The sequence below is a fragment of the Arctopsyche grandis genome, chromosome 12, assembly GCF_051622035.1.
Source record: "Arctopsyche grandis isolate Sample6627 chromosome 12, ASM5162203v2, whole genome shotgun sequence".
NCBI lineage: Eukaryota > Metazoa > Arthropoda > Insecta > Trichoptera > Hydropsychidae > Arctopsyche > Arctopsyche grandis.
Genome location: NC_135366.1, coordinates 24274790 through 24392113, shown reverse-complemented (window position 1 = coordinate 24392113; position 117324 = coordinate 24274790). Strand labels below are relative to the sequence as shown.

Below are 117324 nucleotides of genomic sequence, written 5' to 3'. Positions count from 1 at the left end.
TTATTTTATCTTTTGTATTATTTATCTACATGTATATATTATTTATATGGACAATTGTACTATTCTCCCTATTGTTTGGAATTAAAATTATTATTATTATTATTATTAACAAATAAATTATAAAATTTCTACCATACAATATTACCATAAATAAAATATAATTTTTTATGGTATAAAGTTATGCATTTACATACGTTAAAATATAAATTAATTTCAATAAATTAAATTAAAAAAAAAAAAAAATATATATATATATATATATATATATATATATATATGGAGTTCGGTCTTTCGTGTCATGTGAGGAGGACGTGCTTCTGCGTTCCTCCCGCTATTACTCGCTTAAACCCGGCTATTGCACGAAATTTAACTTAACCATCTAATCACTTATTTTACTAATTGCATCCTAGTATAATTTAAGTGTAAAAATAAACAGCAAATCGGTCGTAAAAAGCGGTTTTATATCAGTTATTTCGAAAAATTTTGTGCTAATTTTTGTGTCAAATCGGTGTCAAACGAGATACATCTCCCTACCTGAATACAAAAAAAGGGTCCTTCGCCAGCCAAGTCGGTCCCACAGAAGCAATAAATCTTCCACATAATTGCTTCCAGCCAAAAATCTTTAACGAACTTTACTTAATAGAATAATAGCAAACAGAAACGGTGTTTCCCAACTGTCTATCAGTTCTTTTTCATATTTAAATTATATTAAAGTAATTCGTGTAATTTTATATACTTTACTAAAGTTATTATTAAAATATTAAATTGCAAACCGCACTCACATATATAAATCCGTTGTCTCCAAAGAGGCGTCTCACGATAAAGATCTGTAAAAAAGTAGTATAACAATTGCTAATCTATTATTATCATAACTAACTACTTTCACTTACAAAGTAACCCTGTTAAATGGCATGTAATAACTCATAAGTGATCCAAGTGATACCTAGGATGACTATATGTCAAAGCTGACCACAGAGAAGAGTTTATGGCGGTAAGAACTCACTCCTTGAATGGAAATCTCTCTCAAGTACCGCCTTTTTCTCAACACATCTTGGATAAATGCGAGAAAAATAATATCCAAACCTCCAACAAGGTAAGAGTGACGATGGATGATAGCTTAGCTAATAGAAACCTGTATTTAGCCACGTACAATGTAAGAACGTTATCGAGTGAAGGAAGTGTGCTTGCATTAGAGAATGAACTAGAAAGTATCAAATGGGATTTAGTAGGACTTAGCGAAGTAAGACGAAAACAGGAAAACCAAATAATCCTAAAAAGTGGTAACTGTCTCTACTGGAGAGGGCTACCAAATGGTAGAATAGGAGGAGTAGGGTTTCTTATCAATAAGAGAATAGAAAGAAATATTATAGAAATAAACGACATATCGGAACGTATATGCTATGTAGTATTAAGAATCTCGAGCAGGTACACTTGTCAAATCTTCCAAGTGTACGCCCCCACATCTAGCCACCCAGACGAGGAAATAGAAGACTTCTACGAAAAACTACAGGGCGCATACGATAATAGCCGCCACCACTTTAAAATAATCATGGGCGACTTTAACGCAAAAATAGGACAAAAGGCAAACACAGAAAGAGCAGTAGGCAATTTTGGTACCGGCCAAAGAAACGACAGAGGCGATCGCCTCATAGAATTCGCAGAACACAACAGGCTCTTCATCACTAATTCATTTTTCAGGAAAAACACCAACAATAAGTGGACTTGGGAGAGTCCTAAAGGAGACAGAAACGAGATCGATTTCATCCTAACAAATGCCCTGCACTCCGTTAAAGACGTTAGTGTTTTAAGTAAAGTAGATATAGGCAGCGATCACAGATTAGTCCGTGCCAAGATGGCCATTAATATAAATTGCGAACGTAGGAAATTAATAAAAGGATGCAGTAACTCTCCAGATTTCGCTCAACTAAGGTCTAGGAAAAAGGAATTCGAACTCGAACTTGGAAATCGATACGGGAAATTAAACCCAGAAGCAGACATCGAGGAATTGAACACTGTAATTAGTTCGGTTCTAACCTCAACAGGTAAGAAATTAGGTGGTTTCAGGAAACAGATTAAATTAAGCAAAATTTCAGCGGAAACAAAAAACCTAATTAAGCATAAAAGGAATTTAGATAGGGATAATAATAAGCAAGAATACAATCTAGTAAATAAGGAAATTAAGAAGAGAATAGTCAGGGATGTCAGGGATTTTAACAGCAAGCTAATAGAAAATACCATTAAGAATAACCGTAGCCTGAAAAAGTGCAAACAGGATCTTTTCTTAGGCAAAAACCAAATGATCGCAATCAGATCAGAGAGCGGAGTAATAATTAGGAATAGAGAAGAAATCATAGACAGAGTTTACACGTTCTATGCAAAACTATACGAGAACGACAACGGCCAATTCCCCACTCTGGAATCGACACACGGCCAAAGGGTTCCTGCAGTATTGCCTAGCGAAGTAGAGGCCGCGCTAAAAACTGCAAAGAATGGTAAAACCCCAGGGGAAGATAATATTCCCATCGACTTACTAAAATGTGGCGGCCCCCCCCTAATTAATATCTTAGCTAGGCTTTTCAGCAAATGCATCCAGAACCAAGCTATACCAGAAGGATGGAATAACGCAACTATCATTTTAATACACAAAAAAGGCGACAAAAGCGATATCAAGAACTACCGACCCATTAGTCTACTTTCAGCGGTCTACAAGCTCTTCACGAAGGTTATTACAGAAAGGCTGAAGAATATCCTCGACGAGAACCAACCTATAGAGCAGGCAGGGTTTAGGGCAAATTTCAGCACAATGGACCACCTCCAAGTAGTTGGCGAACTAATCGAGCGCGCCAACGAATATCAACGGCCACTGTGCCTAGGTTTCGTCGATTATGAGAAAGCCTTCGATACAGTTAGTCATAATGCAGTACTTAACGCTCTAAAAACACAGGGAGTGCCGGAACCCTATGTGGGACTGTTAGCTACAATATATAAGAATGCCACAGCTTCAGTTAAAATTTTTTCAGGTACAGATAGATTTAGCATAGGAAAAGGAGTAAGACAAGGAGATACAATCTCGCCCAAGTTATTCAATGCGGTGCTTGAGGGAGTTTTCAGGAAATTGGATTGGGATACAGCCGGAGTAAGCATCAATGGTCGCTTTTTGAGTCACCTTCGGTTCGCAGACGATATAGTTTTAGTAGCTCGTGATTCAGCTGACCTACTTATCAGACTAACACAGCTGGACAGGGAAAGTAGAAAAGTAGGATTAAAAATTAACGTAGATAAGACTAAACTAATGTTCAATAGTTATTGCATGCCTGATAGCATCCCCTTAGATGATAAACCAGTAGAAGTAGTAAATAATTATTTATATTTAGGTCAAATAATTGACATGTCTGGTAGTAAAAATGAAGAGATAAAGAGACGTATGAAATTGGGGTGGAGTGCATTTGGACGGATGAATGCTGTTTTTAAATCAAAAATGCCACTCTGCCTGAAGAAAAGGATCTTTGATCAATGCGTTTTGCCAGTGATGACGTATGGATGTGAAACTTGGACACTGAACGCCAAGATGCAAAATAAAATCCAATGCACTCAAAGAAGTATGGAACGCTGTATGCTTGGCATAACGAGGAAAGACAGGAAGCGGAACACGTGGGTGAGAAATATGACAAGGGTAGTGGACATAGTGGATAGAGTGAAGAGATTGAAATGGCAATGGGCGGGTCACGTAGCTAGGAGGATGGACGAAAGGTGGACAAAAGAAGTGCTTGAATGGTACCCGAGAGAAGGCAAAAGAGTAAAAGGAAGACCGCAAGGAAGATGGGTGAACGAAATTAGGAAAATGTGCGGAATGAGATGGATGAGTGTTGCGCAAAACAGAGACGAGTGGAAGCGTGTTGGAGAGGCCTTCATCCAGCAGTGGATGGCGAATGGCTGTAAATGATGATGATGATATATATATATATATATATATATATATATATATATATAATATGGTTCAAAACGTCGCTTAAATAAAATTACTATAATTATGTATTTTTATAAGGCGAGAATGAAAATTTTTAATTAATGTTTAAATAAAAAAGGACAATTTCAATTCGGACCATGGCGTAATCGGTTAACTCCTAACTCCAATATACCTACATATATAGAGGATATTTGTGTTGAGTGGTGACCGGTTCGGCACCGCGAATGAATTTATACAAAGTTTAGGCTTTTTATCGATTCATTATATTCTGCTAGCGTTATGACACACACACACACATACACACACATATTACCATCTTTATATATATAATTTAAATTAAATAAAATTATTTTCTAGTGGCCTACTCCACTTCAAATTGAACTCAATAATAAATTTAAGATTATTATTATATATTTTTTCATAAAATACGAACAGCACTAATCATACCAAAAGTAATATTCACTTTATTAAATCGGCTTCATAGAAGGTTTTTTTTTACATTATTACAGTGCACATTATCGATCTGAAAGTACGATAAAGCGGTATCGATTTTTTGAATAAATTTCCGCCAATTTCTAATATACCGATAGGCACGATTCGAGAAACAATGTGGAGCGTAACCGGTTAACCGGTCGGGCTGGTTATTAAATTACAAGCTATAAATCATTACCACCCGGTAGACGCGCTTAAAAGCTCATTAGTGGCGGATACCTTCGTATGCTCGACCGGCAATCATTATTATTCGATTTTTTCCACGACGAATGCACACACACATACGTTCCAAATTTTTAATAAATGTAATCACTGATCGATCGGTGCCCGATTTTTCGCAGACGGAAAAAAAGTATTACATAATTCAATGGTAAATTGTAACGTTTCGTTTTTGGTGAGTTGTGATGATGAATGGGTTGTTTTGATGGTGGTCTTCTTTTAACGGTTCTCGCGTTTCAAGTAGGAGCTTTCGATGTGGCTGAAAATTAAATTATATAAAATTACCCGTCGAAAGTCAGTGTGTATGTGTTTTTCAATTATGCAAAGTTCGAATTTTTCAATCGTAAATTACCGACGTATATTTTGCGAAATCGCAAAGTATGGTTTCTTTGAGGCATCTTCTCGTATCGAAAAGTTTTGATTTTGTTAAGAATTTCTGAAAAAAGTTGATAAGTGGGGTTTCATATTGACGCAACGAGATGAAAATATGGTGTCTTCACAGTAAAAACATGTCGAAATATATTTCATATTTATGAGATGCCTCTTTGGGTGTTCTGAAAAGCTCACGTCTGTAATTGAGTTTGTTTGCTTGCAAGTTTATAAGCAGGGTTTGAAAATATGGTGAGGCGATATTCAATAATTAAATTATTATACCTATTGGTTATATCTATTATTTCCAATTTCAAATTTACAAATATCTGATAGTCAACTGTTATTGTTTTTAAGGATTTGATTTATATTAAAAGTCGTTTTTATGCATATTTTAAAATAAAATGAGTAAACATCTCCGACAGCAACCCAATCTCCGTCACTTATGTATGTATTTATTTATTTATTTGTATACAGGTATACAACCATTTTTATAAACACGACAAATAGTCTCAACATTGTACATAAGTTCTATACAAACATTACAATCACAGATTTCCTAAACACAATAGATTATCGACTTTAGAGGGTCTGTATTTAATATTATGTATTAGATGTATTATGAGCATTTATAAGAATTGTAAATACGTTTTTGAGCTCTTTTTTCTATTATGCTGTACATTAATATTAGAATAATATAATACTATGATTACTAACAAAATTAAATTAAAATTGTAAAATAGAAAATTATCAGTAGATCAGTAGCTATTAAAATAGATATAAGATGTATTGTGCACATAATTTAGTAATAATAAAAAGCATTTAAAAATCAAACATTACAATCATCATAAAGATAATTACAATAGATAATTTTTCGCAGAATTTTAAATATCAACAAATGATGAAAAGTTGTAAACTCAAATTTACGAAAAAATGGTCAGGATTGCCAATTTGTTGGAACTGAAATCAGATAAATTGGCAAACTTTGGAACGAAACGATTGACCTTGGAGTCCCATATTCAAGGTCTAGCCAACAACACAGCCAGGGATAAAACTCCTGACCACACAATCGAAAATATTAAACACTAGGCACTAATCTGTGTATGCACATATGTACATACATATATATGTAGATGACGATGTACATACAGCTTCACCATCTCATTTTAGTGACGGGGATAAGGAGAATCCTACTCGTTTTATACAAAAAATTCTAAGCGAAATTCCAATAAAATTAGATTATTAAATATGAACATTAAATATAACCAGTGACGTCGACTAGTGGTTAGGATATTATGCTTTCGAGTGGAGTGGTCACGGGTTCAAGTTCCACTAGAGTCCCGCTGCTGGCCAGACCTTGTTTGTAACTCCAGGTTGATAGTTTCTTATCAGATTTTGCCAATTTTTCTGATTTTCAATTTTTTGTAAAATTGGCATCTCCTTTCCTATCTCTCTTGCTAATCTCTAGTTATTCAGCGTCTTGAGGTTCGCCAATTTGATTATCGCCAAAAATTTATCTGTGGATGTTTGTATGAATTGGCATTGTATAAAATGCTAATGTATATTGATTGTATTGCATCTGTTTAAATGCATTCGTCGCTTTGGAGTGATCTGTAAAGGCGAGTGTTCATGTTCTATGAAATAAAAAAAAGTGATATAATATAATAGACAAATATTATTTTTATATTTTTTCCTAAAGAGAATAGACTTCAGAACTAGAAATAGTTGAAATTCTTCCGTGAAGCTTCACTTAACCTAACGCAGGCTAATAATTTTAATGATATACATATAAAATATGCACATTAAATAATGACGTCTCAATCTATGGCCATTCTTCCGTTTACGTAGTTTATTAATTCCGTGTAAATGGAATTACTTTACGAGTATATGAGCTCAAAATATCATATAAGGCAACTCCAATTACACTTATATTGAACTAATTAAGGTTCATTTATACCGTTTATTCGTTTAAGGCAGCAACTGCACGTAAACAGCAGTACAAAAAAATTTCTTTAGAACGTTCTATGTACATATATGGACACATTCTTGTGTTTCGTAATGTGTTTGTGACATATCAAAACCAACCGACACGATCTATTAATTTTATACAACAGTACATGTCACCGAAACGTATCAATTGGAATCGGCTTTAGTTGGCTATTGTGGAAAAATGCATGACGTGGCGAGTGCACCCGTGCTAACGAAAGTGCTATCACGTGCTTATGAATATTTTCGGACACGTCTTATTTTGACAATATTGACCCGATGATACGATGCAAGCAATATTGCACCTCTGTAATGTATATGTAAGCCGATTTTAACTCGCATTCGTCCAAAACAAGCATGAATGAGCTGTAAACGAGCGGTGCTGTATAGTATGAATAGAACTAGTCTTTTACGTTCAGTGTTGTGCCGAGCTGTTGACGCTCAGTACTGGATAATGTAAACAGAATTTTAACCATATTAATAGATGAATAATACATTATAAAATGTAATATAATATCGACAAAGTTGAAACATTTTTTTGAAAAATATAATAATTAGCCAGCAGTATGGCTTAATGGTAGCGTGTATGTTTAGCACCAAGTAATCAGTGGATTCGATCCGCCATACTGCTGGTTAGATTTAGGGGTATTTGTGACTCCAAATCGATCGTTTCTTATCAGAGTTTGCCAATTTTATCTAATCATTGTTGAAACGGTTCCTCAAAATTGATAAAAAATTATCTTTCCGGCTGTCACAAATCTTCTGTATTTATTGTGTGTATAATTTGTAAAAATTATGTACAAAATCTAAATCTGTAGATGTCTCAATGTATTAATTAGGTAAGTAATTGTTATTTCGTGTTCTTCAGCTTCTGGAAATACAGTGATTTACATATGTAATAATAAAATGCTGCATTGTTTGTAATTAATTGTCCAGGAAGGCGCATTGGGGTCTTACTGTCAAGCCTTTCTGATATATATCTACATATGCAAAATAAAAATTTGCCCTAAACCCTGCCTGTTCCATAGGTTGGTTCTCGTCGAGGATATTCTTCAGCCTTTCGTATGGATGTGAAACTTGGACACAAGATGCTACTTAAAATCCAATGCACTCAAAGAAGTATGGAACGCTGTATGCTTGGCATAACGAGGAAAGATAGAAAGTGGAACACGTGGGTGAGAAGTATGACAAGAGTAGTGGACATAGTGGATAGAGTGAAGAGATTGAAATGGCAATGGGCGGGTCACGTAGCTAGGAGGATGGACGAAAAGTGGACAAAAGAAGTGCTTGAATGGTACCCGAGAGAATGCAAAAGGGTAAAAAGAAGACCGCAAGGAAGATGGGTGAACGAAATTAGGAAAATGTGCGGGGTGAGATGGATGAGTGTTGCGCAAAACAGAGACGAGTGGAAGCGTGTTGGAGAGGCCTTCATCCAGCAGTGGATGGCGAATGGCTGTAAATGATGATGATGCAAAATAAAAATGAAATTCACAAAACTCATTTTTTAAGAAATTTTTAGCAGACTAATTACCTCACAGAGGTGACGCCAAAAATTATGCCTTCAAAGGTATAATTTTTATACATAATCAAGATCGAAATCTTTTAAATGGTGCATTTAAATACAAATATGTATATTTAAAGAATTTCTTAGTAAAATTATACGCACTCCAACGAAAAACTCAACTCTCAATCAAACTAATCTCGACATTACAAGTGCATGTACCAACACATAACACGATTCGTTGCGATAGTGTCAAGAGCGATCCGATAGTGTCCATCATCAGCTCGTATATTATCACTAATAATAAAGATTTAACCAAATCAGCAGCCGAACTCAAGTCGGCATCTCACTGTCATCGGTCAAAACGACACTCGTTCGATATTTATCATAGTTTTTTTCTATCGCGCGGATGAGTCTCGAGCAATTAGTCGAGTGTTGTGACAGCGAGATGACAGAATGAAAAAATAAAAAATAAAATACAAAACGGACACACGCAAGAAAAACAGCGAATCAATCGAATGATCGTGACGAGTGGCCGTCCGAAATTAATGATGGCCATAAGAGGCCACCGGTTAAATGGTTTAAACGTGTTTTATAGCCGTCGACACGTTTACAATGCGCGACCGTACACTAATTTAATTAGTCTCGGGAATTATTTATAGCCATCGGTGGAAATAAATCGTAAAAATAATTAAAAGGCCTCTATGGATCGATGGTGAAAAAATCACGACTCTATCAGTGTTTTGGCCGTTACAAAGCTACCGATCTGAAGTCGCTGTTAATTCGGATCCGATGAACATCAATAAAATATTTATATGTATTCATTAAGAGGGCTGTACACCCGAAACCTTCATTTTGTTACCGTTCCTTTCTTCGATATATATATTGAGTAAATGCGACAATATATATCAATATATATATTGAGTGAATGCGACAGTTGCGCTTCGACCAGATAAAACGTATTTTAAATTGACAAAATTAAGGTTTCGTATTCTCCTATTTTCTCCTCCAAAACTGGACCAATTTTTAAAAAAATTTCATCATCGGTATGAGAAAGATACTTTCTGTGCATCTATTGGCGTATTTTTTTTTTAAATCGACGGTTAAATAAGCACGCTGAACTCGTTTCGTGGGTGTAAAAAAGAGGCGATTTTATAGATGTTTGGCGGCTCCTAGCTCCTTTAAAAAATAATTAATCAAAAAAATAAAACGATAGATGCACCCCAATGGTGGATATCCATAGCATATTAAAAAATAATTTCTCTAGTGCCATAATTGAGGAAGGGAGAAGTATAGTACGTTTGTATGGACAAGGCGCTGGTGTCCAGCCCTCTTAAGTCTGAATATTATTTCGATTAAGACTTTGGCTACAATTATCACGTTCCTTTCTTCGATATATATATTGAGTGTATGTATGTATATATTGAGTGAATGCGACAATATATATCAATATATATATATATATATATATATATATATATATATATATATATATATATATATACATATATATATGTATATATATATATATATATATATATATATATATATATATATATATATATATATATATATATATATATATATATATATATATATATATATATATATATATATATATTGAGTGAATGCGACAGTTGCGCTTCGACCAGATAAAACGTATTTTAAATTGACAAAATCGAAATTTCGTATTCTCCTATTTTCTCCTCCAAAACTGGACCAATTTTTAAAAAAATTTCATCATCGGTATGAGAAAGATACTTTCTGTGCACATATCGGCGTATTTTTCGACCATTAAATAAGCACGCTGGACTCGTTTCGTGGGTGTAAAAAGAGGCGATTTTATAGATGTTTGGCGGCTCCTAGCTCCTATAAAAAATAATTAATCAAAAAAATAAAACGATAGATGCACCCTAATGGTGGATATCCATAGCATATTAAAAAATAATTTCTCTAGTGCCATAATTGAGGAAGGGAGAAGTATAGTACGTTTGTATGGACAAGGCGCTGCTGTCCAGCCCTCTTAAGATTGGGTTATTTTTTTGAGGGTAAGCAAAGTCTGTGTACAACATGTTCATTCTCAAATGAAACGATAAGAATTTAATAAACATGTATATATGTACATGTATTCAAACCGAGAATAGTATTGCTTAAATTTTGCATACAACTATGAATATACAATATTATATAAAATTGAATGTCTGTCTGTCTCGTATAGGTCACTGAATCGATTAGGATGGAACTTTCAGGATTTGTTGTATACATGTCCGGGAAGCTTACTGTTAAATAAAACCTTTTAATAATAATATTCGTAATTACGATTTTACCGACGCGATAGATTGAAGCGTCATTGTGTAGTTAAGAAAATGTGTTAGTTGGTATCCACGTTACTAGTTGGTTTATGACGACACAGCGTTGAAGAGATGTTGTTGAGTTCCAACTATCACTTGAAAAGGGAACGTGAACGGGAACGTGAACGGGAACGGGAACAAGAACGGGAACGGGAATTGCATGCCTTATTCTGGTATTGCAACGCATGCCAAGTTCAGCTAGTATCTTATAAATTTACATTATAAGCTCTTATTATCTCTCATATATATTTTTACTTCACTAATTCAACAAAGATTTAAAAAAAAATAATAATATGCACGTAACGTATACGAAGTGAAGAGAGTAGGAACGTTTCCCGACATATATATAATATAGCTATTCTGTCTATCTATCTGTCTGAGATAACGCTCGCCGTACTATAAATAGTCTTTTTGATTGGACATACATACATGCATATGTACGTCACAGTCAAAACGTATATAATAACAAAAGAAAAAAACTTATAATATGTACACATATACTGTTCGATACCAATGTTTCCTCTAAGCTAATAAACAGAAATAATTTACCGCTATTTATTGAAAATGTATTTATCAATAAATAGCGGTGTTTAATATTGTTTATATGCAGGTAGTTTTTACCATTTTTTTTCATATTAAACAATTAAATATAAATATAAATTAAATAAATTAAAAAGGTATTTGAAAAAAAAATCGATCGCGTGGAGATCGAACACATTACCGACGACACATTTCTTTTAATTTTTTTTTATTTAAGGTCTTTCCAACGCGCATCTATTCGTCTCTGTTTTGTGCAATTCTCATCCATTTAGCTCCACACATTTTTCCATTTTTATCCACCCATTTTCCTTGCAGCCTTTCCTTCATCCTTTTACATCCTCTCGGGTGCCATTCAAGCACTTCTTCCATCCATTCTTCCCATTGACTCGCTCATTACCATTTCAATCTCTTCACTCTCTCCACTATATCAACTACCCTTGTCATATTTTTCACCCACCTATTCATTTTCAAATCTCTCCCCGTTATGCCGAGCGTACAGCGTTCCATACTTCTTTGATAAAATATTTTATACGCCAATCAATGGAGGAAAGTACATATGTACATACTGACTGTGAATTTTTATTGTTAAGATATATTTTTTCAAAGATCTTCTGAATCATTGAAAAACATTTTAGTTTTGACTAATTTAAATTTTATATTTAAATAATAAACGGATTTTTAGCTTGAGAAATAAATGTAAGAAGAAGAAGATTCATAAAATAGTACCGGTTTGTATTTTTAATTTTTACTTGGATATATTTCAAGGTGCTACATTTACTGGAACAGTTATGTTTAAATACAGCTATAATACTAAAATAGGTATTTTTTCTTAGAACGCCTTACTTTGAAGTAAACACGTTCGCGAATACCCGTTTTTGATTAATATTCAATATGCGAAACTTAACGAGAAGGGTGTGTGCCGTGTAAAATAAATCACCCTAATTAATTTAAAAAATCTACTTTAAATTATGAGCGTGCATTTTTTATTATTTTTAATTTCGAGCACGCATGAAGGAGTCGCATTTAAAGGGTTCATTCGTATTCAGTTCGTATTTGCAATTAGTAATACCTCGTTGAAGAAAACAGAGGGGAGTTTGTTGTATGTATGTATGAATGTATGTAGTTTCAGAGGCTGTCAAATTGTGAGATATTAAAACGAATATATTTTTTATTTTATTTATTTATTCATAATTAAATGTAGAAAAATATTGCATGTCGTATATTGCACAGTTAAAACTATTCGATAATATTGCAACGTGTTATAAGTATAAGTGTGTTTAAATTAATATAAAATTTATTTAGAGGAATAAACGTGTCAAATAAACAACATATTTTCAATAAATAATTAACAAAATAATAAATTAACAAAATTATTGCTTTAATTATATTAGATTCTGATTCGTTTTTTTTTTAAATTTATTATTGATATATTATATATACAAACGATTATTTTTATAAAATTTATAATAGGTACCTAATTACCATTTAACCTTAATCTTCCCGTAAGAAACCCTTAAACCGCACTATAGGAGGGTCAGTTCAAGTTTCTCAACTACTCAAGCATAGTAAAATCGATATTATTTTTGCAAAAAAATTTAATCTAAAATTTATTTCACATGCTGAGCAGTTAATAAAAATATTTTTAAAACTAAAATTGCTTATATATCTATAATAGGAAACTGTAAAGTTGCAAAAATATACTAATTTACAATAGGATTCGTATAAAAATACATATATTATATTTAATTTGTAAAACTATACACTCATATATTGTATTTGTAATAATCAAATGAACTTGTAACCCTCCTGTAGTATTTTACTTATTTTATTAATAATTTTTATTTATTTTTTTATATTTTACACTTGGCAGGTACGAGGAAGCTACATGTGATCATTTATATGTACATTTATTGGATCACAAAAACAATAAAAAAATAATAAGAACCAAAAAAAAAAAACTAAACAGTATAAGTATAATTCTATATAAATATAATAATATATAACCAAATAAATTTAATATAATATACAAAATTATTTAAAAAAAAAACTGCTACGTACTGCAGCTTTCTGTTTCAAAAGCAATTAATCTAGTTTTGGCTTCTAGCCGCAAAGTACAATTATCTAACACATCATCGTCACATCTCTAACAATATCAAAAATAAATCTTAAAAACTATACAATAGGAATAATATTTGATAATTAAAATTATTATTGCACTGCCGGCCTGATATCACAATTAACGAACGTCAATATCATTACAACACGACGTTCGTTTCAAATTGCACGACATTTCCTAACATTAAATTAGCCTAATACACAAATTGAGCATCGCTGGATTCATAAATTCACACATACACACATCCATTCACACACACACACACACACGATGTCTAGCATATGCTCATCTACTAAGTAAAAGATATAACATTACAAAATAAAGCTTACCAAAGAGCAACGTCGGATAAAAATATACAAAAATTAAAAATATTGCACATACACATTGATATAAATATTGCACACGGTTAAAAATATTGCACTAACATTTTAAATGCTTCACTTTGTCCTCGAAAGGTACCACGGTCACGAAACTGATCTCCTCGCAGTCATTATCCTGGAAGCAGTTCGAATCGGGACGTTCTATACAGCCTACTTCACTGATTCTAATGTCGGAACCGGTTCCACTGTCCACTGATCCTGCTATTAAAGAAGCTTTCCTCAAACTGCCGAAGAATACAGAATGAGTTTCTATACTTTCAGCTCCTGATTCACTACGAGCGTCTTCAGATTCATCTGTGTCGCTTCCACTTATCCTGCTTTCTTTCATTTTTCGTTTGTTTACTTTTCTGGATTCGTTGGAATCAGTGCTCAAGTATCCAGAATCTTCTTTGTACTGGTTGGCACGTCTCCATAGCTTCTTAGTTAGTTCACTCTCCTTCCTTTCCCTCAAGCTTTTGCGAGGGAATCCAATGTTCCTAGTTTTTCTGTTTGTTTTTGGAGTTTGGCACGCTCTGAAGTTGATCTTGCTCTTTTTGTCTTCGCTTTTCGGCGTGTCCTTTTTAGTTTGGATTTCGTCTGGTATGTCTATATTTTCGTAGTCCGAGGATTTCTCGCTTCGGACAGAAGCACCCGATGGACTTCGGTCCCGCAGTCCACAATTGTTGTTGTCGTTAAGCTTTGTTCTCCTCGAACTGGGGCTTCTGCCACTCTCGTTTTTTGGAGGCAAAGGTGGAACTCCTTTCACCACCTTCCTCGGAGGTTTTGGATGCTCGTAGATAGGCAAGATTTCATGATCTGGAGGACTCGGAGGCACTACATCAGGAGGCACCGGCTTGCTCTGAGCTCCTTTCAAACTGGGCGGAGTAGACTGCCTTTGTCTTTTACAATGCCTCGTTTCAAGTGTGAGGAGACGCCCTTCATCGCTTTCAGTAGCTGGTTTTGTATTATCAATGATCTCATAATCCCTTGAATCAGTACTAGGAGGAACATAATGCAAGCTACTAGTTTCAGACTTATTCGACTTGCACTCGTAAATGTCCCTCAAACTACTAAACTCCTTATCAATTTCGAAATCATCACATTTAAAAGTCGAGCTTTTAAATAAACCCGTTGACTTTATATCTGCTACGTTACTTTCAGGCAAAGGACTTAACATGAAAGTTCGCTCTGATTGTGAAGGTCCCACGTTTATTTTTATCTTGTTTGGCTTTCGATCTAAGGTATCAGGTTCGAAGCCATCAGATTCGTGTATCTTTATATAATTCTCAGGTGGGTCTCTTACTTCGATCGTCAAATGCCCTGGAAGTTCTTCAACACCTCTGATCATAGCCTTGCGACGACCAAAAGTAGAGCAATCAGATCCACTAGGCGTAGTAGGAGTGCTTCCAAAATTATATCCATTATTTACATAAACTTCAGTAACCAGGCTATAGTCTCTAGCATTCGCATGTAAGTCTGTCAAGCTGTAGATTTGATTATCAAAAGCCATTTGTTCTTTTTCAGGTGTTTTCTCTTTACTATCTTGGCTTGAGCTTGGTCTGCTATTCATTTTATATATAGCATTCCTCATAGTCATTTCTTCGTCCATAGGCAGTGCTGTGCTTAAACTAGGACTTGCTTGAGATGAGGAGACTTCAGCGTATTCAGTAGGTGTTGAAAATCCTTTGGCATGCGGATTCCTTTCTAAACTGTCAGTTTCGTAGTCAAATCCTATCTTTTGCTTATCTAACATGTTACTCAAGCAATTCTTCTGCTTGATCCTCTTACTGCCTTTACAGCTATCTTCGTCAGTTGAAGTCTTTTCTGATGGTGAATTGTTTGAATTTTTATCGATGGCCAAAGCTTCGTTGATCATATCGGGCATGCACTGCTTCAATCCTATGGGAGATATGTCTGTTATTTTAGCGATAGTTCTGTCATTGTTAAAACGACGAGTGCTAGACTTGTCGACGATGGGTAACGGTATGCTGAAAGTATTATAAGACGGTTCGGATCTCACTGAAGAGGTTTTCTTTTTGAAAATGAAGTTATTTGCAGTGTCCTCGGCGTATAATGAGCGAGATGTGAAATCATAATATTTACGCGGGCAATTCAACTTGTCTTTCGGCAGAGATAAAAGCGAATTTAACAATCCGTTTCCAGAGACGTCGGCAGGCAAGCGTGCAGCTTCTTGATGATTATTATTATTGTTGGTTTTGGCGATCGGCACGCCTTCGAGCCACTTTCTTATACTGGTTTGTTTGTTGACACCGTTCTGACCACCTGACGAGCAAGAGTTGCACGCTCCGAAGCTTCTAATGTGAGGCATGTAAGCTGACAAGTCATGAATGTCAACACTCTCGCAACCGGGACATCCTGAACAATGAGAGCGTCTTCTGTTGTTCTCCCTCTTCAGGCTGATGATGCTGCTCCTCTGGCTCCCTATGTGGTACAGCTCCAGACTTCTTTCAAAGGAGACGCACGTGTCCTCCTCAGGAATGCCTATGAGACTTGGAGTGAAGCGCTTCGAAGACATCTTGTGTTTGGCTATTGATATAACTTCTCTGATCTTGGTTAAGAACTCTATGGCGGCTGGCGGAGGAGCCTGCATAAAAAGTATATAGCATTAGTTTCACCACACGAGATCAACCGGTAGTAAAATGTGGTAGAAACCGGAAAATGACAGGTATATTACAAACATAATAATAGTCGTGTTCGTATGGGCTTACATATCAATCCTTAAGTGTAATTACCGTCTATAATGTATCTTGATAGTTTAAGAAAGCAATTGAGCATATAATTAAACACGATTCAATCAACTATCAAAAGTCAAATTAGAACTAACAAAATTATTACACGATTGATTCTAAAGATTATTTTTAAATGGACATTATAAGTTGGAGTAGAAATATAAAGTAAGCAATGGCTGAGAACAAAATATATCATCTTACCATTAGCAGGTGTGGTTCAAAGTATGCTGGATTGAAGTACAGCTTCCGTCTTGTGCTGCCTATAGCTCGTACTGTATCTGGTTTATCATCTCTCAAGTCTAAAGTTTCAATGATAGAAACATTTTCTTCAGGTAGTCGCTCTATTCCTGAATCATCCCTAATTTGCATGATGTCGTTGTGACGATTCCTATGGGAACTTCTCCTATGTTGCTGCTCGCTGTGTATCATGGGTCGCACTGTTAAACATATTGGCGTGCCCTAAAAATATCAATTTTGCAATATTATACAAATATACTTATTTTAATTTATAATATTTCTTTCATATCTATTATGAATTAAAACATACTTTTAAATTTTCTTTGGGTTCATCTTCTTGCGTTTCATCAGATGGATCATCAGTGGGGCAACTACCAGAATCACTCTCAAAATCATCTTTATTCCTTTGGAAATGCCTACCCAAAAGTGGATTGCTCTTAACAATTCCATCTTCATTAGTTTCCATGCTGGAATGAATGAGACTTCTATCTGCTGATGTTTCTTCTTTAATCTTTTGGATATGTTCTTTCTTTGTAATTTTTGTCGGGGCTTCAGGGTTAACCTCATTTTTACCCCTGCGACGTTTGATGTGCAGGTACAAAAATACAGAAGCGACGTAAATAAGACCTAGAAGAACTGAGCTAATTCCGATCGCCACATATTCCGACAGAGTAAGCCCAGCTGTAGAGGTGTCATCAGAAGAACGAGCATCGGGTGAAAATAGGACTTCACTTACATCTGTTGAAACAGTGAAAGTTAGTACTAGAAAGTGGTGCAGAATTATTGATGGAAATTTGGTGCAACTTACTTGTTATGTGTTTAGTTGGAGAACCAGCTACCCTGAAGGCAGCACAGGGTGTGAAGACTCCATGGAGTCCTCTAGGACCGTTTGAAATTCCAACACCAACGTCTCTGCATAAAAGATGGACGACCAAAAGTCGTCCTTCCATGCGAGTTCGAATGTCTGTCTCTCCTGTCCACTGTTAATTTAAATTACATATAAAGTTTGGTGATTTGAAACTTCTGTATATATTTTTTTCCGTACGAATTTCATTCTTCTATCACAGCTACCCGTCTTTTTACTCATTCATCTAAATATGCATATTTATTTGGTTATGTTCTTAATTTCATCCTTTATCATTGTTCCAAACATAAATTTAAACTGTTATGCACATATTATAATTAGTATTATTCCCTTTAATAATTAAATAATTTAATAGGATATATGTACTTACTTGTAAAAAAGTTCTTCCTTCATCTCTGAAGAGTGAAAATGGTACATCAGAATCTACAGTATTGCGAAGATCAACGAAGCCATTCCTAGTGAGGAATTGAGCTCCAGAAACAGCGCAGATGGGAGTTCGTACACCTGTTTTAAACAACCACAATTGATTTTTGGAATTTCTACTTGTTATAAAATATGACATATAAGATAAATATATAAAGTATATATGTACCTGGAAAGGTTATCGCTTTTGATGGATGTATAATTTGACCTTTCAATGGTAAAAAGACGTAGGGGATGCGTTGAGACGATGAGCCGATTCCGAATGGCGCCACAGAACATTCTGCAAAATGAAATAAAATTTAAAATTCGGAAAAAAGTGGATCTTGTGAAAGTAGTCTTGCTGAATTTAATGGTATTTACAGTAAACTGATAACAGAGTCAAACAGAAGTTATGTACCTATAATACATTAACTTGCTGATCTTGAATGAACATTGGGCTTATTTTGAGCGTGAATGTTTGACGATGAAAATATATTTGGTATATGGTTTTAAATTACTACCTTTTTCACAATATTAAGCCGCATTCTCAGTACAGAAAAAGAAAATTAACCAGTTTCAAATTTCAATTGAAACTTCAAACATAATTACGATGGCATCATTAAAAAAATGTATGAATTGGATTCATTCCACCGACTGACTATCGATAAAATGGTAATGAACGACGTTTCGAGTCAATTTAACTACCCCAGAACTACTATAAACTAAAGGTTTTATCGGTAATTTTATTTGCTAAGTCAACCAGCAAGTATGTAGAATGACTTTTGATTGTAATACGATTTACAAATACGGACGTAATGAATAAGACTTTGAATCATCATTAGCAATATTGACCAGCTGAATTACACCAAGCAACAAAAAAACACTCTTTTTATTTATTGGGGTGGAGATTAATCATTTTTTACTAAATTTGACGTATTGAATTCGAATATGTTAATGATTTTTGTTGGCTTGCTCTCATTTCAGAGATATAACCGTTTAAAAAAATGATCAGTTCTTACATATTTTTAACTTTTGCAGTCTCTAATTCAAAATATAGTATTGCTATGCCAAAAGTGAGTATTGGAATCAATAGTCACATGTTTTTTCTATTGATTTTGATATTTTATTGTTTTAAAATACTTATAATTAATTATGTAGCGAATTTTAAAAGCAAAAATATCTTTTTTTTTACACATTTTTTTTTCAGTAATATTATTAGCTAATTTTGATAATTTTTAACGTTACCACGTTTATAAGGACTTTTTTTATGTCAATATTTTTTGTTTCATCAAAATGTACTAATTTAAGCGGTGAATGATTTTAATTACAGCTCCGGTATTTTTTTTGTTGCCTTATGTTATCAATGGTGTTGTTTTTTTTTACAAATCCGCACTTTAGTGTTAAATGATAACAAAGATGTCTTTTTTTTTCAATAAAACCATCTCAAAAGTGACTAATTTAAATTAAGCAACAGTGAAATCATACAAGTAACAATATGTTTTAGTTGCCACTAGGACGTTAAACTTTACAAGCAAGCACTCAAGAGTGTGACAATCTTGTCCAGCATGACCATCGCATCGTTGCAGAGCGAAACGCATCAAATGCACTTATGCAAATGCGAATAACTTGAACTGCAGTAGTTCACGACGACGACCGTTGCATTTAACACCTAAAGCGCGGTCGTAAAACCTCTGATCAATGGCGATCGACTTTATCTGATGGAGCAAAGCTGGAACGCAGGCTAATTAGACCAGTTAACCGGCACCACCTATCTGGAATTCTTCTCGATACTCCGGAATTCCTATAAACATTTTATAATACATTCGATGAAGACTTGCGAGCTGGCTGCGTTCGCACGTTTAATTAAAAAAAAACTTTTTTATATTTATTATACATTATATTATAATGTTTATTTCGCTACCGTTGCGAACTCGTTCTGTCGCTATTTACGACTTACGTAAATTCTCGACCATTTAGCTGTAATTTAACCATATGGGTAAATGGTTTTACTAGTTGTTCGTTTACCGGGAGCGATCTTATCGATTGCTTACTACGTGAACGAGCCAACAAATATAAATTAAATGTCAGGTAAGGGAACAAGTGTACTGGGTTTGAATGTAAGAAAAGTGTAACCCACGCATTGCATTCCGATATATTTGTAATTGAAAATAAATATTACATAATAAATTCTCAAACAATAGAGAGATGACTTGATAATGCTACCACTAGGTTGTTAGCTTTGTATTTTGTATTGAAAACATTTATAATAACTGCTTGAAATGAGAGAAGCCGTTCATCGGTGAGTGCTTATTATATGTATGTATGTATATGTAATTCTATCCCATCATCATTTCATATTATTTTTATTTTATCTATTATGTATTAGTATTAAATGCTTCGTATCTTGTATATGTACCTTTGCCTTAGATATTCTGTATAATTTCGTGTAATACATATGTATATGTATTGAAAGTTTATCTACATACTATATGAATGTTTATTTATGTAATGAAACTATGTAAATCTACAGTTTTTGATTTAGATCCATCAAATTTTGTATACTATCTTATAGTAGATTACAACATATACAACATTTTTTAGTTAAATTTTATCCACCCGAGTGTTGATACGAAATAAAACTATATATATAATATCGAAAGAGATTTTGTAAGTATGTAAGAGAATATGTAATGTTGGTTTGTAAATCCGTGACGTTATCGAACAAATGAATATTCAAATAAATTTAAATAAAATAAAACTATTCAAATAAATGTAATAAAATGTTTACTATTAGATTGGCCATATTTAAGCAAGCGGTTTATATTACAAATATTACAAATACCGAGCGAAGCCGGGTAAAAACACTAGTAAAACTATATACTCTTAAAAAAAAATCAATGATTAATTCCCACAACGAATCAATTACATATATACATTCATTGGTTTAATTTAAACGCGCTCAAGCAAAATGGTTTTTAATACGGTAATTTAAAAATGTATGTTATTTGCATCCTATTTACGCCCCGAACGTGTTGTTTTTAAGGTAACGGTGGTGACTTCCCCCTTCCTTCCTCTTTGTAGTTTAAAACAAAATATAAAAACACTTAAATATTCATCATGACTGTCATTTACAGCTATTTGCCATCCACTGGTGGAAGAAGGCCTCTCCAATACGCTTCCGTTCGTCTCTGTTTGGGCAACTCTTATCCATCTCGCCCCACAAATTTTTCTGATTTCATCCAACCATTTTCCTTTCCGTCTTACTTTCACACTTTAAGCGTCTCTCGGGTACCTTTCCAGCACTTCTTTTGTCCGTTCTTACAGCCACGTTACCTACCCATTGATATTTCAATATCTCAACTCTTTCCGCTATATCAACCAAATATGTATGTTAATATTGTCTACTTAAAACATTTATTTACACTTTTGTTATTTACGTGTTTGTTTTTTTACTCAGAACATGATTTTTTTACACGATTTGTATTTACGAAATTTATCGAGGAACGTATCTACCGCGTAAATCGGGGTATGGGTATAGTTGTAAATTTTATAAAGATTTAAAAGAAGTCACTGAAACTTTTTAAATGAATATATAAACTTTCAGCAATTTAAAAAATATAAAAATTAAGTCACCATTTTAATAAAGTCAGTCTGTAATTGCAAATTACATTAATATATGGATTAACTAGATTTTTCATTCATGAATGATGATGATCTGAGAAATATGTTTGTGTTTATCTGGTTATAACAGTTTTTCCCTAACACGTCTTCGTATCTATGTATATATAGTGTTTTGCATATAAAAATGTCAATATTGATTTTAAATAAATCAGACATTAAATAGTCTACATATATATTTAAAAGAATGATATGAAAATTCACACTATCCAATACGTTATAAAATATTTTAAAAAGTATTAAAAACATAGACATTAACTTCAACTTGTAAATCTACGTTTTACTAGCTTGTTTTTAGTATTATAGGATACTAGAGATTATTATCATGATCATCACCTTCTGGAGTGAGGATTCCTTGATCTGGTCATTCCAATAGTGTATTTTTTATTTACCCACAATGCCTTTTAAATCTGAATCGATGCTGATGTTTCATTTCATTTACATACATGATACACTTTTTATGAATATTTTAAATAAACTACTATTGAATTGTAATACAGTCTGTAATACATTGAATAACTACAAGTTATGTTTCAAAATTAATACTATTTTTCTTATCCAATCTGATACATAAGGAAAATGTCGAACAAAACCAACATCACTGTTAATATACATACATACATATTTTTTTCAACGTGCTATATTGGCACTGAGCGAGATGTTCGACATTGGCCACTATGCAAATTTACTGTTTTTGCAACCGGTATGAAAACATCACACCTATATACTATATATATTATATTCTATAATATATGGCTTTCAACCGCTGATTAGGATGCTTGAATGAGATGTTTACAACCCGTATAAAATACATTTATAACTGGCGCAAAAAAACACCGCAAATTCATTTTATCTGTATTTTTTTTTATGCGCAACTATAAATTTAATTTCGACACATTATTACCGATGAGTATTGATTTTTTTCTCGATAAAATCAAAGCATCTCATGTACTATTTTTAAAATTCGTATGGTATTGAGAGCGAATATTTGCCGATGCCGAATTAATATTCATTATTTATTAAATTAATAATCTTGTATTGATGTATGTATATTTGATTTGAAATTTAACAGTTAGCGTATTCTATTATTATAAAAATATAATCAAACGTCATTATTCTCATTGTGGTAGCAAAATTTTAATCCACACAATAAAATTCGATATCGAAACGATCAGAATTTTCAAGCGGGTGATAAACATCTGAATATACAACACACTTAACGCGAAAATGTTTCAATTTAATCCTTAAACATTTTATAATCGTGCTGATTTTTTAACGAATCGCATTTGACAAGCTATTAAGCACAGATCGGCCGTAAATTTTTCCGACTTAATTAATTCGACGAAACACTTCCATTACTTGAAAACATAAATCAAGCTTTATTTTGCAAATAACATATGTACGTGTCTATATGTAGTATTCGATTAAGCGTGAAACTGTAGAAATACGTAAGTCCATAATTTATTCATCGTCTTTGTATCCATATAAGTATTGCCGAGAAACGCCTACTAATAGGCTTCCTTTCAGGAAAATATGTAGTTTCTTTGGCATATTCACTTCTAAAGTGAACTTAAACATTATACACGGCTCGTACGCGCTCATTCCAGCCCGATTGATTTACGCGAAAGCCACATGAAGATATGTTAATGAAAAATTTCACATCACGGAATTGAAATATCGAAGATTTTCATATGTGAACAACGAGACAATGGTATTGAGTAATTTTTATGTACGAATATTTCATGTCGGATCTTCTCACGGTTGCTAATCCGTGGCGACTGGGTCGCGATCTACTTTTACCCGTCTCTTTCTTTGTCAATTATAAAATAATAATGTACACCAAAGACAATTAATAATTAAACGTGCGAGACATATAAACAAATTGCACACTCTCCAATGCGACGGAGAAATGCTCCATGTTCGCATAATATGTAATTGTTTTTTTTTTCTTCAAATGTTTTTAGTTGCAATGAGTAGGTCAAATTTATAAGCTCATTGGATCGATGCTTTCATATAATGGCTTGCTATTTATTTTGTATTAATTTACCCGTCATAGTACTACATAGTGATGGTCGAAAAGAAAAGTTGCTTAAAATTAATACAATATAATGCCCAAAAGCTATTGAAAACTTTTAAAAATCAGTGGTGGTTGTCTCTCATAATGAAGTGAATTTTGTTCCATTTCATGATTTCATCAACTTAAACTGTTTAGAAGATTTTTTTCAAACGCAAATTTTAAATCATATAATGCAATTAACTAAGTATTTATTAATTAAATTGAGCATTATGAAATTAAAAGGTCTGGTTTATGTTTAAGATTTACTACGTCGTGCTACGATAAATCGTCGCGATTTTGGCAGTGACAAATTACCCAACATGCAGCTGCGTCTATGAAAAATATCATGCTGTAAAAACAATGCATTTTCTTTTGCTTTGAATTTATCCTCCTATTCAAAGCTCGCTTATAATAAGTTTTCGAGTGCTTGATATTACGGAATTTTTAGAGGAACGTCGACTAGAAGGAATATTTGAATACAACTGGTAATAAGATTTCTCAAGACAGTTTGAAATTGATGACACGTAATTAAGTAAAAATATCTTAAAATTTCCTACATAGTGGTAACTTTACGAAAATCAATTTAAAACCAAGATAGAATTATAATTTTGAAGGAATATTAAATGGATTACGGTTGATGTAATTATGAGAGTGAGATGGATGGGTCACGTACATAGTTAGAAGAAGGTGCGAAAGAAGTGCTCGAATGATTCCCGAGAGATTGTAAAATGGTGAAAAGGAAGGCCATAGGGGAGACGGGTGGATGAAATTTGAAAAATTTGTAGGATGAGACGGATGAGAGTTGCCCAAAATAGATGAATGGTTGCTTGTTGGAGAGGCATTAATTAAGAAGTGGATGTAAATTATGGTGATGATGATAACCTAAAAATATTACTAGAATAGATCAAATTCAAAAATATCTTCTGAATGTTTTTTTAAAGAAATACAGAATGAAAATTTGACAAAAAAATACTTTAAATTATATATGTTCATAGATAGAATCGACAATCATTCAAAAAATTCTGAAAATATACATATTTTAAAGTCGGAAAATTCTGAAATGAACCGAAGTATCTCAGTTTCTTGAAGATCGTTCAATCTTACTAAGTGAAATCTTAGCTTGATTATTTTTTTTAAATAAATTCCAAGTCGGGATAAGAAATAAACCTATACATTTTCTAAAGAGACATTACAAATTGATTTTATTATATACTAGTCGTTTTAACCGGCTACACTCGGTATTTTTAATATAAACCGCTTAAACATAGCTAATCTAATAGTAAAAATTTGATTAAATTTATTTGAATACTTTTATTGTATTTAAATTTATTTGAATATTCATTTATTTTTTATTAAATTTAACGACACGGATTCTACGAACCAAACAAACATACATACATACATACAAAGTCCTTTTCGAAATTATATATTAGATAACTGTCTCACGTTCAATACACCTTAAAGATCACATTCCAAACTCGAGTAGATCCATCTCTAAATAAAGCAGTTCTACTTAAACCTAAGCAAACAAAAACACGCAGAATATGTACATACATACATATCTAGATCTGGCAAAAGACCACGCCCAAACTTGCCGAGGGCACAGTTGCGAAATTATACGTTCTCAATGACAACGACTTTACATTGACTTATTATCACCCGTTACAATGTATCGCCGATCGATTATTATATTACTGTTAAATAAAAACGTATATAAAACGTAGCGGATTTTATACTGCAAATTGCTTTCGCCATTTTTTTTCCTCCTTTTAATCTCTTTATCTTAGAGTGTGTGCGGTCTTACAGAGATAGTCCACCTGTCCCACGGCAGGAGTAGAACCCGTAACTAATGCGACAAATAAGTCGTAAATCACGGCTACGACGATTTGTCGGTGGGTCGTAAACACAGGGCGGCTGGGAAAGCAAGCCTTCTATTGTTGAGACAGTTTATGTTGCAAATATAGAACTACCAGTTTTTGCCTTAGCTGCATCTTGAACATGTATGACTAGACTACAGGTAGATTAGCAAGCTGCATTGCTCGGTGGTTGCGTTGATACTAAGCACCGAGTGGCGCCGGGTTCGATCCCGTGAGTTGACCTCGATTGAAAAGAATTTATTCCGAGTATAATCTTTAATGAGTCAGACTTGGATATTTGTGACTTCAAGTCCCTCGTTTCCTATCAGAGTTTGTCAATTTATCTGATTTCATTGTTGAAGCGGTTCCTCCATCAAATTGGCAAAAACCATCCTACCAACTATGTCACCACTATTTGAATACGATTTCAAAAACTTACTATCTATAACATACATATTACCCGGTTTCACTCGGTATTTGTAATATAAACCGCTTAAACATGGCTTATCTAATAGTAAACATTTTATTACATTTATTTGAATAGTTTTATTGTATTTTAATTTATTTGAATATTAATTTATTTTTTTATTAAATTTAACGTCACGGATTCTACGAACCAACGATAGTTAGATACATACAAAGTATCTTTCGTTAGTAATTAGTACGCATTTAATCGCTACATGTACTGTATCAAATGAATATATTTTTTCGGTTGTTGCTATTACGTCTATGCTACGTAAACATTATGGAGCATATGAATGTGTCCATATAAAATGTTTTATATGGAAAATAAATATTTTCGGAAACATCATATTGTGACAATATTGACTCGACGATACGACGCAAGCAATATTGCGCCGTATCGTCGCGCTCTGTAATATATGTACATATATGTAAGCCGATTGCACTGAGCCAAAACTTGTCTACATGTGCGTTGCTGTATGGTATGAATAGAAGTAGTCTATTCCGTGTACTGCTGTGCCGGGCTGTTGCCTTGCAGTTCTGGGTAGTATGAATTGACTTTATATGTAGCTTTGCATAGGTTTTTGAGCTCTTTTTACTATTATGCTGTACATTACCATTAGAATAATATAATACTATGATTACTAACAAAATTAAATTAAAATTGTAAAATAGAAAATGATCAGTTGATCAGTAGCTATTAAAATAGATATAAGATGTATTGTGAACATAATTTAGTAATAATTTAAAGTATTTAAAAATCAAAAATATGTAGCTTTGGAAATTATATATTATATAAAATATATTTAAATTTGGATTATTGTTAGAGACTGTTAGAGAATTTTCTGTGATGAAAATATTCATCAGTTCCGCATTCATAGATTGCCGAGTCTCTCAAAGCATCCGAACATTGTCCGGTAATTGCTCGACGATTATCTTAGGCATTTCTCGATAAACAATTCGAGTGTTTCTCGAGATATTCAAGATAACTACATCTTTTTATCTTGTCTTGCCATTTTTTCTTTAATTGTGTGTCTCACAATAATACACACGATCTTATCGAAGACATCTCGATGACGAAGCTTTGAGTGGTCGTTAATGGATTGAGACGCGCGTGAGAACTCACCAAAATTCATCGTTTGAGACTTTCGATCAATAAGTACGAGTTGATTATTTGATAATTATTTCGACGGTCTCCTTTCACGCGGTTCGATCAATTATCGAATGCAATTAATCATGTTTAAAATAAAAACGATTCAGTACGTTATTATAATACTTGAAATCATTAATGTAATAATTTAACTATTGTCAGTTCGAACTGCTTGCTTATTGCATGGTCCATAGTCACGCAAGTACCTGTGTTGCTATTTGTGCATTTAAGTGTAATAAATTATAATTTGACGTATTATATGTATATATAGTTTTGTAGAATGGATACAACCCACACGAATATAACGAGCAAATGAGCTTTCAATGTGGCTGTTTATAATCATTAAGTAATTAAAAGTTCTAGAGTTTTATTTTTAACATAGAACTACATCTGAGATTATCTCTCATACAACAATAGTACTTATATTAGTTAACACTTGCCTCGAGTTATTCTGAATTAAGATTCAGAATAACTCGAGATTCACGAGAGATATAGGAAAGGAGATGCAAATTTTTGCAGGAACCGTTTTAATGAAAATCATAAAAATTGGCAAACTCTGATATGAAACGATCGACCTGGAGTCACAAATCAAGGTCTGGCCAGCAGCAGTGGGACTCGAGCTTGTGACCACTATGTATGTTCGAAAGTATTATATGCTAACCGCGAGTCCATGCTGCTAGTTTATATATGTATGTATAGAATCAATTTAAAGTTGTGCAAAAGACGCATGAAATTTTGTATGACTGTAATAAATTAAATGAGAATGTTATGCTATGAAGAATATACTCCTTCACAATTGAGGTCAAACCATGACTCAAACCGGGGACTTCTCAGTCGTTAACATTTTAAGCTAAACACATAGCTATGCTACTGTCTTTTAATCTACCCATTTCTCTTGTGGCCTTTCGTGCTCCATTTATGTACGTCTCATTTCTTCACTCTTTCCTCAATATCAATTACCTTTTTCATAATTCTCATCCACATATTCCGTTTCCTATCTTTCCTCATTAAGTTGAACATATAGCATTCCATACTTCTATGAGTGCACTGGACTTGACGCAGAGCTCCGGAATTCAATGTCCAAATTTTACATCTACATATACATCATTGCTGGCAAAACAGATAGATTGAAGTAATTTTTATACAAGATTTTTATTAGTTTCATTTCATCAATTGGTCTGAAAAACTTCTCAGGCTCTTCTGATCGCTTTGAAACTTTGCCATTTTGCAAGGTTTGGCCACCAATAGAGATTTCAATTGGGTCCGCTAAGTCGATAGTGAAATATAATCGTAATGAACACTTTAACCACTTAATCGCCATAAGCGCACGATTCGAAATTAATTTTGGTTACTTCACAGTGATATCTAAAAATATCCTGTGATATTAATGAAATTGAAAAAAGTCTATATTTTTCCTTAGTTTGTTATATATATGTATATTCAAAAGGTAGTGTCAAGGGTACTTTCAAACATGCGACAAAAACGCAGCACCCCTAGCCCATATTAATGGTACACAGTCCCAAAAATCACCCTCTGGAGTGTTTTCGGTGATATTTTATCCTTGCTTGACAGTGATCGATAACGGTGAATCCCATATTTGAAGAAATGTAAGATAAACTTGTCGGTTGCATATGGATATGCATACACGTGCGACCTCCCAAACATATTTATTCTGCACGTACACAGCGGGAAGCCAAGGACACATGACGTCCCATACCATGCAGTGTGTTTTCGCCAAGAATCCAAAAAATTTGAAGACGGTGACAGCTAACTCTTTGCCACTAGCCTGTAGCCTTATTTGTTCGACTTTCCGCCTCCCACTCGTTTTGTCAGATTTTAATTGTTTAAACGCCTATAACTTTATCCTTTTCACATTATATCTTATAAAATTTGCATTATAGGCTCTCATTATCTCTCATATATATTTTTTCTTCGCTAATAGGTTATATAATGAATGATAAATGACGTCTATCTTTTAAATCTGTTCTATCTTTGTTTTTCAACTCTCTGTCTTTTTACATAGAGACACATATTCCCACCAATTATACTTTCATCTCTACGCACATTCCAAACAGGCAAAAAAAAAAACACATTTAATAATATAGTCGAATAAAATAGTCCATCATGGGATGTAAAACTGTAGCGCGTCGAATCTGAATACGCACGTTGGAAACAATCAATGAGTGATTTTAATGGGTTCGGAGCGCGTAAGTACAGGGCGAGTCTTCGTACGCATCTGATGAATGATACTTTAACACCTCAACATCTAATTAACCGGTGGTCCAGCTTGGAAGCATTACCGGGTAATACGTCTCATTACTCTGGACCGATTGAAATTTGAGCATGACCGCCAATTTGCCCGGCGAAAAAGCTCTCACCGCAACGAAAGAAAAGCTCTTCCTCTCTCATTATATGTATACTTGGTTTAAGTGAAGTCGCATTATAATTTTGTCCACGTTTTCAATTTACCCACTTATTTATGTACGTGTGGGCAGAAAGTGGTCATGTAATTTCGCTTCGTCGATAACGCCTATCGGTTTTCGGATCGCAATAACTGACCCAGTCTTTGTCACATTTCAAATGCGAATAAAAGTGCACTTGATAAAAAGCGAACACTTTTGCACTGTGACGTCAGTCGAACATCACGAACAATCACCGTGATGTCAGTTGACAGACTGCGCATGCGCATTGTCGGTGTGACGTCTGAACGAACAGTCATCAGACAATCAGTGTGAAGTATCCGAAGTGAGCGTTTTTAATACACCGAGCCAACAGCGTGGTTTTATGTTAAGCACCGAGAGGTTGCCGGGTTCAATCGTCTTTAATGCTGCTGGTCAGACTTGGATATTTGTGACTCCAGGTCGATCGTTTCCTATCAGAGTTTGCCAATGTCTCTGATGTCATTGTTGAAACGGTTCCCGATTAAAATTGGCTAAAAATCCTTCCTATCTACTATGTCACCACTATTGGAGTATGATTAATGTACAATAAAATGTATGTATAATTCATTGATGTCTCGTTAATTTGCGAGTTTTCAGTGTCTCGTAATTCATCGAGTGTAATAAAAATGCTGCATTGTTTGTAATTGGCCAGGAAGGCGCATTGGGGTTTACCTGTAAGCCCTTCTTGGTATATAGTATGTAAAAAAAAAATATGTCATAAAAATTTGTGAATTCAGTCAAACAGAAATAGTGGTTTTGGAACTGAAAATTGGACTTCTGCCAATTTAAAATATATTGGCTCATTTGAAGGTCCTTCCCCCACAGTGCTTTATTGGATGGCTCCTATTATAAGAACTATTCCCTCCTCTAAGTGAAATCGTTTCTGTCCTGTTTGGATGTGATATTTTCCACCTCAGTTAACGTAGTTAATGTATATGTAAAAAATAAATAAACAAATACCAGAAAGACCTAACAGGTGAACCTCAATGCGCCTTCCTGGCCAATTATAAACATTGCAGATTTATTTTATTACATAAATCACTGAATTTCGTGATTTTGAAAAGCTCTAAATTAACCATTAATTAATCCATAGATATGTACATCTATGGATGTAGACTTTTACATAAATTTTATTGTACGAAAGAGTTTAAAAAAGGGAATACTTAAAGTTGCACAAGTTAAACTAATAAAACCTTATAATAAAAATGATATACATTTGTCAAAATTTTGATACAAATAACACATTCTGTGTCCCAAATTTCTCATCATAAAATTAAGAACAAATTTACAATTAGGTCTGGCAATTTTTCTTATCTTTAGAATATATCATGTTGATCCCATGATTTGATACGATGGAATAAAATTGAATCACCGATCTTGAATCGTTCAAAGCAACACAATATATACTACAATACGAATCATATAAAGATTTCACAATTGAAAATGAGTCAAAAAAATAAACAACGATCTCCAGCAACGACTTGATTGAAATTTTATTCGATCAAACGTTTAATATCATTTTATTCGGTGCCGAACATAAACGATCGGCGATTGCATTTTAATTTCGACTTTATAATTTTTTTAACACTCTGACGACCACCGAGGGAGCGAGTACCTTTGCATATTATTATGGCTATTTTTGCAAATCATTACAATAATTAAAATGAAGCTACCGATCGCTCGAATTGCACATTGTATAATATTATACATATAATGGTTCTTCGTTATCGACTCGATGTGGTTTTCATATAACCGTGCTAAGTATTAAAATTTATTGATGTAACTCTAAGATGTTGAACGTCTTAATTACTTTATTTATTATTATATTATATTATATATAAGTTTACTATATGAGTAAGGCGATAATTGACCATGGCTTGTGTACAGTGGCGTTCATTTAACTGTGAAATTTTTGTTGAAATCTATGTAAACAAAAAAAGTGTTGATTAAAAACATGTTGTATCCACTTTAGTAATAATCTGTTCAATATTTTCAAATTGGTCATATTTTCTTATGGCAATTGGATTAATAAATATATATTTTTTTAAATTTGAATGTCTTCACAACTAGCCAGCTGTCATCACGTCGATCTGACAGATGATTCTTATGTAATATTAATGTTTAAATTCTTTTAGCGTCATGTTATTTTACATTTACTTAAACTTTATTTAATGACCTCCGTTTGCCAAATTACTTCAAAATTATCTTACAAAATTCGGAAAATTGACAAACATCTAGGTCGTAAAAAATATTAAATAGTACCAGAAAATGTTTAAATTTAAATTTATCTATAAACAGAATATGTAAAATTGAGACAACTTTCATTAAATAGTTTCTTTACGATGAATGAAGTCCCTATAGATTTATTTCCAAGAAATTGGTTTATGATTAGGTAATTGATGTTATTACTAAAAAGAATTGTAATTTTGTTATTTACATAATTTTTGATTTTTATCTCTCTATTTTTTAATTTACATATTTGATCATAGCGCAAGTGGTCATTCTTTGAAGTATGCTCGTTTTTTAAATATTAATATTAATATTTTTTTAATAGATATTACGCGTTTATTTGATTAAAAAAATGTTTGCGCTATTTTATAAACCTGAAATCAAGAAGTGACCGCGTTAAAATATATAATTTCGTAAAATTCATTGATTAAAATTCATTCATTGATGTATTTAACGGAAATAATTAATAAATTATCAATTATAACACATCTAAAGTATTCACGGAAAATCCACGTATCCATTCTTAAATATGTACATATGTATATTTACGTAAATCTATGATAACTTTTGAATACATATTTCAGAGTGTACTTCATTTATATCGAAGTACATAAGTGTAAAAAAAATGTTCGTGTAAATTTGTATATAGTATGTATGTATATAATAACCACCATGAATAACTGTCATAAGATTTATAAAAAATTAATAAAACGAACAAAAAAATAAAAAAAAAAACCCCAACAAGATATCAATGACCGATACTTTACATGAAATCAAACGATAAAACACCATCACCATATAAAATAAAATGATTATAAATCGATCGTTAACGAAGCCGTCAATGTTGATATTTCGTTAACACTTTACCGACGGCCATCACGCGATCGATCCTTATTGCAAAATTGACGCAAAACGTCCCTCGTTAAATTTAACGTCGGAAATAACGCGAAATATGCTTTTAACGTATCGTTACACATTATAACGAAATAACGATATTCACCACCAAATTTGGCATCGAACCCGTTCCCGTACAAGTTGAACCCACAGTAACTTCGTGAACACATTTAATCAACATTACGTAATGGATATCACGCTTCGACGTTTAAAATTGCACGCTTGCAATTTGAAATTTGCAAAATAAAAACGATTTAATTTTAAATCAACACTTAAACTTGGTCTACGACTATAATTGCAGAACACAACAGGTGCCCAATACATAGTTCATAGCAACCGGAACATATGCTACACGTAAGAGTAACCAACTGCATAACTGTACCGCACAATTTAAAATATAATACAGTAGAGGGGAAAAAAATCAAACGCAGCAATGTTTAAAATATATATAGGTTTCATAGAACGGAAGTTTTTACCATTTCAAAATTAATTACGTATTTAAATATATAATTTTACGCCTCGTAATACGCATCTTGTATGTAAAATTGATGCTTAAACACCATGGCGATTTCGCTTTCTATCTCTTTCCGATCGTTATGGTGAATTATGTGAGTTTTATTAGTGCTCGTTAAATTAATTGTTTTTAATAAAATAAATAATTCATTACGTGTGCATTTACGATCAAAGCCCCCGAACGGAGATTGAATCGGAAATCACTTAGAAGATAAGCGCGTAGGTTCGAATCAATTTAACAGCCGAAAACAGTGGCGTGTAAAATTAATTACTATTAAAATCGAACGTTAATAAATCGTTGATCGAAGATTAGAGCCGACACTGCGTCGGCTACTGCAGTTCGAGCAAAACGTTTTTGTCGGATTGAGCTATTAGTTGGGGAGATAAATCGGAATATCTATTAAATTCCGATAGTTTATCAATTTAGCGTGTTCAGCTTCAGCGTGAGAAATGTGCAAAGACTGTCTATTGAGTGAAATTAATTATTTAAAGTGCTGCTAATTTGTGACGTCACAGTAGATCGTTTTCTATTAAAGATTGCTAATTTATCTGATTTAATTGTCGAAATGGTTCCTTATAAATTGGATACATACTTTCCCTTTTATTGTCATCACTATTTGATTGATTGCAACTTCAAATTTATATATGTACATATTTATGCACAAGTTTGGCCATAAGTGTCAATTTGGGGCAACTTGTCATGGCACTTTGGTAGAATGAAAAATAAAATAAAACAGGTTGCAAGTTTTTGAATCATTCTAACTAAGAAGCTAGACGAGTATTTAAAACACTTTAAGGAAAAAAATTAAAGGATAAGCAAGCCTATTTATGTACATATTGGTTTATTTTGGATATTATTAGAGTGGTTTTGCAACATTATCATGTATAGAAACAACAACTATTATCATGTATAGAAAATTATTTAATTTTAATGTAGTCCATAGCTCATTTAAGCTGTTATACGTAACTATATATGTATATTTCAGTGGTCTTAGGTAAGAGAGTATAATAAAGACAATCAATTTTATTTATACTTGACTCTTAACTTTGTCAGAAGATAAAATGTTATCTTTTTTGCAAGAAGCATTTTTAGTATTTAAAGCAGTGACGTGATGTCCCTAGACCAGGGAACACTATGTTCCGCGGAACACCAGTGTTCCGCTGAATCTGAATAGGTGTTCCGCGACAATTTGGAAAGGTTTTATACACTACAACACATTTAAAGATCTTCTACTTCATATTGAAAGACGAGTGATTATCAACATCAACTGATTTTTATGACGTCAAGTATAACCATATTTTCTCACACCGTGCGCATGAAAGAGATGGGGTAAACATATATAAGTGTAATGAAGTTAACTTATCATTACAAGAGAAAAAAGTATTATAATTTTAATACGAGAGAAAAAAATTTGCATATTTTGATAAAAAAATACAATTCTGTAACGAAGTCAAAGTGTAGGAATAGGCTCGACGCTACACCAGATATTAGAATGCAACTTTGTGCCTCATTAATGCCTAATATCAAAAATATATGCAATTCAAGGACTCAAAGGATCATCAAAGTCATTAAGTTTTTTATTTATTCATATTTTTATGTTTATATTGTATTACAGTTTTATATTTAAAAATAATTACTAAATAAATGATGTGTTTTAATAACATTTTTTTTTAATTTTTACTAGTAGGAATTTCCCAACCTAAGTGTTCCGTTAAAATTTCTAGGTTTGCGAAGTGTTCCATTGCAGAAAAAGTTTGGGAAACCCTGTTCTAACTACATAGGTATAGTTTTCTTAGGCAAAGGTAAAAACAGCCACCCTTTTTAAAATATGATACAGAGAATTTTTGTTTCATAATTATTATGTATAGTATTATACATATGTAGGATTTGCAGTCTGTTTTCAAATGAAAAATTATTTATAATAAAATATAAACGGAATTTTTTAATTTCGATTGTTTTTAATATATTTTTAATTAGCGTTTGCCGCCCTGAGGCACCGCCTTACTTGCCTATGACCACGAAACGTCCTTGATTAAACATAAAGGTATAAAAATGAAGTAAGTCACAGTCTGATCTGTTTCATACAAAAATATATGTTTTCAAATTATGTTGTATACATTAAGACAATGCTAATAACAACAATAATAAGAAGAAAAAAAATATGAAATAAATAGACAACAATCACTGAACCAGTAGCTATTAGAATAGACCTAAGATATGTTGTGAACATAATTAATGAAAAATAAAAAAACATCTATTATAAAAATCAATTCAAATACAATCTGACTCAACAGCTGTCACCAGACACCTTTTAGAATACGGACAACCACTTGAATAACGTGAATCATATTATATTATTGTTATAGCAAAATTACTCGGCATTGCTCGGGTGAGTGAAAATAAAAAAAAAGTAGAAAATCCAAAATTGGATTCAGAACTTTCTAAAAAACCACCAAAAATCTAAATTACAAAACGATAAAAATTGAATAGTGGTCAAATAAACAAATAATCATCTTTATATATACATATACTAGTAGAAGATGAAGTATTATGTATATTGTCCATACATTCCTCTAGACGTTTAGTTATGGACTTTTTCCTTATACATATTTGATATGAGCTTCTAAGAACGGACGGAAACGGAAAAAGGGTAACTTTAGCCTCCGTATAAGGCGAGTGTGAATTCTTAACGACTGGAAAGCTACCGATATGGTATAAGGATGATAAAAAAAATTGACGGATGCTCAAGTGCCCTTCGTTATGAAAGCGAGAGATAAGTGGTAATGACAAGTATGCAACCTGTAGTATGCAAGTACGCGTTGCTTGTTACAAGATCATAACGGATCGGAGCTTTAATTTTTTTTATAATATTATATACGTATATGTATGCATCTGACGTCAAATGCTTCTTCGGACTAATGCAATTAAGCGTTTCTCCATAAGTTTTTTTTGTGACGTCATCGAAAGCCTCTTCAACTCTTCGGCTAATTTCAAAGTGGATAAATTTCTCGCTCCGAGTCCAATCTCGGTGGAGTTGTGTATTGAATAATATTGTATTTTGAATTTAATGAAGAAAAACCTACTTCAGTGTTCTGTACCAGCATGTGTGTTGGTTAATGGAGATTAAAAAGCTTTTCGAACTGTGTGATGTATAATTTACGATGAATTTCGGACGAGTGTTTGTTGAGGTGAGTTTTCTCTTATTCGGCGAAATGAAAAGGAATTTTAATTGGGACATTTGTATAAATAATTTGTTCATCAAATATTTTATGACTAAGAACTTTCAGGAAAAATACATATTTGTCTTTTTTTCATACATAATATTGGCATATAAAAATTCAATAATCTATGTATGCAAGTTTCTATGCTTTTGAATAAACTTTATTAAATATTTAACTGTGTATTATTATACTAGTTAAAAGGTCATATTTAATCTTTACACTCTACATCAGAATGATGTTGTTATTGTAGATGTTTGATGATAATTCTGCAATTAATAAAAAGCAGAATTTCAAGTTTTCTATCTTACGTATAATAATTTCTAAGTATGTATAACGGAACTGATATTATAAGGAGATCAGAACAAAATCAACACTGAAAGCGTTCATTCAGATACAAAAGCAAGAAAACAGTCGATTTACAAAGCAAAGATCAAAGCAATTATTCCGAACCCTCCACTTTTCCTACCTGTTCTAAGATTAATTATAGACAGAACTTCCATCAGTAGTTTTGATATCAATCTTGGAACCGATTATATAGGCATAATATAATAAACTTCATATAAGGTCATACAAGGGTCATTCAAAATCTACAAAAATAAAGAAAAGAAAAAATTTTGATTATCTATGATATATTAAGAAAGCAAAATCTACAAAAAATAAGAAGAAGAAAAGAAAAATTTTAGGTTATCTATGATATATTAAGAACCCAAGATGCAGACACACAGAGTGGTAGGTACGCGGCACGTGATTTTTAGACAGTTTTGCACATGCAAAAAAAAGCACTGGCATGCCTATTCTGTGTCGTCACGATCTTCGCAAAATTCACTCTCTGGAGTATTTTCGGTGATATTTTATCCTTGTATTGACACAGATTTGAAAGTGATCGATAACTTTGATTCACATATTTGAAGAAATGTATTACGAACGTGTCGAAATAATAATATCGTACAAATTAACAATGACATTAAGACACGCCCATTACAGCTGGAGTCTACCCAACTGTGTCGTGCCGGACTTTTGAATGTGTTATTAATATTAAGAGGGCCGGACAGCAGCGCCTTGTCCATACAAACGTATTACACTTCTCCCTTCCTCAATTATGGCAATAGAGAAATTATATTTTAATATGCTATGAATATCCACCATAAGCATGTTTCTAACTTTTTATTTTTTTGATTAGTTATTTTTTATAGAAGCTAGGATCCACCAAACGTCTATAAAATCGCCTCGTTTTTACGCCCACGAAAAGAGTCCAGCGTGCTAGTTCAACGGTTGATTTTTAAAAAAATACAAAGACAGACAGAAAATATTTTTCTCATACCGATGGTGAAATTTTTTTAAATTGGTCCAGTTTCAGAGGTGAAAACTGGAGAATACGAAACCTCGATTTTGTCGATTTAAAATAGGTATTATCTGGTCGAGGCGCAACTGTCACATTCACTCAATATATATGTATGTATATTGATATATATTGTCGCATTCACACAATATATACATTCACTCATTATATATCTCGAAGAAAGGAACGGCAACAAAATTAAGGTTCCGGGTATCCAGCCCTCTTAAGGGCAGTTCAAAGTATTGCATCAAAGCTATGCAAAAAATAGCATACATAGTTCTTCGTTCCAAGTCCATTCATACAATTATATTATATACGACAATTTAGATAATTAGAAACATGTATACATACATATATATATTTGAGAGTACAGAGAGTGGCATCCCGATCTAAATTAGACCAGCATGCACCAGATGCAATCGATTAGACGCGGAATGCGCAGCCTCGAGACAGTATCTATGGGTTGCGCCACTTAGACAGATTGCGCAATTTGTGCATACAAAACTATATCATCAGGCGAGATGGCGTGCACGGAGCAGCACTGCCTGTCGGCAATACCATAATTTGCACATGCAAAAATATAATGTATATGTACATACATGTACGTATTCGGTGCCCTGCAAATCGAGACGATAAAGATCCTCCGAGAGTGTTCGTGGGAGGTAGATAAGAGCTTTCCTGGCTTCGTGTGTGGATATTGGGCTTATCTAAAACGCTTTCGAATTGGTTGAGGGCCTGAAAATTGGCCATGTGCATACGTGGGTGGGTGTATTTTTGGCAAAATGTTCTTTTGCATAAAAAAAAATAAAAATCAACGAAAATGAGTATGTATGTCGAAAGTTGAGGTTCGATTTCGAATGAATGTATGTAAAAAGTTTGACCCGAGTGAACTGTAAAAAGCTGATTGCTTTCAATGCTAATATTATTCGAGGTTGCTTTTTTCCCAAAAACTCCTTTTAAAATGTGCAATTATGTTAAAATTAATTCTTAATGTAATACAATAAAGTGTGAATGCTATTCTTATTATACAGAAAGAACTTTATTATAGGCATTAGTTATTTCCAGAACTTACAATATATAATGAATATAAGAAAAAACGGATTTCGACTATTCTTGTGGATTAATAACGAAAATTCTATTGATAACTGGCTTACCTCGATAAAATAAACGAATTTTTGTTATTAATCCACAAGAATAGTCGAAATATGATTTGAAATGTGAGTGGAATTTTATTAAATTCTCATATAAAGACAATTTAATATATTATCCCTACTAATTCAATTCAGATTCGTGTAAATACGAGTAAATACTAGTACGAGCTTTTAGCTCGCAATTTTACCAATTTAAAACTCAGCACACTTCCAATTAACCTTTTTAATTGAAGAAAAAAATAGTGTGGCCAGAACGCTATCCCAATAACCATCTTTCAATAGAAAATACTCAATTTAAAATAGTATTAACAGTCGGAAAAAATCCCAAGTGAAAATACGTACTTTTGACTTTTGATTTAAACTGGACGATTTGAAAGCTGAAAAGTACTGCAAATAAAAGATAAAATAACCGACTATAGATTCTAATATTCATTTTGAACAGGAAATTGACAGATTTTGAGACGTCGACCGAACAACATGAAGATATAGAAAAATCGCGCTATTCAAAAAACACATACATATATCTCTGAATCTCGAGCCAATCAACATATTTATTACCAGATTCGTGTTTACTGGGCATAGATCTATAAGAAAAGTCATATCTCGTCTCTGAACCATTTTTCGTGTCGAACAGTGTAATTAACCTGGCAGATTTTTGATTATTTTAACTTAAAATACATTTTAACTGGACTCTTGGCGTCTAGCACCGTGGATAGCGGATTTTTTTTTAGCACAGTAAGGCAAAAGTAAACTCTCGATTGATTCTATGGACGGTCCGGACCTTCTGGACCACTTCCTTGTTAAATTTATAAATTTCGGCTGGAAGAAGCATGGATTTTGAGGTTCTAGGCTTTAGCTTAGTTTGCTTATAAGTTTTGCAAATCCGACCCTGACTTGAACACTTTGATGCAATAAAGCTAAAAATTTATAAAACTTTATGCAAACAGATCAAATGGATAAAAAAGCTCGTTCTTTTGAGCATTTACAACATTTATTCGCAATAGGTTTACATTATTGTAAAACCATTGTATTAAATTAGCGATACATACATATTACACTAGTGTACATTTCTCGGTTAATAGACAACAATTACAGCAATAAAACGATCCAACACCAGTTGCATACCGCGTCGATTTTTTTCTCCAGGTATCGAATGGTGTGTTTACTTTGTGTTTAGCTGCAATACCAGTTTTACCGTTGATGTTATCTTGATAAATAGGATCAATTAAATAGGTGCAGAAAGGATTCCTATTTCGCGAGCAACGTTGGAAGACACGGGTAAAGCCGGTTTTAATCCCTGGCCGGCTTAATCATAACCCAAACGTCCGATGCCATAAATTTTCCGAATACACTCCCATAGATGTAATAAATTGCTAGTAAACGTGCATAACCAATAACTATTCACCAGCTGAAAAGTGTGTTCCGACATTGTACAGTCGTATGACAACGAATTACTAACACCCGCGTATTTACCCTATTTTGTGTACCTGCGCCGTCTTAAGTAACATTTTGGGTTGGTTTTTTTTGTAGACCATTCATTGTATCCTATTCTATGTATTTAGAGAAGGATAGGATGAGTAGTGTTTATACAAATAGTTTAAAAACCGAACAAGTGCAAATACACAGTTTGGCTTTGAAATTCGTTTGGTGTAGACGTGTGCTTTCACTGGGAGAAAAGTTAGTTTTGACGAGATTTTTGCTTTCCTGTATATTATCGATATCATTGAAGTAAGTTAAAGTGTTTAAATTTTTTAAATGTGACTTAATTATTTGTTTAAATTGCTTGTGAAAAAAACCCCTTTCCTTTTTAGATGGGAAGAAATAAAGATTTATCTATGGAGAAAATCGCCAATATTTCCACATTATTAAATACTGGGAAGTATTCTATACGATATATTGCTAAAGATTAGGGGGTTAGAGTTTTCAGTGTGCATAAAATTAGCACCCAACTAAAAAGAGGTGAAAATCCTACGGTCACCAAGCGTAAGAATTGTTGTGGCACTCGAAAATACGGTCCTCGAGTCGATCGATATATTATAAATACTGTTGAGAAGGATCGGTTTGCCACAAATAAAAAAATCCAGACAAATTTACGGGAGCGGAACCGAAATATCGACTCGGACAATACAACGCCGTTTCGCAGACGCGGGGATGAATGGCAGACAACTACTTAAAAAAACGCTTTTGACGCCAAAAATGAAGAAAGCCAGGCTCAATTTGGCTAATGAGCATCGCCACTTCACCCTCGACGATTGGAAAGGGGTAATTTAATTGAAATTAAATTATTTGTCTAATTTTTTTTGAATGAATTGAATTAATCGATGTTTTTAACATTTTTAAGGTTCACTTCTCTGACGAGTCGTCAATTCAATTGATGACACCGACTCACCAATACGTACGTAGGCGAGTCGGCAAGCGGTATAATGAGTCCTGTGTCATAAAAAATGTGAAACACCCGCTGTCACTCATGATTTGGGGCTCAATTAGAGCGGAAGGTCGGGGGCCATTGTATTTTGTAGAAGGGATGATGAATGCTTCGCAATATATAACGGTATTGCGATACACCCTATTGCACTCTATACAAAACAAAATTGACAAAAGGGATCGCCTGCACTTAATGCAATATTTTTGCACCCTGCCATAAAGCCAAAATTGTGAAAAAAATCATGTCCAACCACAATTTACCGCTCCTTCACTGGCCCGGTAATTCTCCCGATCTAAATCCTAAAGAAAATGTCCGGCATACCCTTAAAATGAAATTAAATAAGCTCCAATGTACCAATAAAAATATCCTAAAACAAAACATAATTTCTGTGTGGCAGGGAGATCCTGAGATAAAGTCAACCATTGCGTCTTGTATCGAGAGTATGCCCAAAAGAATAGCATCGTGTCTCCGAAATAAGGGTGGACATACAAAATATTAATAATATATATATATGTTGTATTAATATTGTAAATAAACTATGTATAATCATTATAAACACATCTTTGTTTTAATTTTACGAACCTACTCTTCAATATATAGCTCTAAACATAGAATTTGCAAAATCCGCATGGTGTTAGTAATTCGCTGTCATGGGACTGTATGTATATATGTACATAGTACCGGTCATCGAGACTGCATCATACGACAAGTGTATGTATGTATATTCGTTTTATCTATGCATGTAACATAGAATTGCATAGTTCGGGATGGATTTTAAAAAAATTGTGAGAAATTTGAAAAGTTTGCTACTTGAATGCATTTTTTTCGTACATATGTATATATGTATATGACATGATTTAGTTGAGAGATCATTTGGCTTGAGTCCGGATTAAATATGGAAACTTTTTATATTTCTATGTTTAAATTTAGAAACTAAATGGTTTGGTTTCTAATAGGTAAAATCTAGTTTCGGCCCTGCAATTTATTTAATTTTTGCCATTAAACATTATTGTAAAAAAAATTATGAGCTTTTTTTATACACAAAGATAATGCTAAAAATGGTGACCGGAAAAATGTAATCGAGATAGTTGCACTCTCGAAACATCCAAACTTTCAAAGATGCTCAAGAAGAACTAACGCAATAGAATTTCACAAAAAATCGTCAAGGGGTAGTTGTATGTTATCCATGGGGGCTAACCTTTTTTTGTGAAATTCTATTGCGTAAGTTATTTTTGAGCGCCTTTGAAAAGTAGGACTTCTCGAAACTGCGCTACTATTCAGTGCAATTTAGTGCATCTTTCCGGGAACCGTTAAAAATAATGTCTAAAATAGATCATGATCACTGGATCAGTAGTTATTAGAATAGATCTAAGATTAATTTTTAACGAAATATATGAGCCGTTATAGTTATAACTAGCGGCATCGACTAGTGGTTAGCATATTATGCCTTCGATCAAAGTGGTCACGGGTTCGAATCCCGCTAGAGTCCCGCTGCTGGCCAGACCTTCGTTTGTGACTCTAGCTCGATCGTTTCTTATCAGAGCTTGCCAATTTTTCTGATTTTCATTGAAACGGTTCCGTATAAGTGTACTCGTTGCTCTAGAGCGATCTGTAGTGGCGAGTGTTCATGTTCAATGAAATAAAATAAAAAAAATATGATATTGGCGTGAGTACACTTTTCTTCAAATCGAGAAATATCGTTCATCTTCTAGCCTTATGACCCACCTATTGCCATTTAAATTTCTTTACCCTCACCATTACATCAACCACCTCTGCCATACTTCTTCATAATGCACGAATTCCATTTTATATATCTACTTGTTGAAGATCTTTTTCTTCAGAAACAGTGGCATTTTAGATTATTTTCTTTATTTATTTTATTTCAATTGAACGTGTACACTCGCCTTTACAGATCGATCCAAAGCGACAACTGAACTAATACAGATACAATACAATAATACAATCAATACAATGCGAATTCATACAAACATCATCCACAGTGACATCTATGGAGAAATTTTTTGCAGCATTTTTTATTATACAAATTGGCGACCTCAAGACGCTGAATAGCTTGAGATTTGCAAAGGAGATGCCAATTTACAGAAACCGTTTACCAATTTACAGAAACCGCCAATTTACGATCAATAGAATCAATACAAGCATTTTTACAATGCGAATTCATACGAACATCATCCACAGTGACGTCTTTGTAGACTTGAGATTTGCAAGAGATATTGGAAAAGGAGATGCCAATTTACAGAAACCGTTTCAATGAAAATCAGAAAAATTGGCAAACTATGATAGGAAACGATCGACCTGGAGTCACAACCCAAGGTCTGGCCAGTAGCTACTAGTGGGAATCGAACCGTGACCACTCGAAAGCATAATATGACAACCACAAGTCCACGCTGCTGGTTATTACCGGACATCTCAATGATTTGACCTAGATATAAAATATGTATAAAAGTATAGTTCTTTTACATGGTTTGGTGATTACTAGTCACAAATTACTCGTCACAAAGTCACTAAAATCTCTATAACGGAACACCTGGCAGCCGAAAAGTCCATCATACTAACGAGAACTTGAGTGCCAAATATTGTGTATTCGCGATTTTCATGGCAAAAATTGTCTTTGTGACCATCCCAATGTGACGAATAGTCCAATTACCCTTTTATATATATGCAATGTTGAACCTATGAGATAAAATTTACTATCAAATAGTCCAATGGAATAGTGTGTACCAACAAAAAAAGCACTAATCATAGCACGCGAGTCCAAAAAAAATCTAAATAAATCGATACCACTCTAATGACCGACACATTACGAATATTGAGAGTCAACGGTTTTTTGACAAGCTGGGCGTAACCTGGCACTCGTCCGCTTACTACCTTTCGGCGCCGAAGGGTGGGCAACGTGTCAATCATCTATCGTTTCGCAAGCATTGCACAAATACCTCAACGCGCGTATATAATTACATCGTCAATATAATATATATAACAATCAGTGCTAAATTCTTAATTGTAAACGTATTAAAATACTACAGTACATATTTCCCAACATCATACCCAAAAAAAAACCCAAAAGTAAAAATTAAACGTGTTTAAATTCCGTTACACAGATATCGTAAGTAGAATATGATTCAATCGGAATGTTTTGTGTTTTGTTTTTTGCTTATTAATAATTGAACGGAAAATAAGCGCATCTTAAAAGATCGATTAGACGTCTGTTGAATTTATTTTTATAATCGATCATAACGAATTAATTCGAGTGCGAAAAAAGCTCTTGTCTAATTATTGCATCAATTTTTTTTCCTAGACTTGTTTGATCTTTAAAAATCGCTCACACTGTTATACAAAATTGTTGAAGAGAGCCGCTTTTCCATCTACGGAAAGTGGGTTTTCACGGTCGGTGCAAAGTCAATCAATTTGGCCTTTGAATGTCGAGTGATTTGTAAACAAATTTGCGATACTTGTTTTAAACCTTATTTACATTCGTCACATCTGGCCGGTCGGCTGCTTGAGATACGCACGGAAAAACTGAGGAAATGTGGACTTTGATGATTCGAATTTTCCGACAAAGAAGAGTCAACATATTTTTTATATGAAGAATAGCCGACACTTATTGTAGATTATTTATTAGAAAGTTTATTATTAGACATATTAGAATACTTATTATTAGAAAATTTTACCGACATTACTAAATGTTTGCATATTATATTAAGTTATACACAGGGACCTACTGTGTGCATAGGCAAGTAAGGCAACGCCTAGAGGCGGCACACTTTGAAGGGCGGAACATTATGTCTATCATACAATCTTTATTTCCAAGTTGAATCAAGTCCATATATAGGAATCATTAATTACCAGCAACATAGATCAGTGGTAAGCGTCTAATGCTTTCGATTCTGTGGTCACGGATTCTACCCCTGGCTTTTACTGGCCAGACCTTGGATATTGGATTCCAATGTGGATCGTTTCCTTCCAAAGTTTGCCAGTTTATCTGATTTCATTGAAACAGTTTCAACAAATTAGCAATCCTGTCCTATTCCTCACAAAATTTGAGTTTACATCACCTCATAATTTGTTGATATTAAAAAAAGGCTGCAAAATTGTGCCCATAGATGTCTCGATAATGATTGTAATGTTTCATGATCAATTTTTGTAATTGGCTTTTTATAATGCTTCTGTTGATAATAGATGTCATCATCTATGTTGATTATAGACATTTAGACAGTCAAGATTCATGTAGAGATACAGGGATTTCAAATCAATTTCATCTTTTTGATAATTTGTATTTGTCTAGTATTAAATAAAATATATTTAATACTAGACAAATACACAGTAGAAGTATACATAAGTATGTAACTTAACAGATTGTTTTATAATATATAAGTGTTAATAGTTAAACAACATAACATTGATTACAAAGTGAGTCAAACTTTAGCAGCTTTAAGCTTTGAACTTTTACAGCTTGAAGGCCAAGATTTGTAACACCGTTTACATACATATACATATGTATATGTAATATAAAGAGTAATTAAAACTATGAAAGGATCCAAAAATGCATACTAAAAACTCACAAAAGCCTTAACATACTGAAAACCACCCACAACAACTTCCCAGCGAAATATTCCTATTTAAGCTCTAACGATGACAAATCTCGCACATTCATTACGGACACATGACATAAGTAGGTACCCAAGTCTGCTCAATTCGCACCAGGTTATGGCTACGTGTATCTAATATATAATATTTAAATACCCACACATAAACAGTTACCGCAAAGCATCACTTGCATACAAATCGCATCGATTCTGCAAAGTCGATCGTTGCACAAATGCACAAACGTATAGTATCTGCTCGGAGGAAAATGTTTCACGCGAGAATCGTTAATGCGACACATTTATCATGTCTTCGTGTTTAATGTTCGAGTTCTTCGAGTTTGAAACCGTATTAAAACGACCGCCATAACTTTATGATGTATATTTATGTAATATGGAATTTTTTTTGCTGATTAGAACTACATATACTTTAAAAAAATACTGAGGCTCTAAAATCAATATTAAATGAGATGATATTTCAAGCTTTTTATTTATTTATTACTAGCTGAACCCGGCATGCGTTACTATGCCACAATAACGAATGTAATTCCCGTTCCCGTTACCGTTCCCATTCCTGTTCCCGTTCCCGTCATTACAGTAATTATAGGTCGTCGGAAAAACGCAATTATTCAATTGTTTGTTTATTTTACCCTTTAATTTCACAAAATGTATAAATTTTCATTGAATTTCGACTATGTATATGTTAACTAATCGGGCGTCATATAAGACAAAAATGCTGGAATGAAATCAATCTATTCATATTCATTAGCACGACATCAAAATAATAGGCTTCAGACTACCAAACAAACATTTCGACCGCCAAAGAACATCATGACTTTTATACTTCGACTTCGAAAAAAACTACCTGGGAAAAACCTCACAGTTAAAGCCAATTATTATTACATAAATGGATTAGATGCCGACGAACCGATCGTCAGGTGTCAGATATAGGTGTTTTCATTGAAGAATTTCGCTCAAGCAGGGCTTCGAACCGACAACAGGTGTTGTGTGGCATGTGGCCACTGGTACCACTAAGCCGTTGAACTCATACGAAGAAGCAGCTTTTATAAATCTCGGCTTTTTTTCCTCTATTCTTTTATATATAATTGCTCTATACGAGAGCGGCTTAAGGGTTATTAGGTGACGCCCAGTGGGCGCCTAACCAAACCGACCAGCAATTATTATCGAAGATGATATTCACATACGCACTAAAAATTCTAGCGGCTAATTCGTATTCATGTGTAGTGTGTGGTAAATTTTGCGTGCGTGAGCCAATTTTGATTGGTCCAGTTTTGTAATAATATGGTATTTTAGGAAGATTAATTGCCACTTGTGACCGTGACTTTAAAAACATTAATCGTGTTTTTATGTTTCTATTACACGCTCGTGTTTTCTAATGGCCATAAAAAGCACGATTTTATGTGCAAATTTTTAGTGCTATAAAAATGACGCTTTAAGCTTTATATACGCCGAGCTTTATAAAAAAAATTTTGCTCAACAAGTGATTTCAATAATATGTACTTATATTTAACACGAATTTTTAGTACTAAAGTGCACGAAATAAACACAATGCGTTCTTAAAAATGGTGAACTATGATAGACATCGGTCCGGTACTCAATCGGGAGCTCAAGCATATCAAGAGCGCTTTACGACCGCATAAGGTTAACATTGCATCAAACAGGATCACATTCTCATTAATGCGATCATAATAAACGGTTACTTTATTAATGAACATATCAAAATGTGGTTCTCATTTTGAACGCATCGATTATCATCAAATGAACACGCTTTTTAATAGCGAATAAATTATCCGATCGTTTCGTGGCTGCGAGTTATCGTTACATTACTTTTTTTTTTCATACGAATGCAAATACAATACGCGCATAATTATACAATATATCAAAATAGTGAAGGCCGTTTTGCAATGACTAGTCGTCTAAAATTATCCATGAATAAATTTCCACGAGGAAAATTTACATGCAATACTCGCTCGAGAGCGCATCCCAACATTGCACAATTTTCGTTTAACTTGAACCGATCTAAACTATCAAAACCGTTACACTATTTTAATCCAGAACAAAAATTAACAATATTAAGCTCAAATAAGCGAAGTCGGATATTAAATTATGTTAAGGCTTGTTAATTTATTTATGCTCGTATAATATTACTGCTTCGATGATTCTCGTTGCGAGAAAATATAAAACTCTAATTAAATAATTGGTGTGCTTTTGAATGATTCAAAAGTTTCAAAATAGGGTTCTAAATTGACGTTATTAAAATGTCGTAAATAATCACACATCATATTATACATACATGTACACTCGGATGATTGTGATAGATTTGGCACTTGAGCAATCCACGCTTCTCTGTAATGACTTAATGCCACTTGGGAGCTGATAATTATACAGATGGTTCGGGAAAAAAAAATGTGAACAAGACGTTTACGTTTGTACATACGATGTATTAGCTGGTTTGTACTCGGAAACCTAAAATTATGGTTTTCGATGCTTACTACATATGTATGTATTGGAAAGTATTTGTAATCTTGAAGACCGATTATTATCAACTAACTACGTACTCAGTGTTACATTGGAAGCGTTCGTAAGACAAATTGCTCACACGTTCACCTTTGGATGTTTTGATTTATTTACCTGTGATGTCGTCGACGCAATCTCCCTTGTCTTCTCTGAAGAGAGGTGCATGTGCAGGACATGCACAAATACATGAAAGGCTTTCTCCTCTTCCGCCGCATTCTCTTTTTATACATTCTGCACCTGAAAGTGTCCGAGAAATTAATATGCATTGTATGTAATTTATTAATGAAAATATTGCTTCATTTCAGTACTATAATGCGTGAGAAATATTTATACAAATTTATGTGATGCAATTAATGTATTCATCTACAAATACATATAAGAACATAAAATACACGAAAATTTACTAACTCCTCTACATTTACAAGTATTTACAAGTCAAATATTACAACTGAAAAGATAATTTTATTTAAAATGTATCTTTTTTGATTTTGATCTAAGCATTTGCTTTAGGTTTAATAAATTGCAAATAGAGTTTCGTCATACATATAAATTAAGATGACTTTCTTAGTAACCACGATTAGAAATGATTTACATCACCGATAGTTAAATATACATATATTAAAAACATGATTTTTTAGGATTAATATGTGTATGTGTATATGTATATATCATACTTATCTAATGAAAATATGAGATAAAAAAGTATATTTGCTTGTTGAAGTATATGAAAATAAATAAATTGTTAGAATAAATACGATATTTCATTCTTTGCATACTAGAGGTCTAACCCAAAGAGTAAAGGTATATGCAGAGTGAGAGATGAAGAGATGAGAATAAGTTATGAATGACACAATGAATGGACGAGGAAAGAACTGCAAGGAAAAAAAGGCGAAGAAAAAAGGATTGCTTGGGCAAAAAGAATAAGAATATAAATATAAGAAAAGAAGACGGAAAGAGTTAAGAGTAAGCTCCGACCCAAAAGGCCAAAAAATAGTGATGTGGAATAAGCGATGAAGAGATGATAATGAGTAATGAATGACAAAATGAAGAGGAAAAGGAGGAAAGAAGGAAAAGGAAAAATATTAAAAGAGAGAAGGTGAAAAAATAAGGATTGAGTGGGCAAAGAGAAAAAGAGAATAAGGAGAGGAAAATAAGAAAGAACGAGATGAGAGTAAACTACGACTCAAAGAGCAAAGAGTAGCAGTATGGAATAAGATACGATGAAGAGGAAGAAGAGGAAACAAGGAAAAGAAAAAAGTAAACGAGAGAAGATGAAGAAATGAGAATTGAGTGGGCAAAGAGAATAAGAGAATAAGGAGAGGAAAATGCGCCACAAGAATATTTTACGCTATTGTTGCATTTAAAAAGTGCCTTCAATATAAATAATTGATTAGTCTTATTAACATACATAACCTCAATAAATGCATCACAGACAAAAACCATAGAAAAAATAAGAAATCCTTACAGAAAAACTGCACCAAAAGATATCAACAAGAAAGAAAAATTCGCCACCATACATTTAACATAACCCACAATTCATTACTTCGGATAAGCGGCTCATCTTCACCGACATTCCACGAAGTAAACGTTACATGAGACTCAAATTCGCCACACAACACGCGTCGGAAATCTGTAAATTACACAACTTTACATACCCAACGTACCACAGAGGTACCTTTTAACCTAGCCAATCACCGCTATAGATACTAAAACGAGAACCACAAGCACCTGCCGCCGCTAATTTGAATGAAAATTAGCATTTTACGGAAAAGACACGTCCGCTGGCGAGAATTCAAAGAAACGGCGCAAATGGACTGAAAACCCACCCGCATATCGTATTATACACATTATATTATGCCAATGGTTCCAGAAAATTCACCAGCGTGGTCGTAAAATGCATCCATCACTATGGATGACTGATGACTGCGAACAAAAATGATTGATTCCGAGCTGGCGTTGTAAATTAAATATTGACGCGTAGCGGTAGTGAACTTGCGGTTAATAAAATCAAATTGCAAAATCCATATGTTTATATTTATGTGCGTTCACGTACGACAGGCGTTTAAGCTTTTGTGTTCGTTATGGCGCGCTAAAGTAATAATTGTTGATTACTGGCTTAACGTATGGATATTTTTCCAACTCGATCGGACAACAATGTAATATATAAATATGACGGTCCGAAATTAATCGGACAGTTACTTCAAATGCACTTTTTCAGATATTATAATATTGTAAGTACACACAATCGTGCACATGCCAAAAAGTTTATCCAAATGTGTAAGTGTGTTAAAAATGTACATTTGACATATGTAAATATATCATTATCATTATCAGCAGCATCTACAGCCGTTCACCATCCACTGCTGGATGAAGGCCTCTCCAACACGCTTCCACACGTTTCTGTTTTGGGCAACTCTCATCCATCTCACCCCACACATTTTCCTAATTTCGTCTACCCTTCATCCCTACAGTTTTCCTTCTACCCTTTTGCATTCTCTCGGGTACCATTGTAGCACTTCTTTTGTCCACCTTTCATCCATTCTACTAGTCCCGTGGCCCATCCATTGCCATTTCAATATCTTTACTCTATCCACTATGTCCACTACCCTTGTCATACTTCTCACCTACCTGTACCGCTTCCTGTATTTTCTCGTTATGCCAAGCATATAGGGTTCCATACTTCTTTGGGTGCATTGGACTTTATGTAGCATCTTGGCGTTCAATGTCCAAGTTTCACACTAATACACCATCACTGGCAAAACCCATTGATCGAAGATCTTTTTCTTCAGGCAGAGTGGCATTTCTGATTTAAAAACAACATTCATTCGCCCAAATGCACCTCATGCTAATTTCATACGTCTCTTTATCTCTTCATCTTTACTACCGGACATGTCTATTATTTGACCTAAATATAAATAATTATTTACTACTTCTTCCTTCAACTATTTTATCATGTAGGTACATACGAGTATGTACATATAATTTATACCATGAAAATATATTATGGTGGAAAATTGGTGTGGACATCATTACAAGACAGGTCAAGGTGAATCCAATGAGATACATATGTATATATAATAAAATGAATACATTTATGAAATTATCGCATACCTTTGAACGAGAATGAGTCTCCGTGCTCGAGCCTGGTGATGTTGGAGACATCTGAATGAGGCTGAGCTCCGACAGGGCTCGTCAACCAGGTCGTCAGGGTCACCAGACAGGCGACGAAGACCAACGATTTAAACCTCTCGCGTAGTCTCATTGGGGGCATACGGACATATTGACGTTGGCCAATGATCACGCCGGACCTTGATCATCGAGCTTGGACTTGACATCGGGACGCTGATGACCTGCAAAATAAATAAAATAATAATCAACCAAAGTACATACATATATGCAAATCGATACGTGAGATATTTGACAAATCAGCTGAAAAAGGTTTGCGATTGCTTTTATATAATAACATTCAGTAATGATGATAATAAGTTGGTTTAAATTCATACTGGTACAAAACAACAGTAAGAAAAGTATTCTTTGTTAAATTCTATATGGGCACATTCATATGTTCCGTAATGTGTACGCGACGTCGATGCAATAGCGATAGCCGACAAAATCTAGCATATTGCATGTGCTGGATAGCATAATATGCTAACCAGCAGCGTAGACTAGTGGTTAGAACATTATGCTTTGGAGCAGAATGGTCACAGATCGATTACCACTGGCACCTGCTGGCCAGACCTTGGATTGTGACTCCAGGTCGATCGTTTCCTATCAGAGTTTGCCAATTTTTGTAATTTTCATTAAAACGGTTTCTGTAAATTGGCATCTCCTTTGCAAATCTCAAGCTATTCAGCGTCTTGAGATCGCCAATTTGTATAATAAAAAAATCTACAAAAGTTTCTCCATAGATGTCATTATAGATGATGTTTGTATGAGTTCGCATTGCAAAAATGCTTGTATTGTATCTGTATTAGTACACTCGTCGCTTTGGAGCGATCTTTAAAGGCGAGTGTACATATGTACATGTTTGATTGAAATAAATAATGAAAGCATTATACAACAGTCCATGTCACCGTATTGTATGAAGCAAACCCGGTTTTCTTTGGCTACTGTGGATGATGTGACGTAATAGTAGTGAGTGCTCGCGTACTGACGAAAGTGCGCATGCGCATATGAATATTTTCAGAAACGTCATTGTGACAACATTGACATTATACAAGCAATATTGCGCGGTAAAAAAGTATTCCTTGGAACATTATATATGGACACATTCATAAGTTCAGTAGACTTAGGATTAGACGTAGGCGTAGACGTAGCAGCAGTAGCCGACACAATCTACATATATTCATATTATACAGCAGTACATGTCACCGTAACGTCAAGCCAAGCCAGCATGACAAGCAAAACACTGTGGAAATACTCACATATGAATATTTTCAGAAACATCACATTGTGAAAAAATTTACTCGACGATATGACGCAAGCAATATTGCACCGTATCTTCGCGTTGCAATCAGTCAAAGCTTGTATGAACGTGAGCTGCTGTATGGTATGAATAGAGATAGTCCGTGTTCCGTGTTCTACCTTGCAGTTCTGGGTAGTATGAATAGACTTTAAAGCGTATGAAAGTACATATATTGAAAAGCGTCGTAGAGATAATCGGAATTGCGATGAGTGCTTACATTTTACGGTTTATTTTATATTGTATTAGACGATATTTGCAATAATATGTAATAATATAATGATACGATCCCGTCTTAATTCCGAGATGTGCGTAACTGGATTTTAGAAGTATGTACGTGTAATAACAAGGATATGCGCAATCTGAGACGCTTCCTTGGGGCCTGAAAACGCTAGTTAAACCAGTTCCATTGAGAAATTATACACTGCATGATATATAAAATCTACTGCTGTATCGCTTTGTTGTAATGTACGGATCCAGTTATTATTCTTTGTATGGTTTATTTTACATTAAAAAGTGGTATTTAGGTATATTCTTGTGTATTAGCGATCTACTGGCAGTCGAATCGAATATGTCTCATATATGTAATCTGTAAGGAAATTACTGAATTATCAATTAAAGCTGCTTGTTCGATCATCTTTCAATCGTGCAACTTTCGTGATATTTGAATATAAAAGTTGTATGAAAAAAAAAGAAAGAAAGATTTGCGTGGATACAAATCTAGAACAGTGACTCAACTAGTCAACTAGTAAAGTTTCATTTTTACTCGAATCTTATACAAGCTTTCAACTTCTCTTTCTCTTTTGAATTAAATACATTAAATACATATCTGAACACAATTTTCTTAAACTCGTCGACTTTAAAGAGTCTTTAGTTAAAAATAATGTGTACCTATGTTCATAAATTGTATTATGAATATTTAAAAAAAAATTGTAAATAAATTGTTGGGTTTTTTTTCCTATTATGCTGTATACACTATCATTAAAATAAGATAATACTATCAATACTAACAAGACAAATAATGTGTAAAATAGATATAAATTGCTATTATAATATTGTATTATGGACATAGTTTATGAAGAATAAAAAGCATTTGAAAATCAATCCTTTTTGAACGATTAAAAAATAATGGAGGGATATTTTGCAGGTACAATTCTCCAATTAACTTTTCTTCTACGGATCATATTTTAGATATACCTTATCTTTAGAGTGGTGTAATCAAATAATAGCTGTCTCGATACAAATGCATGTCTAAATACAAGTCTAATTGGTAGTAATAGCTAGTAATTAGTTTGCTTTTTTGTCTCTTCTATGATATATAAAGATCATTTGTAAAGTAAAGATACACAGGTAGATTTGTTCATGCAAAAAAAATCATATAGGCCAAATTTGTACCATCGCGTTCCTTCGCAAATCTCACCCCCTAAAATGTTTTCGGTGATATTTTATCCTGGTATTGACATAGGGTTGAAAATGATCGATAACGGTGATTCCCATATTTGAAGAAATGTAGGAGAAACTATACTAAGAAATAATAAGATCGTACAAATTACACTGTATGACACGAAAAATGTTATATTGGAAAATGGTACAGGGAAAAATGGTAATGGAAAATTGATAGCTGGCTTACTTCGATAAAATAAACGAATTTTTGTTATTAATCCACAAAAATAGTCGAAATACGATTTTTCTAAGTGGAATTTTATTTAATTCTCATATAAAGACAATTTAATATATTATCTCTATTAATTCTATTCAGATTCGTGTAAATACGAGAAAATAATAAGTGCGAGATTTTAGCTCGCAATTTTACCGATTCAAAATTTAGCACACTTCCAATTAATCCTTTTTAACGAAAAAAGTGAAAATACGTACTTTTGACTTTTGATTTGAACTGGACGGCTACTTAGAGAGATTTGAAAGCTGAAAAGTACTACAAATGAAAGATACATAAAATACCCGACTATAGATTCCAATATTCATTTTGAACAGGAAATTGACATATTTTGAACAACAAGATATAGAAAAATCGCGCGATTTAAAAAAAAACACATATACATATCTCCGAATCTCGAGCCAATCAACATTTTTTATTAACAGATTCGTGTTCAATGGGTATATATCTATAAGAAAAGTCATATATCGTCTCTGAACCAAAAAAAAAGTCGTCATTTGTCGAACAGTGTTATCAATGACATGAAAACACGCCTATCACAGCTGGAGTCTACCTAGGCGTGCCGTGCTGCATATTTTGGTGTGTTTTTACCTTTATAAACATTTTGAATGCAGTGTCTTAACCTCAAAATGTCTGCATAATTTGAGTCTTCAATTAACATTTCTTCAACATCCTCTTAGACACCATTCCCTTGTGTATCTGCTATCAAATATCACTTGTCTTTTCTTTCGTTCTTTTATGTCCTACATCTGTCCTTATTCCAAGCATTCAACTTCAAAACCTTTCTTTACACGATAAGCCAAGATCAGATCACCAGAATTGAATATTTCCTCACCGAAACAATCAACCGCGAGGCTCACGTAAATTAACATCGAACATAGATACGGTGCAAACTGCATGTGCAAGTGCAATGTATTGTTTCCTGTTCGGCACCCCACAGGCAAAGGGATCTCGCGTAGCTCGACAATGAAGCACACACACACCGCATAAACCACTATCTGAGATGCTCGTTCATCATCACGAGGAAGTGTCCTCGAGGGACACGTGCACTGGATGCAGCATCTGCAAACATACTTACCGGGATAATTCAGATGGATGGATAGTGCTAGACGTGGCCGCCAACACGGCTAATCGGTAATAACTCATACTTCGCATTTCGGCATGCTGCACATCAAAGAAGCACAGTAGCCGACGCAATCATCCATCTTCACCATGTCGTAATGCTATTTTGTGATATGAAATATCGTCACAGCTCATGAATGTAGATTAAAAATTGTGTAGCAGATAGAAATATTTGCCTATTATGTACATACATATGCATTCAATACTACAAATCGCTGCAAGCGACGCGACTGCATGCTCATTTTGATTTCGGTATTTGACGTCTCGACGAAATTCGTGACTGTTTGAATTTAAGCATGTAGAAAAGACGAGATCTTCATTGGATCGCGCAGATGACATTTCGATGTGCATTCATGATTGGTAATTAGAATTGGTAAAATTGAGCTGGATCTTTCTGGCAAGTTTAAAAAGGCAAAAGTCAAGACAAAAGTATCAGGATCACAAGACGAGTGGAGAGGTATATTGGGAATGACATAGAGTTTGCATAAGAGCGAGCAGTACTCGCGGCAAAATATACGCGTGCGAAAGAGACATCCATACGTTCGACATCGATACAAGTTCGAGTGAACATGCGGTCAAACAGCCGCAAATTTCGGCGAGACGAAAAATACCGAAATTGAAATGCGCCCGCAGCAGTTTATAGCGGAGCGATTTGATACAACTATAATGTATAAGGTAAATACAATAAACAGTCGTAAGGAAACTAACTGGAGATCGTTTTGTATACATAATATAAGAATTTTCATCTGTTGTATGATCATTCTTAAATATATATAATTGAGAGGGTAAAAATTGGTGATCTACCAAAGTTAATTATTACCTGATTTTTCCGAGAGATTTGAGTGCCTATATTAAAAGTATAGGGAAGTGAATTGAGTCATATTATCAATCAATGTTTTACACCATTAGTAGTAAACAGCAAAAAAATGGATATCTATTCCTCATTTTCTTGTTGACTATTTTCATTTTTAGTTATATATGTATGCAAATTAGGTCGGAGCGAAAAATTATGGATTTGGATTTTGGATTTTCATCGATGGACCTAGTGGTAAACTTTCATCGCATCTATGTAGGAACGTTAAATAAAAAAATCATTGATTTAAAACAATATTCTATGCCTTCAACTAATCGATTTATCTCGACATATATTTCGAAAAAGTAGGTTTTTTACATATGAGTCGTTATATTTTAAAGCGGCGGAAGTCCAATTTTCAGTTCCAAAAACACTTTTTCTGTTTGACTTGATTCACAAATTCATTTAATTCAGTATCTGAAAAAGTTAAAAAACGCAAAACATTTAATTTAATGTTTTGCGAGATATTTATCGAAATGGAGCAAAAAATGGACTTACGCCAATTTCAAATATAACAATTCGTATATCTCTTTTTCGACAATAGTTTCCATTTTTTTTACTAAATATTCACATATTAAAGTATATTTAGATCGATTATGATTAGTTTTGACTGATTAATGAGAATTCAAAGTCGTGTTTAGCTCGAAAGTCCCCATAAAAAGCGAGCCACGTTCGCAATATATGTTTTGTATATTACGTAATATACATTTATCAATTTACAGAAAATCATAATTTTTTCATGTTCCCGTGATTATTTTAAAAATAAAAGTCGAGCTTTTTGGGGTAAATACCTTTAAATTGAATAAAATAATACCCAAAAAATAACGAATTTTATGAGCCATAAGGAGGCCAAAGTAACCTGTTTTGACGCAAAATGACATTTTTGAAAAAATTCTTATTCAGGAAGACAAGTGATAATATGACAATTATCACTAACCACTTTTTTTATTTATTTATCTAATACCTCCTCGATCTTTAGGTTCTGTCCAAGCTGTCCATGACCATATTTTACCTGTCCTATCCTAGTTACGACCCTGCCCTTGCATTACCCGAGGGTTAAGTGCGAGTTAAGTCATCGCCTGTCAAATGGACGTTCGATCGGAAAATTTATACTGTTGTCGAGTTTATGAAGTGCCGTTCTATAGCCGGTATAACGTGTACGCCAATAAAAGATATCTGCCGGTATGTCGGAAAGCATCCCGGTTTTTTTTTCGTTTGTCATGTCTACATGTTATACTATATTAATCCTGTTATGAAAGTACCCACGCGAGATCTCGCGAGGGTGTACCATTTTCCGTTTGCGGTTTTTACATGCACAAGTCGATAGATGCTGTCCAATTTGCGGTTCGCGTGCTACAATTTGCAAATGACATTTGCCAATCGACTATAGCAAACACGTAAAGACGTGGATGGCGTGTCAAATGAGGCAAGTCGTTGCTGTGTGATGGACGAGTGCATCGTATGTATTATTATATCAATCTTTTGGTCCACAATTGGAGATACAGTGCGGTGTTTTGCTTACATGTGTATGATAAGTAGTTAATATAATATGCGCATATTATGTAAATTAAGTGAGAAAATAAAAATGTAGATTGTAGTACGGTAAATTCGAGCTTATTACAAATTAGTTTCGTCTATGCAAGTTTCAAGATGCAAGGAGAAGGTAATGGCCAAAAAAAGTGGTTCAAACCTGTGCAAAAAATCATTAATGTGTCTAATTATAATATTATAGTTTGCAGATATAAATTAAGTGAAATAAAATAGCGTGTCTCGAAAGTGTGCAGATTTTATGTTGATTTTTTATCTACTTTCAGAACGATATATAATTTCAAATTTTCAGGGTTGTGTATAATTAAACAAAAAAAAGTTTATTCTATATATTTAAAAGAAAAATTTATGCTATGAGAATAACATTACATACTTATTGAAAAACAAAAATGGGAAAAATATTACGCAGAATTGTCATGTCAATTAAATAAGCTCATCACTTAAATATTATATATAAAATAACACCAAAGTTGGATGGAAATGCGATTGGGTAATTTATAGCAACGACGATTTAAAGTAGCAATAAACTAATAATTAGTAAATATAATTTTATTAATATTATATAACCAGCGACATAACTCAGCACTTAGCGTATAATGCTTTCAACTGATGGATCATTAATTAATTCCCTGGCCAGATCATGGACATCTGTGACACTCCAGGTCGATCTGTTCCTATCAGAATTTTCCAGTTTATTTAATTTCATTATTGAAACGGTTCCACCAAATTGGCAACCTATCCTCATTTTTCGCAAATTCAAGTTTATAGCCTCTCAAAATTGTTGATTATTGTAAATATGCTACCCATCTACATATTCTGTATCTGTACTAATGTATATATTTCTCGCAAAAAATTGCTATATATCGAATTTGTCAGTAGATGCTTCTTATAAATATAATTGCATTTGTAATGTTTGTAATGTTAAAATGGGTATACATGTAATAACAATTTAAATAACTAGTAGGTAGCAAGGTTTTCAAGGAAATAAATTAGCAATACCTCTGGTAGAGCTATTTCGTACCAGTAGAAAGGTCGTGGGTTTATGTCCCGGTCAAATACGCTGCTGGCGAGATCTTTTATTAAAACACCGATCTACCGTCGCCTGCTAGATTTTTTCGATTTTTCTAGATTAATTGCTGTGACAGATCCAATAATTCGGTACTGTCTCCCTCAGTTTCTCGCAAAACTGAAATTATTAGAATCTTGAATTTGTTGAATCTCATAGAAATCTGTAGATGTCTCTATGGTATTTTATATCCATTAATGTTTGAAAATTGTTAGTACTTACATAGTTGGCCTTGGAGTAATTTCTGTCGTGGCACATATGATGTACATATGTACATACATATGTTGTTATAATAAAAAAAATAAAAATCGTATTTGAACAATCTTTACGACAGACTAATCTCATCGCTTATTACTCAGTAGTTTGAACACCGTATATTCTGCATAATGAGGTGAGATAGGAAACGGAATACATGGATGAGAAGTATGACATGTGTATTTGATATAACGGAGAGAGTGGAGAGATCGAAATGACAATGGACGGGTCACGTGGCTAGAAGAATGGACGAAGGAAGTGCTGGAATGGTACCCGAGAGAATGTAAAAGGGTGAAAGGAAGGCAACACGGAAGATTTGTGGATGAAAATAGAAAAAAAACGCGTGGAGTAAGATAGTTGAGAGTCACGGTGGATGGTGAATGGCTGCAAATGATGATGATGATTACTCTGTAGTATGTAGTTTAAATTCACCTTCCAATTTCATAATTTGTACCGCAAAAAAAAACATCACAACCCTGACTTGAACCACACAACACACACACAAAAATAAAAATAGCACACGAAAGCCATAAAATTATACAACGTCTGCGTTCGAGCGCAACAAGATGCAACAAATGTCTATTATTAAACATTTAAATTATGCACAAAACTACCTATACAGTGTACTAACAGTCACGCTTTAGTTGAACACCGACAACCTTTAACGGCCCCAATTAACCACATCGATCCCATCGCGAAACATCAATAAATTTAAAACACATACATATTTTACAACAAAACTTCATCCATTGATAAATAAAGCTAAAACGGTAAAACCATACATGCCATATTTGCAATGGACGAACATATCACAATGTCAATGAATCGATCTGATACCGCAAATAGACCAACAGGTTGTATGCGTCACCTCCAATAAAAGAAAAATGAATTATAGGTATATATATTTTTTGCTGCAAAGTGCTAGACAGCAGATAAATGCATCTCTCATATCACACATGTTGCTGCTTTTTTGTCGATTTATTTTTTATATTTTTCTTTCATATATTAAACTTTTCATTACGTAATCTGTGGTCGGATGAATGCATCTTTATAACAAGTTAACGACCTGAACAGGACGCGTTGTGATAAATTGGATTGTTACTCGAAAAGCGCTACCGATATAATAATGCTGTGTGACTGTATAATAATGACCGGTATTGTATACATAGTTCGTGACATAAAGATGGCCATTCACTTAGCGATTTATCAGACAAATTAAGCGTCGAGTCTTTGACTACGATGTTAAGAAAAAAATTATTAAAAGGATCTCAAAAATACAGATATTTATTCAAGGAAAAATCAAATGACTCATATTATTATACAACATAGTATGAGCAGTATGAAAGAACTTTAATCAGTGTGAACAAAGATTAAATAAACACGAAGCACTGTACGAGCAGCACAATATTTCCACACGTATTAAACATGTCATTAGAATACACATACGAGGCATTATGTACACAACATAAATACAATGTTCGGCAGATTTATCATACATAAAGCTATCGAACAAATCATCGCCATGGCGTAATAACGATGAAATGATAGACGCTTCGTAACTATCACAATATCCAAACCCATTACTATATAAAACATACTGGAATTTTATAAGCAAGTGCGAATCGACATTTCAATGCTTTTTTCTGCATTGCTGCACATTACGCAACCGAACGAAAATATTTGATTATAATAACGCCAACTAAACGACTTTCGATGGAAAAAATGCGTGGAATCAAACCAGAGTCTATAATTTTAAAAACAGTGTGTATAGCGGTTCTGCTAACGCTAAATATAGCTCAATGGTGTGTGGTGTATAAAAATGCAATTGATGGAGGGGTGAACGCGTTAATTGTAATGAGTGGGAGGAGACGGGTTAATTTTTATGCACGCCCGTAAAAAAAATTGCCGATTGATTTATTTCGGCGTGTGCCGCTTATTGTAATCAACACCGATGACTATCGCGATCTAATAATAAATTTAATCGAAGTTTTTTCACGTACATAAATATACATACATGCGTTGCAAATTACAATGTTAAAAAAGTTGCATGCATTGATTGCGAATCTTTGTATGAAAAAGTTGAAGAAAAAATAATCATTAAACTGTCGCGCCTTTTAATGGAATTAGCATATAATGTAATCAACACTTTAATATACGGTCAATACATGTTGCAAATTATAATGCAAAGAAATGTATGCATTGAATGAGAATCGTTCAATGAAAAAATTTAAACAAAAAGTTAATAATAATACTGTCCCCCTTCAATCTAATCAATTTATAATGGAATCAACACTTTAAATGCTCATAATTATTGTAGGTATTCATTGTATTATTTCCACAAAGCTTGCTTTCATATGATTTTTATTGCTTAATGTAAAAAATATCAATTTATAGTCATATCGTATTATATCTATACTAAAACATAAAGTACATTTTCAACGCTGATTGTATCAAATTATTAAGTGTCCAATTTTAGCAATACTAATGTAATAAATGTTGTGTGTTTGTGAGCCAGAATGTGATCGATTTTTATTAAAATCGAATCATAATACTAATTAAAATGTACACTGCTTAATGTTATCAAAGTGTGATGCATTCTAGTAGCTAAAGCTTAATGTTATCAAAGTGTGATGCATTCTAGTAGCTAAAGCTTAATGTTATCAAATTGTTATATAATTAATGTATAATGCCATCAAAACTTAATGTAATCAAAAGTATATGTTATCAAGAATAATCTGATTATTTTTTTTAATGTACTCGTGTTATAATATAGTTATCAATGAACAAAGTTTTCGCATTAAATATGACTAACGAATGATGTTGAAAATATCTAATGTATTCAATGACAATGTTTTCCAACGCAGATTGTGTAAAATGATTATTTTCCAATTTTAGCAATACTTAATGTAATCAATGCTATATATTTTTAAGGTAAAATGTGATCAATTTTTAATATAATCGAATGATGATATAATCAAATATCAATTGAAATATAAGCTCAATATTATCAATGTGTGATGCATTCTATTATAGTAGCCAAAGGTTAATGTTATCAAAGTGTTATATCATCAGTGTTTAATGCCGTAAAAACTTAATGCAATCAACAGTGTATGCTATCAAATATAATCTGATCAAAATTTTTAATGTAATAGTATCATAATATAGTGATCAATAAGCAACGTTCTCTCACTGAATATGGTCAACGAAATCTATTGTATTCAATGCTTAGTATTGACAACGCCTAATGTGATAGATGCTTATTATAATCGATTAATAATATGATCAAAAATTATGCTATTAAATTTAATTTAATCAATGTGTAATGGAATCAAAATTTAATGTGTGAATATTTTAAAATATTACAGTTTAAAAGATTTAATGTTATCAAAAGCCAGTGTGATCAACTTACCTATACAAAGCATTTAATCAATTATATTACAATCCACACTTAATTTTGCAATATTATGCAAACAAATTTTAACACCATTTTTAGAACACATTCTTCAACTTACGTTTTCAATTACCTTTCAATAAATCAACCACGTACATACATACATACATTAGAGTTTTCAATCTGAATATTCGATATTAGACTATATTCGGCCTATTTTGAACTATTCGTTATTTGTATATTTATGCAATTATTCTAATAATAGTCGTGAACTTTTTTAATGAAATTTTAATTAAATATTTTACAAATTTAGAATTTTTTAACATAATACAATTTTATTTTTAACTCAAAATGTGTAACGCAACAGTGTATTGTATGAAAGACGTATTAGTCGTCGACTCGGAGTCATTTTATCGCCTCAGTGCAATGGATTCGTTGAAATTGACATTGGAATTTCTCGCTTTAGAAATTGAACTTAAGTATTTTATGAAAGAGAACTTATTGCAGCGTTTATTTGAAATGGAAACGAAAATACAGTCCGAAGCGGGAATCCAATTTTTATGGATAAGCAGAAATATTTTTTTTCACTTATGTTGTTTTTGAACTTCAGTTGAGTTTCGGAGTTCGTAGTGACACGTTATCGATCCGGGTATTTTTTCTCAAATTAAATAAATTGATTGAACGCGCGTGAACATTATAAAAGTACGTTTTTCAAATTCTAAAAGATTAAAAAAAGATTTCAGATACTTGGATAACTTTAAAAAACCGAAGCTTTAGACATCCTTCTAAACACTTTATTAAAAATTAAGCCAATATCAACTGCTACTGAAAGAGTGTTCTCCACAGCAGGAATAATAAAAACAAAATTAAGGGCAAGATTAAACTTTGAAATATTTAATGCATTATTATTTTTAAAATATGTATTTTTAAAATTAAAATAAAGTTTATGTATTACGATAGATTTACTTTTTTTTTAATGTTTGTGGACCCCACTCATTTTAATTATTTTGAATTAATATTTCACACTTTTCTATTGTTTAAAACTATTCGAATATTTCAAATTTTACTATTCGATATTCGAATAGTTGATGAAGTCGAATAATTAGAAACTCTAACATACATACATACATATATTGCAATACGGGCAATAGTCATTAAATTTCAATTATTCATAGTTTTTAAATGCGGGTAAGTTTTATAGCCATGTTCCTCGTTCAAGTTAATATAATAAAATAATACCAACACATGTTAGGATTACAGAAAACGTTAGTATCCCTTTGAGGAGTACGGCCGTACGGGTACGTGGCAAAAAAAATGGCCCCGCCAGAGTACGGCCGTACTTGTACGATTTGACACGTTCAATCACTCAAAATACTCTACCTCTCTCATTGTTCGACATATTTGCATCTCGTTTATTTTCAAGTGTTGCTGAGGTTTCTCTTTCACTCTTGTGAATATATATTTTTGTATTCGAATAAAGAAACCAAATTTAACGAGGCGTGAAAGCCAGTTAAATTTTGATGACTGAACATGACGACAACTTTTTGTTCTAAAGTAATATTTTCCACATGTAAACACTATAAAATATGTTCCGAACGAATAACATCGACATCTCTGACTAACATTATTTCATTTGACCCTAATAAAAATAATTTAGCGTGAAATTAGAATTTTATTTATTTTCGAGAGAATTGTCCGGAATGCAAGGGAAACTTTGTCCAAAGGGTCGCCATCGGGCCACAAATCAATCATATAATCGAGCGAAATATGTCAATTTTACAACTTCCCACAAAATAAGAGTGTTCGACAAGATTTTTCGAGTCAGTTGATTCCGAACATACACTAGAATCGGATCTCGGTTTTATATTGGATGCGTTATCCAATTAGCGTTATCGAACGCATTCGCGTCTTGTCGACTCGGTACATAAAAACTTTTTTTGTGAAGTGCATTATAATATTTTTTGTGATCAAGTGTAAATAAAAATTGTGATCTGCTCGTTTTAAATTCAAAATGTCTCAAAGATCAAATGATCAAGAAATAGACAATTTTTTTTTTGACAGTGAAGATGAGGATATGGTGGATAACTTGGATGACTTAATTCTCCAATTGAATAATTCTTCAGACGAAGAAGATACTGATGATGACGAACAACCACAACCACCCAAACGCAGTCGGAATGACGAGAGAAAATGGGAAGATGGCGACTTTACTCCTCAAATACACCCATTCGATAATGCATTATCCGGAATTCAGCCAGGATATCGCATGCAGACAGAACTTGATTTTTTCCAACTGTATTTCAATGCCAATGCAATGAACACAATAGTCAAAGAAACAAATAGATACGCCGCTCAAATCAGTAGAAATCTAAGTGAAAAGTCGAAGCTAAAAAAATGGGTTGATACAAATGTTTCGGAGATGTATGTATTTTTGGGTACAATTATGTTGACTAGTCTAGTTGGAAAAAATTCCATGAAGGACTATTGGTCCACAAATCCAATCATTGCGACTCCGTTCTTCCGTGTTCTGTTTTCACAGGATCGATTTTTTCTTTTATTACGAGCGCTTCATTTCACAGACAACACCGTTCGTAATAACGACAGACTATGGAAAATCCGGCCATTATTGGATCCAATCAAAAGATCGTATAAAGAGATATTTTATCCTTTCCAAAACATATGCATAGACGAAAGTCTGTTGCTTTGGAAAGGACGGTTATCATTTAGAATCTACATTCCCAACAAGCGACATCGCTTTGGAATAAAGCTGTTTGTCTGTTGTGATGTGGAAACAGGGTATGTTTTGGACATCATTGTGTACACCGGCAAACAAACAGAAATAGAAACAGACCCAGATCTTGGAGTATCTGGGTCTGTTGTGAAAACAATGGTAAAAGATTACTTGGGAAATGGACATAGATTGTATATTGACAACTGGTATTCCAGTCCGGCACTTTTTGAATATTTATACGAAAATAAAACCCATGCATGCGGTACCATACGATGCAATAGGAAAGGATTTCCAAAATTTCCCGCAGGAAAACATAAACGTGGGTATGTGGAATTTCTACATTGTAACAATTTATTGGCAATAAAATGGATTGACAAACGGGAGGTTCACATGCTCACAAATATTCATGAAAAGAAAATGGTTGAAACAGATGCAATCAATTACACGACAGGTGAAAATATCAACAAACCTGAAGCCGTAGTGGAGTATAATTTGAATATGGGCACTGTCGATAAATCAGATATGATGATTAGTTTCATGGATACCTCCAGAAAAACATTGAAATGGTACAAAAAGATTTTTTTCCGGTTGATTGATGTGTCCACCCTGAATGCCTACAATTTATATTTAGTAAAGACAGGCGAGAAACCTCAATTCAGCGACTTTCGGCTAAATATAATAAAACAAATAGTAGAAAACTATCATAAGGTGAGACCATCTCCTTCCGGAGGTAGAAAACCTCAAGACAATCCTGTGAGACTTACGGCTAGACATTTTCCACATCCAGTGCCTGAAACAGCTGCCCAAGGATCAAGAACGCAGAGAGCATGTCACGTGTGTAGTCATTCCGTAAGACGCCCAAAAACAAGAAAGGACACACGATGGATGTGTCTTCCATGTGATGTTGCATTATGTGTACATCCTTGTTTTGAAGATTACCACACGAGAAAAAATTATTAATTTTGACGTAAGTTTTATATCAACTTATCTTACATATTTTCAAACTTTTCAATACTAAAGTTATAAAAAATTTGCAGATTCGTTCCCGTTCAAGACTCCGTGATTGAATAGTCACCAAACCCCACCTATGTACATATCTATATTATAACACGGATAATCAGTGGCAGTAGATTCTACTGAGTAGACCAAGAATTATTGGAAAATTTTTTTGTTCCTAAGATATTATAAATAAGCTACATATGTACCTATATTATTTTATTTTTTGTACCTATATAATTTTTTGCTATGATCAACCGTAAGAATTGAGTTATAGTTTGTAAAATATCTTTTTATAAAAATCTGTTTTTCAGATAAAAAAAAAAGTTGAGAATCACTAAATGTTTACCTTTGATTGTAATCTAACTATTACAATAAAATTATGTTTTAGTTTATAAAATATATCATAAATAAATTCTATGTAGATAAGTTTTTCAAGATAAAAATAAAAAAAAAGTTGAAAACCACTGATTTCTTTTTCTGTAATCCAATCAGAAGAAATGTTGTATTTTATGAAATATATATTAAATAAATTCATTATAAGATAAAAATAAAAAGTTGAGAACCACAAAACCGTCTAAAAAAGTTGAAAACCACTGAACTTTTATTTTTTATTATAATCTCATTATAATAAGAATTAAAATTAATTGTAATCTAGTTGGTATAATATATTATAAATAAATCCAGAATAAGTTTTTCGATATGTCAATAAAAAAAGTTGAGGACCACAGAACTTCTTAAAAAAGGTTGAGAACAACTGAATTTTTAAAATTTAATTTAAAGTTGATTATATGTCATACATTAAATATAATTAAAATCTTCTAATTGAAAAAAAAAACTCACTCCTGAGACGTTTCTCATGTAAAAATTAACTCACTACTCAAAAGGGTATAAACACGAAACGTTATTACAAGCACGTGTCGAAAAATGAATTTATTACAGATAGATAAACGAGTTGTTTTATCACCTATCCCAATATAAATATAAGGTAACGCATCCAATCAGAACGCCATTATTGGGTTCTTATTTAAAACAACATATATTATTACAGAACAGCCATCACAGCGTATTCGGAAGTCATTGGGATGATATCGTAAATCATTCCTTGGGTTTTTAAAATAACGCGTTCGCTTCGACCGGTTCGATGCAGTGCATATCATCGTAATTTCTGTTCAATTTCAATATTCTCGATGCACTTTTGAGGTCATCTTCCGGGATGCGGCCGGAACGTGCCTCAAGTTGGAATCATTATCATTATTTTAACCGAAACAACAATTTTGCGCACTTTCCTCGCGCACTACCGGCAAGAGTGTTATTTGTCACGGTTAAAATGTTCTCGAACTGGGCTATCTTTAAGTTTAGTTTAACCTCATTTAAGTTGTTTGTGTAAAGCTATTTTATCATAAAATTCAGGCTTTACGCAAATCGAAATCCATGAATTTTAATTGAGATTAAAAAAATCGATCTTTTGTTGATGATTGAAAATAGAGAAGAGAGTTTGAGGATCTATGTACATATATGCATACATACATACATAAAGTTGGATTGTAGAATTTGAATCAGAATTTTTTAAATTTTAGTGTTGGTAATTGTTTTGAGTGATTAATTTAATCGGGAAAGTAATATGTTTCATAATTTGATAAATTTGGAAAATGATAATGTATATAATGGCTACATTTAGATGATTACTCAAGAGGGAGATAATATTATATGTTAGAGATGAATCCTATTTTGGGTTCAATTAATAAATTTCCCACTAAATTTTGGAAAGAAACTGAAAATGAGTGAAAAGAAGCATCCGAGCTTTTCAATGAACTTACTGAATTGCGGAAAATACTATCAAGATCATAATGAAGACTCATAAAAATGAGAATTTAGCTAAGAAACTTAAATAAAAAGAAAGTTCTTAAGGGATTTTGTTAACCCACACATTCCTTGCATAGAAAATCAAAACCAGGAAATATTGCTTTAAAAATGTAGTTGCATGAACATAGGTAGGTATGCAAGTAGTAAATTCATCTAACACATCAACTTTCATAGAAGATTGGTCCTATTTCATGAATATATGTACATATATTAAATATTACAGAAGAAGTATGTATGTGTTAGAGATACTATCTTTAATTAAGACTTTCTTAGATACATTTTCCGCTCAATGATATTGATTAGGATTGGAAATGTAGAAGTACAGAACAGTCGATTAAAGTGACCAGATAACAGAAGTTACTGACCTTTCCGGAACGGCCCTATTCCACTACTACTACATATGTACATATATAGAACAGGTGCAATCCTCTCATGAGTTTTCTCAAGACCGTTCATAGAAACGAAACCTGCTTCGACAATTACATGTAAACGTTGACACTTTGACCGTTGACTTCCAAACCAGAAACTACACACTATACATATGTATATGTAGACAACACACCTACACACAATGTCGAATTGGATAAGGAATCACGCGTCGCTTGTTTAATTAATTTAACCATAGACGTTCGAGAACAAGTCTCGCATCTGAAGATAGAAGATAGTAAGCAAAAATAAAAGATCGAATACGTTTTCCTTGCAGATAACCGGCTTGGAACGTGTCATGCAGCTGGGGGCATAATCAGAGCGGCTTCGTCATACGTCCGTTTGGATTCGAGCCCCTCAGGACCAAAAGGCACACGTCAACCGGAACAAACTTGCTTGGGTTCTGAAAGATGAGAGATATACATACCTCACGCAGTGGTTAGTCCGAAGCTGGTTCTCCTATGTCGATTTGTCCAATTGAACGGTACTAATTGTAAGAAGATTGAACGGCGCTGCTAATCTCGGCATGTATGTAAGTGGAATAAGTCATTCTGTAATAAAATTTTTTGGCCTTCGGCTTCCGTGAGCGGAGACTTAAACTAGCTCACTCGATTCAAGTGTTTTGTGTAGGTGGGATGGGTGTCTAAAGGTGGGCATTCACTGAGACTGTATCATTACCCACTAAATCATTGCAACTTTCTTCATCTCAATCTTAATGTATAGATTTGTCAGTAGACAAATCTCCAGTTACAATATTTGTCATAGCTGTAATTGCTACAATATCTCTCGACTTCATTTTTGAAATCTAACAAAAATCATTTTGAAAGATACAATTTTGAGATAATATTTACAAAAAACTTAGCTTTGCCGTTATATATCATACCCATTAAAAAATCTAAACTTTAGTTTATGGTTAAATAAAAATATATATGTATTATGACAATATCTGGTCCATTATTCAATGATATTTTGAGTCCTCGAAAGAGAGATTAAGATCAACTGATCAATTGAACTATGTTGCGAATAAAATCTGTTGGTAGACAAATTTTTGACTTCGAAGAAACTGCTACGAGAGACAAATTTTCCATTTGCCGATTTGTCGACATAAAATAAATGATCACTTTTAGAACACTGAACGGTTATGTAATAAGTAAAAATTTATACCGAATAGCTGTCATAAAATATTAACAATCTTTCTATTATGATGTAATCTCTGAGAAACTGCTACCGATTTTTCGGGAGGCAAATCTTTACATTTATTGATGATCTCCTAACTGTTTCGTTTTGGTACTGTCTTTAGTGTTCATCGCAAATCACTTCGTTTGACATTCTAGTACACTTAAATGAAAAGCAGGTGGATGTAAGTGGTACGATGTTATTTTTGTCCCCCTTTTCTATTGAAAAAATGTAGAGAAATAAATCAAGCACGAGTGTATGTACATATGTGTTACATTTTATGCTCTTACCTTTCCGAATTTGGAATGGGGCGGGTTCTATTTGAAATCAAAAGTGTTAGTTCTTTACTTTTAATATGCCCATAAAAGAGAATGGATCATTATTATGATGTACGGACATATGTATGTATGTTGTTTAAAAATAAATCCAACAATCAATTCAATTTATTTCCAAATTGTGTTCCGGAATGTGTATTTAAGTGTCTTTATGTACGTACATTTAGAATAACGTTTTTCAAAAATTTAAATGTAATTATTATTTTACTGATTTGTATAGTGTGCCCATATTGGCATTACGGGTTTTACTCCTGAGCGACACTTATGGTATTAAACTTTTGCATATAAATCAATAGATAAATTTAAAATCATATTCAAATAGTAGGTAAGATGGTTTTGCCAATTTAATGAGGAACCGTTTCAACAATGAAATTAGATAAATTGGCAAACTCTAATAGGGAACTATCGCCTTGGATTCACAAATATCCAAGTCTCACCAGTAGCACTGCAGACGTACTTCCAAATAAATTCTTTTCAATCGAGGTCAACTCAAAGCTTTAACCCGGGAACCTATCGGTAGTTGACATTAGCACAAGCACCGAGCTATTCTGCTGGCTAATACTAAAGGTCAAAGTTTGCCAAACTATCCGTCACAAATTATACATGTACATACATACATATACATATATATAATAAATTTAGTTTTGCAAAAAGAACATGTTATGATAACATGTTAAAAAATGCATAAATTTAAATTAATTATCACTTTCATTTGCAAAAGGTTAAAAAATTAAAAAAATCTCACACAAAATAATTAATATTAATATAATAGCTTTATAAAATAATTAAAAAATATTTTACGACCTATAATATTCATCATTTTACGATCTATGATTATACCTTGCATATCGTCTCAAGTCATGTTTTAACAATATTTTATTGAAATGCATTTCCATCTTAATTAATTGTAGCGATTTAATTTTTTTCTTTATATATAAGAATCAATTTCTGAATACTTCGGAAATTACAACTACAATAAACAGCAATATTATTAAATTATATCAATTTTCTTTTTAATAACACAAAAAAAAGGAACAAGTAAGGAATGTTAAAAAAATTCCATTAAATGCAATTAAATTTATTATACAACGATGCAATTGATTTTAATCAAATCATCGACTTATATACATATACCTAGGTATGTACATATGTATATGCAAAAATACAGACAAGAAACGAAATTCAAGTCTAATCAAAATTTGGCACCAAACCAAAAATTATGCAAATGAAACTACCCTATATACGTACTTCATTAAAAAAAAAACAAACAAAATTACATACAATTAATTCAATTCCAATCCAAATTCAAAACAAGACCATTACGCGAAACCAAATCACAGTAATTTCACATCGTAAATCCAGATGATAAACCGAACTACCACTTACTTAGGTAAAAATAAAGCGCTAAACTTTCATTTACAACCCATCTAAAACAAGATCTTAATTAAGTCATTTGATCGTTACACGCACATCAATGCCGAATAGGCCGACACGCAGACCATAAAACAGAATCCCTATAATTTTAATTTGCACCTCCTATACGTGGTCCACGTATAAATGGCCAATTCGAGACATGTGTGACCGGCATTAGCATACAAAGATAACACTGAAAAAATGGTGTTCGCGCTAGCTTCTGTTACATATGTACTCTGTAGCATAATATGGTATCCTTCGTTGTTTTGTAACAGGTTTCCTTGCGTGGTAGTCTAGCTGGTCTTCCGAGGACTATATAGTCGTATAAAGAGCGGCTCTAAATTGCTCATTCTCGAAGATACCAGTTGCTTTTTCTGGTCGCCAAGTACTAACGACCAGCTCGTGCTTGTTCCGTTGAGAAGAATCGCCTCCGCGAAAATTAATACCAGTAGTCTCTTCCAAGGTATAAAATAAACGATCGATAATGGTAATATATTAAAGTCGACTCGGAATATATTATAATATATGTATTAACACGAGAATGTAAAGAACTTTCAAGGAAAAAAAACACACCGGGGATGAAGTTGATTCAACTGCTGTGTCCAAACGTAGAACTACGTACGGACTAGTTTAGGATATGTGACGGAAATGAAAATACTACAGCTACTGTTTTATACAGAATCTTTGTTTTGTACATTTACTTCGTGATAATTATTGGAATCAGCAATAGTTTCGTTTCTGACGGTCATTTACGAGACTTCATACTTGTTTTTATACAATTTTCACGAATAGATCTTATCTTTTTGATATTTAGCTTCCCGAATGGATGTAGTTTTACGTCAAAAAAGCCGAAGTAATAACTTATAAAACTTATACATACATTTGTATATAGTATAAATAAATTGTATACCCGTTTAAAATTGATTAAAAATAGATCAATGATAACCAACTCAATAATCGACATACGATGGAAATCTTTTAACTGACGAATTATCTTAAAATCTAGTACAATTTTCATTAATAAAAAAATTTTTTTTTTTACATTCAGATAGTATCTATTTTATTGAATATAAATTAGGCCTATTTTTGATGAAACATTCAGTCGAAAAAATAATAATAAACATACATACATCAAAGGCTAAAGGTAATTTTAGGTGTAATAAGGTTGAACTGTCCTGTCATAAACCTGTCATAACCCCGTGGGTTGTATTCAATGTTGATATTATATTATGTTTTTGCATGCTTAAAATATATATAATGTGATTTTTAAAATAATATTCATATAAATTTCAAATATAATCACAACGGGAATATATCGTCGGCATAAAATGAGAATCCATTTACTCTTGACACGTGTTGTTAAATTGAGTTAAGATTACCACTGCGTGTAATTTTTCATAATATTTATTAAAGCAGAACCCATTTTCTTCAATTCAAATTGAAAAGCCTCATTAAAATGGGTGTAAAGTCATCAATTCATAAAGAAACAAACACATGTACATACTTTTCCATTATATAAAATATGTACTTGAGATTTTACTATACATTCTACATACATACATACATACCGATGGAAGATTCTAATGGCTCGTTTATATAAGCACACATGTGCACCTACTTTTATTGACCTTGTCACTCGACAATACAAACACGTGTCCGATTATCACACGCACGTTCAAATTTACATTTAAGTCCTGACAAAAGACATTCGTCTAAGAAGAGTTGTCATTCCTCATCTTCACACGTGGTTTTTTCACAACAGTTGTATCTTCTTGTACGGCCATTGTTGAGATTGTCATGTATGGGATTCATCTTCGATCGATACAAATGCCTATTGAGCAATTCCTGTAAGTAAGCTGTACCATTTTGATTAGTGAGCTCTGTGACGTTTGATTTTACCGCTAGCAGAATTTATTTTTTATATATGTATGTACATAAGGTTACGACCCGCGGACAGGTGGACAAGTTTGCATTGTACGATTCAAAACTGGATGGTTCGATTCGTATATTGTAACGGATTGTATTTGTATTGTAGTAGGTTTGGGTAAAGTTAGTGATTGATGTGACTGAATCAGTCGAGATGATTAATTGATCTTTTTGGTAGTTGGAATTTAGGTTTTGACAACAGCAGTAACAGTATTGTGTTTTTTCCTATTAATAAAATTGCTGTGAACAAAAAAGATCTGGAAATCAGAACGTTTGTCATGTGGGTTGGTTTTTTCAGGCAAAAGTACAAACGTCTATATATGTATTTACATATGTACTAGTGTTGTGCCCGTTGACATTCAACGGGTAATTTCAGAGAAGGAATTGATATATGAATTAAAATAAAGTTATAGGTATGTATAATAATAATAATAAACAACAACAATTATCTTCGTAATCGTAACCGGATTCAGAACCGAAGTCGGAACTGAAGTCGGAACCGAAGTCAGAACCGAATTCGCAACATAAGTCGAAACTAAAGGCGTTAGAATAAATAGGAATCTGAATCAAAATCGACAAATAACTCTTGATAATTCTAAAATTTGTTTTTTTTTTTAATATCCATACATGACGATGCACTCACCACATACACACATACATACATTCCTTTCGTTTTTTTTAATGCACATTTGTATGTATCCAACTTTTCAGGTGTTGTGCAAAGCTCTAATTACCAAACTTGATTCATTGAAATTGAAGCAATCTGAAGATTTTGTAATTTTTCAACAACTTTTTTCGGAACTTAGCTGATCATTCAAAATGTATTACATATTTCAATTATAAGAAGCTGATACTTCAAAATTTAGCACCGATTGTTTAAAGGAAAATTTTCTCAAATAAAAAAAAATTTATTTAAGCTATATATTTTTTTAAATTGTTTGAGAATTTCAAAACTTTCCACTCCACATATAATATAATAAATTTTTTTTCATAAACGCCTGACTTGAAATTTTTTTAGAACGTTATGTTAACGTTATGATTCAACTGGGTTTGGCGCAAACGATCGACAAGCGCCAGACAGAATGAACCACAGATTAACTGGATGGCTGCTTTAAACGCAATTCTCGACTTCACGAATGATAGATTGCACATTAGATGACGAGTAACCTTTCGATGTGCACAGATGCAATTATTAAAATTGAGTTGGATCTTTCTGGCGAGTTTAATAAGGCAAAATTCGGAACTAAAGTATCAGAAGCACAGAACGTATACAGGGTAGGTATATCGGGACTTCGGGTAGATTTCGCTTAGGCCTTGTTCATAGTCTCGACAATGTCGCTGCGACAAAGTCGAAGAAGTGTCGCTGTTAATACTAATGTCTAATAGTGTTCATAGTAAGCGCGACAGTTTGTCGCACTTCCTATGAAAATCGGAAGTACCGCATCGGATTCAACTCTATAAATCTCAAAAAGAAGGAAACTTTTACCTGTTATACCGGGCTGACACGATACGATCGTATCAACCCGGTATTACGAGGTTCATTACCAATTGAAAAATCAAACAAACTTGAAAAATGGATTCATATCGTAAAAGGACACGTGGTACAGGTCAGTGAGACTCATTTAGCGATTTAAACCAGTATCAACTTAAACATACACTTAATCATTTATACATGCACTATTCTTTTATACATTATTTATACATGAAACGAGCGATCACAGTACACAATACATAGTTACTTCACAAGACAACATCTCGGCACGCTTACATTATATTCCAGATCCTCAATAGACGATTGTCTAACGAGTGTGTCAAAAGACGCGCACATTACGTTCCCGATAAGATTAATTACAGTACCGACCGTATAATAGAATCGCTCGAATTTAACACTAAACGGTTTCGCTATCGTGCAAAATCTTTCGCCGGCGATTTTTTTTAACTTATTTATTTATTCATTATTATTATTTTTTATATATTAAACAATATACAATATTATTCGGACGGCGTGACTTGCGCGACGTACTGTGCATTCGAATCCACATTTGTAGATCGTTCACACTGGCGAAAGATAAAGCAGACTCTATTCTTCTCAACGTGTAGACAATATCTACGAACTACTATAGGTGTACTATTTTTTTTGATCGCATATCGAACGATCGCGATCGTCTCTACATAACGAGATCTACCGATTTATAACGAGAAAAGTAATTAGATACTGCGTATTATATGAGTGTGTCATCGTCGGCTTGTTTGTTATCAATATATTTTATATATACACTACTTACTGTTTGTTGCCCTGCAAGTTTGCTACAACACGTGTACATATGTATACATATATACATGGAATATCTTGAATCTACTCATCTTTCTATATATGTATGATTTTGACGAATTTTGCAAATTTAATCATGGCATAGTATTGTATTACATTAAAATTCCGCATCAAATTATTTGACTTGTGTTTAATTGGTCGGTAAAAGTGATTTATTTGTATATTATTATTTTTTTATTGCCCGGGTGAATCTGGTGCAATAAGACAGTGTCTAGTGTATATATTACACATTCAAATTCCACCGAGATAATAAATAAGTTATATTATAGAAGAACGCGTTCGGTTAGAGTAATAACATAAACTAAACAGATGGAATTGTTTTAAATTTATCCCACGCAAATACCTTCATCGCATAACATTGCTGTCTCCCAATGATCATCCGACGCTTTTTATTTAAGATAATTCTGGAAGAAAAGCTTGCTTCTTTTTATGAAGCTTGTGTGAAGTCGTGTAATTGAACTTAAGTTTCAATTGGAACGCATCCACAAAGATAAACATTTGTCGAGATGAATGAATGGCCCAATTCATAACCTTCTATATATTTTATTTTTATTTTACAAATATATATATATATATATATATATATATATATATATATATATATATATATATATATATATATATATATATATATATATATATATATATATATATATATATATGTGTGTGTGTGTGTATACACAAGTAAGGCCAAAAAAGTAATAGATACATCTATGGACAAATCCGTAATAATAATATTTCGAGAAATACATTTTTGTATCATAATCAACAAATTGATAGGTTGCCAATTTTAGTCGAACCGTTTCAATAAAAAAATCAGATTAATTGGCAAACTCTGGTAGGAAAAGATCGACCTGGAATTAAATATATCCAAAGTTTGGCCAACAGCACTGGGCCAGGTAATGAACCCATGAACCCTCAGTTGAAATCATTTCACGTTAACCACTGAGCTATATTTCTAGTTGCTGGAATGTGTATAACTTAATAAAAAGCTTAGAATTTCACCAAGTCACTCTATCATTTAATTATCCTTATTTCATCATCCTTTAAAAAGATTCAATAAATTGTATCTACATACATACATACGTATGTAGAAAAAAAATTAATTTAAATTTTGATCAAATTTTAATACTAAAATTTATTTATTTTAAAACATATATTGTATATATATATATTTCCTCTGATTATTTTAAGATCGTTTTTCAAAAGTTTCCGTCTTAAAAGTGTCGAATATTCAAAGTCCTTATTCAGGAGCCAAACACAACATTTTTGATACAGTCAGCAAGATTTCTTTGCACGTATCCGAAGAACATGCCCTAGCCAACTCAATTAAACTAAGACCTGGGCATTAACAGTACCACAACAATAGTTTTTTTTTATATATCAACGTTTTGGACCCAATCTTTCTTCGCTATTCCTAAAAAAAACCTATTTGAAATCTCATTTCGACGAAAATTATGTCCGCTAGTCATAATTGGCCCGTTCACTGGCGTAAATATGATTAACTTGTCTCTTTAAAATCTAAAGTTAAGTTGAACTCCTCCTTCTTTTCAAATTGAACGTTACAAGAAACACCAAACATTAAAATCGCATTTAGTTCAAGAATCGAACGACACATTAACGTGATCAGCTAACTAAGTTAGCCAACGTTTAAAAATCTTTACATAATTGCTCACAGATACTTAATTAAAATTAGATCTCAATGTTTAAAAAATAAAATAGAAACACCGCTCTTGAAACAATAGCCTTACGGAATCCATTGAGCGGTGGCCACAGGCTCCCAAATCTAATTATCGCCGGGGCAAAAAATAAATTATTTGATCCTTGACATCGACCATCAAAAGCAGCCTCGAAGAATGCAATTACTCAAGCGATCGACATCGCAGAGAGTGTTCTCTCACTACTCCTAATTCTTCTAATTAACTCATCTGGCCGCACAATGGGTGACGGATCGCCTTTTCGGTTCGAAGAATCCCCTCCAGGCGGACAGGAATTTTCCCGAAGCACGGCTTGAGAAGCCCTGGAGCCACCGGGTCTCTAGAACAAGTTCCGTTCTAATGAATACGGAAGTATACATATACGAAGTAGCGTTTAGAGCTCGCGCGAGCCGACCGGCCGTTACTTATAATCGAGTCGTTGGGGTAAAAAAATACGGTCGTTCAAGTCTCTTATAAGGACCCTTCCTCCGTGAAGATGCTACTTCTTCTTCTGAACTGCATTTCTGGACTATGTGGAGAAAATGAGACGACGTGTCTCAAATCGTGATTGATTTACGACTTACGAATGTCTCTATGTTGCATGTACACAGTTGAGCGGTCGGATGAAATTTTTAGTTCTGGAAACTATGTAGACCTTTTGCACGCGGATATGTTTGATAATGTGTATAACTAATTTTCAAACAGATTAAATTAGCTTAGAATATTTTTGAAATTACACAGAATAAATTTAAAAATCTGTTGTTGTTCTCAAATTATGATTTGATCAAGAATATACATAGAACATACATTCATACAGTTGGTAATATAAATTATATAAAATGATAAGCATTTTTGAAAACATACATTGAGAAATTTACATTAAATGGTGTATACATGACTAGTCGAATTTCCCAGAGCTGCTAGGGCGAGTGAATCAGGAAAGAAAGTAAATATCGTTTTCTCAATTGGCAACCTTAATTTTAAGAAAAATTAATCTTTTATATGAAGCATATTGAGTTGTTTTTTTTTTTACTTTATCTGTGTTATCTGTTTACCTATGTATTTATCTTGTTTTTATTTACTTTATGGATGAAGTTTTGTGATCATGCGAAAATTCCAACTCGAGATTTTGACTGATTCGAACTCAGAATCGATCACGTTTTCATGATCTAGAAAAAATGTGTGTTTGTATGTGTATTTTTTTTAATGTAGAGATGTAAAACAAAGTTAATTTTTTTTATTTCATTTACTTAAAAAAATTGGCCCAAGATTTCAAACATTTTTTACTACCTGTATGTATCTAAATTTTCTATTTAAATATACATACATGCCTCAGATCAATATGCATATGTACATACGTACATTTATACACCTACATGTATGTATGTGTACGTATGTAGGTTGAAACTAACTCCTAATATTAAGTTGCAAAAAATACAAAATGCTTAGATTTTCAGTTATAATGCAGATAGTATTTATTCAAAAAGGTTAGTTCCAGTTTCATTACTCACCATTGATGGCTTTAAATGGCAATTACATTAAATCAATCAAATACACGCAATGCACTGTAATGTAACGTTTCAACTGTTACCGTATTTGCATTGATGTTCATTGCATACTGTAAATGAGACCAAATTGCAGTCATTCGGATTGCAACAAAGTTGATTACTTCTTATTGAAATAGAGACTACACAATAAAACTATCAACATCATATAGCATCCCTCTACAAAATTTGTTTCCAATCAATCAATGCAGTAAAAACATGGGAATAATCAGTTCCGACAGTATGTACATAGTCTTACTTCAAATAAGTATTATTAAGATAAATCAAAATGGCATCGTCCAGATCTTGATCTGCGAATGGATTTCAGAAGCATTTTCGATACCCAATCAATACTCAATTTCTCTTCTCAGTAAATAAAATGTGTTATTTTTTACCGATCACATGTTCCATAACGACAACAATACATGATACCGTTCCTCGTCCATACCAAGAATGGCCATCAGATAAAAATCTTGATTTAGAACCATGCGTATTGATTTTAATTAAAATTTTGAACATACCTAGGCGTATGTTCAAAACGTACCGTTTAAGGGGGGGAAGGGGGTAGGACAATTATGCATGGAAAATAAGAAAATATTCTCTATGAAATGAACGGATAGAAACTCGAGAGCTAGAATCGTTTTATTTTTAATGTATTCAAACTGTAATTTTTATCGTGCGTAAAAACATTACTCATTTATCATGATAGGCACGTGTCGATTTTACATTGCGAAAGTGTTATTGAATACACGTATAAAAGCCGAAAACAGATTGCTCGTCGTCGATTTAAATTTTTCGCGACCGGTTAAAACAATCATTTAATTAACCGGTTCAAAGACGAACCGGTTACGTTTGTGTGTTTACATTGCGGATGATTTGCGTATGTGTTTTGTTCACGCAAAAGGCATTTTCCACCCCTATAATGGTCAAAAATTAAGGTCCTTGACTAATTCTAAAAGTAAAAAAAAAATTAATGAAACCTTTTTTGTTTTGTTTTCAATTAAACGATCTGTTATCAAAATATGTATGATGCACAATATTAACATTGTATTTTCCATTGGAAATCCTGCATGATGCTATTCAAATAAGTGGATCTAATTTATATACGATCTTGTATAGCAGAAAGATATGTAAGTAAATAAGAATTAACATAATCTTATCTAACCACGTTTTTGTCATATGTATTTCTATAATTAAATTTCAATGCATCATTGAATATAAATGTACATTCATATGTATAAATATATAATATATGTCTCAATTTATACTCTGCTTCCAACTTCCAAAGTCGCCAAATTTCTGGAGTCGGTTTTAGTCAACTCTGAAATTAGGAATTTTTCATGTATGTTTTTCATACATTATAAAACCAAGCTAATAAAAATTTACCGTAGCATACAACAATATATGTAGTATTGTTTTTCATACAAAGATACATTTTCGGATGTTATAAAAAAATTCACGAAGAAAATACTCACACGAATCAATTACACAATGCCAAAACTAAGAACAATTAATCTCTACATACAAATAATGATTCAAATCATTATAACAACAAAATACGACGAAAAACATTCATAGTTTCAGTTGCATTTGATCTGCCAACATCTATGCAAGAAATAGCCATGATTTTATCCAACCTCTAATCGAAGAGATTGGATTAAATCAGAACAGATCTAATTTATCAAATTGGAAACTTTTTCTATGTAGAATTTTAACACATCTAAATACAGCCGTACATTTTTCTCCATAATTCAATCGCCATATCAACTGATCGAATTTATGAAACTTCTATTATACATATTTTAAATGCTCAATATGTGTACACATAAAGATTTCTGTCGGGTCGATCCGAGACAGAATTTCGCGGAACCTCACAGAATTTTTGATGTTTGATGGATTTTTATCTCGAATCTCGGAAAAAATATTTCAATCGAGTGTATTGTATTGACGATTCCACATTGGAAATAACTCTTTTAGATTCTGATGAAGATGAGACAATTGAGTGTTTGCGATGAACGAAGAATTAACTAAGGATTTATTAAAGACAAGATTACAAACTAGCATTTATAAAATAGCCTTGACTTCAAAAAATAAATGATAAGAAATTATATATTAATAAAAATTGACTAGAAATAAGCTTATTGTAAAAAACTAAATGCATGTAAGCTTATTGTAAATCATATTAACAATTAGACAACATAACTTCTTATTGAATACTTATCTCGCAGATAAAACCGACTGAGGAGATATACAGTAAAATGTCAGATTTGACATATTTGGCCAAAAATCAATATATATCGTGTATTACATTACATGAAGCTAGACGCCAAATTTGAAATTTATATATACATATGAGAGTTAAAACTATAAATATTTAAATATTAGAGATAACGAGAATCTATAGAGCAAATTTTATAAAATATAGAGTGAATTATAGGCGTTTAAACAATTAAAATCTTATATGGCCATATCAAGGCGAACAGATTGGAAGACACGGGACGAACGCTTATTAAACGTCAGGAAGGTTTACGGGCCCCGTTTTTAAAACGCGTTGTATACGATATTTTATCTCCAACGTAATGGCAGACGATACATTAACGTGTATTGATGGCCAAAATGATCAATATGGCAAAGTATGAAAACGATCGGATAAGAGATAAAAATGACCACTAACACGAAAGCCATGTGAAACGTAAAGGAGGTATGTAAAAAATAAAAGAAACATCATATGTCTCAAGATACAGGGAATCCCTGGGACGATCCCAAGTTCCGTCCCGTGAAGTAAATTTTTTTTTTAATATATCATTGTAACTGTGCTCTCCCCACGCCCTGTCCTGTCTAAAGTTTAATGTACATGTTTTCCCAAAATTGAATTGATTTTTCACCTACAACACCCTTGACATCCCCAATGCAATGGGGCCATATGGATCCCAGTTGAGAAACACTGTTATATGGGTATAATAATCTCCGAAGGGCGATTAGCGTTCGAGGATCGTTGCACCAGGTCCTCTCGGATGCCTCGGAGTGTATCGGTACGTGTTGCCAGTTGCACCGCTATCTTCAAACGATGCTTTCCATTAATTCTGGTATGAAAACGCAACGGGTTTCACCGCGATATGTCCATCGTGGAGAAGGTCGGTGTCGTCCGAACCACCCCGACCTGTTCTCCAGCACCGCTAACTCCAGTTTTCCAGCTGCCTTCGGACACCAGCCACATCTTAACATTATATTATACACACACTGCAGCCACCACTCTTCCAGAGAGACACGTGAAGTTCACTGACATTAGACGAACAAGACCATCAAACTGTGGGAATCAAATCCAAACTAATCAGATCCGAAGCACAATTTTCACCGGTCGCTTAATCCGCAACGGCTACTTATGAACGTATGTACTAGTAGTATTGCTCGAAGTAATGACGCGTTGCACAGTGGAAGAATTGGAATTAGTAGATGGATAGAAACTATTTTATTTGAAAATAGAAGGGAAAACTTACATACATATATGCACTTATGCGCAAACATATTTCACTTTGATCTAAAATAAAACCTAGAAATTACAACGATCCAACTAGATGAGTCCGTGTAAAAGACGCGCAAGGGAATTTGATATACATAGTAGAAATCTGAATGCAATTTCAATGACTCTTTATTCACATTTTATTTCAAAAATAATCGAAAAGTGAAACTAAGATAATCCTTGTAATAACAAGGCTACGGACCCTTGGCAAAGAGTTAGCCAAGAGCCTGTCGTCACCCTCTCCAAAATTTTTGAATTTTTAATAATGTTTATGAAGACTGTATCTCACTATCGACCAAGCGGAAACAATTGAAATCTCTATCGGGAGCCAAACCTTGCAAAATGGCAAAGTTTCAAATCGATTGGAAGAGTTTAGGGGGTTGTTGCAAAAAAATATGGAAATGAATATTCAAAGTATATACTTTTTAAATTTATTTTTATTTTAATCACGAAATGCTGATTTGTATGCACATATAATAGATATATCAATTTAAATTAAAAATTAAAAGATGATTTGTATGCATATATAATAGATATATCAATGACACATACTGATATTGCAAAATTTATTGTAAAAAATGATACATATGTATATGTAGATATTGCACGATTGAAAGTGAGGGGAGAAAATGTAATTTTTCATCAAATATTGCAGTCTGCTGTCTAAATTAGGGTAATATGATATATGTAAAATATATGAAATTAGTTAATTCTAAATGAAAAACTATATATTTATATAGCGGAAAATTAAACAAACAAACATTTATCTTTGGAAATACATATGTAGGTAGTACTTAAGTACATATGTACATATGCAGATATCATTTTTTTTTATTTTAACTTAGGATTTAAAACGAATTGCATTAAATGGAAAAATAATATCATTAGATAATAAAAAATTTTAATATCTACAGCAAAATTATGAGTAATTGATAGAAGTATGTTTATTTTATACTAAATAAGATCAATACGCGTGAAAAATATTACATACATCAAATTGAAGTTATTATACATATAAATAATCATAATGAAAATAAATTTAAAATTAATTAATCATACCTATGTACATTTAAAAAAAAATAAAATCTAAACCAACCAAGTTGGATAATTTTCCATCAACAAATTGCTAGCCCACAGTGCGCTACCATTATTATATAAGATCACATATGGTTAATTCGAGTCGAAAAACAAAGCCATCGTGTAAAAAGATCATCAGTCACTATAATCGCGGTCTCGATGATGGATGCGTCATTTTCCGCGAGGAGTTTTTCCGCGGGGCTGATTGATGCTGCATCTCGCAGACCCCTCGTGCTCTCTCGTCCACCGACAGCCAATTCAATTAATTTGTTATGATGTATCCGAGCTTAATTGAATTTAGATTGGCGAGCCGATCTTATTAGGAACGCTATGTGTTGTTTTTTTTTCCGCAAGCGGTAATGAGATGCATGTTTTGAGATGACGTTGATTTGAATTCGGAAGTTTTAATTTTAAATTTAAAGTGCCGTACTCGACGGTTTTATCATAGTGTAGTTTCATGTATATTCTATAACTCAAGTGGGTTTTCAGAGGAAATCGAATTATTCATAAGTGGATTTGGCGATAGGTATTTTAAGGTGTCATTGTTTTTTTTTAAACAAATTGAAATTTCGTCAACTTTTGGATTGATTTAATTTTCAGAATACCTAGTACTATATTATATGATTCATCTACGGTTTAGTTATTGAAAAAATGAACGATTTTTATTTATTTTTAAAATGTAGCTATTATAATGACATTAAAGGCAACTCGAATACGTCACTACTACAAAAAATTATCATAAAATATTGAATATACTTTAGCTTAATAAGAAAATTATGAGATCGTGAATCTCTTTTTCATTGACAATATGTTTCAAATAAAGCTTATTCTTGAATCCAAAATTCAATATTATTCCAGTGATATAGCCTCTGGAATTAAGTATATTCCAGAAAATTCATAATTTAATTGAAAATCCTCATTTTAATCAACGTCCTCTTGACGAAACATTCCTTGAACTATACAATTATAAATTTATAAAAGATATTCATTATAATAATCGTTGAATATTATACTCACACGATATTTACACACGTATGTATGTACATACATATATGTATTAACCGAAACGTCATACTGTTAAATAACAATTTTTTATCCCGATTAAATAATAAACGACAGCACAAGAAAATCCCACGTTAAAAGTTTAAAAATATAAAGCGATTATAATCAAGCTTCGATTCAAACCAAATAACAATATTCATTAATACTGTACGTCATACAAAGCTTTCAGATTGAACGCAATTTAAAATAGACATTTTAAAAGCGTCAAAGTTTACATACCGAAATCAGTTGAATATTCTTCTTCTTACAGTCTCCAATTGTGCTTCTGAAACCACATAAAAAAATAAAATATATTAATTTTCAATAGCTAATAAACATTTACTGACAAAAATCTAAGTATAATAAATAATTGATTGATAGACATTCTCGCGCGTGACTTCTCTTCGCCCCGAGCTTAAACTTTTCAACTTTACTAATCGATTCAATTTTTTTCCCAACCTCATGTTTACACACGGCGATTGATTAGGATGACGTTCATCATTAAACAGCTTCATAATATAAATAATAAGCCGAACGAATGTCTGTTTGGCGAATCGACGCGTGACCGAATTAGCATATTAAACCGAGCAGCGACTTGCGTATATTAAATATAGATAAATAGACATTATCATCGGGCCGAACCACAGAGTCATTATTTGATGACCAAGAGTCATGTCGGCGAAACGGTAACGGGATTTGCAATCATTCTTATAACATAAAGCAAATTTGAATAAGTTTTATCGCACCTCACGTGAACCAAAACGCATCGGACGGAATAATTTGAAACGTACTTTCGTTACACATATCTATAGATTTGTTCAACAATATTTAATGAAGATATATAGAAAATCTAGATCGGAACTGAAATTTGCTCATACCGTACATCATAAAAAATTAAGACCGTTATACAATACTTGTACAAAGAAAAGTCCAATTCAGAAACATTATGTTTTTTTGTTTACAGTTTTTAATACACTTACGATCATTTTAAAGATCCGTTTCTTATCTGAATATATCAAATAGGACCATATCCTTACTGTTATATCTATTTGTTTGGGCGTAAAAGTTTAATTTTAAGTGTAAAATGCCAATTTGAAACGATGGGATTTTTTTTTTGCTTTACCCGTATTGTTACAGTAATGGTCAGTAATTATATTGAAAGGTCAGTAAAAATAATAAGCGATAAGTACATTAGGATCAGCTGAAAGGTACTCGCCAATTAACGGTCAGTATTTCAGTTAAATTGACAGTGTATTTTGATATTTGATTCGTGATTTGACATATGTTATATTGTGCTATTGCGTATAATGGAATAATTTATTAGATTTATTGAATTTTATACGTCAATAAAAGTATACCTATATACCGATAAAACTGATGAATTAACTGACCAAATTTGAATAAGTAATGTTGTGATATGAATAAGTTGCAATTATAATTAATGACTGACTAAAGATTTTGTTGCCTTTCACAAATTCCACCTGCCGAATGAAAAGCTTTCAAGTTTTCCTTCAAACGGCCAACAGACATGAACTTTGAAGTGTTATAAAATTGAACAACGTATCTTTTGAAATCTAAAAAGAATCATATTATATTATATTATTGTCCGTGTTTAGCTGTCGAATGAAACGATCGTTTGTTGTATGCGGCAAGAATGCAACATGCTATATGAAATATTATATACGTATCTTTGCGGGTCCGTTACTTTATTCGAGGGTCAATTTCGAATAAAGAAATTAGGGTCATGCTGTTTATTAAACTGTCACACGTAGCATTCGGTATTGTAAAATAAAAATAGCCGATAACCAATAGTGCAAAATGTCATTTTGACGTTCGCGGCTAATGGATAGAATTGCTTAGTTTATCCCGCGTGTCCAATCAATTTTCCCTTTAGAAAACCAGTCTTGCAATTATATTCCGCTTGTGTTAATATCAACTTTTAATCCACACAAAAGAAGTTTGCTTGTGTCAATATTCCATCGACACATTAATATGAACCGGCGTATTTTGTATAATTCATAAAAAAAAAGTTCAATAGGTATGTCGAAGTGTGATTTTGACTCGTTGCAAAAAAATATGAAAGGCAGTCAAATCGATATAAAATTTTCAGCAAAAAAATAAACAGTGGATGTCTTATAGTCTTATATACATATGTATGTACAAGTGTGTCCTGTTTTTATAATAAGTCATTATTATGATAGTATAATACATTTAAAAATTGCGAAAGCCGCTGTTCAGTTAGCACAATGAATGTTTTCATTGTGTTCACAATGGTTGAATATTATGCAGTTTTTTACAATCAAAAATACAGTATCTGACACAATGTATCAAACTTGAAAGATTTACGAGTGATGTTATTTTAAGAAAAGTGTGTATAGATTTTTTTTTTTTACTAGAAGTCAATTATTCTCGATATTGCACACTCGAAGTAAAAAGCATACTCGTATATGAGCATTGCAAATTTATTACTAGTACATTATTTTCAGTAGATTTATCTCCAACTAGTATTGAATTCTATATATCAGTATCTACATACATACATAAATACAAACTATGTATAAGGCACTGAACAAACATAGCACTGAATAAACAAACGAACTTTCATGTTATTGACACTGCAAATTAGCACAAGAAATCGCATGATACACATAAATAAATAATTCCTTCAAAACTTCGGTCCAAATTTTGAAGTATTATCTTTCATTAAAACAAACACACCTTTGATCATTTAAAAGCACCCACTCAATAATTCTACCAAAAAAAAAATACATACGTTCCACAATCGTATCTGCAGCTTTCATACATATATGTATATGTATGTTCAAACAAACACACACTGGTTTATATTTTTTCGTACATATGTACATATACATTACGGTAAATACCTAGGTACTACACGCTCTATTATTTATTATTAAATTTTAAATACACACATAAACTTCCGTTGAAGCATCTTTCTTTCACTCTCGAAAAATCAACAGAGCAAACACTCGAAACGGTCCAATCGTAAGCCCAAACAATACCATAATTATACCATTTTTTTTTACGACCGAGCTAAATTTCACAACACACCGCCATAAAACAACATTCACACCGAGAGACTACACATAATGATTGATACATTTGCCCGATTAAGACAACCGGTCAATCAGAGACGAATCATGCATATGTACCTACGTATTTATTTGACGTAAGACCGGTCATTACAAAAATTTCATACCTGTAGATTATGCGTTTGAGTGATAAATCGAACGTCTTATCGCGAAGTCATCGCGTTTAATTGAGCTTCCGAACAAATAACCACCTCCGAAATTCGATTAAGCTACGACAATGGGAGCTTTGGACTATGCGAAATAGATCTTTTGTGCGAAATTCTGTTGCGTAATGGGTCGAGGGACTCGAATTAACACCTCGTGGTCTGTCTTGGGATGGGCCAAAAGTTATAGAGCGGCAAATTTTTCATTAATTTTAATGTCAACGTTGTCAAAAACATCAAAGGCTGTATGTGTACGTCAATTTTCGATAGTCGTTAATCAACGAGAAGAGTTTAGGAAGCAGATTTTCGAGCGAGTGATATTTTGAGACAAGATAGTTTACTTTATTCAAAGAAGGTTTCATTTAAGCTCGGTGTATATTTTGTTGGAATAAGTAAAAAAAAAATCGGAAATGGATTTTATTGCATTACAGTTCAATTCACGAAACTTATTCAGGTCGAATATGTCATAAGCAGCTATTATTAGTGGTATAAGAAACTCTCCTGGAGAAGATACATATACAGCGGTACTTTGAGGTATGGAAACGGAGAAGTTAAGTGAAGTTAAACATCTTGATAAAACTGGTTAGGATGTGATGCGTTCGGGTGAGTAAAAGAAGGATTTTGAATACCTATTTTTATCTCTTCCAAAAAATAAAGTACCGATAGGTTGACCCGGAAAAACAAACAGTAAAACTTAATATTAAAAGACCACTAAGTACAAGAAAGCATATAAAGTTTCTCCTTCTGCCTTAAAATGGACACAGAAAATCATAAAAATATTGAAACTCAATAAGAAGATGCCCAATCCAAAATATTCTGGATGAAACAGATGGAAGAACTAGAAAAATTAAATTAAAATAAAAAAAACAAATGAGTTCAATTCTAATAAAATTGAACTTGGAAGTAGAAGCATATAAAACCAACAGAATAGACTAGTGGTTAGCATATAATGCTTCGAACGGGTTCAAATCCTACTGGTTTCTGCTGGCCAGACCTACATAGGATTTGTGATTCCAGGTCAATCGTTTCCTATCAGAGTTTATCAATTTATCTGATTTTCAATGAAACGTTCCCAACAAATTGGCAACCTTACCCATTTTCTCACATATCTCGAGTTTGCGCTGAATTGTATAAAATTCTTCAAATTTACAAATCTGACCATTAATGTATCTGTGAATGTTAATTGTTATGTATTTACTAAATTTCGCTGAATTGTTTAAAAATGCTACAAATTTAAAAATTTGACCATAAATATGTTTCTGGTCAGGAAGACGCGTGGGGGTTACCTGTTAGGCCTTCCTGGTATAGATTAAAAAAAGCATTGATTCGTCATGATACACGGATGAATGAATGAAAAAAATCCTATAACACGGTTATAAAAAATTAAACCAAAGAAGGATTTAAGTATGATAATAAGGAAATGATACAACATGAATCGATAAACAATGCAGTATTGATTTCTGAATGATTGTGATTTTTAAATGCCTTTTATTATTACTAAATTATGTTCACAATAGATTTTATATCTACATATTTAAATAGCTACTGATCTACTGGTCATTTTCTATTTTACAATTTAAATTTAATTTTGTTACTAATCATAGTATTATATTTTCCTAATGTTAATGTACAGCATAATCGGAAAAAGAGCTCAAAATCCTATTTACAATAATTCCTACATATACATATATAAATGCTCATAATACATCTAATACATAATATCCATTAAAGACTCTCTAAAGTCGACGATCTAAAGCAGATCGTGTTTAGGTAATCTGTGACTTCTGAATGATACGAACGAAGGGTTTCGAAAAGGGGATGAAGAAGTTCAGTAACAGGTTGTTCCGTTACCCACGACCCCGCTTATCTATTATATCGCTTATTTTTTGTAAATGAAAATCATCGAGATGTTCAGATACGACTAGATAGCTGATTAGCATATTACGCCATATGGTTCCGTGATGTTAGCACGCGTTCCAGTATACATTAAAATGCATAAAGCACGCTCTGGCGCGCTTGCTTCAAGCCCTAACTACACTATGCCAATTATGCCGACGGTCATCGCTCATCTTCAACGGGCTTGTCAACCGGAAGTTCAAAGCTAACTTATGTATGTACATACTATAATTCATACGATAGTATGAAATGGTCAACATAACAAGTCTAACCACACTTTTACCACGGCCTGAAGATAATAAGTTAGGTAGACTTTGAAACTTCATACAACGTACATATTTAAAACTAGCTGAACCCGGCATGCGTTGCAATGCCACAATATCGCATGCAATTCCCGTTCCCGTTCCCGTTTATCGATGTGTTTCGATAAATGAATGTTACAGTTTCAAATTAATACTTAATAATCAAATTAAATTACAGTAATGAGAATTTGTTGGTAAAACGCAGACGGCGAACATATTTGAAATTATTCGATTATTTGTTTGTTTTACCCTAACAACGCAGGTGGCGACATGAAAACATTTGAAATTATTGGGTTGCAATGCCACTCATATCCGTTTCCGTTTCCGTTTTTGGGTGATTTTTTTACAGAAACCATCGCGGACATACACACAATAACTCACTAGGCCTGTTGTGGAAAATCTAAAATTTGCATTTTTCCAAAGTAATGCAGTAGTTTTTTTTTATTAAATATTATTATTTTATATATTAAATATAATTATTATTAAAATTATCCTAAAAAAAAAAAATAAATAAAAAGTATGTATTTGAGAATGTTTCAAACAAAATTGGTTTTTATTTCTATCTCCTCTAAAAGGTAAAATTAAATCAATACATTCTTTATTAGCTTATTGTAAAGAATAAAAGCGTTTATCAAAAAATAAATAGACTTCAAAAACAAGGAAAATAATTGGACAAATTAAATTGCTTAAATTATAAAAATCAGAAATACAATATAAATTTTAGATAATGATTTTTGTTAATAGTTTTGATTCTAAGAGATTCAAAATACTAAAAAGTTTTATGTTCAAAAATGTACATATGTCTAAAGTCCTTAAACATAAGTAAAGCCAATTCAAATTTCTCGTTCTATTTAATTCCAATTATTCAAAAAAAAAAAAATTTTAAAAATAGCAAGGCTTTTTCCTACAATTTCGTAAACAATTGAAACGAGAATAACACACCGACATGAATAAATCTATTATATATAAAATTGAATGTCTGTCTGTGTGTCTCGTATTGGCTCCTAAGCCACTGAACCGATTACGATGGAAGTTTCAGGATTTGTTGTATGCATGTCCGGGAAGATTACTGTGAAAAAAATTGCCTAAAAATGGGAACGGCAACGGGTAAAACGGGAATGAGTGTCATTGCAACGCAATAATTTCAAATGTGTTCGCTGCCTTGCGTTTTTCCGACATATGGGAACGGGAACGAGAATATATAAATAAAAAAGTAAATTCAGAAACGCGTCATACCTAAATATATTAAATATTTATTACATGTACATATGTACATAAAGCACTTAATTTTTTTTTTTAAATCAATTAATATATAACAACATAACCAATTAAATTTCACATACGGATGAACATATCATTGACTACCCCTTCCGAAAACCGAAGCATAAACCGCCGGTCAAACGAACTCGTTAAAAACAATAAGATTACGTAAATGCACAATAGTTATTATCACCACTACTATGATTAATTCAAGAGTTGGCACGCGCGCTCGCACGCCATTGTCTGCTACACGCACTATGGCTTATCGAATTATGACCGGCGTTAACCGGAACGGCAAAGTGTACCCATCATCTCACCCACCCACGTGCCAAACGACTCGTATAATACCCATTATTTTATAATATATGTAATATATAAGCGAGCATGTACGATAATAGGATATGTGTTCCATACAAATTGACGCGAATCTTCGAATTAGACGCAAAAATAGCACGTCTCTATTACGTCAATGCGTAAGTGTGAGTGTTTTTTTTTATCTGTTCAATTTTTTTCGCATTATTTATTATAAACGAACGATAACACGTTGTCAGTTGACTCAGTCAGTGTGAAATTTTCATATGAAATATTTGGTGAAAAATTGTTTTCATTTTTTGTATTTTTCCTTGGCATATGATTTCACTCAATATTATTTCAGAATTTCCTTTTAGTAATAGGTTTGCAATATTATAATATATTAAATATGTACATATAATGAAGTTAGAATTCGACCTTCGAAACTACCAGTAGTACAATATAGACAACCGATAGTACCAAAATATAATAATTTCAATGTTATGTTACTTAAATTGTTTTGAATTTAGATGAAAGCATTGTATCGCAGTTGAAGAGCGAGTCAACACTCAATGACCTTTTTGACCTGCTATTTAAAGGAGTCGCCAAGTGTATCATAAATTTAAAACCAAAGATAAATAATGCCTAAAGCATCGTACTTAAACATTAAACTATTTCCGAATAGATGTAAGAATTTATAACTCACTGATAACTAGACACCGGACCCACAGCGCGCCGTCCATTGTTAAATTGTTGTAAATGCTTTGTTAAAGGTTCGCTGAACCCCGATTCCCGGAAAAAGCACGGTCTGTATCCGTAGTCTACTATTAACAATGAGAAGTCTCAATATTGTGCATGATTGAAATAACGATTAATCTACATATGTACAAATGATCAATTAATGTGAATACTAAAATTTGATTGCACTAATTGTTTATTTAAATTAATGCCGGTTATTACCGGTACTATCGGTGGTATGTAATTTTTTTGGTTAATTTCGATAGAGACAAATATTTTCCACCTCAGTGAGCGTAGGTATTTGTGTGGTAGCCTGCGCTCATTATTATTTTCATAATTGAATGTGACGTATGAGTGGAATTTTGATCTTTTCTCTTCCATTTGGGCCTCGCAAGGATGTTTGTATTTGCGGCTGGTTCTTATATTATATGTACATATATATTGGTGCTAACTATAGGTGCAAAACATTCCCTACTTTGTATTTTATTATTTGATATTTTCACCTTATCTGCTATTATTATAATGCTATTGTTTTTTTATAATTATGTATAAATGTATTTTTTTTTTTCTGTGTATTTATGTATATATTTTTATTTTTCTCATCTCTATGTATTTTTTTCGACCATTTTAGCGCATTAGGAACTCCTCTAATGCCATAATGGTCTAAACTTAAGCTTAAAATAAATAAATAAATGATTGAAATCCCTCATCCTGATATAACGATACATATATATGTATATAACCGATCATAAACTCACTTATTTCGCAAAAATGAAACGCGAAATCATTACTCTTAAAGATTATATATTTAACAACTTTTATTCCAGTCATAATAAAGATAATTAAAATTTATTTCGATGCACCAAAACGTATCTTCGTACGGCAGAGTATAAAAATTACCACACTATCGGCCATAAAATGAATAAAAATATAATTTATTACGGTCAAACGCGACAGCCGCTTTTATAGCAATTACGCCAAATAAGTATAGGCATAAACGCCAATTTAACATTTCATCAGTACCAAAAATCGATACTTTTTCCTGAGGTATGCACACGATGGATACTACCTATAATATTTACATATACAGGTACAAAATCGTTGAATTTACGAAGACAAGATGCTAATCTGCATATGTACATATGTTTGATCTAGAAGTGCTACTTTTCGTAACCGATCGACAAAATCGGTCTTCAAACGACACCTTTCAATAGTTTCCTATATTAATAGATTGAGAATAAATTGAAAGGTCGCACATACTCGAGAAAGACTTGTAACAACACATTACCCACGTCATACATACTTTCGTGCTTCAAATCGAATATGGCAAACGATAATCAATGACGTTATAATACATATATAAATCGTTACTGATTTGCATTAAATCAAATATTAGATATCGTTTTTTTTTATTATTATTTAATTATGAAAAATATGTTAAAACAGGAGGCTATTTTGTTTGTTCAAATACAAATGTCAATTTATCTAAAAGCTTTTTAATTTTTTTTTTACAATTGTCGATCAATTTGCATCTTCATATATAACAAGAACTAGTCAATATTAAAAAATATATAAAAAAAATATTGAACACTAATATGATAGTATCATTTGTTGCTCTAATATAAAAGTTTTTATATTATAATTGACTATTTTTATTTTAAGATGAACGATCTTTATATCAAAATCTCATAATGAAAATGAATATGCATAGATGGGAAAAGACGATACTTTAAATTATTCAAAATCATCCTTGTTATCCCCTTAAGGTAAATTTAAACGTACACTAAATCATATATAATTTAAGAACAGTAAAAAATGCTTAAGAAAAACGGCGCTATCATACGTAGATGACATATTTATATCTTATAACGAAAATAAAACTAGTTATTCTTGATTTTTTCATCGCGTTAGCCGATTTATTTCACAGCCTAACAGTAGTAGGTCCTTGTCAATTAATTATTAAAATTTAAAAAAAAATCGACACGCAATATTTTAATTTAAGCAAATAAATTCAAAGTATGACTCACGCCAACATCGACAGTTCGATTTGCGAAAGCGATAAATATTAAAATATTCCGACCAACTGCTTTTGATTTGTACAAGTAGTTACAATCAATAAAATATTTCAACTCGGAATTCACCGTTCGCCATAAATTATCATTGCATTAGAGCACGTACTCCGATCCGGTCGTAAATTCTCACAAATGAAACGAGTTGCAAATTACATTATGCATATTTATTTCCGAATCATCGAATGAATAAAGAGTAGGTACACTCACTACACGCATTACAATTTTTTTTTCGTATAATTAAATATTTTATTCTGAATAGATCACATTTCCAGTTCGCTTGCTGCTATCTATATACATACATACATATGTACATACACGTGTTCTTAAATTTATTTATCTGATTCATAACCCCTATAAAGTACTATAAATTACTTTTATTTTAATCTTTTGTATGAATTTGTTTGATTTGATAAAGACAAAACTTTATTTAATGATGCTTTATAACATACATACATATAACAAATCAATTGCCATTTTTTAATTAATAGCGAATTTCTCAACTGATTATACATAAAATAAAACCATGATATTTTAGCTTACGGAAAATTTACTTTAATCAGTATTGTGACAAACTAGCTTGATATAAAATACCCCTAACAAAACAAATCTGTCAGAGAATGGCATCAGCGAAACAACCCTCACAGAAAATGTCCCCAACGAAACAACTCTTACATAAAATAGCCTCAACGAAACGAATCTCTTCCAGAATGGCCCCAACGAAACAATTCTTACAGATAATATCCCCAACGAAACAACTCTCACAGAAAATAGCTCCAATGAAACAATTCTTTCAAAGAATGGCAATAGATATAGAATTTTGAGTTTTGAAACTATTGTTCAAAAATATATATGTAAAAATCATTAATTCCACTTTTATCTGTCACTTATACATGAGATATATTAATATATGTGTTAATTAGTTATGTATGTTGTTTCAATTGGGGCTATTGCGACCGTGGGCTATTTTTTCTTGAGCCAGGTAAACAGAGCACAACAACAAGAAATCAAATAAAACTCATCTTAACATTTCAACTATCTTTAATCCACAAACAAACCGCAAACCGAATTATCCACTCATACAGATTATCAGATTCGCTCCCTAATGCTATAATAATAATAAAAAAAATTAAACTAATGCAAAGAGCTTAACGGCAACCGAACACACGCTCCATGAGAACCGATTTTTTTATAATTCAATCCAAAAAGATAAAAAAAAATCGATCGAACTACAAGGTGCAAGTGTGCATTATTCGTTACTTTGGAGAGCTATTATGTATTGAATTCTTCAGATATGCCATCAATTAGGGATGATTACTCGTAAAAATCGCACGTAAAAAAACCCATCCACATACACTACATCGATCGATTAACGTACGAATTAAAACCGAACGGAAAAAAATCAAAAGTCCATAACAAAATCGAGAACACGTTTTCAATGTAAAATCCACCGACACAATGAACACTACACGGGGGAATTTATCCATGATATAATCTCTCCAGCGTTGTATTGTTATTGTTTATTGTTATTATCGTGGCGAGAGTGCGCTTTCTATTTCGAATATGTGGGTTATACATACATATATTGTTTTGCTATACACGGAAAATCGCGTAAAAATGATAATCACACCGGCTACTCTTAGCATTGAAAAATAGGTATAATATAATATAAGCACCGAGATTAAGAACCTCTGCAATGCAGCGGTTCAAAGATGACTCAATTAAACGCTCGGTTTAAATGTGCATATACATAAATATTATACGACGGTAGACTTGCCTACGAAGTGGATATGTTTATTCGATTTTAATTCTCGGCTTGAATTGTGGGGGTGAAGTTCGCACGTTCACATTCGATATGCTTGATTATGCCCTTTAATGTTTTATAGTGTTCGTTGTAATGTGTTTTATCGAGGTGGTTTCCAAGCGAGTTCAAGCAGGTGTATTATAGGTATATTCAGCTAAAATTTACAATGATTCTTGATTTTCATTATAGCATGTATAATTTTCATAGTTGACGGCGTTCTTGTATACAATTAAATGTTAAACAATTCAATACCGGTAACTTTTCGTATAAATATTCCAATTGGTTGGATGGAGCCACAGGACATTGCTTAAAATCGACGATCTTTTTTATTTAAGTTTTCCATTAGGTCCATCGATGGAAATCCGAAATTCGCGATTTTCGCATCGGCTTCATATTTATTTAAAGTTTGAACCATTGTGGCGTTACAAGAATTCGTAATGCGCCACTATGGTCGAAAATATAAAAATATCAGCAAAAGTTCAAATAATAATAGAAGTAGTCACAAAACAAACAAAAATAATCTAATATATAATTTCGAAAAAGACTTTGTATGTACATATGTTTGTTTGTTTGGTTCGTAAAATTCGTGTCGTTTAATAAATTTAAGTAAAATAAAACTATTCAAATAAATTTAATAAAGTGCTTACTACGTATTAGATTGGCCATGTTTAAGCGGTTTACATTACAATTACCGAGCGAAGCCAGGTAAAAACACTAGTTAAATATAAAGAGAAAATTGGGAATGTCTTGCATCAACAGTCAGCAAAATATACATACATATATGTACGTACATATGTAGAAGAACCAGAATACATACGTATGATAACAGAATACATACGTATGATACGTGAATACTAAACATTTCTGCGAGGCCCAAACGGAAGAGAGAAGATCAAAATTCCGCTCATAGCACATCCAATTATGAAAATAATAATGAGCGCAAGCTACCAGACAGATAGGTTAAAATATCATATCAATGTTAAAATAATCTCTGATAATCTACGTTAACTGAGGTGGAAAATATCACATCCAAACACGACAGCAACGATTTCACTTAGAGGAGGGAATAGTTCTTATAATAGGAGCCATCCAATAAAGCACTGTGGGGGAAGGACTTTCAAATGAGCCAATATATTTTTAATTGGCGGAAGTCCAATTTTCAGTTCCAAAACCACTATTTCTGTTTGACTATTTTTTTACATATATACCAAGAAGGGCTTACAGGTAAACCCCAATGCGCCTTCCTGGCCAATTACAAACAATGCAGCATTTTTATTACACTCGATGAATTAAGAGACACTGAAAACTCGTAATTAAAGGGACATATATTAATTGTACATAAATTTTATTGTACATTAATCATACTCAAATAGTGGTGACATAGTAGGTAGAAAGGTTTTTAGCCAATTTAAATCGGGAACCGTTTCAACAATGAAATCAGAAAAATTGGCAAACTCTGATAGAAAACGATCGACCTGGAGTCACAAATATCCAAGTCTGACCAGCAGCACTACAGATATACTCAGAAAAATTCTTTTCAATCGAGGTCAGCTCATGAGATCGAACCCCGCGCCTCTCGGTGCTAGGCAGAAGCTTAACGACCAAGCTATCTATGCTGCTGGATTTTAATTCGATATGTCCATAATCTCGGAAAAGCAAAATAAAAGTATTACAGGCCACTTGTATTTTTAAATATTGTTAAACGCAAAACATTATATATTTAATGTGAACAAAGCGAAATATTTAATGTTTTACAAGATTATTCTCGAAATTATGAAAAGTAGACTTATGCTACTTTCAATTATAGCGGCTCAAATGAAGATGTCTAACTTGCACATAATTATTAGAGACATAAAGTTTCAACTATGCCAGAAACTACGGGCATGAAGTAGTACCACGTAGAAGCTGGAGAAAAAAACGAACTAATGAGAAGTTCAAAGGAATTATACCCAATCATGCCCAAAAGGAAAGGAGTAGTATAGACATATATGTAGGTAATACTTATATTCTTTCCTATATATGTAGAGCATGAAGAAATACTTTTAATATAAACACATATACATATGTATTGTATGTATATTCTATCGATCAGGGGTTGGCAACTGATTCATTCTAGAATCTACATAGAATGAAATTTTGACCGGTAGTTACGAATTTAATTAATTTATCTATTCCTTTCCAAAACTACCTGTTGAAATATCAACGAGCACAACACTGGTCAACAAGTTAAAAAATTTATAAATCTAGTATATCTTCAAAATAAAACCGAGCGTCTTTTCGATCGATTTTCGCCATTAAAATAAAAAAAATTCCATTCACAAAAATATAAAATAATAGCTCAATTACTAATGAAAGCCTATAATAATTTGCATTAGCGGAAAAGAAATACTCAATATACATAAAAAAATAATACCGACAGATTTTAAATCACTTATTTCAACGTCCATTTGATTTTCAAAGCAAAAAATATTCAATGATATAAATTCCGCCCAATTTCAAAAAAGCATTCTTCACATAAAGTACGAACCGACTTATTTGATATTAAAAAAAAAACCTCTTTAACACGCCTATAATGATTCCAATAAAAACTAACTTAACTCGCCGCTCATCAGAACGCTTTCAAATACCGTATCGAAATGTATTACCGATCATTTATATTTTTCAATTAAATATAGAATTTTTCTACCTCATTTTATGTACAGCCACAACATAAATAGAGACGGGTCCGATGCAATTACATATCTGCGCAAGTTGGCCAATGCAAACATTTCTTAGCAAATACTTATAATATACAGTACTTAATGACAGATTGACAAGAAACAAGAGTGAGAATGTCGGCCACACGCGATTCCACATCTGACACATTACAATTATGCCATATATGCACTCGTCGAGTGCATTTACGGCTGTAACACATACGTGCTGCACTTTTCAGATAAAAAGCAACTAAAATTCGAATGGCCCACTATACTTTTATAGTGCCGGATTCATTGAGAATTTATTATACCTCATTTCATATACAGTTAGCAAACACATTCTGTTGGTCATATTATAAATAGAACTGGATATGTATGTACTTACTCTTTCAATCAAAGGAAATGTTAAAAAATTTGATGTGATACGACTTAAAGCGGAATCGAAAGTTAATTAACATAGATTGAAGATGGAGACGAAAACAATCAGACAAATTACAGTTGAAGGTCACGTCATTGTTTTAGAAAAGAAATTTTTTACACAAAGACTCGTTGAATCCGAACATAAAATGCACAAATGCATTTCACTCGACTCTCCCTAGATTAACAATGTAATTCATGAACATAAACAATTACCATTACTATTACTATACTATTTGCCATGTGCACTCAGCTTCAATCATCTCACAATTTATTAAATCAGATATTTTAAAATTTCAAATGCTTATTTTATAATATTTTAACTACATTCAAATATTCGACTGAAAAATACGAAAAGTATTGCTTTAGTAAGAATGGATCCAATTTCGATCTAAAGCTATTTACAATGCAACATGTATATATATGTACATATTTCATTTTATTTTATTTTTACATAGATCTATAAAAATAAGGCCTAACAGGCAAACCCCAATGCGCCAAATCAAATATTATTCATTTAGGAAAAAGGAAAATAATGGAAAATTAAATTACACTTCCATATTGAAAGACTGCAAAAAATATATAAAAATATTGTATACGATAAAAAAATTGATAGAATTCAAGATATTACCGAATAGATGCAGTGTCTGATTTAGAATTACATACGTACAAGCTGTTACTAATTACATACATTACAATATGAGTTGGTTTCATAAGTTCGTGCCCGTTTACCGTTAAAAACCACGTATATAAATCAGGCACGAACTTATGCAATCATCCAATACTTTCGAACAAACTCGTATTAAATTAAATAAACACACACATCTCAAACGTCAGATCAACTCAACGATGCTCGTTTATATTTAGCGTTAATAATTTAATTATTACACAGGCAATGGATGACGATTATCAACATCTCATCGTGGAAAGACTCAAAAAGGCGCACTAATCCGTGTTTTTCTATTAACCTTTGAACGATTGTCAAGTTTTGATTAACGACCGGCTGCCGTGATTCTTACGGAGAGTTCCTATGTATTTATTTTATTGTGTTCTTTAATGATGAGACACACAACCGGTATCAAATACTTTCAAAAAATAACATAATAGATAAAAAAAATGTGTGAAATATTACTGTCGTGTACGTATAAAGAAAACAATAAAAAAAAACACACACACACAAGAGAAGAATATAACCGTAGGACCGTATCGGAATCGAAATCAAGTTGTACCAAATTAATAATATGTCTTGTCCTTTAATCGATAATTTATAGATGAAATTAATCACACGCGTAAAATTAAAATAAAATGTACATCAAAAAAGTGAAGTTGGGCATTCACGTAAAGATTTGTCGGCAGATAAATCGTAGAAATTTTCCAACTTTTACGCTAAACGCAAAAGCACAGTATAATCGGTTGGGTGATCCTAGTTGTAATAGTTGTCGACTTTCAAAGACTTTTTTAACGAATGGACCAAACATAGTCTTAATACTTTTTTATACCTTTATTTTGAATATAGGTATACCAGGAAGGCCTAACAGGTAAGCCCCAAATCTTGGCCAATTACAAGCATCGATAAATTATTAAATTTATACAGACATCTTTGTACAAAATTGTATAATACTAATATTTCGAGAAACGCACACATTGTACAGAGTACGTAGCATAATTAAATATATGTATATCAGCAAATTGGAGATGCTTTAAACTTGAATTTTGAAAGGTTGCTAGTGAAATCAGTTAAACTGACAAACTCTGATAGGAAATGATCGACCTGGAGTCAGATATTCAAGGTCTGGCCAGCAACACCGGGCTAGGGAATGAACCTATAACCACTTAGTTGAAAGCATTATACTCTGACCACTGATTTTTACAAATTTTCATATACAATAAGTAACGACAGAGTTCGCTCTTTGCAATAAAACTTCTTTACGAATGATATAGTGATGTTTTATGTGGCAGAGTGCGTCACGAAAGTTTGCAACACTAAAACACGAAACCAAAATGAGATATAGAGACATTTAACCCCCCCCCCCCCCTTACTATGCCTCCTCTCTTTGAGAATTGCCTCATAATCCTAAACTGATTCTTACATGGTATGCATGTATGTAATATATTAATTAGAAAATTTTGGTAAAATAGTGTAATTGTTGATATATATTTTATAGAATTTCTGACTATGCACAAATGTCAGTCAGAAATGCTTGTCTCTGCAGACAAATCTCTACATGAATGCCCACCTTTAATTAAATTCGAAAAATTCACTCCAGCAGACAGTAGTTAAGTGTTACAATAACAATAACGTCGTTTTTTTATAGTGGGAATGTCGCTCACCTATATATGTACTATAGCAATAACAACAGCAGGTATTATATACCTGTTAAATAATCGTGTCAAACACGAGGCATATGTATCTGTTCAATGGGATGGAAAATTTTTGATAAATTGATCCTAAATTCAATATTATCATATATTTTATTTCGCATGACATAAACTGAATGTGATTTATAGCCGAAGAGTTGTACAAACAAAAGACCACTATTCGATCGTTGATTGACAGTACAATTGAAGTTCAAATTTTGATTTTGAGTTTTGATAACAAAATCCAGTGTTTTTCCGAAGAGACGTGTATTGATTTATGGACTCAAACAAGTGTTCGACAAACTCTAAACTGCGATAAAATCATCTAAACATAATCAGTAATAGGATAAAATTCAACGTGATTTCATTTACACCATATATTTACATACATTGATAATTTAATGAATAAATTCCAACAACGTCAAAATTAAATATTTTTATCCTTATGCTATACGCATTCACCGAGAGATTTTTTATGCTTTTTATTTTAAATAGTTTCGATTTATCACACGTGACATTCGATATATTTTCAGTAATGTTTTGACACGGAAAAAAATACCAACAAGCGACATGTCATTGTCATTATTGTGTAAAAAAAAACAAATATACATCCGTTAATCAGTCAATTGGTATTTATAAATATAATAATACCAAGTTTACACGCACGTGTAATCTTAATGAATTGTAAAGTGCTTAGATTTTCAATGTCAAACAATAAATTAAAATAACATCCTGAATTAATCAATATAGCTTTGGACTCGCGAATTTACATATGTACATATGTATATCGGGAAGATACGACACGTATACCTTGGGCGAGTAACTTGTACGTTACTCGCAGCGTAACAATAGGGGATACAACCATTTTAGAACGTTTTGGAAATACAAGTTACTTGTCCAAGCTCATCGCATCGTGTCAACTCGGTATTAAGAAATTTAATTATATTTTCTTATCGAAATATTCGACGTTTTATGTATTTTGACGATATTTTTATTTTAAACTATCGAAATTACCCAGTGTCAACCAATTACTCAAAATCGAAATCATTATCGAAATTACCCAAATTACTAAAGCCCAAAAAAACGAATTATTTTACAATAGTTTAATAGAAACACATTTCCAATTTTATATATTTATATAAATACATTTTATATATTTATATAAATATATAAATTTTATATATTTATATAAATACATTTTATATATTTATATAAATTTTATATATTTATATAAATACATTTTATATATATATAATATATTTATATAAATATATTTTATATATTTATATAAATTTTATATATTTATATAAATACATACAAAATTTGACTTTGCCATTTTTTTTGTCTTTAAAAAAAATATAAATATCTCATAATCTATTTTTGTTCATTTACGGGTGTAAAATAAATATTAAAAAAATTAAAAATCATGTCTCAACTCATTATGATATATTCGTGATTTTTTTTAAAGGAACTAAATAACTATATCTAAATATTTGGGAGCTAAATTTTAGGTTGGCATTTATTTTTTTAAATACTGTTCTTAAAACTGTTTTAAAAAAATAACTGTTTTAAGTAAAATACGATTCCATCATAATAGTCTTTTAGGTGAACGATATTTGATGAATATGAATCGTCCATAAATGAACAGTCTGTATTCCATTTTATACTTATTTTACATTTCCAAAATTATAAAATCAAATTAAAAAACACTCATACTTCAACCTATTGGACTACCAAAATATTTCGGAAAATATAAGTACAGTGTTGAACATTTTTGCCATTCACAAAATTCATTATACTGTTATTTTTTTTTCTTACAGCTTAAATGAGAGCTTTCTACAGAATGTAGATTTACATATTTACCTACATATGTATATGTATGTACATATATACATACATATATTTTTAAAAATGTGAAAATCAACTTTGTACGCCGTGTTATAAAAGAAATCATTCAAATGCAATTAAAATTATGTACAAATAAGGGAATTTTAACGAGCGAAATGCAATTGTTTGAATTATAAATACATTCATACACACACACACTAACATATGAGAAAATTTAAAACAAAAAAAAAGAAAAGAAAAGAAAATAACACCATCGACATTTTCTTCGACGATTTACCACATTCATGTCGACAACGAAAGTCGTCCAATTTCAGCTATCGCAAACGAACGAATCGATAAAAATATTTTCACAAAATAATGCTTCAATAAGTACAAGATAAACACACGCCGAAATAATTATAAAAAGCGGACCAGTCGATAAAAAAAATAATTTAAATGTCCGCGGCTCAAATTTGAATAAAAAGACAATAATGGCGCGGCCAGTGGCTCTCAAGCGGCGACAGGCGCGCGCCCGGCTCCCCATAAAAGCACCATAATTTAACCAGAAGAAGGAATACGCCATAAAATGGAACCCGAGGCGTCCAGACCGAGATAAATATTTAAATATTATGTGCTACGCACGTAATAGTCTAAAAGCGTCTATTTCCGATTATGTACACACTCGCAGTACGCTAATTTAATTTATCTCATGCATTATTGATTTGATTATTTTATTATATGTATGTATGTATGTATGTATGGACATATGCATGTTAAATCCATGTCGTCGAAATTGTTGACCGTTTTATTTATTACGCATAATTTGGGGGAAATTAATAAATCCATACATAAACATGTCGTAAATTTGAAAGATAACTTTGGTTTAGAATTCAACCTGCATATTATGTACAAATGAATGCGTATGAAGGTACATACATATGTACTACACTTTAAGATTGGGTGCTATCGGCGATAGATTTTTAAATATTGTTATTTAGCTTTAATCACAATCGATACATATACAAACAAGTAATTTTATTGTGCGAAGGTAAATTATTAAAAATAATGCATTAAAATAAAAATCTAAAATTTAATCATACTTTTTAACTAAATTTAAAACTACACTTGGAAATAAAATAGAAGAAGCTACGTATGTACATATATATATATATAGTAATAGTATATATCTATGTAATAGTATATATCTATAGTAATAGAATTTGTGAAATTAAATTACTGTACTATTCAATACATACATACATACATACATAAGAATGTATATATTTATGTATATCATTTAAAAAAAACCATAAAAACCGACATACATACTTTTTTATCAAAATATCAGTATACAAAAAAATAATTCAATATTAATTTTTGTAAAGTTTCAACTGTGAACGCTTTCAATGTTACATATAATGCGTATTAAAACATATAAATATGCTGAAAACCTTAAATAAATAAATAACCGCTATATTTGTAACTGTACTTATATGCCATAAAACCATGAAAGATCGCCCTAAATCGACACTACATATGGCTAACTCCATATACACATTATACTTATTATTATTAATTTATCTCTAGCAAATTCGAGTTAAGAAGCATCTCGGATTGGCTGATATTATACTATGATACTGTATAATTGTTTGTAATTGGCCAGGAAAGCCTATTGGGGCTTACCTGCTAGGCTTTTCTATTATATATCTACATACATATGTATGTATATGAATAAAATGTATGAATACAGTTATTAATGAAAAACCGCACGCAAAATTAATGCTTGCGACAATCAACAAATTCAGTCTAGTCGAATTTGCGAGAAAGGGAGGGGATGCTGATTTAAATGGAACCGTCACAACGATTAAGTTAGATACATTGGCAAACTCTTACAAAAGACGATTGATTTGGATTATGCCAGCAGCGTCAGAAATAATAATCGTCATCGAGAAATTGCCGAGATAATCGAGAGAATTGAATAAAATTTTCAATTCCAGCTGGAATTCACAAACCACGTCTTTTTTACTGTGACTGTGGCTCACTGTGCTTTGTAATATAATATTTGAAATTTTCATTCTCTAATATATCATTTCATTTTCATTCTCAACAATTAAATAAATAAATAAATAATCAAATTATTTATTTCAGTTTAAGTTTGGACATTACAGGAGTTCCTAATGCGCCAAAAAGGTCGATAAAATACAACGATTTTATCGAGAAGTCGGATAGCTCTTGGAATAGGAGCCATTCGATAAAGAGCTTTGCGAGCAGGAGGTACGACCATCAAATGATGATGTCTACCACGCACAATAGCTATAATTCCAATTTAATAAACAAAAAAAAATACTTTCATATAAACACAATTTATCAAAGCTGATAACATAAATTCTGAAATGGCAGTCAGTAATAAAATATTTAGGAGTAACGTTCGATAAAAGAAAGAGATGTGCCGGCACCTCACATTGAGGCAGCGAAATGCTAGGCGATGCGGGGTATATCCTCAATATACCCAATATTTAATCGCCATAGTTCTTTATCAACTCAAAATAAAATAAAATGATATCGCGCGCTCATATTACCACTATTAACCTAAGCTTCACCTGTATAGAATAACGCCTCGAATACTAACCTTCCCAAGCTCCAAATAATACAAAATAAATCCCTAAAAATAATTTATAACGCACCAATATAAACTAACTTAAAAAACTGCATGCCATGAATAATATTCCGTTAGTTACAGACATTACTAACAAACTAACCAGTATATTCTACGACAGAATCACTAATAACCATACTAACACACTTTTAAATAGTCTCGGCGATTACAAAAAAATGTCTATACACAGATTACCTAAATAGAATCTGCTTTAGATCGTCGACTTTAGAGAGTCTTTAATTAATATTATGTATTAGATGTATTATGAGCATTTATAAGAATTGTAAATAGGTTTTTAAAATATATTACCTATTATGCTGTACATTAACATTAGAATAATATAATACTATGCTGAGTAACAAAATTAAATTAAAATTGTAAAATAGAAAATGATCATTAGATCAGTAGCTATTAAAATAGATATGAGCAGTGGTGTAGTGCTAAATAAAAAAGAAGCATGGCGGTGTTTAATTTTTAATCTATTTAAGCTGAGTTCCCTTATTTTATACATATGTATATCCTCAAGTGCGTATGGTCAATAGTTCAAAAAAAAATTTATTTCGAAGTTTTCGGTGGTTTTAGGTAAAAAAAAAGTCTGCTCACAATATTTGGTATACAAAATTTTATGACATATTACCCAAAATATTTTTAATTGTACTCGAAAAAAAAATTTCATATCAATCAAAGTGCCAGGACGGCGACCTGGCTCAAAAAGAAGTACCAGGGCGGTGACCAGGCCCAACTATACCACTGGATATAAGATGTATTTTGAACATAATTTAGTAATAATAAAAAGCATTTAAAAATCAAACCAAAAAAAACCTGATAACAATTTTCAGCCTTAAAATTTATTTCCAAATGAACCCAACAACATATCCACTAAATTTTGAACAAATAATATATACTTGTTATCTTCAACATCGGCATTAAATAAAATTCGAAATTCGAAAACTCACCTAGAATAAAAATCGCCAACGGAAAAAGGCTGAAAAACGCCCCGCACATACGAGCAAACGAAATCAAAGTTCACTCAAGTCACCATATTGTATATAGGAGGTACACACAGAACGACATAAAGTAAAAATCACACGTGTGACTGAGAGTGGGTGCCGAGCGTGAAAAGTTCGAGAGGCAGCGGCGTAGAGTGTGGGCACGGCCGTCTCCGCGCGCGTCTGACGGCTCAGTGAGACTCGCGCAGCTTCCGCTACCTATGCGCTTTTCCGGCACCAGCCCCAACCCCACGCTATGCAACTCATGCAACTCTCAATGCATCGATGCACTCTCCATAGACACCGTACTATTGAAAAAAAACCCCGCGCCGAAGTCACCATTATCTTGTATGTACGTTCGCACTGTGAACATCGAATTAACGACAATTTCGTTTACACGTCGTTTACTACACAGATTACACTGTTCGACAAATGACGATTTTTTTTGGCTCAGAGACGAGATATGATTTTTCTTATAGATCTATGCCCAGTGAACACTAATCTGGTAATAAAAAATGTTGATTGGCTCGAGATTCTGAGATATATGTGTTTTTTAAATCGCGCGATTTTTCTATATCTTGGTGTTGTTCGGTCGATGTCTCAAAATCTGTCAATTTTCTGTTCAAAATGAATATTGGAATCTATAGTGCGGTATTTTATCTTTCATTTGTAGTACTTTTCAGCTTTCAAATCTCTCTAAGTAGTCGTCCAGTTCAAATCAAAAGTCAAAAATACGTATTTTATCTTGGGATTTTTTCCCACTGTTAATACTATTTTAAATTGAGTATTTTCTATTGAAACATATTTATTGGGATAGTGTTCTGGCCACACCATTTTTTTATTTTCGTTTAAAAGGGTTAATTGGAAGTGTGCTGAATTTTAAATCGGTAAAATTGCAAGTAAAAACCCATTTAAGTAAATTACATAATAAAAACATATAATGTAATCTTATAATATAAAATTAACAATAAAAGAAAAAAAAATCAGAAAAGATAGAAAAATAAAGGAAACACAATATTCTGAATGGATCCTACATATAAACCGACCAAAAGTAACACTAAATATGTCAATGTCCGTCTGATCAGCTAAATGGTTAAACAGCCCTATGGCTGTGCATATAGCAGTATTTAAAATAATGTTAGTTTTCACTATAATTGGTGAAGACAGAACACGTTTGCGGATTCTAAAATAATTTTCTGGTGCATATAAAGTGAATTCGCTAAGAATTGGTGGATTATAAATATTCCCACGAAGAACAAGGAATATGTGTCGTGATAATAAAATACGACGACGCGATTCAAGTCTGACTAAGACCGTCATTCCCAAAATAAATTTGCTTGGATATAACCAAGAGTAGTATCCATACATTTTATAATAGAGAAAACGACAGAATTTTTTGTGAAATTTTTCTAATGAATTAATATAGAATTTTTTGTTAAGTGACCAATTTATGCAGTTAAACTCCAAAATAGGTCTGACAAAAGAATCGTAGAGGCAAATCATAGAATTGGAATTAGATAACAAATAAGATTGTCTGATTACAAATGTTAATGCTTATTTATTTATTTATCGATGTATTTCTTTATTATTATTTTTCAATAATATTGTATTTATTATAAGCTACACTAGTTCAACTTGCAATCCTTACGTTGTACATATGTTTACAACGTAAGGATTGCAATTTACCGTCAAATTTCATAAACTGGTAAACCGTAAATGATTTTTCCTACTACCGGTATACACCGGTATTTACCGCTAAATGAAAAAAAAAATCGTGGATCTGTATGTGGCTACTTTTCCAAAAACGATAATCTAGATTGAATCGTTAATAATTAAAAACAAATCTCAAAGGTGAATAATGTTATATAAATAAATTTAAGTAAATTCGTAGTAATAAATAAATTAAATTTTATATATTTAATTAAAATCTGGACCATTTGAAGTTCGGATCATTATTGAAACAACCTTCTGGTTGCATTTATTTCTATTTAGTAAATCTATCTATTATTTTGCCAGTGAATTTATCAATTTAAAATTGCGACATTTAATACTGAAAATAAACAAATTCTAGACAACCTTATCCACAATACGCCATTCGCATCTACTTTAAATTTAATATTATACGAATTTATATGAGCCGTTTTATTTGAAATCGGCGTAACTTCTACTTTTCTTCATTTTTTTTTTAGTTTTGTATATAATATTAAGATATGTAAATTATTATTTTGAATACAAATACCAATAATTTTATTTTACTACCGCCAAAACTAAAGACTACATAGACGTCACCCAGATTTAAAATTTGCAAACTTCAAACGCGTCTTAAACGATATTTTATCTCTATCGTAATGGCGGAAGATCCATTTACTTATATTGATGACGAAAATGAGCAATATGGCAAAGTATGAAAACGATCGGATAAGAGGCAAATCTTTTCCTGAATTGTAATCGTAAGTGAAACGTAAAGGAGGTTTGTAAAAATTGAACTTCCACCACTTTAAAATATAACGACTCACATGGACTTAATTCGCGATAAACGTGATACGCGATACCGGTATTCATCGATGGCCAAATTTTGGCGCTTTACCGGTCTGCCGGTATTGCAATCCCTAGTACAACGACTTCATCTACGATTTTTCCCGTGTTGAATTTAATTTTAAGGCTCCGACCACACCCTATCATTACGATCGATGGATGACCTGCCCGAAATTTAAACAGCATGCGATAAAAATACGGTACATACATACATATATGTAATATTACCTGCGATATAATAAAAATGGCTAATTATCGAAGCGGTACCGGGTATACGAACGGGCGCGTTACCCATTAGACAACCGTTAAGCAACGACAGTTGTGGAACTGGAAAATACCACTAAGCATGCTAAATCACCGATCAAAACACAAACGCGAGGCGAAGCGTTAACCTTTCGGCGAATTTTCCGTTTTTCAAATCCCCTGACGTCATATTTACACACTTATGGTACTAGGGCACTCTCATAGTAGCCGAGGCTGTGAAATGCTGTCGGATTTTTTTTTTGACGATATATGTATTGTAAGGAAAAAATCCATTAGCCGACATACATATTTTGTGAAATTGAGTTATGGTCGCTATTATAAGCCCAATTTTTCATGATCTGTGTATGTTCAGATTCTGTCAAAAGATATGTTGGAAAATGTATTTCACAAAATTATCATTTCATTATAAGAAAAAACAATACGTAAAATAGTACTTAAGTTTTAAGCAAACTTGGGATTTAAAATAGTTGTAAAGATCAGCAGCAAAGATCGATGGTAAGCGTGTAATGCTTTCAAATGACTGGTCATGGATTCAATCCCTTGCCCATTGCCGCTGGCCAGACCTTTGATATGTTGATCGTTTCCTATAAAATTTGCCAATTTGATAGGAAACGATCCTGAGTTTGCCAATTTGTTTGCGAACGAGTTTGCCAATTTGTCTGATTTCATTGAAACCGTTCGAACAAATTGGCAACATTGTCCTATTCCTCGCAAAATTCGAGATTCAATCTCGAATCGAATTTGATGATTTATAAAATGCAAAAAAAAATCTCTAATTTATCAAAATATGTCTCTATGATGCTGTGTAAAATTTCTCAATAGATTGTATATCGATGTTTATAAATAATTAGCAATAATTACTGAATTTTAAAACTTCATTGAAAATGGTTTATCAGAATGTATGCTATGTAAGTTATATCTTTTTCGTAGAAGCACGTCAGTATATGTATGTATGTATAGGACATATATTACATGGAAGTGTAAGATAATGATTTCGTCGATTCGTATATTCGTATAGTATGTATGTATGTGTATAAAAATAAAAATTAATAAATACCAAATATGAAGTTTAATTTACATACAAATGTATATAAAATAACCAGAAGAATAGACTAGTGGTTGGCATATAATGCTTTGAGCAGAGTGGTCACAGGTTCAAATCCCACTGGTTTCTGCTGGCCAGACCTTGGATTTGTGACTCCAGGTCGATCGTTGCCTATCAGAGTTTGTCAATTTATCCGATTTTCATTGAAACGGTTCCAACAAATTGGCAACCTTAGCCATTTTCTCGTGAAATCTCGAGTTTTCAGCAATCTCGAATTTCGTTGAATTGTTTAAAATGCTGCAAATTTACAAATTTGACCATAGATGTCTTTTTGGATATTGATTGATATGTATTTATGTACTTTGTATAATACTGATAATATTTCGATCAAATCCACAATTCTGTCCAGAAAGGCGCATTGGGGTTACTTGTTAGGCCTTCCTGGTATAAATTAAAAATAAAATAATAATATATAGCAATCTCTTATTTAGTATATAACTATTTATGTACAGTTTTATACCGTTCTGCGAAAGAATGTTGGAATGAATGATGACAATCACTTTTCACAACACGTAATAAAACATTTTAATTCACGGATCCTTCTTCAAATTTCATCATCAACAATTAAATATATATATATATATATATATGTATGCTACCACTAAAACAATGTCAATTGCTAAACGAAAGCGACTTTCTAAACACACCACTAAACTATAAAAATAAAACCATACATTCAACATCTTAATTATACACATCTAAAAGTATTCTAATCACATGCATTGTTTTTTTTAACATATCTCAATCTTATTTTCAGCAAATTATAATATATCGTCGCATTTGAATCTACAGCGCCCCACTTAAACTTTCTATTTCTTAATAGTTAATTCTAGTGATGTGCTAATGGCGTACATTACTATGATAAACATGCAATCTATAAAATCAATATTGAATCAAAAGCGAAACTACTGGCGAAAGTCAGACACTTATAGTCGCATCTGATAAATTAACGATATCGATTGGGAACAGATTTCAAATTCAAAAGTATTCGATATATTATTGTATTTACTTCATCTAAGCCAGTGTTCTTAACAGGGGCGCCAGCGCCTCCTTGTGGGTGTTTTAAAGAATCGGGGGGGGGGGCTTTTTTTTAGCTATTTTTAGGGGAGCGTTACAGGAATTCGAGTAGGAGATTAAAGACTTGCATGAACTTGTAATACCTGATTGGGTAATTTACCCATTTCCTTCATCGAATTTAGCGCAGTAACGCATATATTTAAAAAAAAAACACGAAATCAATTACAGATAAACCAAAGATTTAGACTGTATTTAGGGACTTGTATATATATTTGGGTGAGGGGGAAGGGCATTGGATAATTTTACTGTGGTAAATGGGGTGATTCTTTCAATATGGTTAAGAAACACTGCTCTAAGTGAAGACCGCTTCCTCCAATCGAACATTATCAACCACAAACATACAATACATACATATTTATTTATTTATTTATTCTAAACAGACCATTGTGGCATAACAGGGATTCCTAAAGCGCCACAATGGTCAAAAAATATAACACAAAAAAAAAAAAAAAAATAACAATTAAACATAAACATAAATACATCCATACATAAACATAAAAAATAGCATTTAATAATAACAGATAAAGTAAAAATATCAAATAAAATATAGCATAAGGAATGCCTTGCACCTACAGCCAGTTTCAATAAATATGTAAGAAACAACTACAAATACAAAACATCCCTGTAAGGCCCAAATGGAAGAGAGTTAATCAAAATTTCACTCATAAATCACAATCAATCATGAAAACAATGATGAGCGCAGACTACCAGATAAATGGGTTTGCGTAATTTCCGACAATTTACGCTCACTAAGGTGGAAAATATCACATTCAGTCTCGGCAGCAACGATTTCATTAAGAAGTCGAATATAATAATAAGAAGTCATATGTATGTATGTATATAATAATATGTTCAAACATACATATGTATGCACAATACTTTCTCTCACGCTTATAATTTTTTAAAACGGATGGAAAAAAGTCGATCTCTCGGTAGCGAACTAACCAGGGCTGTGGAGTCGGAGTCGGAGTCATGGAGTCTTGGCTTTATAATTGAAGTTATACTCTGATTCTGAGTTATACCTTGTGTATATTGAATTACTAACTATGTAAGAATGAATAATACCCGATGCATGCAGGTCTACATTAAAAACGGTGTTTCTACCTTTGTTTTTTTTGTTATCTTGTTAGGCCAAATTTAAAAGAGCAAATTTGCTATGCCAAATGCGTACATTTCATAAGTTTTATGTATTCATTCACTCACTAAGTGGAAAATTCAAATTAATCAAACCAAAACAGACGCCATATTCTTTAGTGTTAGAAAACATAAACCAAGTTCAGATCTGAAAATCCCCTCTGGAGAAAGTCTGAAATGGCAGTCAGTAATAAAATATTTAGGAGTAACGTTTGATAAAAGAATGAGATGGGCACCTCACATTGAGGCAGCGAAATGCAAGGCGATGCGGGGTATATCCTCAATATATCCAATATTTAATCGCCATAGTTCTTTATCAACGCTAAATAAAATAAAATTATATCGCGCGCTCATATTACCATTATTAACCTATGCTTCACCTGTATGGAATAACGCCTCGAATACTAACCTTTCCAAGCTCCAAGTAATACAAAATAAATCCCTTAAAATAATTTATAATACACCCATATATACTAACCTGAAAAAACTGCATGCTATATATAATATTCCGTTTGTTACAGACATTACTAACAAACTAACCAGTAGATTCTATGAAAGAATCACTAATAACCATACTAACACACTTGTGAAGAGTCTCGGTGATTACAACAAAATGTCTATACCCTTCAGGTATAAACACAGATTACCTAAACACAATCTGCTTTAGGTCATCGACTTTAGATAGTCTTTAATTAATATTATGTATTAGATGTATTATGAACATTTATAAGGATTGTAAATAGGTTTTTGAGCTCTTTTTCCTATTATGCTTTAGATTAACATTAGAATAATATAATACTGTGATTACTAACCAAATTAAATTAAAATTGTAAAATAGAAAATGATCAGTAGATCAGTAGCTATTAAAATAGATATAAGATGTATTGTGAACATAATTTCGTAATAATAAAAAGCATTTAAAAATCAAAAAAATGTATTCATTCAGAGATTACCTAAACACAATCTGCTTTAGATCGTCGACTTTAGAGAGTCTTTAATTAATATTATGTATTAGATGTATTGTGAGCATTTATAAGAATTGTAAATAGGTTTTTGAGCTCTTTTTCCTATTATGCTGTACTATAATACTATGATTACTAACAAAATTAAATCAAAATTGTAAAATACAAAATGATCAGTAGATCAGTAGCTATTAAAATAGATATATAAGATGTATGGTGCACATTATTTAGTAATAATAGAAAGCATTTAAAAATCAAAAAAATGTATTCATTCATATACAAAAATTAAATAAATAAATATTATTCGAAAGTTAGTGATTTTACAAAAATTTAACACCAACTCACTATATATGTATGTATGTATGTATGTACATAATTAATTTATTTATTTAAAGTTTGGACCATTGTAGCATTACAGGAATTCCTAATGCGCCACAATGGTCAAAAATATAACAGAAAAGGAGAGAAACAAAATAATAACTAAAGAAATTAGACATAACAAAAACAAAACATATATTTACATTTGTATATACACAAACAATATACGACCCCCTGAATTACTACTCAAAATATATTCTGAAATTTACCCAATGGTAAAAATAACAAAATGTTTAGTCCCATCGTGGGAATATGACGGAGTCGGAGTCGTGTATTTTTTTCAACGACTCCACAGCCCTGGAACAACGTACCTCAACTAGAAGGCGGCACGAGTCAAAGACACTCGCAAACTTCCCGAAAAAGAAAAAGAAATAAAGTAATGGAAGATTTCACGGTGCGATAATGATCTCGCAAGCTCATCCCATTAACACTTGCCCTCGCAGTGTCGACCGGTGATCATCGAACCGGTCAAGAGGTGCATAGAGTGCATCGCTGCAACGAGTTGCACGCGGAAGCCCCTTCAGATCACACTTCGAGTCTCAATCTTGGCTGAAATTAAAACCGCTCATCACATACTAATATGTAATATCTAATATGCACCTCACACTGTACTGCGAAATGAATCTCGCTAATTCGAAATTATTTTATGATGCATGGGAAAATACAAATGATGATTTTTCGCATATATAATAGTGTCTTGTCCATATGTACATATCGATGGCTTGGTACACAGATAGTGTATGTCCATTTTGAACTTTTAAGTACCTTACCTTAAATTATTATTACGAACATGATTATGAACATAAATTACATTGAAAGGAAAAACCTGAATTATTCTAGCATACATAAACTTAAAATTCGATACAAATTCAAAAATGGACATACAATATCTGTGCACCAAGCCATCGATATGTCCTGTCGCTTTACATGAAAAATGTGTGAATATCTATGGTTTCTTTGATGTATTCACCAATTAGATTACGAATTTTAATTTAACAATAGGAGTTTGAATGTTTGAAACGATAGAATCACTTTTTCTAGAAACTATAAACAATTTCACATTACAAAAGAGATATTTTTTTGGTACTACAATGATGTTATAGTAAACAATTTAGGCTTTCTACTGTTATATAAAACAAAACATTTGAAATATGATATACCGAAAATTCAAACTTAAATATAGACGTAATTGAAAAAAGTACTTTATCGTTACTATATGTAGTTCCATCAAAGCAAAATCTACCTTGTTTTCGTGTACCAAATCTTTCTAAAGTCACTCAAAAAACACTACCAACGACCCAAAATTCTAAACAACGATTTGATCTATTAACGGTTACAATTAAAGCTTGTTTCGATTTAAATAAATAAAAAAAAAACTATCACGATCTCTTGCCTAATCGTCGTGAGGAGTGTTAAGGTGAACTAATAACGATAGGCCATTAGAGTGCTTAATTTCATCATAAAAACTGTTTACACAACTTTGTCTAATGGCACCTGAAGCGGCACATAACACATTATGTGTGTTTACCGAATATAAACACGCGGGCCAGAAAAGGATGACCTAAAAATCAATAAAAAATCTTCTGACTTATATGTATGTAGGTACGTAATTAGTGCGTAAGATGTTTGATTGAAAATTAATTGTCAAAACGGCGCAATTCATTTATTCATTATTAACACCATTCATGTTTAGTGATTCTATCTGCATACATATTGTACTAAATAAGCAATCATCGCAATGATAACGTTGAGAAAAAAATCCAAAAGTTCCTCCAAAAACTGACAAAACCATCACCAATTAACTTAAAAGTACATACATATTACATAGCAGATTAACGGTTATATAACTAGTGCCGTTTTATGTATTAAGCGACACTTCAATGGATAGTTAAGTTAATGAAAACAACGTAAAATGGCATCATATACATATACATTATACACCATTATTAAATGTGTAATATATATAGAGATAAATGTATATAAATTTATTTCATAATATCCATTTCATAATAACGTGTAATTTATAATTAAACCAGAAGTGTGGCATAATGGTTAGCATACAATTAATTGTGCTTTCGAGCAGAGTGGTCATATCAGAGATTGCCAATTTTTCTGATTTTCATTTAAATGGTTCCTCTAAAATTGGCAT

At 32.5% G+C, this 117324-nt stretch overlaps 1 protein-coding gene across 1 annotated transcript; it reads right to left on the bottom strand.

The window, feature by feature from the left end:
• Window positions 1-13850: 13850 nt before the first annotated feature.
• sha (shavenoid) lies at window positions 13851-107913 on the bottom strand. The gene is made up of 10 exons (XM_077442503.1): window positions 107688-107913; window positions 85402-85447; window positions 51821-52059; window positions 48824-48946; window positions 18345-18455; window positions 18123-18256; window positions 17696-17867; window positions 17198-17625; window positions 16852-17109; window positions 13851-16505 (listed from the first exon to the last, which is right to left on the bottom strand). Exons 3-10 carry the CDS (start codon window positions 51978-51980, stop codon window positions 13962-13964), a joined length of 3930 nt encoding a protein of 1309 aa, XP_077298629.1. The 5' UTR covers window positions 51981-52059; window positions 85402-85447; window positions 107688-107913; the 3' UTR covers window positions 13851-13961.
• Between the last annotated feature and the right edge of the window lie 9411 nt (window positions 107914-117324).

Excerpts from the sequence above, each read along its gene's own strand:
- sha (XM_077442503.1), bottom strand. The coding sequence starts at position 51,980 with ATGCCCCCAATGAGACTACGCGAGAGGTTTAAATCGTTGGTCTTCGTC. Across the intron at positions 18,257-18,344 it reads AAAAGCGATAACCTTTCCAG|GTGTACGAACTCCCATCTGC; the intron begins GTACATATATAC and ends TGTTTAAAACAG. Across the intron at positions 16,506-16,851 it reads TTGAACCACACCTGCTAATG|GCTCCTCCGCCAGCCGCCAT; the intron begins GTAAGATGATAT and ends CTTTTTATGCAG.